This window comes from Homo sapiens, chromosome 2 (genome assembly GCF_000001405.40).
Source record: "Homo sapiens chromosome 2, GRCh38.p14 Primary Assembly".
Lineage (NCBI taxonomy): Eukaryota > Metazoa > Chordata > Mammalia > Primates > Hominidae > Homo > Homo sapiens.
The window spans coordinates 113,162,615-113,302,290 of record NC_000002.12 but is presented as its reverse complement, the minus strand read 5'-3'; the positions used below and the strand labels follow the sequence as shown (position 1 = coordinate 113,302,290).

Below are 139,676 nucleotides of genomic sequence, written 5' to 3'. Positions count from 1 at the left end.
ACATAAATTCTTCACTCCTGGTCTGGCTTGCTGTGTGTAAACTGCTATGACAATACAAGATGCAGAGGCAGGCACCCAATAAAAGCTGTTGAAAATGTGACTGACACCAATTTTCAGCTATCCAGGAAGGCACAGATCCTTATAAGGTCCAAGCAGAGTCCTCAAGAATAGTTGAGAATTCTTGGGTTCCACATGAACACAGGAGATACCCACACAAAGGCTTGGATTTCCCAATACATGACTACCCCTGAACACTCCTTCTTTCCCTCGTCTCTCTGCTGAGACCTCTAGACCCCAAGGATCCACCCATGACAACCTCTCCAACGATACCCTGATATGCTTTTCTTCCAGGCAGCATTTCCACAGAGCTGTGGGTGAAAGTCACAGGATGAAAATGTGCAATGGGACTGTATCCCCCACCAACACACTGCAGGAAGGGTGCACACAGAGTTCCCTCTCTGCCTATCCCAGGAATGGCCATCTAAGAATGATGCGATCTTTTCTAATAAGAAAGTAAATAAAGGTAGGTGCCATATAAGAAGACCTTGGAGGACTGTGGGGATGTTCCTTAATGTCTCAGAACATCTGCCTCCATCAATGAAATGAAGGATTCAAAGCAGCTCATCCCTGATTTGACCTCAATGCCGAACGCTAAACATCAGCCTTAGGATGCTGTCTGGCTGGGCGGGGAATGAAGGATCTGGGAGCTGAGTTGCAGGAAGCTGCAGCAGCTCCCCATTTACAGATCCTCTAGGGCCAGTTTTTCAGGCTTCCTGAATAAGAGAAGCAGCCAGGCAAATTCCACCATTCAGCTACATTTACAGGAAGCTGGCTATTTGGGAGGCTCTCTACCAGAGGCTTTGGGGAAAAAAAATGCAGAATTAATGTAAAGATCATATATTTACCTATGAGAGAAAAGATATCCAAGGATGCCCCTAGGCCTCATTTGATCTAAAACTAGGCCTGGAGCTACCTAATTGTCAAGTCAGTTCAGGCTTCTGTAACAAAAATACTGTAGACTGGGTGGCTTAAACAACAAACATCTATTTCACATGCTGCTGAAGGGAACCAGCATGGTCAGGAGCATGGTGAGGGCCCTCTTCCTGGCTTGGAGGTGGCCATCTTCTTGCTGTGTCATCACATGGCAGAGAGAGAGAGAAAGAAAGAATGAGAATGAGAGGAAGCAAGCAGTTTCATATTTTATCTTATAAGGGCACTAATCCCATCATGAGGGCTCCATCTTCACGACCCAATAGCCTCCCAAAGGCCCCATCTCCAAATACCACCCCACTGGTAGTTAGGGTTTCAACCTACAAATTTGGGGGTACACAAATATGCAGTCCACAAAACTAATACCCCTAAGTTGTCTGCGTATATATGCTTGTTCTGGTGCTGCTTTGAAGGTCTCAGACGATAGAATCAAGTGTAGATCAAACTTCTCTAGGCCTCAATAGGGTGAATCTAAAGATTGGGTCACAATAATGGCAATAAGCCACAATTCACTGGATTAATCTCACCTACTCCTTCAGGGGTCTATCCATATTCAAAGTACCACAAGTACTTGTAGAAGTCTCTGAGCAGTATCACAAAGACTGACATAGATACACGCAAAATAGAAAATGGATAGATGGTAGTATGGGGTTTGGGGTGGTGTGTGTGTGTGTGTGTGTGTGTGTGTAAGTAAAGAGGATGTCTTGTGCTTGGGATACATGGGGATATGTTTCTTTCGAGGCTCTTCGGTGGCAATGCTTGCCCTGAGCTCAGGAGACAGGCCAGAGAGATATATCTGTTCCCTACTTAAAAGAGAGCACTGATGCATGAAGGTCGGGAGGAGGCCAGAGAATAGTGTGTTGAAAGAAGAGAATGTGACCAAGGCCCCAGTATTAAAAATGAATCTTGAATTGGAGATGGGGAATGAAGAAAAAGTCAGAGAAGAGGACACACGTGGAGCAATCTGAAAGACAGGCAGAGCCACAGGTGTGCACAGTAACTGGGATGTGAGGGTAGTAGAGAGCTTCAGGAAGGAGGGAAAAGGCAATCATGACAAACACTGCAGGACAGTCACAAAGATGGTGAATGAGTAAAAGCCATTGAGCTTGGCATTGATGACCTTCATGGGAACCATACAAGGAGAAACCTGTGGAATGAAACCTAACTACACAAAGCCAAGGAATTAGTTAGCAGTAAGGACATTAAGGCAGTCTTATGGGTTAAATCATACACACAAAAATTGTCAAAATTCTCATCCCAGTACCTAGAAATAGAACCTTATTTGAAAATAAAGTCTTTGCAGGTGTAATCAAGTTAAGATGAGGTCATTAGGATTGGTCCTTAAGCCAGTATGACTTGTGTCCTTGTAAGAGAGAGAAAGATGCCAAGTGAAGACACAGACATACAGAGAGAAGACAGAAGATGGACGTGGAGGCTGAAGTGATGCAGCCACAAGTCAAGGAACTCCTGGGTTACCAAAAGCTGGGATAGACAAAGAAGTATCCTCCCCTAGAGCCTTCAGAGGGAGCAAGGCCCTGCCACATCTTGATTTTGTAAGCCAGATCTCCAAGATTGCAAGAGAATGAATTTCTGTTGTCTGAAGCAACCCAATTTGTGGGACTTTGTTATGGCATCCCTAGAAAACTAACACAGGCAGTAAGTGCACTTTTATAAGAAATGTGTTCATGAAGAGATGGAGTTAAATGCTTTTAATAAAGAGAATGTTTGGTTTTCCTTGGACATACTTGAGAATGTTTACAGACTAAGAGGAAAGAATCTAGAGAGAGAGAGAGAGAGAGAGAGAAGTTGAAGATTCAAAACAATGGAAGGATGGTTAATAAAATATGGAGGAGGAAGAAAAAGATTAAAAGGAGAACTCAAGTGGCATAATCGGCCAAAAAGGTGAGGGACACTTTGTCATCCCGGGCCAGGTGTCTTGGCCTAGATCCTATAGAAAGCAGAGCCTGAGGCAAGGATTGAAGTGCTGACATTTTATGTGGGGGAAGGGTGCAAGCTCAGGACAGTGAAAGTGAGGAATAAATGGAAGCAAGGCATGTGCAGATGGAAGGCCCTGTGATGAAACGCATTGCTATCCTAGTGGCAACTTCACACCAACTGCGAAGATGCTGTATTAGTCAGCGTTCTCCAGAGAAACAGAATTAACACAACACAGAGATAGAGATAGATACATAGATATAGAGATAGATCTCTCACATATAGACCTATATATCTATACATGGAGAGACAGAGAGAGAAGAACAGGGGAGGGGGCACAGAGAGAGACACATTGAGAGACAGATTTATTATAAGAAGTTGGTTCATGTGATTATGGAGCTGAGAAGTCCCAAGATCTGCCATCTGCAAGCTGGAGAACCGGGAAAGCCAGCAATATAGTTCTACAGTCCAAGTCCAAAGGCCTGACAACTGGGAATTCCAATGCTGTAAGTACCAGTTCAAAGGAAGAAGACTGATGTCCCAGATCAAGCAGTTAGACAGAGGGCAAATTCACTTTTCCTCTGCCTTTTTGCTCTATTCAGGCCCTCAATTGATTGGAACTTCTACATTAGGGAGGGCAATCTACTTTATTCAGTCTGCTGATTCAAATGCATATCTCATCCAGAAACACACCCACAGAAACACCCGAGAAATAATGTTTAGCCAGACACCTGGGCACCCCATGGTCTAGTCAAGTTGATACATAAAATTAACCATCACAGACATACAGCAGGTCACTCATGAGACACGCTTGCTTGACATGCTGGGCTTCTCTGTAGGATTTGCAGGGAGAAATCATACCTTAAAGTATTCACAGGAAGGAGGAGGAGGATTTATCTGACCATCTTCCTCCAGTCTCCCATTTCCCACCAGTCAAGATTTACCCAACAGTGAGCAAATCCCCCTGGGCTTCTGGATTGCATCATCCAATCCCCATTCACCACAAAACCAAATCCCATGGTGTGATCAAGCCTGGAAAAGGAGGGAAAACTCAGAATTGTCTGGGCACCTAACGAGAGAAAATAGAGGCAGTTGAAGAAATCCAAGAAAGCACACAAAGTTTGTGTCCAAAATTAAGGGGGAAAAAAAAAGAAAAACAAGTAAATGAAAATATAGAGACATTTTTAAAATACAGAGAAGTTGAGGAAACTGACTTTGAGTGGTAGGTGATGTTCAAAGAGAGCTCAAGTAAACTGTGGGAAAGGAAGGAATGGGGAACATGGCTGTGACCCCAAAACCTTAAGGACCTGCAATACGTTTTTAAAAAGTAAAAGAAGCCTTGTTATAACTGCAATACTATAGAATCCTAGAAATTCAGAGCAGACATTAGAAATCACTTTCCTTAACCTTTTCACTTTAAAGATGAGGCAACTAAGGCCAGGAGAGAATTAATGGTAACTAACTTTCATAAATGTACAATGTTTGCTATGAATGAACCTGTGTGTGTGTGTGTCTGTGTGTGTGTGTGTGTGTGTCTGTGTGTGTGTGTGTGTGTGTGTGTGTGTCCCCAGGATGTCATCTACACATTTCTCCACCTGGTGGCTCCTGCCTGAATTACAGGCAGAGTCCAGCCAGCGGAAAGAAGCAGCAGAGGACACTGTCTTGGAATCCCAGAAGAAAATCTTAAGAGCTGAGACCTGAGACCTCCTTCACAAACCCAGGCCAGCTTCTCGTGGACTAGCCTTAGTCCTCAGAGACTCAGAATGTTTGCTGGCCCTCTCTCCAGTTCTGTGATCCCTCCTCTGTAGCTCCCTTTCCATAAAAGAAAATACCAACCAGGGGGAAAGCAACCAACAAAAGGTATAATGTTTGACCAGTGGTCCTGGACACTAATTCTTTGAAGACTTCCAAGATGGTAAATGGAAAGAACAACCCACATGCATGCACATACATATACATATACAAAATGCAAAGACTAAGACCCAATTAGCCTCTCACTCTGTTTCTTTTACTGGAAGGGAAGTGTCACCAGCCTCAACTACTACTCCCCATCCCCTGCAACTGCCATTCTTTCTGACTTATCTCTAGAAAAGGCCATGTGACCTCTCCCTCAGGTTGATCCATTGTCCCAGCCAGAATGTCCAGCCAAAGCAGAATAAAGCATCTACTGGACCTAAAGGAGTGCCCCTGATATCTCCCAACTGGGTTCTGAAAGGATCCTCTGAGGGGATTTTATCATAGACACATTTAAAATGCCAAGAATGAATCGATGTGTCACCAAATTTCAGTGTCAGTGCTAGAGGCATATTTACAGCTCAAATGAAGTCCATTAAAAAGAAGAAGAAGAAGAAGAAGAAGAAGAAGAAGAAGAAGAAGAAGAAGAAGAAGAAGAAGAAGAAGAAGAAGAAGAAGAAGAAATTCCACTTTCTTCTCTAGCTGTGAAAATATTCTCTGAGGAGTCTCCTGTCTGAACACGTATATGACCAAGAGTGGAATTTATCAGAGCAGATGTGAGAAAAAGAGTTTAGTGTTAGTTCTCTACTGCCATGTAACAAATTACCCCAAACTTAGAAGTTTAGAACAACAAACATTTATTATCCAGACATCTATTCCTGAGGGTCAGCAATCCAAGAGCTGCATAGCTGGGCGATTCTGGCTCAGGGTTTTTCATGAGGTTATAGTCAAGCTGTCAACCAGTCCTACAGTCATATGAAATCTTGACTCAGGCTGGAGGATCCACATCCACAATGTCGCCTAATTTCTGACTGGAGGCCTTGGGTTCCTAATGGCTGATGGCAGGAAGCTTCAGTTTCTCTCCACATAGGCTTCTCCGTGGGGATACCTGAGTGTTCTCATGACATGGCAGTGGACATGTGATCCAAGAAAGAGCAGGGCAGAAGACTTGTCTTTCAAAATCTAGCCTCAGGATTGATATACCATCAATCTGCTGTACTCTAGTGGTCGTATAGACTAACTCTGATAACGTGAGAAAGAAATACACAAGGGCCTAAATAGTGGGAGGCAGGGAATACTTGGCCTTTGGGATTCTCTAGTGGCCACCTTTAAGGCTGGCTAAAACATATTAGGTGGTAAATGCAACGGAACTCATGACTCCAATATATAAAATAAAAATAGAATTACTAATAAATACTGAAGATTGGTGGTCCTCAGATTTGAGCAGGCATCAGGATCACGTGTGTATTTAGCAATACACAGATTGCTAGAATCCACCCCTAGAGTTTCTGATTCAGTAGGTATTGGGTGGGGTTGAAGAACTGGAATTTCAAGTAAGTTTCCAGATAATGTTGATGCTGCTAGTCTGGGGGCCACACTTGGTGTAGATAAGTTTGTCAAAATTTAGAATTTGAACATACCTTAAAGGTCTTCCGATTCAATGGTTTCCAAGTCCAGATGACCATCAGAATCACCTGTGGGAGATTCTTCCCCACCCCAACTCAAGAGTCTATGATTTTTTAAACTCCTCTAGGCAATTGCGTGATCAATAAGGTTTGGAAATCCCCAATCCCAAAGTCTCCTCTGCTTAGCATCCCCAGCATCAACCCTCCTCTTAAAGAAGACTCTTAGCAAATTGTGGTGTATGTATATACCATGGAATACTACTCAGCCATAAAAAGGAATGAAATAATGGCATTCGCAGCAACCTGGATAGAACTGGAGATCATTATTCTAAGTGAAGTATCTCAGGAATAAAAAACCAAACATCATATGTTCTCACTCATAAGTGGAAACTAAGCTATGAGGATGCTAAGGCATAAGAATGATACATGGACCTTGGGACTCGGGGGAAAGGGTGGGAGGAGGGGTGAGGGATAAGACTACACAATGGGTACAGTGTACACTCCTTGGGTGATGGGTGCACCAGAATCTCAGAAATCACCACTAAAGAACTTATTCATGTAACCAAACACCACCTGTTCCCCAAAAACCTATTGATTTTTTTTTTAAAGAAGACTTGTAGCATAGCAATAGGCCATTAACTTCCCCTAAGGTAATGCCCATTACAGTGTGGGCCGATCAACTACTTCAAACGTGCTGCTCAGACTTAAGCAAAACTGACTTGTCCACGATGTTCACACATTGCTCACCAAGCATATGGATTCTCTCTCCTCATAACCACTGTCTAGTTTTCTAAAAAGGACTTTTATTTCACCCTCAGTCTTCTATTTTTTAGGCAAAATATCCTTCATTCCTATAATTCATCCTCAGTGGGCATGGTTTACACTGTTCTCATGGTTCCTAGTCCTTTCTGTTTCTCTTTCTCAGTCTCCTTCTTTGTAGGTAATGCTTAGAATGGAGCTATTAACCCAAGTGTGGTGCAACTCAAAGAAGTATAGAGGAAATATAGCACTTTTATCTTGGATGTGCTTTTCCTATTGGTCCCACCTAAGAATATAACAACCTTTCAGTCAGTCCCAGCACACTGGATAGGTAAATTATGACAAACAGATATTTAGAAAACTCCCAAGCCATCCGAGAAAGCACCCTCAATGAGTATCTTCGAGATGTCTAAGCAGCCCAAAAGATCTTGACTTCCTATTCTCTGAGAACTGCAATCTTTATTCACAAAAATGAACCCCCAATAGCCTCAGTGAGAGCGGACTGGACCAGGGTGTCAAGCAACACAGGCTGGGATGAGGATTCTCTTTGATGAAAGAAGAGTGGTCACTCTCTTCGTGAGGATCTAATGGATAATCTCAGGACCTGCCTTTTGCCTGATGGAAAAGAGAACTTCTCTGCAGAGATACAGAAGGAGAAGCCAGTGCTCCAATAGAAACAGAGCAGGGGGAGACAGAGAGAGAGAGTTGGGGAAGAGAGAGAGAGAGAGAAAGGAAGGAAGGAAAGAAGGAAGGAAGGAAGGAAGGAAGGAAGGAAGGAAGGAAGGAAGGAAGGAAGGAAGGAAGGAAGGAAAAGAGATGGCCAGCAGCCCAGTGAGTGACCTTCTGGGTCCTGGTTCTGGCCATTTCTGAAACTCAGCTGCATCATTGACCTTGGGTTCCATAACCCATCTCTGCATCTCTATAACCCATCTCCTATATTTTTTGCCTAATTGGGCCTAATTGGTTGCCATTTTTTCAACTAAAGAGTGTCAGTGAATAGAATACAATTTCCAGAAGACCTTTGGCACTGCTCGTGCTATTATGTCTGCACTGGGTGGAAACAAGCCTCCCTTGTGCAGGGTTGGTATTCCTTGGGCCTCTAGACCCATCAAGACCTTTCTTTTCACCTAAATCAGTTGAGGACCTGTCTGCACTCCACTAAGCCAGCACCTTTCCCACCCCTAGCACAACCCACTCCAGGGTAAGCCCAATTTTATATTCAACAACAAAATCAACAAAACCTTTTAAAAATGTTTTGGAAATGTCCATTTGGAGGTGAAGAAAGCACTATGAGAAAACTGGAGCTTCGGCTCACACTGACCTGTACACACCACCTCACTCCCTCTCACATGGCTCCAACCCTAAAGTGGAATTCGCCTACATGAAAGCTGCCTTCCAGTCTGCTCTCCTACTTCCATATCTTCTCTCTCAACTATTTCTTCTTGGAACACTCAATTACTACTTACTGCTTTTCAATATTTATTGAGAACCTACATGTACCAGGAGCTGTGTAGGTCAGTGGGGACTCAGAGAGGATAAGGCAGTCCCAGGTTCTGGCCTCAGAAAGCTTCTAAGAATGTTCTCCTTGCAGCCCTCAGAATCCCACCACTCACAGAGCTCACTGTTCAGATCCTTGTCCTCATTCCCTTCCCATTCCCAGCCTGCCTGCATCTCCATCAAATTGCACCTGCCCTAAAGATCTATTCCCTGAGGGTCATGCTCTCTGGTTTCTGAGTGATGGCAAGCTCATTGAAGGGTCCAGTGTCTGCTAATAACTCTGCTGAGCCTTTGGCTTAATATCATCACACTACTCCCAACAAAAATATTTGTGTTTTAACACATCTCTAAAGTCACAGTGCCTGAAATAGAGAAGAGACCTGACCTATTGGGTGTCATTTCAAGCAAGACGCTTGTCTTGTTCTTCCAAGTGACCTATTCACGAAGATTCCACTTTTCCTGGGCAAAGCCTGGGGATTCAATCTTGTCCAGATTCCAGTTCCCTTCCTGATGGTGTTCCCCAGTCCCAGAGACAGACTCTGGAATTGGAAGGCCTGGGTCCAAGTCCTGATTTCTGCACACAGTCATTAAATGACCTGACCTTGGGTATGGTGTTTAGCTCATCAGAGCTTCACTTTGCTCATCCGTAAAACAGATCAACAGTTACCTCATCAATTGCTCATGAAAATGATATGAGATAATGTTATTAAATTACTCTGGGATATGAATGCTGCCATTATTTCAAGCAGTCTCCCCGCCTTCCCCCAACTCAGCACAGCACCCGTGGCAAAGGAGATGTGAGACAAGAGAGCTCAGCCCACTCGGGGTGCATGGCTGAGAAAGTGCTAATGAAAGACTTCCATCTTCTAGGTCCTTCACCGGTGGGCAGGGAAGGGGAAGGAGTGACTAAAGACGTGCTGAAAACACACCTCTAATATAAATCCTGAGCTCATCATTCCTTCTCCCGTCCCTGGACCTAGGTCTACCCCAGACCTAGAAGTGTATTAACTGGCTGTCTTTTTGGGCTGACTCCAGACAGCAATGTGGTCCATTAGGTTCCCAGTTCCAGAGGCTCCACAGAGCAAAGTGAGAGGAAATGTTGCCTGCTTTCCTCAGGAGCATCACGGGAGGGGCTGTGGCATGACCTCTGGTGTCTACTCTCTGGAAGACTACAGAATGCTGGTGGCTAAGGGATTCCACACCCCTTCCACCTTTTCGTGCACACTGTTTCCTCCTCTGTCTTTTACATGGGCGTCTACGTCTACTTCTGAGCCCAATCTATGACCCATCCATTCATTCATTCACTATATATTGGCTGTCTACTCTGCATCAGACGCTCTGCATGGAAATGAAACACAGCAACCCCCATTACCACACCCCACCCCCATGATGCCTGTCTCCTAGTCCAAGGAAGAGAAATTTGTAGAAAAGGACCATCCGAACTAGCTTACAGAAGTGAGGGGGGTGGGACTCCTGAGTCAGTCTGGGGTAATGAGTAAAAACTTCAGCAGAACTGGAGAAGCCCTGTTCTGCATCTCCCTTTCCTTATCTGTAAGAATCAGGCCTCCTTCCTGCTCTTGTCCCTTGGTCCCTAAGACCCTGGGGCAGCTGGAAGGGGTGGATGTTGGCCTGGGGATGGAGAGGAACTGGAGTGGGACAGTGAGCAGGCCAGGAGCAGTTTACAGACAAAACCTCAGGTCGGTTGAGGAAGCCAGAACCATGAGACAGAGGCGACTGGAGTCAGAAACAAACACCGTGATCTGGAGTCTCCCAGGTCTGTGTCTGAGCCTCCATCAGAGCGCAAGTACTTGGAGGGAAAGGAGTCTGGTCTCACGCAGTCAGCTTCCTCTCCTGAATGGGAAAAGATGGACCTGGGAGACCAGCTGGCTGGGGTTTAAACCCCAGGCCCGCCTGCCACCATCTACATGGCCTTGGTGAATTTGCCTGATTACCTTAAGCATCAGAATGTTCATCTAAGAAAACAAACAAAAAACATTTGTAAGGATCTGCCGCTGACAGTTCGTGTCCCGCTTTTCTCTAACAAGCAGTGCCACTTCGGGTGAAACATTCCTGCAGTTTTTAACCACCTGCTACCTGATGTCATAGTCCTTTGTGTAGACACCAATACAGATTCCTCCTGAGGAGCTATGAGTTCCAGGCAGGAGTTGTGACTGTCCTTCCCTGGAATACCCATGGAACTCAGTCCAGTGTCTGGAGCACGTAGGTGATCAGAAAACAGCTGTCTTCCTCCTTCGTTCAGCCCATGGAGAGGCGGGCTGTGAACGCGCTTTGCCAGGGGAGGATGGGGAACCTGCTGCGCCTCTCCTCGCGCCGGAGGCCCAGCCCTGCGGGGCGGAGGGGCTGGAAACCTGACAGCTCCAGCCCCGTGACAGCCGCCGCCTGCGGAGTCCCAGAGGGCAGCGCCGGGAAGCAGAGCGCGCGCTGGGCCCTGGTGTCCCGGGACGCTGCACGACGACGCTCCGTTAACCTCCTGGCTCGTTCTGATACTGAGGCTGCATAAAAAGAAGGATCCCATGCAAATGAAGGCCAGTGTAGCGGAAGGCTAAATACTTTTAATTAAAGGAAGGCACCTGGAGACCCAGCCGCTGGGAGGAGAGAACTAGAGCAAGTCCGCTGTGCTCTGGGCGGGGAGGGGGAGAGACACCCTGGCCCTGGAGGGCTCGCCGTTCCTCCAGGGCCCTTCTCCTCTGCTACCCCACCCCTCCTCCCTACTCCTCCCACCTTCAGCAGGCAGAGGGGACAGGAGGTGGCCTGACCCAGAGGAGTTAAGGGTGTGGCTTGGGCGCCTGGAGGAGAGGGGACTTTCTGTCCTTTGGAACAACTCTGACATTGTGCCTCTGACCCAGAGCCCTGGGGACTCAACCCTCAGACCCCGATCTGAAGGTGCGGAAGGAGAAAGTGATTGTCCCCAGGCCACTAGGCAAGTGAGAAACACTCAGGCTTCCCAGGACTGCCAGCATCAGGGCCTTCTTGCTGCCCCGCTGCAAATTCTAGGCAGCAGCGAAGCCAAGGATAACACCTTGGGGAGCCTTTAGAGCACTCGCATTTCTTCTTCATCATCACCCGCATGACTAAAATTTGCAGAGCCCTTATAACAAGCCCTGTGCCATGCCTTCATCATCTCATTTAATCCTCACACAACTCCTGAAATGAAGGTGTTCTCATGATCCCCATTCCACAGGTGAGGTCACTGGGGGTCCAGAAGGGCTAAATCACCTGTAAGGTCCCACAGTAACTTGCATAGAGGAGTCTCCAAGACAGTCCAACTCAGAAGTTCAAGGTTGCAGACCTTTTTCCTTAGAGATAAGGCACCAAGAATGGTGAAAATGTTGGACACACCGCACTTTGGACAGCATCTGACACATAGTTGGTGCTTGCTCACAAAGTAGGTGTTCAGTCATTGCAGTGGCCTCCTCCTTTAGCCAGACCTCCCTTCCCATGGTCGGGGTGAGTGTGTGTTCCCCTGGAGGATGACTCTGGAGAGACAAAACATGGGACACAGAGACCACCTGCTGGGCCCCAAGAGCCAGGGTCAGGGTCAAGGGCATCTCAGATGCCTGGGTCCTGACTTCTAAACCAGTGTCTTTCCTGCAAGTGAAGATGGGAAAGGGTGAGTGCTGGCGCCATCTCTTCCTCTCTCTTTGAGGAAAGGTATGATGAGGATTGGGGATAAAGCAGAACTGATATCTCTGAACCTATAACTAATATCCAGAACCCACAATGGCCCTGGTTGGCTTTAAGCTTCTTGATTCGGATTCACCTTTTTTTAGTACTCACTACATGCCAGGCACTCAAATATCTTGCAACGTACCAAGCAAAGGTATATCCTTATTCACTTGCCTTTTAGAACCAAGGTTCCTATGGACACCAGGCACGGTGACTCACACCTGTAATCCCAGCGACTTGGGAGACCAAGGCAGGAGGATGGCTTGAGCCCAGGAGTTTGAGACCAACCTGGGCAACATGACGGGACTCATTTCTACTAAAATAAAATAAAATAAATTTGCTGGGTATGGTGGTGTGCACCAGTGATCCCAGATACTCAGGAGGCTAAGGCAGACAGATTGCATGAGCCCAGGAGGTTGAGGCTTCAGACTGCAGTGAGCTGTGATCACACCACTGCACTCCAGCCTGGGTGACAGACTGAGACCCTGTCTCAAAAAAAAGGTTGCTTTAGTCAATTTGGATTCTACGTCATCATGCCATCTCCTTTGGGGTTACTTATAAAGAAAAAAATAAACGGCCCAAGCAGGGACTTCCTTGCAGTAACTGAATGGTCCTGTGGAGTGAAACCTACCAGTGACCTTGGCCTGAGTGTCAACAGGGTACAAAGCCCTGTAGAACTCCTTGCTCCTAGAAGGACAATAACCAACACAATCTTGGACAGATCAAGAGTTCAGTAGCACCAAATCCTTGTCTAATGGTCTGCTGAGAACCAGTTCTGGGAAAGAAGATCTTCAAGAACGGATAGTGACTTGATGGGAATTTCTGGACCCAGTCATGACAGAAGAGAATCTTTTGGACTTCTGAAAAATCAGCAAGTGCTCAACAGTCTTCACCAAGCAAAGCAAATGTTGGAGGACAATAGTCAATGCCAATGTCATCAGGAGTCAAACAGTGATGATCTTGTCTACCACTCCTCATAGGGCCTGAAGCTATAAAGCGGTTATTTACTCCTTCTCCCATCTACTTCTCCCTGGATCTCAGCGCAGGCCAGAGTAAGACAGTCCCACAGAAGTGACCTCATCCTCCCGCAGGGCCATTAGAACAATACCTCCCCCTTCAGGGCACCTGTAAATCAGGGCCCCAAAAGGGTCTGGCAGTGCTGGAATGAGGTGTGGCTTGGCAAGGAGACCTGCATGTTTAGTACAATGGCCTGATTGTGTGGATTGTTCCAACCCAGCAGCGCTCAAGTGGTCACATGTTCCCTGGGCAGCAGGTGCTATAACCTTTGCCCAGAGATTTGGAGCCTTTGGTGGTGAGACTGAGTGCCGATGAGGAGGAGACTGGTCTGGCTGTCTCCCACTGCCTTTGGGATCTGGGGAAGTCACTCCCTGACCCTGCCCATGGTCTGTGCCCAATTCTCACCCATATTCTACTCAGAGGGTCCTCAGCTATCCAGAAAAAAGAGAGAGGCAGGCAGCATGCCCAGGTAAACAATAAAAGGCTACTGAGTTTCTGCTTCTGCCACTAGCTGCCAAGAACCAATGAGGGGCAGGCACAGCTAAGACTTCAGTCCAGTGTTTATCTTATTAACTGCTGTGTGCCCAGCACCCAGCACCACACCATCACAATGAGGTCATTGTGTTACCCTTGCCACTCAGTCATTCCATCGAACACTTGTGTAAGCACAAGCTTTTACTGAGCATTGTCTCTGTGCCAGACACTGTTCTAGGCACTGGGGATACAGCAGTAAACAAAACTACCAAGAATTCCTGCCCTCATGTAACTTACCATCTACTAGGGGGAGATAGATGACAAATAAATAAGCGAAGCAGACAATATGTCAAATGGTGAAGAGAAATAAAGCAGAGAGAAAGGAATAAAGCCGGTGGCGGCGTGGTGGGGGAGGCAGCGTTGGTTTGCAATAGGGGGACTGGAGAAGAGTTCCCTGAGAAGCTGATCTTGGAGCCAAGACTTGGAGGTGAGGGATCAAGCATCCCATCAGCCCATCTATGGCAATATTGGTCCTAGACCAGCATCCCCTCCTCAATTCTCTGATCTGACTGTCATCAAACAGAAACTTCCCCTGGGCCACTGGAAGATTTTGAGGTGGGAGGAGTTATATCTGCTTGCAGTGACTACTGGGCTTGGGGAAGCTGAAGCTCACCAAAGGACATGGGAGGATAGGATGGGGCTTACACTCATTCTGGTCTTCACAGGGCTGCAGCCCATCACCACCAGTCAAGGATAGAACTGAGAGTCAAAAGCTGACTATGACAATATTTCCCCACTCATCCCCATCACCACTTCCCTCTATCCTCAGGGCTGCCATCATCCCTTAGAATTATGGGAACACAGTGCCCCACCAACACACCACCCTGCCTGCAGCCTGGCCTCCTCCAATCCATTCGCCACACTGTAGCCAGAAAGAGCTTTCCAAAACATGTCTGTTCCTTCACTTTCCCCAGCTAAGATCCCTTTGCTTTTTAGTATAAAGTCCAAATTTCTCAACATCCTACAAAGATTTTTGTGATCTAACGCAACACACTTTCCCAGACCCATCTCTCAGCTCTCACTGCAGATACACACACACACACACACACACACACACACACACACACGCACATACAAACATGCACTCTATTACTGTATTTTTATCTCCCACTACACTGAACTCAGTTCCCTAAATGTACCTGGCCCTCTCTGACTTCTGGACCTTTTTCTGCCAGTACCAGAACATTCCACCTTTACCTTCACATTCTCACATTTGCCTGGTGGATTCCAACTCTTCTTTCTAGTCTCTGCTTAGAGGTCTCTTTTTCTGGACAGTCAAGACTCTGTGGGGTACCCTCACTGCTCCCCGCACCTCCCCCTCTACACTCCAGCCACATTACAGCATGAAGCACACCTCCCTACCAGGATCTGTTTATTTGTTCCATGAGGACATGGTTCTTGTTTCAGTCACCACTGTGTTCCCAGGTCCTAGTAGATAGTCCAGCACTTAGTAGATGCTCAGTAAATGCTTGTACAGCTAAATACATCAAAGGAGAGGAAGACAGGAAAATAGAAAGGGCTGTCCTGGTAAAGGAACTATGGCCCTATATTGATCATCATAATTGCCTCATCGCTTACTTTTCTCCATTTCTTAATAGTTAACAAATCATTTTCATGTCACCCTGCTAATGAGATGTGGCTGTTACATGTATAGTTTTACTAAGTGTGAGAAACCTGAGAATTTGAGGTCACACTGCTCAGAGCAGGGCGGTATCACGAGCCCAGGTCTCTCTGACTTTGAGTCCAGGGTGCTTTCCAGAACTCACAAATCCTTGGGCTCTAGAATGGAGAGACTAAGTTTCAAACATGGCAGTACAGCTATCTCTTGAATCCTGAACAAGAAACCATAAGACTGAACTCAGTCACCTAATTTGACCTGTCAAAGTGGCTTGAGGATCTCAGGGGGTCGACGTGTACCCTCTCTTTATTTCCTGGTTACCTGTGGGCAGTCAAGGCTCCTTTCAGGAGCAGGAGCATTACCTAGTCAGGACGCGCATCCTAAACTTCTGTACACCTTGGTCACTGCCTGGAAAATGGCAATGGCCCTGGACTGGGGAATCTCTCCAGGTACTCCCTTCTTACACTTCCCTACCTGCTTACCTTTAATCTTTAAAGGGATATTCAAAAGCTGCAAAAAGACAAGACAGACTAGGTTTAAGGGAAGCCAACTTGTCCATATTCATTCTAAAGGTGCCCAACCTGTACTCCCACAGTTCCATTTGTCACTTCTCATCTCTCCAGGAAAATATTTATGCATACAGTTCATTACAGAACAATCTTTTTTTGTGGAGTACACTATCTTGGCTCACTGCAACCTCCACCTCCTGGGTTCATGGGGAAACTGAGCCTGGAATGCCATGGCTCTGGAAGCCATGGGAATGGTGTCTTCTATTCTGGATTCTGCTCTCCAGAGCCACAGGTCTCTGGTAGCATGCAACACTCTCTCAGAACTCAGAGGGTTCTCAGACAGTAGAACTTGGCAGCCCATTGAGCTGCTGGAGTAGGCTCTTGTCTGTGACTGTAGTCTTGGACACCGTAAGAGCAGACTCCTGAGCCCCAGAGAGTGCACACTCAGATCCAGGATGGAAGGGAGGAATCAGCTCACTCACACCTGAGAGACCACCTCCTCAGGTTGCCCTCATTGCCCCTTCTCCCCAGCCGCCTTGCCCCGCTGCCATTTTTGGGACCTCTCTCTCTCTCGGTATCCCTGGTATAATGACTGTGACACCACACCAAGGTCCATGAGCAATGCTTCTCTGACATCTTTCTTGTGGCTAGTTCGACTTTCAGCCACTAACGTTTATTGAGCACTCACTGTGCTACAAACACTTTGTCTGCCTTAAATATCATAATATCTTACGAGAGAAGTACCATTATTAGTCTCAGTCTTCAGACATAGAAACTCTGGCTCAGAGAAGTTGAGTGATTGGCACAAGGTCACACAGCCAGTATGAGAATGTGCCAGGGTTCCGGCTTTGGCCACCAGATTCCCAGCCCAGCAGTGTGACCCCTATGGTCTCTCTGCATTATGGAAGAAAGTGTACCAGACCCCAAATAGGAAAAAAATCATTCTCTCAAGACTCTAGGCCATCTTCACTGGAGCAAGTGATTCTACTTAAAAAAATAAAATCTCAGAGCAGATGGGATCAAAATCTATAAAGTGCAGGGAATGTGGACAAAGTGAACAGAAATTACCACGGACACAGCACACTCCAGGAGGTTCAAAGGAGTGGTGTTTGGAACAAATAATAGGAAACGCTATGTGACATAAAATATGGTAGGCCTAAAAATAGAAAGAATTTTAAAACAAGTTTAGAAAATGTGTAAATGGATGACTCACTCATTCTTGCCACAAGTGTGTTCTGTGTCTGTGCTTTGCAAGCACAGTAGGAGTTCAGTCGGAGAGCGATGGGATTCACCATGATCCCAGCCTTTGATTTCCTTTACATCCTTTCAGTTACCTACCCACCCTGTGGGCCTAAAAATCACACGTCTCGTTACTGGGGTCAAGCTTCTTCTCAACAGTCCACTAGTGGCCCCTAACACTGACACTGTTTTTTAAGTTTATTTTCTAGTTTATTCTAATGCTTCCTTGGAGTTATTACAGTTGTCCATGCCTTGGAGCTACTCCATAGGGTAGTGAAGAGAATGCTGGTTCAGGTGTTAGATGGACCTGAGTTCAGATCCTGCTTCTGCTGCTCAGCAATTGGGTGACCCAGAGCACCCTCTGTGGCCCAGTTGCCTTAAAGCCCTGGCTTCACTGGGTGTTGTGAAAGATAAATGGGGCTGTGTATAAGGCACTCCACAGTTCCTGGCATTAAGTAATACTTAGTAAATAACAGTAGTAGTAACTGTTGTTATTAGAAGGAAATACCATGCTTAGCATTCTCTTGGGGTAATGGTATGTCCACCCTGGTGTGGGGGCCATGAGTAGCAAGGATAGCCACTGAAGCATAGAAAGGAAAACGGGGCTCCAGACCCCTAAGCCCTCAAGTCTGCTCCTTCAGATGCAGGGAAGGCAGGCACTGTGTGGTCCACAACATGACACAAGAGGACACAGCCCTGTAGTGAGCCTAGCCCCATGAAGGAGTGGGCGAAGCACCCAAGTTTACTGCACTCAGAATGTGCCAGAAGCCCTCCTGGGGTAAGCAAAAGGCCAGTTAGATCTCTTGAATCTTCTCTATGCCTCAACCTCGTTCCCTTGCCCCACTCAAACCTGCAGAGTCTCTGGTCCCTTCACCAGGCCCCTGGGCACTGCCAGGAGCTGGGGAGGATAGGCCCTATTCCGTGGTTTGTGCCCACAGCAGGAACTGCTGGCATTCCAAGGCCATAAAGAACAAAAGCCAACCCTGAATCTGATGAAAAGCCCTGGGCCTGGGTTTTTTCCTTGGCACTTCCCCAAGAACAGCTGTCAGGAAGGCAGCCACTCCAGGGCCCTGGCACTGGTCTGAGAGGATTCCTGCGTCCTGACTCCTGCTGCTCTGGGCTGGACCACAGGGGCCTAGCTGAGGGGAGGGCATTCCTGCCTGGTGAGCTGCTCTCCTCTCCCGTGGTAGGAAAGTTTTCCAGCCTTGGGGGTCTGACCTCACCCTGGCCACTCCCTGGGTTCCAGAAACTTCCTTCCTGAGGGGAAGGGGCAGGTGTGGAGAGTAGCAAAAACTAGGCTGAAGTGAGTAGAATTTATAATATTTAAGGCAAAGCCTGAGTCACTGGTGCTTTATTTGGCCACCTAGTTGGCTGTCTGCTAGCTGGGTGGCCTTGCTCTCTACTTACCTTCCCTAGAATCCAGTTTCCTCATCTGCAAGATGGGTTGCCAAAAGGGTCTAGCTCATTTTTTCTAACTTAAAAAAAAAAAAAAAAAAAACTATGATTACTAGAGAAAAAAATTGAGCTGTGTACGTCAATCCTTTTATCTCCCTCTGTCACCTTCCTTTTTGTGTCCCCAGGAAGTTTTTTTTCCACCCATTTGTAAGTACCAGGGTCTCCTTCCAGAAGCCCAGGCAACTGCTGCCAAAGGCTGTGGGGTGGGCAAAGAGCCCAAGGGACAAGTGCCCAGGACACATCCCTACCCAAACCAACTGGACAAATGCCACCAGTGGTTTCTTCCAAACTGCCCTCGGCAGCCCAACCAGTGGCTCTTTTCCTTTCACCTGCCAGGACCTATATTTCTATTTCTGAGTTTTCAAAGCCTAGGGAGGTGGAGAACCTGGAATAATTAATGATTGATTTTCAGGCACTGCCACCAGGAGGCCCCAGGGCAGGCTGTCGGCCATTTCCTGAGTGCAGGGACAGGGTTGAAATCCCACGTGGCTTCGGCAGGATTGGGCAAGTCTGTGAGGGGAGAGGGTGGAGCGAAAACTGCCAGTGCCCTGAACACTTCTGCCCTCTGCAAAATGATGAAGTCGCTGCTGGAAGTTCTGCTGGGGTGCTGGCCTTCTGCCATTGACTCTCCCCTCTCTCTGGGTCAACGAATGTTAATTGCTGCCCTCACAGACACCCCTGCCCCACTGCTACCCTTGCACCCACGCCTGCACCCACAGGCACGGGCTCACTGGCCCTTTCCTCTCCAAGGCTCCTTTGGGAAAGGATTAAAGGAACCGACTTCCACAGCAAAACTTTAGGGACATTTTAACTTTGCCCTCTTTGGATGTATTCCTCTGCCTTTGTTGTCTAATAATAATTAACTTTTGTACAGAGGTGTAGTTTTCAAAGGGCCTTCACATTCATAATTTTATTCGTCCTCACAACAAAGCTACGAGGTGGGTCTGACCCTCCCCAGCCCCCCGTCTATATCCACATCATGCAGAAGGGGAAACTGAGGTTCGGGCAGAAGAAATCATCCCATTCTACACAATTAGGGCTGGAACACTCACCTCTGATGCAAAGTAGAGAGCTGCTGTTTTCTTCCTGAAGGGATGTACTTTAGTCCCAACAATGGTTCGTTACGTAGGGGAAGTGGCATGGTGGCAAGTAAGCCAGGAGGATTGTTGGGAGCAGTGGTCTTCCCTCGAGGCTGGTCTCTGGGCATTGTGCCCAGAGAAACCAGGGTACATAGGAGTAAGAGGAAGAGCTCATGGACCTACTGGAGTTCAAGGGTCTCAGTCACCTGAGCCAGCAGGTAGAATGACCCAAGTGTGCAAACAATCACCCACCCAATAGTCAGTTGAAACACGGCAGCTTATAAAAGACCCCCAAACCATCCCACTCCCACACTCTAATCAGCTAGGATGACCAATTCATCCTGATTTGCCCGGGAAAGTCCCAGTTTTAACTCGCATCTAGAAAACACTGTTGGTTTTCGTCCAGGGCAAACCAGGGCACTTTATTACCCTACCACCAGCCCAGTGCATTACAGCTGAGTCCAGAAAAGAAAGAACATCTTTTGAAGGCTCAGCAGATCAGCATAGAATTAAACAAATTGTGGGATATTATGCAAATTCAAAAACCACTGTAGTTAGGCAATTACCTAGGATTGTTGGAATGTTAAACCTGAAAGAATGTTCATTTCCACAAAGAAACGCTCAGATCTGCGGCCAGATCTCTTGCATTTTCAAAGGCAAGGCAGAGTTAGTCTCTCGTCTCTACTTCTGTATTTTGATATTGGCAATGAATTACATTTTCTCAAAAAAACACTGAGTTTAAAAAAATTATAACTAGTTGCCAGTTGATAATATTGCCACAAAAGCCTTATGGGCCTCAAGCCTGAGAAGAAAAGTTGGCAAATGAGGTATTCATTTTAAAAAGTGAGTTCTAAGGCCTGGCCAGGCACAGTGGCTCATGCCTGTGATCCCAGCACTTTGGGAGGCTGAGGCAGGCGGATCACTTGAGGTCTGGAGTTCGAGACCAGCCTGGCCAATGTGGTGAAACCCCGTCTCTACCAAAATATAAAAAATTAGTCAGGCATGATGATGCATACCTGTAGCCCCAGCTAGTCGGGAGGCTGAGGCAGGAGAATCACTTGAACCCAGGAGGTGGAGGTTGTAGTGAGCCGAGATCATGCCACCGCACTCCAGCCTGGGTGACAGAGTGAGACTAAGTCTAGAAGAAAAAAAAAAGAGTTCTAAAAGTCCCATTGAAAGTCTATTAGTCACAGTGCAAATTTATTTTAAAATTTCAAATATCATCATAGGAAGGCATATGATTTTTATTCTTAACTAAAAGCATCATGGATTTTAAGTTTGAAAAAATACTGTGATAATAGGTGATTTTAAAAATATATGTATTTCAAACCTTTCGTTTTGCAGAGGAGGAGACTGATGCCAAAGAGACAGAGTTAAAGCACCAGTTAATGACATTTCCTTGGCCTTGGTCTCAGAGAATTAGGAAGTACCAAGGAACCCAGGCCTGATTTCTGATTCTAATTAGAAGCAGGGTCAGTCCAGGAGGCCTGTGTTTATCTCTGCAGCAGAAGTTCACTGCATTCTCACTTCTTGCTCGTCCTAGATCTTCTCTGCTGAGTCTTCTGGTCACCTGCTATGTCACCTGCAGTCTGGAGAAGAGGTACTGTCAAGGTGTGGGGTGTGTTTTTCCCTGAGGAGTAACCTTGAACAGTGCACATTGTTTTTACCTTGAAATGAAATTTTAAAGATAAATTTATACATGGGACAGGAATGTTCTGATAACTTGCTGGATTTGTCCTCTAAGAAATTTTGCCCAAAAAGGGGATAGGAAAGGGAGAGGGTTCATTGCTTGGGCAGAAAAGATGTGCACAGGCAAGAATGATTGCATGAGAGTCAATGGTTATTGGTACGTATCAGAACCTTAGATTGGGTAGAATCTCTAAGGTTGTCAGAGCTGTTTGAAATGAGGGCGTATTAGATTCACCCTGGAGCATTGCCTCCCTGGTGGGAGGGAATCCTGGGTGGACAAAGAGAGTTTCTGCTGTGGCTGCCACACTCCACACCTCCCCTGCAGCAGGACACAATCCAGGGCAGCAAACTGGCCCATGGGGTCCGGAGGACCTATGCCAAGATCCATTTCCATCCCAACACCCTTGGATTGTCTCTCTCTGGGAGGGACTGCCAGAGAAGTTAGGGATCTGGAGCTTTGAAAACCACAGAGATATTTAAAATTACAATTTTAGAGAAAGATTTAAAATGATGAAGCACCAACTATTTTTGTTTACAGCCCCTCTTTGCAAATGTGGAGGAAACATGTAGGGATACACATCTTCTTCTCTCTTTTTTCACAAGATGATTCATTTCTCCTAAATTGAGAAATGAGAAAGACTGGGTGGAAGGAGGTTGTGGATTGACATGAAAGAGAAAACTTTTTTAATTCAGAAAAATAGTTCATGTGTTTTCACACACGTGTACATATGTGCATACACACACACACACACACACACACACACACATCCAATCCCCCTGAATATCCCAGTTTCCCCTGCACCTTCCTTGCCCCCCTCCCACTGGCTTCTTAGCCTCCTGTCCCAGAACAACCCCACCAGGCCTGCAGAGCCATCACTGAAAAGGGCATGGCTGTCCTCTAGACTGTAATCCTGAGTCCAGAGGTCTGGCCAAAGATTGGAGGAGCATCCAGGCCTTGACCCCCAGGCCTGCCAGTGTTCCAGGACATTTGCTCACTCATACCCACTCACAATCTTACGTGTACCCCGGTTCCCCGACTGAGAGAACTATGAGGAAGGAGGGGGCAGCTTTTGCCATCACTAAGGTAAAGAGGTGCCAGGCAGCTCTGCTCGGTCCCAGGGCTCACCAACCCTGCCATCATTCCCACCAGTGGACCCCTTCTTAACCACACCCAGGCCCCCATATTGCTGAGGCTATTGATTCCTACAGACCAGGCCAGAGGTCAGCTCAGTCCTGTTCCTTTCTAAGGCCTTTCCACACAGAGATGAAGTCTAGGCCCTCAATGCCCTTCCCCTGAACTCTTCTTCCAAGTTCAAAATCCTCAAGGAGCAAGAAAGAGGGCAGGTGGCTGCGTGTGTGTTCCAGAGGAGAGAGGCGAGGAGTTGCTGTGGAATGGGTTATGTGACAATTTTGTTAGCCTGACAATGCAAGGGTGTGAACGCTATCTGTGTAGAACAGAGGGAATGGCTTCAGGTGCTGCTCAGGATTCTTCCCTGGAAGAGGTCATAGCTGTGGTGAGAAGGTAATAGCATCTTGCCTACAGCCCCGAAAGCAGGCTCTACCTAAAGAATCAGGCATAAAACAGAAGTTCCCTCCTTCCTTTTACAAAAGAAAAGGCTGCTTCCTGGTGAGCAAACCAGGGGAGACAGGGGGCAAGGAGGGCATCCTACAGAGACCATCCCTCTCACTTCTGGTGGTCAGTGACCCAGGAGGACCCAGAGAACCTCATCCTCAGGCTCCTAGGCCTCTGTTCCCCACTCCTCCAATATTTCCAGGCCTGCTGAGTTAGGGCTCAGCTGCCTCCCTCTTCCCTCCGCTGGAAACAGAAGCTCCCAGCGAATGTTTCTAACTCCTGAGTCCACTCAGCCATGTCCCCCTTGCAAAATCCTCCCCTTCCCGCACCCCCCTGCACCCAGCCAGCCAATCCGCGGCCTACGAGCCTCGCCAGACCCATCTCCCAGGGCCTCAGCGGGATAAAACCGGTCGGTGATGCCGGGTGGATGGGAACAAACTTCAGAAGGAGGAGAGACACCGGGCCCAGGGCACCCTCGCGGGCGGACCCAAGCAGTGAGGGCCTGCAGCCGGCCGGCCAGGTATGTCACCCAGGGGTTAGCTGGAAGCTGGCTAGCAGTGAGGACGGGGGATGGAAGAAAGGAGAGGGTCCCAGGATGCCTGGCAGCCTTTTCCCTCCCAAGTTAAACGGGATAAGACTGGGACAGCGGAGGGAGTGGGCACGGAGGTTGGAGTCTGGAGCTTCTTCAGCGCACTCCCAATCCTTGATCCTCCCGGGAAGCCTGTTAGCTAGGCTAGGCTGAGGTTGGCCCTACTTCGCCTAAAAATCCTCCTACTCCTGGCAGACGATGCAGGTGTAAAGGATGAGGCCTGGGGAGGGGGCCTGAGGATGCAGGCATCGAATCTCATCGCATCTCATGCCCTTCTCCTGGGTTTGTGCAGGGCAGCGGCAGGCGCGGCCCGGACCTACGGGAGGAAGCCCCGAGCCCTCGGCGGGCTGCGAGCGACTCCCCGGCGATGCCTCACAACTCCATCAGATCTGGTAAGAACGCGGTGTGGTCAGGATCCCCGAGCCCCCGCGCCGCTGAGCGTCCGTGCGTGCGCTCGGGTGGTTGGATCTCGAGAGCGTCAGCACGGGATTCGCGGGACCCACCCGCGTGGGGACCCAGCTGGGGCGCCTGGGGCCTGGCCCTCCGCTGGAGCCGCCTCGCTGTTCTCGGGCACTGGGGTTCCACCCGGCCAGCTGAGCCGCCCTTGCCCGGTTTCGAGGGACCACATGGATCGGTGAGGGGATCTCTGTGGAGTTAGAGGGGGTTTCCTTTGAGCTCCATTCCCAGCCTTGCATGGCGCATTAGTGTGGACATTCTTCGTGCTCTGTCCCTGGGCTGCACCGGTGCTGGACTTGCCGTTTCCCCGTCCCCGACCTCTAAGTCCTCTTCCTCGGGTGCGCGCAGTCCTTCCCAGTGACTCCCCTGGCTGGACTGTGAGCTCCCCGCATCTCTCAAGCCAACGGCAATGGAGCCGGTGGTCCCGGGCCCGGGAGCCGGCAGCGCACTCAGGTGCTCTCCGACTCCTCCTGGCCCAGCACCGGGCAGGCCGGGCGCCGCGCGCGGGGCGTCCGGCTGGTGAGGACTAAGCCGCTCGCGGAGTCAAAACCCCCTCCCCACCTGCGCCCGGAAGCAGGGCCTTCAAACACACTCGAGCTCCCAGGCCGCGATGCCTGTTTTCCCCCTTCCCGGCCAGGGCTGGGCAGGGTCTTTGCTGGGAAGGAGCTCCAGGGTCAGGGCTGGTGGGCGCAGCCGTCCCGGCGCGCAGCGAGTGCGGACAGCGGTGGAGGCGCAGCGCGGCCCGCAGTGATGGATGGAGCCCGGCCGGCCGCAGAGAAGGCGATTTATGGGGCCAGGGCGCATCGCTATCGATTTGGGCCGGCGAAGTGAGAGGAAATCAATATTTCAGAATGAATTCTCCGCGAATATGATGTCCCGCTCTGCAAACGGGACATTTGTTATAATAAGGAGGGTCGGATCGGGCGCGCAGCGAGGCTGAGATCTCTATTTAGCCAAGCGCACTGCGGGGGCCCGGGCTCTGCGGCGCAGTCTCCAGTCCCAGGGCCATGGCCCAACTAGGAGGGGAGCGGGAACCCCCTGGGGCGCCGGAAGATTTCTCACTCGGGTTCTCTCTAGAGCTGCAGACGAATGCTCCCTCCCGGCCCCCATTCCCCTCAGAGACCTGGGCCAGAATCGTCCGGCTGCCCCCAGAAGGCGCGGGGTCCCTTCAAGGTCCTCAGGGGAGAGACCTCGCAGCCATTCCCCGGCGCGGCGGGGTTGGGGAGCCCTGGGACCGAGCAGAGCTCCCTGGCACCTCTTTACGGTCCGCGTCCTGGAACCACGAGCGCTCCTAGGCCACTATCTAAGGTCAGGATCAGGTTTTAGTCCCTTAATCTTTAGCCAAACCGTGGTACGATACCAGACATCGCCAGGACCATCCCTGAGGCCTAATGTGCAGTGCCCGGTGCCCATGCCAAGCTGGTGCAATGGCACTTCTGCGCCAAGCTGGTGCAATGGCACTTCTGCTCGGCTCTGGAGGTCCATCTTTCCTCCTAACCTTCCCCTGACCCTTCCGGCGGTGGCAGGAGGAGTGAGTGCTCTCGGAAATCAAATTCACTGTGGCCGGGCTGGACCCTTACTCTCTGCCGCTGCCCAAGAAATGAGACGATGTCCCCGTCCCTCAGATGAGCTTTTTTTTTTTTTCGCGGCTACTTATTTTCATTCTAGAAGTACTCGTTAGAATAGATGGAAATAGAGTATGGAAAGAATAAATAAAGGCACAATTTATTTTTACTGTAGTTTTAATCAGGAACAGTCCCAGATGATGAGATGCGCGCTTTCCCACTAGCTTGGATGCAAATCGCGCTTGGGTTTTGGGAGGGAGCCCTCTGCCCCTGGACCTACCAGGTAATTTTTTTCCCCTTTCTTCTTTTCGGGAAGACAGAGGGGCTTCTTCTACCCTCTTTCCAAAACAAATAGACAAAGTGGCGAGGGAGGGAAGATGAGACTTTCTTCTCATAGTTTAATTTAAACGCTAATAAAACAAGAAAATGGCCTATAACCGCATAGACTGCTGAAGGCGCTCCCTGTTTCTTTTCTGAACCCTCCCTCGGCAAACCTGAGGGAGAGGCCGTCTGTCTTTCTGATCAGCTTACCTGACACTGTTGTCTATAACCGGAGCTAAACTCATAAGCGGACCCCTCTGGTTTTTACAAGCCCATTATCTCTCGGGTTTTAGCAGGTTCCCCCTTTTCCCCAGGCACCTCTGTTCCTGAGACCGGCCGTGCTTAGGGAGCTCCCCTTGAGTTTTCTGTGAGCAGAGCCCGGGACGCAGGCGGCCACACGGCTTTCCGCGGGAGCGAGGCCGAGCGCACCCTTCCCAATAACCGGGGACGCTCGAGAAAACCTCCCCGCGCGGCCTCCGCCGCCCAGCCTGCCACGGGGTCGCCTCGTCGTTGGCTGGTCTTGCCTTGCAGAGAGTCTTAACGTTGTCTTTCCTACAGCTTTATTCTGCAGGAATGTTGAACGCGAATCATTTTAACGTGCGCAGGTCAGCGATGGGCTGAACGTTCCTTAAAATCGCTATTTTTGTTGCATCAGGGACGAAATTCTCTAAAGCAAAAACATTTTTAAAAAAATTCAAAGATGCAGAAGAAACGATAAATGCCCCATATATATAAAAGTGAAAACAATACTGTACCAATGAGGAAGAGAGTTTTGTAAAAGCAAGCAGGCTGGCTGTCATTAAAAGTTATCTTAAATAACTTGTCGCAGCCCACTCCCACCAGTCCCGAAAATAGTTCATTCAAGTGGTAAAATAAGACAAGGCAGAGGACGATGTCTCTAACTTCCCTGATGTGAGATCTAAAGCCCCATTCCTAACTCTTGGTTTTAGAATTGAGGAAAGTGGAATAAATGCATTTGGAAAGGATCTGTTTTCTTCCCAGGTTTCCTGCCTGGGTTGAAAATAAGGTTTCAGGGGATGGAAGCAACTTTGAGGAACATAAAGAGGTATTGGGGTTCATCAATTCATCTTTGTTTCAAGATGGTTCCCCCCCACCCTCCACAATGCAAGTTAATTAGGAGATAATTTAGCTACCTTGTGAATTAGTTTTAAGATAAGTATCTTTTTAAGCTTTGTCACTTTAATTGCCCCACTGATTGATAAGAAGTAATTATTTCTAATTGACACTTTTTTGATGTCTATTGGAAGCATTTATTTGGAACTTTTTGGGGGTGGAAGGAAAGTTAATTAATTTTATCAGTCTACCCCCAAAAGGACTCTGCCTAATTTTGTTGAAGAAGACAAAGGAAGTGAAGGAAACCAAATAAAAAATCAATCTCATGGAATTTTAATTACTAAGGGACACTTTGGTTTAAATTAGAGGGCATCTACTAATATAATATGTCAAAACGTTCTATTTATGGCCTCAAATCTCTAATTTATTGAGATGCATTTTATAGGTATTCATTTTCCTATGGATACACTCAACGGCCCTTTATATGCTTCCTTCATTTTGGAGCAGGTTCCTCTGCTGTGTAAATAATTTTTGTGAAAAGTAAAATCTGTCAAACTTGGTATGCCCAGAAAAAATGAAATCATTTTTGTAAGAGCCAATTGTAAGAAAGATTTACTAATAGTCATCCTTGTTCTGTAATTATTGATGGAGTTGGGTATAAAGGTGAAACTTTACTTACAGTGACTTGCCTTTTCATACCTAAACCTTGGAGTAAACAGTTTAATCATTCACATCCTCCAGAACATTTTGCTGTGAGAGAGAAAGGAGTGAAAGAATAAGGAGAAAAAGAAAGACACTGAAAGGAGGCAATGGGGGTGGAAAGGAAAGAAAGGGAGAAGGTAGCTGGAGAGAATAAAATGAAAGCATTCATTTCAGAAATGAAGATAGCCAGGTGCATGGAACCTTTGCCATTCAATATAAGAAAATTGAAATCCTGCTTTCAAAATACATTTTTGTTAACACCAAATCTCTACCACAGTCTCTAAGCAACCCCTAACCACCAAGGGATACCCCCAGTTTTCTACCCCTTAAAAAAAAAGAGGAGAATTTTAGGAAGCTGGCTGATCCGGATCTTGGATATCTGGCTGTCAAAGTCTTTATCTGGGGTCCATGAAAAGGAAGTAAGAAAACGCACATTGTGCTCTGGGATTTATAAAGAGATTCGAGTGTTGTTTATGTTTATTTTATTATTAAAGCCCCTGTGATCTTCATCTCCATTTTGTATGCACAATCTTTTCACAGATCGACTTGTGACTTATTGATATAGGAAAGCATTCCCACATTAACCCAAAGTAGAGACACACACACACGCACACACACGCACGTCTGGAATGAGAGAAACACAATCACACAGGACGCGTTCCTGTCAGGTTAATTTCAGCCAGTGCCTTTTTCAACCATTTATTGTAAAATCTTGCCTGCTTTTATTGATGTTTCTCCCTGATTATGTGGAGCTGCAAGAATGAGGAAATATTTTAAATGAAAAATAAATTTAAGACGTACAAACATCAGATAATATCACATACCAACCTCACTATTAGTGAAATTGAAAGAGTATATAAATAATGCAAAAAAAAATCAGCAAGGGAGAGTTTAGTAATGGAAAATTCCCTGCAATTAAATGAAACAGTAATTTAGTGAAGATATGCCTCAATGAATTAGCATTTATTAATTGGTTCTCATAAAAACAATTTGTGTGTGTGACTTGGGGAGGGGGATGTTTAAAGTATATATTGTCCAGAGATAAAGTTCCTCAAATATTCATATCAAATTATGTCGTTATCACATTCTATTTTGTGAGAAATCCCAAGTCTCTCACTGGCAAGTTACACCTGTACACAGAGAGCTTGAATGCAAAGGAAAGGATTCCCATCTAGATCAAAGAGTAAAGCTGGTTCCCACTTCTCTTGGTACATTTCCAAATGTGAAACGAATGAGGGACACACTGGCAGAGTCTTCTATGCTTAGGAACATCCAAACCGGGCCGCAAGAAGACTCCCTGAGGACCCAGCTCTTCTGGGGCACAGCTAGCTAAGCCAGAGCTAAGCCAGGGCTGGTTTGTGGTTCTGGTCCCCCAGCCTGCTCCAGCATCCTCTCCGGCTCAGGCAGGAACTGCAGTTTGTAATCTCAGCGAGGAGCTTGCTAGGGTTGACTGGTGCATGGATGTGTTTACTTTCTCTCGCCACAGTTGGTCTGTCTTCAGTTCTAAGCATTTTAAAGCTGCTCTATTTATCAGTCCAAGAAGTGCTGAGTTCTCCGTTGAGCTGAGAAGCTTTGAGCTCTATGGTTCTGAGTACACGAGAAGCCAAAAGATAAAAGAAACTGTTTCATTTAAGAAAAAAAATGTTTTAAAAAGTGGGGGCAGGGGAATGAATGAGCCCACCTTCAAGACTGCAGATTAGTTTTGCTTTTGTTTTAGTTGAAAACTTGGTGCACTGCCCCCCTTCGGGTCCTCATTCTCTTCAGAGATAGAATTTAGTATTGAAAACACCCTCTAAGAGAGGAGAATATGCCCTCACGTTATCTTCTCTTAGAGGGTGTAGAGTTCTTTGCGGGAGGGATTCTTTCCAAATGCAGATTGGAACACCTTCTTCGCCCAGGTTCTTCTGGGGAGGGAGCTAACACATTCTGCCTAGGAAATGCAGGCAATGACTACTTTCAGCAGGAGTTCTAGACATTCCTTTCGTGGGGAAGGAGTACAGAGCATGACAATCCAGGAGTCTCTTGGCTCCTGAAAACTCCACTCTGCCACACCAATCCTAGTTCATCCAGTCAGTGGTCAGTGACCCTGGGATGGATGGAATCTCTGCAGTGAGGTGGAGTAGGAAGAAGCATCCACTCGTCTTTGTTTATCTACAGTAATGACACTTTTAAATGGATCTTGAGGATTCATAATTATTTCCTTAGGTCCAGAGTTAGGGCTGACAAGACTGTTTGGGTTGCTGAAAGCCCCTCTAGACCCCTTCGTTGGCCAGATAGAAATACAATGAGCAAATTTCTCTTATATAAGCCACTGGCCAGAAAAATATTCATAGGAAGGCTTCTGTCTTAAACCTGTAATTCATGTAACTGAGTCTGGGCTTTACCTTGCTTGGCTGGTGGGGGTCCTTCCCCAGGAATGAGTCTCGATAGAAACCAGCATCTGTTTACTGAGGCATGTCTAAGATCAAGGGGAAGAAAGTCCAAGAGTCCCCGAAGGATACTTGGGTTCTGTTTCTGTGTTTCTTCCCGTGGACCCTCCATAGTCCTGAATGCCATATAAGATGCCAGCAATCCCTGTGGCTCAGCCAAGCCAGCCTCACAGCTCCTCCTGCTCTGCCCATGTCACATTTACATCCAAAGAAAAAGAACGTCTGCACAAGAGCTGAGCATACCTGGCACTTAGTGAGCTCTCAATGAATGAAAGCTGTGATTCTTCTCTCTGAGGACTGCCACAGGTGTGGTGTGGTGCTGAGAGCAGATGTATTCATCATCTCATTTAATTCTCACAACTCTGCCAGGCAGGTATTGCTACGACATTTTTATAGAAGAGAGGGGAAGGAACTGGTGTTCAAAGAGGTTGATAAGACTCCAATTCCCCTTTCCACTGCTCCCTACCTCAACCACCCAAAGTCCAGCTCATCAGAACTCGGCTACTAGATGATCGACACCTGGAATCCTAGTGGAAACTCCCATCAGAACCCTTGATAAGAAGGCCCAAGTGCCCGTGCTGGCAGTGACAGGCAGAGCCTTCCGTCTATCAGCTTGCTTTCCTCATCAGTGTTCCCCACTCTCCAGTTTAATTAAAATACACCCCTTTCCAGTATGGTTCTCAGTCTTCCCATCTGTGAAATGGAGAAGTGGTTCCTGCCTGGATGCCTCTCCTAGAAGTAGCTATGAGAAGGAAGGAGATGATCAGCCACTTGGAAAGGCAGAGGGAGGGAGGCCTTACTTTCACACATCCCCCCAAGGCTGCCGTGTCTCCATCTGCACTGGAAAAAAAGCAGCTATCCTCAGGCACCACAAGTTGAAGGACCCTGGGGAACTTACTTCCCTAACTTGGCATCTCCCAAGCACACTCAGCCTCCCTGCCTAGGTTCATCTTGGATGTGATGCGAACAGCTTCAGAGTGGCTGGGGAGGCTTCCCCATGCTGTTAGGGGCCAGCACTGGGGGCCCCATCCACAGGCAGCATAGCTAGGAGTGGTGGCCACTGGAGGTGCCGGTTGTTATGTCCCAAAGCTTAGGTTCATCCCCTCTGCCACTTCCTCAGGATCCCTCTCACTCAGGGGCTTAAAAGCAAGGCATTTCTCTTTTGGAGCCTCTGCAGAGGTTCAGTTTTAGAACGTTAGCTTGAAAGAAAGGGATTTTATTTTAATGTTTTCACTTTTTCATGTAGAAAGTAGCTGCTTAGCTCCCGGGCTCTCAGATGAAAACCTCTCTTTGGTTTAAGCAGAGGGAGAGATTGAGAAAGAAAAAATAATTCATTCCTCCCTGCTTTTAACTTTTTTTCGTCATCTTCAGCCACAATACTCATTGGTTTTGTCTTTTTTATTTGTCTTCTTAAATGGCCTTGGGGTGACATGGGTAGTTAGTGCTAATTAGTCCACTAGGACATATTGTGACTGTCAGGGCAGCACAGCAGAAGGGTCCAGGAGCTGGTTGGGTGACGCACCTAAGAGAGAAATGGCTTAATCTGCTGTCATCGGTGTGTACTACAGTGTTCGCGCACACCCAGGCCCTCTGTGTGTTGCAGTTTTGATTCTTCGGCATCTCCAGGAGGACAGTAGAACTTATTATTCTTGGGATAAACTCAGGGGCCATGAGGTGTCAAGAGAATGAGAGGCTTTTGAAATCAGCGTGAAGCCAGGATGAAAGCCCCTGCCCTGCAGGCAGAAGAAGAAGGCAAAGCCCGGGCTTCCATCTTGGCCCAGACCTTGCTGTTTTTGTGTGAACTTAGTCAAGTCAGATGTCTCTCTGGGCTTGTACTTCCCCTTTATAAAATATGGGGATGCTGCAGGGCTTCTGGGGAGTCATGTGAGTAAAACCTGTCTCCTCACCTGGCACATAGCTGCCACTCAAGACAATTTTCTGTGCTCCATGTAGTAGTCACCAAGGAGTGGAGTCTCCAGAACACATTCCCAAAGTCCCATTGTCGTAGTATTTCCTGTGAAACAGCCACCAGTAACTTGCAACCCAGTACTTCGTTCCATTTAAAATTTAGGACAGACTTTTCAATAATTCATGTGGACAAAATAATAGATCTACCACCTAGGAGTACTGGGATTAAATGAAGGGACGCATAGAAAGTGCTGGCTATGACCTCTGCGGCTGTTATCTGCTGTTACCACAGCCTGAAATGGAAAAGGATGCCTTAGTTCACCTTACCAGAAAACCCAGTCATAGGGAAAACACTAAGCTTTTGATAGAATGGCTGTCTGTGGACTGTGTGTTGAAATCCAGAACATTCTAAGGGTTTAATAGAGTTGGTCTTTGAGCAAAAATGAGCTCAAGTGGGTTTGCAGTTATGCTGTGTGTGCGGCTAAGACAGGACTGCAGGAAGACTTGCCTGGGGTACTTGTTTTTAATTGACACGGAATCATATATTTATTTTTAAAAAATTAAATCCACGTATCCTCCACCTTCTGCTTTCTTCTCTCTCCCTCCCTCCCCACCTGCCTCTGTCTCACAATTTTCTACTTTGGGTAATAATAATCCAGCTTTGGCCTGATAGCAAACCCTGGTTGACATTTAAAAGTCTCTGTGATTAGCTGAGCACCAAATCTCTGACTTAAGCTTTGCTTTGCTCCTTTGCTTCAACACTGAGCAAGGTAGAAGGCACCTCTACAGGGCAGGGAGCTGGAGTCTTGCTCTTCCCTTTCAAGAAGGCAGACCCGCAGAACCAGGAGGAAGAATGATCAGACAAAACAACTCAGTGGTAGGAAAAGGACTGAACACTAACAACCCATTCGGCAGGAGCACCAAAGTTCATTTTTCTTGAACAGTCACCCCAGCACAACTATGTTGTGGCTGTTGACAGGTAAACCCCATCTGGCTTTCTCCAGTCTGCTCCTCATTGTTCCAGAGCCAGTGTGCTCCATGACGGTCTACACTGGGGCTCCATCTCAGGGCTGCTGGACAGTTTGTGGCAAAATGTGGCAGGGCTGTAGGTAGAAGTGCCATGGAGATACTTCTGCCAAATGAAAATGCTTACTGGACACTTCCAATGCCTAGGCTCCATGCCTTCACAGATATGCAAACTTTCCCCTCTGTAGGCCTTACATCTCTTTGGCAGTATGAAAAGACCTGGGTCCTTCGAGCCTTGGGGACCTTCCTGGGCCCCCCATATTCCCTGGGGACATGGCAGTACCCCATACCAGGAAGGTCCCCATGGCCCATGGCCCACCCCCACTGCTGGCCATGGGGCTGTCTAGACAGGTGCCCCACACTGTGACAGGCCTGCCTGGGCCTCAGGGCTCCCCCTTTTGCAGGTGGCACCTGCTTTCAAGGGTCCTGCTTACAGTGACATAGCTGCTGTCCTGAGACTCTCCTTTCCTCAGGGCCTGGCTGGGGGCCATGCCATGTCTGCAAAGCACTTGGTCACGTGCTGCCCACATTCCAGCTGTCCTCACCCATCCCAGCTCCAAAGCCACCTCCCCATGAAGCTGTCCATGATTCCTCTTCCTCTTCCCCACCTCCCCAAGGTCTCCTAGCACTCTGTTTGTACGGCATGCCTTGCAGTCCAATTTTTGGAGAAGGCTTGATCTCTGTGGCTCGCAGCTTCCAGACTTGAGTTACTTGAGTACCTGGGACAATGTATGCCTCGCACATCTCAGAAGCTTCATAGGCTTTCATTATGCTGGTCTACCTGGATCCAGAGTTGTTCAAGGCTAGAGGGGGCTCACAGATGAGATTCTGTTGCCACATCTTACCAGTGAGGAAACTGAGACCCAGAGAGGTATGCCCCGACCCTGGTCCCACAGCCCTTGTGGCAGAGCAGACACTCCATCTCATCACCAGGACTCTTTCCATGACCCTGTGGTGACTTCCAGGGCATGTTGAGTTAGAGTGAGGGCTGACCCAACCCAGGGAGCCTTTGCTGTGGCCTGTGCTGCATAAGCAGGACCCAAGGAAATGAAGGGGCCTCCTTCGCCTGCTGACAGGGACTGGGAAGCCCAGTGACAGCTGCTGAGACATACAGACACACACCCATGCACACTCACATGCATGCACACACATACACAGCATATGTACAACACTCACATCCAAACATACAGACAACCGGGGGGATTAGGGTGAAGCAGGAAGGCACTCAAGGTGCAAAATTCCAGGAGGCTCTCTCTCTCAGGCTCACGCAAGGGCAGGGTTGGCCCTGAGAGCAAGTGCCTCCTTAGATCTTATAGCCTGGACACCTGGCTGTCCTCATTCTAGTCCCCTGTATCCATATGACACACACAGTCATACCCAGTTACACACACAGACCACAGTACTCACAGACATATACATGCACACATGAATACAATATTCCCCATCTCACACACATAAACATACTAAAAGTAAGCCTTTAAAATGTAGAAGTATGTGCAGAAGACTGTCCTAGGTCTGTGGGTAATTTAAAAAGACCAGAGAAGGCCCTGCTTTCAGAGACCCTGAGAAATGCAGCTGGGAAGTTACAGGTGTGATTGATGAGTCCCGGCTGTACTCACAGTTGCTAGAAAGGAAGTCATAATCGATGCACTGGGGAAAGTAGGGTGTAAGCTATCCAGGAATCTGCTCTGTGCTATGCATCTATTTAGGCATGAGGTCACTGACATGTGACCTCCCTGTTCTTGCAACCTGTGGTTTAAGGTCTGAGTAGAGGAATACCAGTGTCCAACCATGAGCCCCTCCTGGCCACTAGCTCCTCACTGAAGTTACGGGTCATGGGTAGTCATGGAGCCCTGTAGAGACCTTTTGGTCCAGCATTCTTGTTTTCACATAAGATCCAGGGGCAGCCAGTCATTTGCCTGCATCAGCCCCTAGCACCACTAGGTCTCTGGGGTTCACAGTGGCTCTTCCCAGATGAGGACAGAGCTACCAAGTGGGCAGCAGCAGTAGCGGCAGGACTCATCCACTCAAGAACTGGCCTCAAGGTCCCCCAAGAATGAAGCACTGAAGGCAGGTGGCTGCCAGCTAGCATGGGCAGGCCTCTCTGCTCAGCTCAGGATATTCTCTCTAACATTCTGTCCTTGCTCAGAATTCCTGGGCCACTCTGCGCCTGAGACCCCTCAGCCCCAGGCAGTTCAGGCATGTTCTGTCTACTACACTCTAAAGGAGAAGTGTGAACACAAACCACAGCCGCATGCACAACACCGAGCTTGTTTCTCCACCCACATAGACTGTATTTGTCACTATTATACACAATATGGTGCCATCATGCATATTTTGTACATTTGATCAACCAATATTTATATAAAACTTTCATAAACACTTTCAAACAGTTTTACCCCACAGGGTGGGCAGAGGTGCTTGTCAATATAATAAAACTGAACAACAGTGGTAGAAAAAGGTACACTTGTACTTATCTTCAAGTTTAAGATGTAAATTTTTTCTGTTCAATGGCCACTACCTCATATTATTTTTAGGATCTGGGATCGGACTTAGCAACACATTATGACTTTCAAGAAGTTGAGCTCACTGTTTTGTGGCGTTCTTTGCAGAACACCATGAACTTCCGGGTGCCCCATGTGCTGACAAGTGTCAGAACAGCTGGTGTCCAGCTGACGTGAGGCTGGACTTGTGTGATAGGCACGTTGTGGCCATAGCTCCCCACTCTGTGAAATGATGAGATCGACATGCCTCCATCCATCAGTAGGATCCCCAGCATGGAGAATTTACACCGTCACCCTTCAAAGAAAGGAGCCAAGTCCTGGGCACCTCCTCTCACCTTGACTTTCCTACAAAACACCCTTCTTTCTTGGCACCAGTATAGCACATGTGTATTGGTCATTTAGGAGCCCAGGTGCCTTGTGGCAGAGTAAAGACACACACAGAAAGGCTGGTCTTTTCTTACTCAGCATCCCTGGAGCACACCCAGAACATGATGCCTTCCTTGAGATTTCCTTTAAAGACCCTGTCACCCCTGAGGTTTCCATCCCAGCTACCTACAGAAGTCGTGATTTCTTTTGTCTTTCTCTCAGCTTCACAGACTTCTTGGTCCACCATGGGGAGGGCTTCTATTCCCAGTCATCCACTGTCCTGTGGTGAACCTCTCTCCTCTCCTCCTGGCCCATTTCTCTCCCAAGTGTGTGCTCAGTCTGCACCATGTGGCCAGATCATCTTAGGTTTTGATCCAGCTCCTAAAGAAGCACTCACTGCCCCTTCACTCTCTCACTCTGACTTCCCAGCACTTGGGTTTTGCTGCCTCTGTGTCTGGAGTGCTCCATGCAAATTTCTCACCCCAACCACTGGCATGCTCAGTTACCTTTAGTTTTTATGATGTGTCCTCACCCATCCTCTGGCCACACAAGGCTCAAGATCTAACTCCAAATTATTTCAAAGAGCATTATTACTCAACTATTCAATTTAGTAAGTCAATGTCTACTAAGCCCCTCAGTGTGGCAGGCAGGGAGTTAGGCTTTGGGGTTATGGAACTCAGGAGACCATGCCTCTGCCTTCGTGCTGACATTCTAGAGATAGGAAAGCAAACTGAACTTTCACCATAATCACAGAGAGAAAGCAAAGGCTTCAGTCTAGATAGACACAAAATGCTGAGCAAGTAGGAGAGGGAGGCATGGTGAGCTCTGACCGGGTCAGGGTGGGATTCCTTAAGGTGGCTCAGAGGAGAAACCAGCCCCAGCAGAGATGCAGAGTCCCAGGAGGGTGTGCAGGTTCCAGGCACCAGCAGTCAGCCCTGAGGGAAGGAGACAGCAATGGGAACATGGTCAGGGTTCAGCCCAACTGCAGGGGTTGACAAGAGAAGCTAAGCTATGGTGTTAATTCCAATGTGCCATCAGAACGTCTGGGTAAAGTGCACTCGATGTATACGTTTTAGGGCATTTTATTCACTTGTGCATGAAACTTCCATCCTCCCCTGGCTTGGCCTCACGCTTCTGTTGTTGGCAGTTTTCATATCCTTCTTGGCTCTCTTGCCACAGCTGCATACCTACTGACGCTGTTGTCTTCAGGTTTTGCGGTGATTTTATTAAGTGGAAAAGCCATGGCAATAATCTGTGATAGCTAGGTTATTCACTTTTTCAAAATGTTCTGGTTTCTCTCCTCTCTTGGCTCTGTTTCAGACAAACTTAACCTGGTGATTTTCCAAAATAATCAGATTTCTCCTTGCACTTCCTTTTAATCCAATCATTAACAAGCCATTTTCAGGCAAACTGCTGATGTACAATCCGAGAAGACTTTCTCCTACCTCCGTGGCCTATTTCCCACTATTTCCGTATGCAAACCCATGTTCCAGCCAGCTAGTCATTGTTTCCAAAATACACCATGTACATTCTCACCTCTGTGTCTCTGCCCATTCAATGCAGCTACCTGGAACACCCTTCCCACTCCCACTCCCTTGACAAAGCCTCAGTCAAGCTCCACCTCCTTCCCAAGACCTTTTTAGACACCCTTTACCTTTAGTGACCATCCTGTCTGACTTCCCACTGCACCTGCTCCACTCCCTGGGTACTCAGTACTTGTTCCAACAAATGTCACTTAGCTTCTTACAGTGACAACCTGCCTCTGAGCTAGAAAAGAACAAGAACCCTTCCAGATCTCTCTCTATCCCCAGCACCTTACACAAAATCCTACATAAGGAGTGAGGACTCTACAAATGTCTGGGCTGCTGGTTTTCACCTAATTCTCCAATAACATTTTTTATTGCTTCCTTGGTTGATGCAACTTGCACATTTGAGTTTTGTACATGAAGTTTTTCCAACATGAAATACACCTGATCCTTTCCCATGATATTGCTATATTACTTTTCTATTTTCTTTATAATAATTGGCAATGAGGGAACTGAGAAAGCAAGAAATGCAGCCTTTGAGGGAACCTGATGCAGCCATTCAGGCCGGAGCTGCCCCACTGGGATACCTGCCTGGTCCTAGAGGCATCTTGTAGGCACAGAAGCCTATGCTTGAAGGCCAGATAGCCAGGTTGAGCAGCAATGGGCACTGGGAGTAAAAAACACTGGCAAGCCTGGGGAGTTTGAACCAACAAGGGACCTTCCTAGTGGATGCTGGGTGTCGACTTGGCAGGGTAATTGGTCAGATTTAGGGTGAGAGCATCTGTGAGGATAAAAGATTACAAGATTCCTGTAATTCCTGCAGACTGGGAATACAGCTCCAAACAATATCTAGCACATAGTAGACATATACTAAGTGCTTCACAAGTATTTGTAAAATGGATCTTTCTTTTCTTCTTTTTTCCTCTCCTTCTTCCTTACTTCCTTTTTTTTCTTCTTCTTTCTTGGCTTTAGATAACTGTTTCTCAAGTGTGGTCTATATCAAAACCTCCTGGGATTTTTGTTAGCAAATATGGAGCCCTGGAATCTGTATCCTTCACAAGCTCCCAGGGATTTTTTTATGATCAGCATTTAAGAAACACTGATCTACAGCCCACCCACAGTCTTTCCCATGTGGAGTCCCTCATGCCTGCCTGCTGGGGGCACAGCCCTTCTTTTTGCACTGTGCCTCCTCCTCCCAGAGATCTCCCATCTGGCTATGGGTAGAAGCAGATCAGATTTGAATGCAGTCTCAGGTCTGCCCCTAACTGGCTGTGCACATGCCATTTGAGCCTCCGAGATGGCATCTTTATCTATAAAATGGGGCAAAGTGCCAGCCCCACCTACCTCATGGGATTGTTGTGAAAACTAATCCTGGATGCAACCAAGTCCAACAACTGGTGTTTGTTGAACTAAATTTAAGAATCACTTACTTGACAGTATTTTGGAAGGGCCCTGTGGATGTCAGGTGAGTTTATAACCAACATTTAGACTGGATCCAGGGTCAGAAAGTTCTTGAAAGGAGGAGAAGCCTGGAGGTCCTGGTAATTGGAGGGAATCCAGCCTGGCATTTGGAATATTTGCTGTGCTGATACACTGATGTTCTTTCACTGAAAAAAAACAAAACAAAACAAAACAAAACATTGCCACATGATGCAAGGATCACAAATGGAGAACAAGATGATGAACAAGATGGTAGCAAGTATAGTAATGTCAAGAGAAACAGGTTTTCACCAAAAGAGGGTAAGCTATTAGAAAGGATTTTACCCTCTACTTGACTGACTGAACCTGCCTTACACTTAAGAGTCATTTGGAGGGAACTGGAGGGGCAGCCAGTTACCCTAGGAGAGCAGCCTCCAGGGGCTGCCCAAGCCTGCTGTGTGAAATTCAGGGCTAAAGCTCTAAAACTCTGTTGATCTGTGCATGCGTTTGCTAGCGCTGCAGTGACAAAGTACTACAAACTGGAGGGCTTACATAATAGAAATTTATTGTTTCACAGTTCTGGAAGCCAAAAGTGTCAAATCAAGGGGTCAGAAGAGTTGTTTCCTTCTGAGGCTGGAGGAGAATCTGTTCTGTGCCTCTCTCGTAGCTCCTGGTGGTTTGCTAGAAGTCTTTGGCATTCCTTGGCTTGTGACAGCATAACTCTGATATTCATATGGCTTTCTCACTTTATCTCTGTATCCAAATCTCCCCTTTTCACAAGGACTTGATCATATTGGATTAGGCCCACCCTAATGACCTCACCTTAACTAGATCATCTGCAAAGACCTTGTTTCCAAGGTGCTAGGGTGGTGGGTGGAGACAGGGGAGAGACTATTCAATTCATAACACCTAAGTATTGTGTCTCCTTAGTCCGTTTCAGTCCCCACCCAGCCCTGACTTGACTCTCAGCTGCTTTGGGTCTGAGCAACACCGCTGCAGAAGCTCTGATTTGGAGCTGACAGAAAAAGAAGGGGAAGGTGACATCCATCCTCCAGAACCTTTCCTATTGCTCCAACAGAGGAGGGGACTCCCCCTCCCAAGCCAGAATCCCCCAAAGAGAGCCTGAAGTCCAGGTTCAACACTTAGAAAAGGCGAGTCATGGTGGCTCACACCTGTAATCCCAGCACTTTGGGAGGCTGAGGCCAGAAGATTGCTTGAGCCCAGGAGTTCAAGACCAGCCTGAGCATCATAGCAAAATCACCTCTCTACAAAAAATAAAAAACACTTAAGAAAACAAAAAGGATAAGCAAACAAGCTGATACAAGAACCTAAAATCGGCCGGGCACAGTGGCTCATGCCTGTAATTCTAACACTTTGGGAGGCCGAGGCAGGTGGATCACCTGAGGTTGGGAGTTCGAGACTAGCTTGGCCAACATGACGAAACCCTGTCTGTACTAAAAATACAAAAATTAGCTGGGCATGGTGGTGGGCGGCTATAATCCCAGCTGCTTGGGAAGCTGAAGGCAGGAGAATTGCTTGAACCCGGGTGGGGCGGAGGTTGCAGGGTTTCAGTGAGCCGAGATCGCACCACTTCACTCCAGCCTGAGTGAAAGAGTGAAACTCTGTCTAAAAAAAAAAAAAAACCTAAAATCTTTCAGGGCATGACTTGCTTCAGGACATGTTCTGCGCAAACCTCACTTTCTTCCTCCACTCTACCAACATGGCCCCAGCCAAGAAGCCACTAAGCTCCCAAAGGGCTAAGACAGGGATTTAGGTCAGAACGCTGAGGTTCTTTCTTGGTTCTGCCATGAGGTGAATCTGTGACATTAGACAGCTCACCTCTCCTTCCTGGTCAAGGATCCTCTCAGAAGTGTGCCTTGCAACTCTGCCACTCCACAGACACTGTGCACATCCACCTTCATAGTCTGTAAGCCGTGGCAGCCCACTTTGTTACCATGCAAGTCATGTGGCAGCCCATAGGCCCCACTGTGTGCTACCTTCCCTCATCTTATGGCACGCCCAGTGTCACCCCTGGTGTTTTGTCACATAGGAAGGTTACTCAATGTTTCCCTCTAGAGCTCTCTCTGTACCAGCTTCTGGGGGTTTCTGGCCTCTGTTCCCCGGCTGAGGGCAGTCCCAGAGTTGTAGACATTAGGACTGGAAGGATCATCTGCTTCTGTCAAGCCAGATGAAAAAACTGAGGCACAGACTGGCATCGTCACAGAGTGGGCAGAACCTAGGCCTCCTAATTCTCAGCACCCCCTGTTTCCTCTCCAGAAACTGCAGCCTGCAGGCTGCATCTGCTGGCCTCTGTCCCTTCCCCTTTTCTTCTGCAGCAGTGAGGGCAGCTTTTAGAGTGGATAATCTCCTTCGCCATGGTGCCTGCTATCGACAGGTGTGGAAACAACAGATGCACGGTTTTGTCACAGATTTTGCTCCTGTGTGTCCCTCAGAAAGGCGGTTCCCCTTCATTTGTTCTTACCTGTTATGGTCCCCAGGATGGCCAGGCCCTCCTTCTGTCCCCCACCCTGAAGACTCTGCAACTCACACACACAGTCACACACATACACACACACACACACACACAAAACAGTCACTCTCTCTCTCTCTCTAAACGTGCCCTAATTCAGGCTAAAGCCCACCCTTTACAAATGCCTCCTCCATGAGCTAGTCAAGCCCATCAGGTTGTATCCTAGTTAAGATCTCAGAAGCAAAGAATCTCGGCCTTCAAAAGAAACTTAGAGGTCATTTAGTTCAACTGTCCGGGTGAGGGAGGCATCTTTATGTGACTTCATTATATTCAATATTCCCTAGTTCCTCTGGCTTCTCAGTCTCTGCAGTCACCCCAGCTACAGCTGTTATTTCCTTCCTATTCCCCCTTCTCCCCATCCTCCCTACCTACCCCTACTCTCATGGTTTCCTGCCCTCAGCAGGGGTTCTTCTCACCATCCCTCTATTTCCCTCCTTACCCATCTCTGAGTGATTTTTAAATCAGTGCCCACTAAACTCACATTTATAGTATTATAACTTTGAGCTGTAGAACCTACCAGTACTTTATGTCCTTTACTATCCATCCCCATCCCCAACACACACACATACTCACACATGAGCACACACCCCCACACCCACTCATTCATACACACATTCACACAGACACCCATATACACACCTCCACAGATATTCCACGGAGCTACTTGTGGACAGAATTGAAGGAGACTGTGCATGTAAATGTGTTGAAAATCTTTAAGGTTCTATAATATGTCAGGGACTATTAACTTGTAAGTTTCTCAAGGGCAAGGACTGTCTTCTACTCAGAAACCATCACCCCACATACACACAGCCTGGAATATTATTAGACACAGAGTAGGTGCTCACTGAATTGAAATCTAATGTACTGAAAATTGCTTTAATATAAACCCATTAAAAAAAAAGCATCAGTAGCCACAGGCCTCTGACCTCAGGGGGAGTTGAGGGTGTAGTGCAGTAACTTGTACAGTCGCTAAGCATCTAAACGCGTGTTCGGCAGGTGCTGCCATACCTGCCTTGCCTGTTTCCCTCCCCAAACGCAGAGACCCTGGACCTTCCTTCTGCAGCCCAGAGGGCCCTTCCACAGCCCTGGTGTGCGATGCCAGGAGTCTGCAAGTGTCTAGGAAGCTCAGTGGGAAGGATCTGGGAAGAATGACCTCTAGTAAACCTGCAGGGAGCACTGGGAAGCTCCATTTGCAGCCCCTGACTAGAAGTTCATGTTTCATCAATTAATGCTTTCGATAAGTGTTTGTTGACATCCACAGAGTAGATATAAACTCTAGGCTATCAACAGAGGAGATTTTTAAAAATACAGATTCAGGGATGCTATGCCAAAAGATTCTGACTGAACTGACCTGAGGCGGGAAGTTTCTGGACTCTCCAGGTGATTCCAGTGTGCAGCTGGGAGGAGGAAAGCACTGCTCTACCCACTGCAAAGCACGCCTGCATGGTCAGATGAAAGCTGCACCTCCCCTCAAGGAGCCAGGTGTCTGCGGGAAGAACTTGACAACGAGATTCAAAGAGAGGACAGGGGCTGGGGAGGTCGGTGGGAGGATGGAGAAGGTTCTGGAAGGTTGCTTCTGGGAGGCTTCTCTCCCTGGGCTTCTGAAGGCCAGAGTGCAGGGTGTGGATTAGCCATACCCAAAGCCACATTCACAGAGGGGGAAGCATCACTCCTGCAGGAAGGAAAGGAAGTGAGTCCCCTGCTTGGGAAATGGTGCCCAATCTCAGAGGGAGAAAGTGGCTCATCTGCTGTTACTTTATATACCTTATATTGCTGATATAATTTATAGGATCTAAGACAGCGTGAAGAGACCTCCAGAAATCTCTGAGACAGCACCAAAGGCAACCCTACCCAGGGAACCCTTGGACTTGGTGACCTTCAGGCTCAGAGCAGCCCATGTGTGTCTCACTTGCCTCAAGCTCTCTGGCCCCTGTGCTCCCAAGGTCTCCAGCTTGGCTCCAGGAAAAGGCAGGGCCTCATGTCAAGTAGTACTTTTCTTAAGGAGCTTAGAGGTCTATTGACATTTGAAGCAGCTCCATCCCTAAAAATCCACACACTGAAGCCCTTCTTGGGAGGGAGGTGACAGGGTTAATCTAAGGGCTGGGGGAGGCGGAGAAAGGCCTTGAAACCACACAGTGAAGCCAACCAGATTAATAGAGGAAGAGAGAGGGGGGTAGACCATTAGGAAGACAAAGAGAAAATCATGCTGGAGCAATAGAAAGGGAAATCTAATATCAACTAGGGAAAAATAAATGGAGATTAGGGCAAACAAATTAGCTTTAATGGGTTCAATGCTAATACAAGAATAACAGCGGAGCTGCGAATGCCTTTGAGGGGAAGATGGGATAAAGAACCTGAGCAGTCATGCAAGCAATAAAGATTATGCAGGGAAGGGGGATGGCCAAAAGAGCCAGCAGGGAGGGAGAGAGAAGGGAAGACTCCGGGCAGATGGGTAGGGGAGCGGTGGCATTGGAGGAGTCTGCCATCTTTGACAGGAAAGGACTGGGACAGAGAGCTGGTAAGAACTGGGGAGGCAGCAATCAGGAGGGAAATAAAAGAAAGCAAGGAAACTGGGAGACACTGAGGGCAGGGATGCAAACCCAGAGCCGGAAAGACTGGGAAGAAAGGAGGCAGCGATGGATGTAAACAAAGAGAATGGAGGACAACCAGCCAGTACACAAGAGTAAAGGGAAATAAAGGAATTAGGTGCCCTCTCTGACTGGAGAAAATTTAAAAAGGAAAAATTAGGCCCCAAGAAAATGAAAAGCTGGAGAGGACTTGGAAGTGTGTTTTGGAAAGCACCCATACTTGGTAGGTGACGAAAGGACATATTCGCTCTTAGGGCGGGGTCTGGCTATTCCTGGAATACAGTGCTGCTGCCAGGGGTGGCGCCGGAGGTGGGTGGGCAAAAGTAAGCAGTGCAGAGCATTCACTATGGCATCTGAGAGCTCTCAGCTTGAGTCTCAGTAATGCCACTTTGTAAAGGTGGAGCCTTGAACCTGTTACATGCCGAATCTGTTCCTCATCTTCTCATCAATAAAATGATAATGTACTTCATTTCTCAAAGGGTTATTATAAGAATTAATTGAAAAGATGCATTTAAAATACTCAGCTTGGCCCAAAAATAAGCACCTCCCATAATACTGGCTATGATTATTATTCTTAGGCATTGACTAATGGGGAAGAGGGGCTGGGTACTAAAGATAGCTCTTCCTCCCTCCTTCCCCCACTTCCTCTTCTTTTAGGTCCAGCATTGGTGAAATACGAGCCTAGTTTGATTCTCTCCCAGACAGAGTCTAATCCAAGGGAAACCTCTTTATCCATCCTCTATCTCCCTCCCCTGTCCCTCCCCAGCTCCCTCTCACTATTGGGGATGAAATAATAATGCTAAGCCTTCCACCACAGCCACCCTCTGGGCTGATCTAAGGCAGAAGCATCTAAGGAAGCCAAATATCACATTCGATTGGAAGACCCTCTTATATCTGCCTGAGCCTCAGAGTGTAGTAGACAAGGAGCTGGCGTTGGTCCTCATGGCCTCACATCTTAGGATCCTCCTGGGATGCATTAAAGAGCATAGACACCCCACCAGGGAAACAGAGCCCCAAAGACCAGCACACAGCAACAATAACAAGCTAGGAGTCAATCGGTAACAGCCTAGTCATGGGCACTAGAAGGGGAAAGAAGGAGCTGGGATTATTTCCTACCCCTCCAGGCATCCCAGAACCCTGCCCTTTTATCATTACTAAGGATTTTAGAAGAGAGAGAAGAGAAATCAATCCAGGCAAGAAGAGGGGCAGATAGGGGTGGGGGATCTTTGCCATTTGCTAATAAATAAGTTAATTAACTTGAAATCATTACAAAAAGAATCTTCCCATAAAACCATAACCTCCAAGAGGGCAGAGACCCATCTTTCTTCATCCCCCTATGTCCCCAGAACCTGGAACAGTGCCTGTTATGGAAATGGTGGGTCTCAGTGGTGAGGGTAATGGCTAACATTTGTGGACGGTCTACTGAAGCCCAGGTCCTGTGTCAGGTGCTGCACGTGCACCATGTTATTTAGATCACTTGGCACACTTAGAAGGAAAGACAGAAAGAAGTGACAGAAATTCATGCCAAAGTAATAAGTTAGTCAGAGGTGAAGCAGGGGTTTCTGACTCTCTTCTCCATATAGCTTTAAGGAATGGAAATAAATGAATACATGAACCTCACCCACTCATCAGGGCAAGAGGACAGATTTGAAAGCTACCTCTCAGTTTGGGTGTTATTCTATATATATATATACACACACACACACACACACACACATATATATATATATACACACACACATATATATTCCATATATGGAATATGTATATATATATAGAATAATAGAATATATGAGGGACTGATAAATGGGCCACCCGGCAAGTAGTAGAAGTTTAAAGGATAGTGGAAGGACTTTCTTCTTGTTGTTGTATGTGGCTCTTGTCAGCCAATACCTCAGCAGCAGTAGTTGAATCAGATTCCAGCTCTCAGCTCTCCCAGAGCCAGCCTCACATGCCCCCAGCAATAGCTGGGATGAGCCAGCCCTTCGGAGATCCAATCCCCAGCTCCACAGGCTCTTCCTCTAAACATGTAGCTCTGATAACTCCAGTTTCTTCCCTTTGATTCCTCCAGGCTGAGGAGCAGTGGTTGCTTCCTGTAGCTACTATCTCTGGGCTATTTCAGTGTTTCCTTTGTGCTCTTACAGCCCTCCAACACCAGACAACAATTCCCCATATTAAAGCCCCTTTGTTGAAATACCTAGGAAGGTTTCTGTCCTCTGACCAAGCCCTGGCTGATACCAGAAGAGATCTGAGGAAACCAGATTTTAAGACTGGATTGATCATGTCCTTGGCCTTGAACACAGTACTGAGCTCCTTGACAATGAGAACTGGAGAACTTTTTTTTTTTTTTTTTACTGATTGAGCCCTGGCAGGCATATGCATGCAGCACTGCCTACACAGTCCTGAGTCAGAAACTTCTCATGGGGTCTCTGAGTCTGGAATGTCTGAGTTCTCAGAAGGGGTAGCATTTGCTGCTAACCCTCTGCCTCCCTAGCTTGAGCTGTCTCTCGTGGTTTTTTCCCCTGATGGATGTTAACATCTTCCCAACAGAGCTATCAACCCAGTGAGGGAGGAGTCTGTGTAGATCACCTCCCATCATTCTCCATAGAGTCTCTATGGCCCAGGTTAGAAGAAAAAGACTTCTTGGCTCAGACTCCAAAGACTAGAGTCAGTGACAGTTTCCTTAGTGGTGTAAAATGGCAAGAGTAGCACTAATCTCACAGAAGACTCCTGCAGAACACACTGCCACATTCAACCATAAAGCTGCTCTCAACAGTGTGAGCCTGGCAAGCACTCACGCATTTAATGTTGACGTTGAAGATCTGATATGTGAGCCAACAGGAAGACCTCTGCATTCATACCCTGACTCCTTCAGAAGCAGGGCAAACCTCTTTTTTTTTTGGACTGTGGAATCTGGACCGTCTTCTTTAAATAACTCATTTCTGTGAGTATATGTGTCTGTGGAAAACAGAATTCTGTTTAAGGCAAAGAAGGTGTGGGCTTCACTAGACTTGTAGATCTGCCTCCCTCCTCCCCTCCCTCCTCCCCTCCCTCCTCCCTCCCTCCTCCCCTCCCTCCTCCCCTCCCTCCTCCCTCCCTCCTCCCCTCCCTCCTCCCCTCCCTCCTCCCCTCCCTCCTTCCCTCTCTCCTTCCCTCTATTCCTCTGTCCCTCCTTCCTTCTTTTTTTCTTCCTTCCTTCTTTCCTTCCTTCCTTCCTTCCTCCTTCCCTCTATTCCTCTCTCCCTCCTTCCTTCTTTTTTCCTTCCTTCCTTCTTTCTGTCCTTCCTTCCTTCCTCCTTCCCTTCCTTCCTTCCTTCTTCCCTTCTTTCCTTTGTTCTTTCCTTTCAATAACCAACAGGCACTTATATTCTGCTTACTGAGACTATGTCCTGGCTTATTTAAAAGAAAGGACCAAAGAGAGCAGGCAGGGAAAGCCAGGGAAGACTTTCTGTAGGAGGGAGCTTCCTGAACCGACTCCTAAGGCATGAATGGAAATCAATCTGGAGAAGGTGAGGACGGGCACTCCAGGCATGGAGGACACAGTCAAGGACCCAGGAGAGGATTCAGATGCAGCGAAAGAATGGCAAGCAATTCTGTGTTGTTAGGGCATCAGGTTCAAGGCTCAGACAGGTAAGAAATGAGGCTTGAACACTAAGTCAGGGTCAGGTAGTGGTAGGCATTGTCTACAAGATTTAGTAGCTTGGACTTTGCCATGAAGAAAATGATGCCATGCCTTGCAAGGATTCTTAAATATGGGAGTGATATGGCCAGACTAGGATTTAGATGTGTTGCTCCCGAGCTGGGTAGCAAAGGTTCACTTGAGCAAGGTTGGATGTGGAGACCAATGAGTCCAGGTGAGTAGTTAACTCCTACTCACCTTCCACTCAGGTTACATGTCATTTAGAGACATCTTCCTAATCAGCTTGAGCTCATTCTCTCTTGCACCCCCACCCCATTACACCCTGTTGTGTTCTTCTTAGCACTTATTCCAAGTAGTAATTACACATTTATTTCTGTATTTACTTTTTAAATATATACCCATCCCCAGCCTACCTATCCCTAGCCTGAAAGCTTCATGAAGGTAGAAATCAATTCTATGTAATCAGTTCTATTAAAATGTTTGCCACATGGTAGGCATATAAAATACATGTAGAATGGATAAATGAATGCAGGAATATTTGAATGCTGGGGACAGACAGGAAGGTATTGGTTAGGTAAATATTTAGGAGGTAAAACGTGGTCTTGTGAGTATTCCATATGCAGAGAATGGAAAAAGATAAAGGCTATTAGTTGATTCATGTGACATGTTTACTGAACACCTAATATAATTTAATAATGATCAAAACGAAAGAAGTCTTCCCCTCATGGAGCTTTCTATCTGGTGATAGAAGACAGTTATGATTCATACATATATAGTTATGCAAAAAATGTAAAATTAAAATTTGGACCTAAAGATGCAATTAAATTTATCTATGATACCTCCCCAGTCCCCCCAAAATTCCTCCCTTGACTATGAGACTTTTTCTTCCCCTCACTTTCAACCAGATTCCAAACAGCAGTTATATTTGATGCTACCTTTCTATGACAGCCATTCAAGAAAGGTAAAGCATGTTATTAGAACACCCAAACAGAAGCCTGAACCTACTCTGCAGGATAAAGCAAAGCCACCGAGGAAGTGACTCAGTGCTGAAATATAAAGGATGAGCAGGAGTTAACTAGATACGACAGGGAGACAAGAGCTCCAGGAGGAGGGAACAGCATGTGCAAGTGCCCCAAGGCTGGGGACACACTGTTACTTCCAAGGTTGTGCAGAAGACCGATGACAGTGCGGTGCAGAGAGTGTGGTGGCAGGTGGCAGGAGGTTGAGTGGAAGGGGCAGGCCCTGAGCTTGCATGACAGCTGGTATTGTTACCAACCAAGACAACACTAGAGGAGGAGCCCCCTTATCACCTAAGAGGAAATCTCCAATAGAAATTGAAAACAAAAGTTGGGGGAAGGACCTGACTGGGGTTACCTGGGATGCCCATGATGCCATCATGAGATGGGTAGTAGGTATGACAATAAGGGTGTGTAGGATCACCAAGGATGGCCTTGAAGGGGGAGAGAAACACTGAGAACTAAGAGAAGCCTGAAGGGAGAAAACATATGTCATGGAGCAAATAAGGGAACAGAACCCCATTAAAGCAAAGCAAAAAGCCTAGACTGAAGGTATAAGGAATCAGGAGATGGGATTGTCACTAAAATCTCTTCAAGAGGGAGAACATGGCACCCTCCAACCACTCACTGTCCATCCATGGCCACTCATCACCAAGCACATGCTAAGCAGGAGGCACAGAGCAGGCTGAGCACCGAATGTGAAGGGAGGAATGGGCTGCAAGTATAGCTGCTTTTTGAGAAATTTAGTTGAAAACAATAGGAAAGAAGAGTATCATGGTCAAGGGAAGAATTTTTTTTGTTTAATGTATTTTGAGGTCAGGGGGTGGAGAGGCAACATAGATTAATTTAATTCCATTTGTACGTTTAGGGGAAGGACCTGGTATAAAAGAAGAGGTAAGTAATGTTTTTAAATGGGAGGATAATTGACGGAGTAGGATTCCAGCACAGGTAGAAGGGCAAGAGATCAATGAGAAACACAAGCCGCAGCTTTGCCTAGCTGCTGTCTTTCGGCTACAGTTTCCCTTAGGAAGACAAGTGTAAGGCACAGAGGTAACCAAGGGTCATGCAGCAAGTTGGGGGTAACAGCAGATGCAGGATGCTGCTTTCCAGCATGCCAGCCTCTTTTACCCAGTCCAAGGGTCTCATGTGTCCAGGTAACCCATAACCTCATGTGTGCTGGCATGATCCAGTGTGCAGACTTTGGACACTGGGATTCCATGGCCCTGGGACACTTTCTTCAGGAGCAGTTGGAGGCACAGACCCTGGCCTTTACTCCAGAAAGGCACCAAGCCAAGAGGATTAGCTGGGAGGTGGCACATGGAGATCACAGACCTGCAAGTGAGCAGCTGGGGAAGGCAACAACACCAAGCTGAGAATGCCAGGGACTGATTCGCATGGACAAGGCCTTTCCTTTGTGGAAGGCGTATAGGCCTGGCATGATTTGAAAGGCACCCAAAGAGGCCACTGCACCTCTCACTATAGCCCTGCCAAGGCTCAGCTATCACCTTGACACTCTATGGGACTAAAGCAAAAAGCCCCAGATAGTTAAGTGGAAATTTTTGCAGAACACCACATTGAGCCATTGCCACTTTAGGACTGGGCAGAGCCGCAAAAGATAAAGCAAAAGGATAAAGAGGAAAGTACTGAAGCATGGGATTTGGGGGTCCCACCATGCAGAATCATGGGAATCCATGCAACAACCATAACCAATGTAAACCATTTTTCTATCACTTGTATATAAGAAAACACTAATTACAGTAGACAAAGACAGGGCCCCTGCCTTTGAGTAACTCATAAAGAAACTCAAATAGAGAAAGTTACTGTTCAATGCAGTCAGTGCTATGATAGGAATTTGTGCAAAGGACTATAGGAACATGGAGAAAGGATTTCCACATCTTAAGGGTTTGGATATTGGTGCATATAACAAGAATTTTGGTCAATAAGTGTCTCTGTTTTCTTTCTGCCATCCCAACTACTCAGAGCTCTATAAAGGATGAAGAAATTACCAACAAAGTCCTAAGACCTCCCTGAATGGTCACTTTTCAAAAGGATATGTTTCTGGACAGCAAGCTTCACCTAGACCTTTGCTGAGCTCCAATCCCTTTACTGTACGATAAGTCCTCTCTGACCCCAGGAAAGCTTGCATTTCCCGTCTGAGTACCTTTCACTCAGGAACCTGCTTGCATCCGGCCAGGCGGTCTTGTCTTCCTCCCCCATACCCACCCCACCTCCCCACTCACAATCCTCCAGACATACAAAGAGTCTTTGCTTATGAGGCTTCAAACCTCTTCCTGGGCCACACCTTCCCCCCTCACCCCACTTCCCGCCCAACCAGGAGGCTCCTACTCATTTTTGGCTTCCGGCCTCAAAGCCCACCCCACCTGCAGCTGCATGAAGAGGTGGTCAGCACAGTGGGCGCCAATCGTCCCCCCAACCCCAGTGCAGGAAGGAAGTCTGCACCCACCTCTGGGCATTTGGTGGTGACTCACCCAGAAGAGTCCACTCCCCCACACCGGACACAGGAAAGACAAAGGTCTTTCCATTGCAGAGACTCAGCTTAAAACTTCAAACCATAGGGGCCATCTCCATCTGCAGCCAGCAGGCTCTTTCCAAATTCTCTTTCCTGCCTGTCCTACAGCCACACTAAATGTCTTTCAATTTCTTGAAGGCACCAAGACTTTATGCATGGATTTCTTTCCCCCTGAAGAAAATTCTTCACCTAGTTACCTCCTAGATACTCTTCCTTGCAGCTTCCCTCTAACCACTTACGGGTCTCCCCAAGCACCTGGACTTATATCCTTCAAGAAAGATAACCATTAACATGGTGATTCCTAATGTGTCTTATCATATCCCCCAAAAGGTTCGAAGTTCCTTGAAGGCCAGGATTCTTGTCTTGTTCAAGGTTGTATTCCCAGTGCTTTGTACCTGAGTCATGATAGGCACTTGGTCAATGTCTTGAGTTGAAAAGAAATGAAAACCATAATATACAAACAATCATTATTATTGTCAGAAGAATGTTGGAGGAGTATGAAGAGTTATTCTCTTACGCTTAATTTACCAGCCATCACCTGGCCTAAACCAGTGGTTTTCAAAGTGTGACCCTGGCCTAGCAGCATTAGCACCATGTGGAAACTTCTTAGAAACATAAATTCTTAGTTCAATCCCAGACCTACTGATTCAGAAACTTAGGGCATTGTGCTCAGTACTCTGTATTTTAATAACCCTCACTGCCAAGTGATTCTGATGCACACTGAAGTTTGAGAAAACACTCCCTAGTCCTAGTCCTACTCCCAAGATTGGGTCATAACATTCAACCATGGGAATATTACAAATTAGAAAAACGTTACATTTATAGCAAGATTTGTTTATCTAAATAAACACTTCTCCATCCTGGTCCCCCTATCTTCTTTTTTTTTTTTTTTTTTGAGATGGAGTCTTGCTCTGTCACCCAGGCTGGAGTGCAGTGGTGTGATCTTGGCTCACTGCAAGCTCTGCCTTGCGGGTTCATGCCATTCTCCTGCCTCAGCCTCCTGAGTAGCTGGGACTACAGGCGTCTGCCACCATGCCCGGCTAATTTTTGGTATTTTTAGTAGAGACGGGGTTTCACCATGTTAGCCAGGATGGTCTGGATCTCCTGACCTCGTGATCCACCCACCTCGGCCTCCCAAAGTGCTGGGATTACAGGCGTGAGCCACCACACCCAGCCCCCCTATCTTCTTATAGGGGTTTAAGTCAGCAGCAGGCATAAGTTTTGTTAAGCTCCATTCGATAGATAAAAACACTAAGGTTGAAAAAAAAACCCACTTTCTCAAATGATAAGACTAAAACAGGCAGTGTCAAAGAAGGGATCAGGCCCAAGACTCTTTCCACAGTAACACAAAGTCATTCAGAAGACAGTCAAATAAAATAAGCACCAGAGAATTCACCGTTTAGGGGCCAGAAATGTGAATGCATCTTTCCCAGCACTACAATGCTTGCTGATAACGGTAAATAACCTCTCAGGTGGCTTCCTGAGGGTTTGGGTTTCTAAGGATGCGAGTCAGTCCTTCATAATAATTAAGAGCAATGTCCCACACAACTTACAGCGTCGTTTTCTTTTTTTAAAAAAAAGGCACAATACCCAATTCATGCCACCCCAGAATGGCATTTTTTTTAAACCTGCTTCACATTTGTAGAGGTGAAGAACCTCCACCTCTAAGAAACCTTGCTTTCAGATATAGAGGTCCCAGCCTAAACACCTAGGTTTGGGTGGATACGGCCCGGAAACTTCTGGAAAATGAGGACAAAGCTGGACTGCTGAAGGTCTTGTCTGTGTTTGGGTGGCTGTCTGGCGCCCCCTTGTGTTCAGTGCCTGGACCCAAAAGAGCCGGAAGGCAACAATGATGCAGTGAGGGCAAATGGCTACAGCAATTCACAAATGGCACTCTGGCCAGTGAGGACCAGAGGAATGGGCTTAGGACTGGGCAAAGGCCCCTCTGCCCACCATCTGGGCTCTCCTGAAGGCCCTCCAAGCACTCTTCCAGCCCTAGTGGAGAAGCAGTCACTAGGAAGACTTGCCTGGACAGGCATAGGTGGAAGCTGTGCCCAAGCTCACCCGTTGTGTCCACCAGGAAGATGGGTCATTGCATCCTTCTTGCTGGGTGTTTGGCCAGAGGGCTTTTCCTCCTGACTTACTGCCCAGGGCAGAGGCTTAGAGCACCCCCACCTCCCTTTTTTTTCTTTTTTTTGACGGAATTTCGCTCTTGTTGCCCAGGCTGGAGTGCAATGATGCGATCTGGGATCATCACAACCTCCACCTCCCAGGTTCAAGCAATTCTCCTGCCTCAGCCTCCCGAGTAGCTGGGATTACAGGCATGTGCCACCATGCCCAGCTAGTTTTTTTTTTTTGTACTTTTAGTAGAGATGGGGTTTCACCATGTTGGTCAGGCTGGTCTCGAACTCCTGACCTCAGGTGATCCGCCCGCCTCAGCCTCCCAAAGTGCTGGGATTACAGATGTCAGCCACTGCACCTGGCCCCCACCCCCTTTATTAAAGGGAAATTGAGTGTTCTGCTGAAGACAGCTTGGGCCCCTGAGGAGACATTGCAAGGCAGTTCTGAATGTGCTAAGTCAGTGGGTGATAATGGGCACTGTGTGCCCAGCAAAGGCACTTCCCACCCTCGGCCATAAACAGTCTTTAACTGGTTCACACAGAAGGCTGGGGTTGGCTCTTCCTTCTCACCTGCCTGCTCCCTGACTCCCACACTGCAGGGCTCTACCTTCCCAGTCATATCACCAAATCCTGCCCTTGGTGTGAAAAAGACCATGGCATGTTCAGCACAAAACAGCAGAGCCAATGACAAGCATCCAGGCATAGCTCTAGCCCCAGAACAGGGCTCCCCTCAAGGAGCAGCCCTGATCTGAGCCTTAAATTCTGGATGGATCTCAGCTCCTCCTCATATAAGCTGAGTTAGACAAGTCATATAAATCAGAGCACTAAAACTCTCTGAGCCCCAGTCTCCTCATGAGAAAAATGGAAATCTCGGCCCTGAAATTAGCCCAGTATGGCTCTAGGTACTATAGAGTTGAATATGTTGGAAAATCTAACAGACAAGTATCCTCTTGCCTCTGAGTCTTTGCACATTCTGTTCCCACTGCCTGGAACAGTTTTCTCCCCTCTCTCCCTCACTTGGCTAGTACCTGTTTATCTTCAGTCTCAGCTTAGACCTCCTCAGGAACCCTTCTGTGTTTCCTTGAGCCAAGTCAAGTTCCCCTCCAGTGGTTCCCATAACTCTCTGCATGTCACCAGTCCCAAAAGTGGTCACAAAATATGTTAACTGGCTGTTTGCTGGTCTAGGACCTCACTGTAATAAACCCCATGAGGGAAGAATAGGGATCATGTCTGCCTTATTCACCTTGGCATCATCAGGGACCTGTGCAGTGCGTGGCACATAGTTAGCACTCAATACAAATGGATTTGACTGGATAGATGGGCTCAGAATGAAACACAGGCTGGGGCCAGAGAGCAGAGGCCAAGTCAGGAAAGCAGCTAAGGGAACGTGTACACACATCCATGACGTGGATAGATTCCCACAGTGGCCTGTAGCCCCTGTGTCAGTCCTGGAACCCAGTGCTATCTATGCCTGTGAGGACCCTGCACCAGGTCCCTGCTGCTCTGGCCTATTAGAGAAAGAAGGAACCTTGGGGGTCATTCAGGCCAGAAGTCCACAGACAGAGCTCAGGCCTTCTCTGCCCAAGCTCTACCAGAGAGTTTCTGCTTTTATTCTTTTGTATTTTTTTTTCTCAATGAGGTAGTGTTTTAAAATCTGGTTCCATGAGGAGAAGGAGAAAGGTGAAAATCACCTGTGCCGTCATTTTACAAAAGGAAAAGAGACTCTCAGAAGAGAAGGGGTTTTCCCCAAGGTCAAACGGCTCAGTATTGGTATGGGAAGACCCCACATCCTCAATTCCTTACACACTTTTCAGAGGGAGGGAAGAAAATAGGGGATTGTGATTTGGAGTGAAGGGCTGAGTCTGCCTGAAGAGTCCCCAAGCCCAAGGTGCTCCTGTGACACCATCCCATCGTGGGGGATGAGCATCACATACCATTTGTGCCAGCATCTTGGGAGTGAGAACTGGGGAAGGGGTGCAGAGGGGCCCACAGGGCCTGGCCGTGGGATTTCATGGTCACAGTCAAACACACACACACACACCAGCACCTGTACTCATAGCTAATCCCCACCCAAACTCCTACCTGACCCTGACAGCTGTCCCTGGGAATATTGTCTCCTTAGGCCATGGAGGGCTGAACCAGCTGGGAGGGGCCTTTGTGAATGGCAGACCTCTGCCGGAAGTGGTCCGCCAGCGCATCGTAGACCTGGCCCACCAGGGTGTAAGGCCCTGCGACATCTCTCGCCAGCTCCGCGTCAGCCATGGCTGCGTCAGCAAGATCCTTGGCAGGTAAGCACGAAATTCACCGCAGGCCGCCTTCCCCGCAGGGCTTGACTTCTCCAGCTGATCTCAGGGCAGCTAGAGAATTCCCCTCCCAGGGAACGGGGATTTGCTCCCAATGTCCAGCTTTGGTCCTGAGACCTGAACAGTTATGGTGGTCCTTCTGGGCCTCTACCCAGCCACTATTTTTCTACTGTTTTCTTGCCCTTCCTTCTTTCTTTGTCCATTTATCCTTCTTTTAGTTTCTCCCTCTCCCTTCTTCTCTTTTGCTCCATGTCTCATTAGCTATAGGCTTCTCTCCTGCTAAGGCAAGAGAATCTTCCCCCAAGGTCCTCCTCCTACCGAGACCTAGGGAAATTAGGCCACTAGGGAGGGGACACACAGATGAGCTCCCAAGGTCTAACCCCTAAAAGAGTGATATCTGAGTTTGTGCTTCTCAAACCATAATTCCCCAAGACCCCAGATCAGTGCTTCATAGCCCTGGTAGCACATTACAGTCACCAGGGGAAGCCTGATTTTTAAATAGCAATACTGTTTATGCCCCAGGGCAGACCAATTAAATCCGAACTTTAGGGAAATAGGCGCAAGTTTTGGCATATAACTCCCCAGCCCATCCGCCCCCAGCAAGTGACTCTAATTCTCTGCAGCCAGGGTTGAGAACCACTGACCCAAAGATTCAGAAGAGACCAGGAGCAGCAAAGGCCTGCTTCTGAGCTGATGCAGTCACAGATTCCAGTCTGCAAAGCCACTTCCATTAAAAATGCCTCTGTGCCACAGCTTCCAGTCAGCTCTGTGTACGTGTGCCTGTCCCCCTGCTCTGACCCTTAGGTGGATTTAGGAGGAGCCCTGGTTGGACAAGGTAAAGGGACCTGGACTGTTCTTTGAACCGTGAAAAGCCCTGGCTCCCCTCCTGAAGTAGTTAGGGAAAGGCATGATCCTTTGCTGGGCTAGGGAGAGGGGATTCCTGTGATGGGTTGTGGTGTCCCAGAAGAGATGAGTCCTGGATGGAAGTAACAGATGAATGGAGTTTTAAAGAGCTAGATTCTTTTTCATGCAGATGAGAGCAGAGAGTTTCTACAACAAGAAGAGGAGGATATGCTGACACAGGCGGTTGATCTGCCAAAGCAACTAGTTGGAGGATAGAGGGAGGGGAAGGGTGGAGGCCCCAGAAGAGGAGGCTCAGCTTAACAAGTTGGACCTGGCTGGGGATCCAAGCAAGGTCAGGATTCCAGAGTCCATGAGGAGAAGCTTCAACTTGAACCTGCTAAAACCTGATAGAAAACCAGTGACCAGGGGGGTGAGGGATATGCCTCAGGCTTGGACAGGGCAGGGAGCAAAGGTGAACCAGCAAGACAGAGCAGAGGGTCCAGTGACCTCGGCTAGCTTTCTAGGTGGCCAAAGAAAATAGTCAGTCATTGGCTGGGCATGGTGGCTGATGCCTGTAATCCCAGCACTTTGGGAGGCCAAGGTGGGCGGATCACTTGAGGTCAGGGGCTCAAGACCAGCCAGGCCAACTGAGTGAAACCTGTCTCTACTAAAAATGCAAAAATTAGCCGGGTGTGGTGGCAGACGCTTGTAATCCCAGCTACTCGGGAGGCTGAGGCAGGAGAATCACCTGAACCTGGGAGGCAGAGTTTGAAGTGAGCCAAGCTTGTCCCATTGCATTCTAGCCTGGGTGACAGATTGAGACCCTGTCTCAAAAAACAAAAAAAAAAAACAAAAAAAACCTCAGTCGTGCTTTAGCCAAAAGAAGCTGGATAGAGCAAACTGCTGTGCCCCTGTCATTCACACATCAGGCACACCAAGATTTCCTTTCTTAGAAGGGAAATCTTTTGTGCCCCATACAATGGCTGTTGCAGATGCTAGGACACAAGAGACTGGCCAGAGGGAAGGAAGAGAGAGAAGCCAAGGTGAGGCCTTTAGCAGAGGGTGCTGGTTTGGCAGTAGCATGAACCTACCCAAGTGAGGGAAACAGATAGTTCCATGCACATCAAGCGTTTGAGACCAGCCTTGGAGGCACATTTCACTCTCATACCCCTACCCAGAAGCCTCAGAGAGGAGGGAGGCTCTGGCTAAATCCCTGTCTAAAGACCCCACCTGCTTATTGGGTAATTCTTTGGGATTCTCTATTGGAGTAGGTACTACGAGACTGGCAGCATCCGGCCTGGAGTGATAGGGGGCTCCAAGCCCAAGGTGGCCACCCCCAAGGTGGTGGAGAAGATTGGGGACTACAAACGCCAGAACCCTACCATGTTTGCCTGGGAGATCCGAGACCGGCTCCTGGCTGAGGGCGTCTGTGACAATGACACTGTGCCCAGTGTCAGCTCCATTAATAGGTAAGAGAGAAAGCAGCCTCTGGTGTCAGGCTGGGGCCCCTGGGCTTTGGGGAAATCAGGAAAGAGACAAGAAAGGCCTGGCTTGGGTGGAGCAGAGGCCGGGAAGGGGCCTGATGCTGAACAATCAGGCAGGGAGCACACCTGGCTCCAGGCAGATATCATACCTCCCTGCCTCCTCCCTTGCCCCATGCTATGGGGCACCCTCCCCCTGGCCCCCAGCCATAGTGTGCTATCTACAGTTTCCTTCCTCAAACACCACATCTGCTTTCATTCAATAAAAGAATCTTCATGAATTGATCCTTTTCTAAGCCATCAGACCCCTAACCCAGCCCACATTCAAGCATTCATTCGTTTAGTCCCTCAATGATTCACTCACTGCCTCAATCAATCATTTACTTACTCACTCGCTTGTTCATTAATTCATTCACACATAATTCACTCATTCATTTTGTGCTAGGCCCTGGGACACACAAAGCCCATCTTTGCGGAGCTTACAGTCTAATGAGAACACAGATATTAATCAACTACCTACAAAAAATATTGTAAAAATGCAGCTGTAAGTCCTGCTAAGAAAAGGAACATGAAGATATGCAAGGTAGCACAGGATTATTTGGTTTATGAAGTTCATGAAAGTCTTCCCTTGAGTAAAAAACAATAAGAGAACTAGGTGAAAAGAGCTCAGACAGTTATGCAAAGGCCCTGTGGCTAATAGGATCAAAAGAAAACCAGTAGATAGGCCAGGTGCAGTGGCTCATGCCTGTAATCCCAGCACTTTGGGAGGCCAAGGCAGGTGGATCACCTGAGATCAGGCGTTCGAGACCAACCTGGCCAACATGGTGAAACCCCATCTCTTCTAAAAATGCAAAAATTAACTGGGTGTGGTGGCGAGTGCCTGTAATCCTAGCTACTTGGGAGACTGAAGCAGGAAAACCACTTGAACATGGGAGGCAGAGGTTGCAGTGAGCTGAGATCACGCCACTGGACTCCAGCCTGGGCGACAAGAGCAAGACTCTATCTCAAAAAAAAAAAGAAAGAAAGAAAAGAAAACCAGTAGATAAAGAGCAGGGGAGCACAAGGTAGGCTGAAGTTGAAGATGTCAGCAGAGGTGACCTTTCAGAGGCTGGGGGCTGTGTTATATCTTCTTGCCTTTGGTCATAAAGCAATGGGAAACCCTTGGCAGATTTTAAGCCAACTTGCATTTCAGAAAGTCCACTCTGGCTGCAGTAGGGAGAATCACTTAGAAAGGGCCAAGAGGGGATGGGCGTGGGCCACTGAGTGACCCTGGAACACTGGTGATGACATGCACTAAGGTGCTGATGGAGAGACGCAGAGAGGGGTCAACGTTGGCAAGGTTCACAAGGTCAAAACACAGAACTTGATGATGGGTTTGATAGGAAAGAGAGGGAAGCAGAGGTTAAGCCCCATCTCTGTTTTGGCCTTGAGTGACTGATGGTACCAATCATGAAATGCGGACAACTGAGGAGGACTAGGCATGCGGAGTAGGGTCACAGACTTGACTGTGGACAGTTGAGTTTCAAGTGCCTTGGAGATACCCAAAAGGGGTGTCAAAAAGGCGACTGGGTCTGGGGCAGCCATGAGTTCTCTTTCCTCCTCTTCTCTCTCATGGCCTTTCTTCTCTTCATCACAGAATCATCCGGACCAAAGTGCAGCAACCATTCAACCTCCCTATGGACAGCTGCGTGGCCACCAAGTCCCTGAGTCCCGGACACACGCTGAGTGAGTGCTGAGAGACCTGGATACACACACATGCTCGTGTACACCTCCCCTTCAGCATACCCACATATACACAGAGGCACACACAGACACACCCACACAGACATAGCTGTGCACAGTACCATTCACAAACCCATGTGTAGACTGAGTTGTGCCACTGCGACGAAGTCTGGCCTGTTCCCAGGGCAGATTCACTGAACTATGGAGAGGTGCAAACACTTGAGACAGCTCTAACTCCAAGAATCCCTCCCACCAGGAGGCCCCCTGGAGGAAGGACCTGAGCCCCTCCAGGGCTCAGTCCATGGTTCGGCTTGCTGCCTCCTGCACAGTGTCAGCAGGGACTGTGAGGGGTGTCACTCTCACTCCCTGACCCTCTCCCTCTTCCCACCACCGCAGTCCCCCCAGAGTCACCCCAGGGCTGTAAGGGGTGTCCCACCCCTTGCTCCTCTCCCTCTCCCCCAGCCCCTGCAGTCCCCAGCTCAACTGTAACTACCCCAGAGTCACCCAGGGCTGTGAGGGGTGTCACTCCCACCCCTGACCCTCTCCCTCTCCCCCACTGCAGTCCCCAGCTCAGCTGTAACTCCCCCGGAGTCACCCCAGTCGGATTCCCTGGGCTCCACCTACTCCATCAATGGGCTCCTGGGCATCGCTCAGCCTGGCAGCGACAAGAGGAAAATGGATGACAGTGAGTGCTGGGACAGGAGGGCAGCGGGCGGTGCACGAGAGCAGTTTGCTCAGGCTTTGATGGGGACAGAAACCCTTCCACTTATGATATGGGACTTTGTAGGGGCTCTGCATGTGACTGTCACATGTCCTGTCCCTCAGTTGGCCAAGGCTCCTGGGCCCACGTGGCTGGCCCTTTTTCTCCCTCCACAGTGAGTCAGCTTGGAGTCAGTCCTCTACTTTGGCCTAGAGCATGAATAGATAGGTCCCCTAAAAGCTTTCTTCCTTCCCGGGGGGTACCAGGTGATCAGGATAGCTGCCGACTAAGCATTGACTCACAGAGCAGCAGCAGCGGACCCCGAAAGCACCTTCGCACGGATGCCTTCAGCCAGCACCACCTCGAGCCGCTCGAGTGCCCATTTGAGCGGCAGCACTACCCAGAGGCCTATGCCTCCCCCAGCCACACCAAAGGCGAGCAGGTGAGAAGCTGGGCCCTGGGAGGTGAACAGGGTGGGCAAGGGCCAGAGAAGGTCTATTCTCCAAATGAGCCTGTGCTCCATCAAAGCAGCTGGAAGTTGCATCAATGGGCTCAGGGCACCTGCCTTATGCAACTCCAAGCCTGACACATGCTTTATTTTACCAGATGCCCTGGCATCTTCCTCCCTTTCTAACCCTCCTGGCTTCCTTCACCCAAAACCTTTGAGCCTGGGCCTTTCAGGGATGGCAGCACAACCTGATGATGCTATCCCTTGCCATCAGCGTCTTTCCCAGATTGCAACATCACGTTCCACAACTCTGAAGCAGTAGCACAAAGCCTTCACATAATGACCTCAGCCACTATTTCCTAGCCCCACCTTTGGCCACTCATCCTGCACACCCCATGCTCTTGCATTACTCATGGCCCCGAGCTCACCACCCTCGCTCACACCTCTCTGCCCTTGCACACTGTGTGCCCTCCACACAGAATGCCTTTCCTCCCACTTCTCTGCATGGAAAAATACCACTAGCCTTCATGACTCAGCCAAACATCACCCTCTCCGTCAGTCCTCCCCTGCCCCTCCGACATGAATCATCTCTCCTGCCTCTTGCCCTTCTGCATGTCCCACATGCTGCTCTCAGTAGCTTCTCACAGTGTCACTTAATAATCTAGCAGACAGACAGGTACAAAGACACGCGGACTCCTTAAGGACAGGGAAGCCTCATGAAACGTTAAACATCGTTTTTATTCCCAGCACCTACCATTGTGCCCCCCTTATAATAGACAGTAATGGTATAGTGAATGAATGAACAAATGAATGAGTTGAGAAATCCAGAATAATACATCACAAGCTACAGCGAATTTTTCTTGCTAGTGCTCAGGACAGGTGAAATGAATCATAACAGGTTGGTGTCCGTGAAAAGCTGACAGAGATGTGAGAGGTCCCACCCTGAGGCCAACAAAGACTCTGCAGCTCTGGCAGAACCACTAAGCTCTCAGCTCCTAGTCATCACATCTTTTTCCCTTAACCCTGCCAAGTCAACCAGATGAGGAGTGTCTTCAGGGTGGGTCTGTTGCCCCTCTTTGCCCATGCCGTCATTTGCTGTAGGAGTGAGGCAAGTCCATATGCCTTTAAGAACCGAGTAGGACAATGGAGATGATGCCAATAATCAGCCCAACCACTTCCAGTGACCGTCTGGGCTGCTGGTCCCGTGCCAGCACTCGCAGCTGGGCAGGCAATCTGCATCAGCAATTTTATCAGCGTTGACTGTGGCAACCACGAGCGTGCAGAGAAAGCTGACCATCAGCAGCATGGGGAGAGGGCCTGGGGTGCTCACGCACCAGTCAGCACACAGCTCCAGGAAGGAAAGGGGTTGCAGTGGGGGGCCTGCAGGAAGCTCACTCTGTGAGAGTAAGCCTGCAAAACTCAGTGTGCAGGCACCAGCCACTCAGTGAAAGTAAAGAAACCCTGCTGATGAGACTCTGGACACCCGCTGAGTCCCAGAGCCATTTCCTGGCTCCATCCCTAAGCCCCCCAAAGGACCCTGCTTGACTACAGAGCACCCCCATGCCATGCTGGCATATGAACATGGGGAATCCTGGAATGAGAAAGTCTTTGAGCTTTCAGGGACCTCCATGACCACCTTGTCCAGTTTCTCCATTTGTGTGGAGATAATCCAAGCAAGACAAGGAGGGCTTGGGCAATCAGAAGGTTTTGGAGCTCAGGCCTGCCAACCCTCATTTCATTCAGACTGGTCCACTGTCACCTGTTTCAGATATGGTGCTTCTACGTAAACACTTATTTGAAGACTGAAAAAAAAAGCATTTGAAAACCATTAAACTTCTCCAACCACTCATCTTTCAGATGAGGAGACTGAGGTCCAGCAGTGTCCATAAATTATTCATTACCTCCTCAGTCAATCATTATTCACCCAGTCATTCACCTGGAGGGTGGTGAAGGCAGGGAGAACCAGCCAGTGCAAGGGCCCCTCATGTCCTGCCTGGCCTTTGCTTTTCCTACCTCTGGTAACTGACTGTGCTGCCAAAGTAACACTCCGTGCTCTCTCACCTGGGCATAGGAATGCCCTCTGGCTTGGGGAGCCAAGAAAGAAGCACAAGTATTCATACCTGACCTTAGGACAGGTTGTAACACAGCTATCTTTTCTGCAAAATCAACAAGTGGGGGACCAGGCATGGTGGCTCACACCTGTAGTCCCAGCACTTTGGGAGGCCAAGGTGGATGGGTCACCTGAGGTCAGGAGTTTGAGACCAGCCTGGCCAACAAGGCAAAATCCCATCTCTACTAAAAATATAAAAATTAGCCAGGCCTGGTGGCGTGCACCTGTAATCCTAGCTACTCGGGAGGCTGAGACAGGAGAATCGCTTGAAGCTGGGGGGCGGAGGTTGCAGTGACCCGAGATTGTGCCACTGCACTCCAGCCTGGGTGACAGAGCGAGGCTCCATCTGAAAAAAAAAAAAAAAGGGCAGGGGGAAGTGTTCATCAGAAACATCATGTGGCCTTATTCCTGGTTGCTATTTCATGACCAGACATAGCTAGAAGTCATACAGCTCTTGTTTCCCTATTTTACAAATGCATCAAAAAAAATCAACAGAATATGAATATCAGTTTATTGACAGAAATCAAGAATTTGGTGGCTTCTGACTCTTCACGATTCTGAAATAATATCTGTGATAACTCTCATTGGGCATCTGCTGTCACCAAGTATTCGGTGCTAAGCACATTATGTATAAGTATACAAAATTTCATGTAATGCTTACGTCAGCCTCATAAAGTAGAGTCTATGATTCCCATACAGGTGAGAAAATTAAGGTTCAGAGCAGTCAAGTAGACTAAAGCTACTTGGCAGGTCATTGCAGAACCAGGGCTCAGAGTCGCTGAAGTTCTGAAGCATTGTGCTGCTCTGCCCCGATTCAAGTTCAATTCCAGCTAAAAAGCCCAATAATCACTGGGAAGTTTCAGTCATTGAATACAAAATCACCAAAAGATTTGACTATATAGGTTTTCTTTTTCCTTTTTTTCTAAGTTACTTGGATTTTGAAATAGCTATAGGATTCTGAGTAGATATTTTGCTGTCAAAACAACACATCCATAAAGCATTTTAAACTTCTCTTATACGCTCTAGAAATTAGGTATTTTGTTCAATTTCAATAAGACACACCCTGGCCAGGTGCAACGGCTCATGCCTGTAATCCCAACACTTTGGGAGGTCAAGCCAGGCAGATCATGAGGTCAGGAGTTTAAGACTAGCCTGGCCAACATGGTGAAACTCCTGTCTCTACTAAAGATACAAAAAATTAGCCTGGCATGGTAGCACGCACCTGTAATCCCTGCTACTCGGGAGGCTGAGGCAGGGGAATCACTTGAACCCAGGAAGCAGAGGTTGCAGTAAGCGAAGATCGCACCATTGCACTCCAGCTTGGGCAACAAGAGCAAAACTCCGTCTACAAAAAAAAAAAAAAAAAAAGGCCCTAAGCAACTCCACCCTGCCTCTAAGTGGGCCCCCTTGGAAGGCATGGAACCAGAGCACCATTTAGTCAATAATTGCTGCTATGTGCTAATGGTGCCCTGGTGGCCTCCAGAATTGACTGCAGCTTCCAAAAGTGCCCAGCATGCAACCGGAAAGTGCTGTGGATCTTTGCAGAACCCAGCTCGATGGAAATCACTGAAAACAATTGCCTTTAGTGGCACTGTTATGTAACTACTGAGCATTCCCTGAATTCAGCTTTGCACATCTCACGTAGCAGGTATGTGACGAGTGTGAAGGTATGTGGGGAATGGGTGTGTTCTTTTTTCTGCGCTATCTGCTTCCCCAGTGGAAGGAGGCCATGGTGAGGATGAGGTACACTTACCTTTAGTTAAACAAGTTCTTTTCGGAAGGAGTACCTAAGGTCATAGCTGTGCTCCTGGGAAGGGGAGGCCAGGAGGCATCTAAAATGAGGTCTTACTGATGAAGACCCCCAGGTACTTGACAAAGAGTGTTTCCAACAAAAACAACTCTCAATACCATTTTCAAGCCGAACTTGCACACTTCTATTTGTTTGGATGTGGAGAGAGAAAAGAAGAAATCCACGTGGTGGGTAAAGCACCTGGGTCCACAGCCGAAAAATCCCGGGTTTAGTCTGTTTCACTATACAAAATTGGGCCATTTACCTGAGTTCCAGGCTCCACATATAAAACACAGACATAATATTACTCACCCATGTCACTGGGCTGCTGGGGGACTCTACTAGGACAACAGAGGCAAAGCTCTGATATAAGCTCTTTGCAAATGTAAGAAGTGGTCCTTATGTCACCCAGTTTAGGGCAGTGGTTGAGAGCAGACACATTCTGATCCCTCGAATCTGAATCCTATCTTTGGCCCATCTGGAAGTGGGACAAGTTTCTTAAACCTTTGTGCCTGGGTTTCCTATCTGGGGAAGAATAAATTAACAGATGCAAGGACCCTGAACAGTCCGGTTGGAGACTGCTCCAGTCCTTGGCACCGTCCTGCATTCTGTGGGTCCCAACAGTGTGGTGAAACCAGGAAGCCGACCAGCCATCCAACCAGGGTGTGGTCCTCTGGCTGAGACTCTCTATCCCACGTCTGGGCACCCATGCTACCAGCTGGCCTTGAATTCCAGGGATGCGGGAGGACAATGAGCATGAACGAAACGTGCCGAGTGGAGTTGAGAACGTAAAGGAAGAAGGGGGCGATGAGGACCTCTCCTGGGGAGATGAGGGCTGCCAAGTCCTAAGACACAGGCTCAGGGTCTGCAGGAAGGTCGGCTTGTTGGATCGTCTCTGTGCGCTGACTTCTCTTTGCTCCCCAGGGCCTCTACCCGCTGCCCTTGCTCAACAGCACCCTGGACGACGGGAAGGCCACCCTGACCCCTTCCAACACGCCACTGGGGCGCAACCTCTCGACTCACCAGACCTACCCCGTGGTGGCAGGTACAACGCCCGGAGCCTCCCTGGCAGGTGGAGGGCGGGGGACTGAAGAGCTTGGCTGGCTGTCAGGCGGAAGGTGTGGGGCCCTGGCCTGGAGAGGAGAGGCGGGCTGTGCCGGCCGGGCCGCCAGGTGGGCCCAGGGGTCGCGCCTCCGGTCCTAGGCCGGGCCTCAAGGTGGGCCGAGGGGTCGCGCCTCCAGTCCTAGGCCGGGCCTCAAGGTGGGCCCAGGGGTCGCGCCTCCGGTCCTAGGCCGGGCCTCAAGGTGGGCCGAGGGGTCGCGCCTCCAGTCCTAGGCCGGGCCTCAAGGTGGGCCGAGGGGTCGCGCCTCCGGTCCTAGGCCGGGCCTCAAGCTGGGCCGAGGGGTCGCGCCTCCGGCCCTAGGCGGCTCCCGTAAGGTGGGCCGAGGGGTCGCGCCTCCAGTCCTAGGCCGGGCCTCAAGGTGGGCCCAGGGGTCGCGCCTCCGGTCCTAGGCCGGGCCTCAAGGTGGGCCGAGGGGTCGCGCCTCCGGTCCTAGGCGGCTCCCGCAAGGTGGGCCGAGGGGTCGCGCCTCCGGTCCTAGGCCGGGCCTCAAGCTGGGCCGAGGGGTCGCGCCTCCGGTCCTAGGCGGCTCCCGCAAGGTGGGCCGAGGGGTCGCGCCTCCAGTCCTAGGCCGGGCCTCAAGGTGGGCCCAGGGGTCGCGCCTCCGGTCCTAGGCCGGGCCTCAAGGTGGGCCGAGGGGTCGCGCCTCCGGTCCTAGGCCGCTCCCGGGTCTCCGCGCTCCCTCCTGTGGGAGAGGCGGGCGCACACACGCCTTCCGGGTCTCTCCATTTTCGCTGCAGAAGCGCAGCAGGGAGGTCTAGCTTCTCTCTCCCCGCCTTGCCACGCCTCGTGGGCCCCGGCTCTCCCCAGCCCAGACTCTGAGGGCAGCTGAGCCTGCCCCGCGCCCCGCCCGCACCCTCCACATCCCACGGCTTGGCTTGTGCGTGTTCCCTCCCCGCCATCTCACACCCCTCTCTCCTTGTTGTCTCCCTCCCTCCGGCAGATCCTCACTCACCCTTCGCCATAAAGCAGGAAACCCCCGAGGTGTCCAGTTCTAGCTCCACCCCTTCCTCTTTATCTAGCTCCGCCTTTTTGGATCTGCAGCAAGTCGGCTCCGGGGTCCCGCCCTTCAATGCCTTTCCCCATGCTGCCTCCGTGTACGGGCAGTTCACGGGCCAGGCCCTCCTCTCAGGTACGACAGGGAGGTCCCGGGGCCATGCAGCTATGGCGGCGGGTGGGACGGGGGTCCTCAGGGCAGACCGCCAGCCCCCTCTCTGGCCTCAGTCTCATCCACCCCCACCCTGTTCCCTAATTCCTCCGGCAACTTTTGGAGGCGCCAACATGAAGTTCTCTGTGACGGGGAAGACATGCTCGGAAGGGGCGGATGCTGTAGGGGTGCCGGGGATGCACCACCCCAAGACCCCATGGAAAAGCAGGAACCCTAAGGCCGGGAGCCGGGTGCTGTAACGTAGCAACTTGGCCTTGGTAAATGCATAAATAGATAGAAGGAAAAATGAACATTTTGGAGGGAAAAAGGAATTGGCTTTTGGAGCCCATTTCTGGATCAAATTTCTAAAAAGGCCAAGGGTCAGTCCCAGTTGTGTTTCCATGATGCAGCTATCTTCATTCCTAGCTTAACAGCATCACCGGGAGGACAGTCAGACATCTGTTAAACATGATAAATTCAGTGATTCAACAACTTGAGAGGAGTGGGGGACCTCCCATCAGGAACCTCAACTGCCTCAAAATATTTAAAGCTGGAAGCACCGACCGGGCGAGGTGGCTCACCCCTGTAATTCCAGCAGTTTGGGAGGCCGAGGCAGGTGGATCACAAGGTCAAGAGTTCAAGACCAGCCTGGCCAAGATGATGAAACCCCATCTCTACTAAAATTCAAAAAATTAGGGGGTGTGGTGGCAGACACCTGTAATCCCAGCTACTGGGGAGGCCGAGGCAGGAGAATCGCTTGAACCCAGGAGGCATAGGTTGCAGTGAGCTGAGGTGGCGCCATGGCACTCCAGCCTGGGTGACAGAGCAAGACTCCATCTCAAAAAAGAAAAAAACAAATAAATAAAAATAAGTAAATCTGGAAGCACCTGAGGGAGCCTCTAGATCAAACCTCTTATGCTGATGAGGAACCTGGCCCAGGGAGGAGAAGGTCCCTGCCAAGGTCTCTGGGCAGGAGCACCATCTGTAGCTGGTTGAGGCCTGGGCCTGCACTGCATGAGTCAGACCTCAAGGGGAGCTGGCTCCTCCTGGCAGAAGGACCTTCGCTCATCCAGCCAGGGCCTGAGGAATGGCTGAGAGTCAAGCGCTTGGCTTGGGTTGGAGAGGGCCTGAGATGCAGTGAAAGTGGGAAGCAGAGACCCATATGGTCTTCAGATACCTCAAGGGCTTCCACAGGGATAGGACTATTTTAGATGTGGGCCCAGTGGGGGCCCAGGACCAGGGAAGGAAGCCAGCTAGCTCTCAGTTCAGCATTGGAGGAATCTCTTTAATAGCGGCACTGTCTCCAAGGAGTGTGGGTATTTAGTGACAGAAGTAAATGCCTCTTCACCTCCCACACCCTCCTACCCCGACGACCTTGAAATGCTGGAGCAGAGACCAGTGCGTGGGTGGGGTGTGTGAGACCTGTCACAGAGGCAGCCCAGAGTCAGACAGTCCATCTGGACCAGTGGTTTCAAATTTGGGCCTCTCAATGCTCTCTTGAAATGAAGCCTTTTACAGAAGACATGTATGCTCACCAGACCCCTGAAGAACTGCTCTTTTAGAAGGGGTCCCTGCCCCTAGAAAGCCCTTGGACTTCGAAACCACTGCACCAGAGGATTAAGACCTCTACAAGCCCAGAGTAACCACAGGGTCATGTGATAAAAGTCCCTGGACCCTTTTTTTTTTGTTTTTTTGTTTTTTGAGATGGAATCTCACTCTGTTGCCCAGGTTGGAGTGCAGTGGCGCGATCTCAGCTCACTGCAACCTCCACCTCCTGGGTTCAAGTGATTCTCCTGCCTCAGCCTCCCGAGTAGCTAGAACTACAAATGGGCGCCACTACACCCGGCTAATTTTTGTATTTTCAGTAGAGATGGGGTTTCACCATGTTAGCCAGAATGGTCTCAATCTCCTGACCTTGGTCCGCCCACCTTGGCCTCCCAAAGTGCTGGGGTTACAGGTGTGAGCCACTGCACCCAGCCCATGGACCCTTTTTTATAACTGGCTCTACATTTTCTTTCTGGCTGGCACCCGGGTTTTTTTTTTTTTTTCCTCCGTACATCCCAGCACCTAATGTGAGAAGTTTCCTTAGAAGAGAGGGACATCCAGTGTGTGGGCAGAGAGATGGTGTTTAAGGGTCTAAAGCGAGGAGTTGACTTGGAGTTCAAGAATTCAAGAGGGTGAAGGCAGCAGAGATGGGTCATTTGTTTTGACCAAAGTGATGAAAAGAGCAAAACCTGTGAGCTGAGTAAAATTATGTCAGCCAGAGAAAATGGGATGCGGGGTAGGGAGGGGAATGAGAGGATAGTGGAGAGGAAGGGAGGGGAAGGGAAGGGAGGGGAGGGGAGGGGAGGGGAGGGGGTGAGGAGAAGAGGTTCATGTCAGTTACAGGGAGTTACGCAAGCCTGCATGTCTTCTGAGAATGGCAGGCTAGAGCTGGCGGCGGTCATGGGGCAGGCAAGGGGTGAGGGTGTGGTGGTGCCCATGATGATGGGGAGCAGGTGCTGTGGAAGCCGCGGAGAAGCTTGGCAAGACCAGCTGAAGGAGAGGGAAGGATGTAGGGCAGCTGGAAGTGGATAGATGTATCAGAGTGCAGACATAGGCTGTAGTGTAAAGTGCAACTGGAACAGCCCAGGGCAAACTCCCTACTCCCAAAGCCCCTACACTTTGTCCCCTCCCTGTCATCCTGTTAGCATCCCCTGTCAACATGCAGTCAATCAGAGGTGACGCCTCCAACTACTGTCAGCTGTTAATTTAGTGGACATGCCCACTCTCCAGGCCAACTGCAGGACTGAGAGGTCACCCAACCCATGGGACAAAACAGCTGGCAGCAGACACCAGGTAGTCATGTAGGAAGCAGGCAGCCAAATATGCAGCACCGGCATATCTTTCAGGCTGGTGGCCCCCAATCCAGGCCCAGATGATGCTGAAGTGCAGGTGTGAGCACTTTGAAGGTTGCTGGCTGGTCACAGGGCCCCCTAGCCCAAGGGTTGACAATTCAGCACAGAGGCAGAGGCTCTGAAAAGAGTGAGGAGTGCTAGCCTTGGAGGATCTGGGGTCCAGGCAAATGGCCAAGAGTAGGAAGCAAGTCAGAAAGCAGCTCAGGCACAAGGGAGGGGATGGCTGGTGTCCATGCTGAGCTCAGGGTGTTGGCCTGGAGCTCCTTACAGACTGTCCACCTGAGGCCTCTGGTCAAGACTGGATCTCAATACCTAACACGTGGCTGAGCCATGGTGAGAGAGCTGGGAGGACATGACGGGGGGCGGTGGGGAAGGTTAGGAAGGGAATGGTTCCAGGAGCGCAGGAGGCTGCAGACCTTCCCAAGAAGAGGTGAATTTGAAAGAAAGAGAAGGAACCTGGGCCCAATGGCTCACACCTGTAATCCCAGCACTTTGGGAGGCCAAGGTGGGTGGATCACCTGAGGTCGGGAGTTCGAGACCAGCCTGACCAACATGGAGAAACCCCATCTCTACTAAAAATACAAAATTAGCCAGGCGTGGTGGCACATGCCTGTAATCCCAGCTACTCGGGAGGCTGAGGCAGGAGAATTGCTTAAACCCAGGAGGCGGAGGTTGCGGTGAGCCGAGATCGTGCCATTGCACTCCAGCCTGGGCAACAAGAGCGAAACTCCATCTCAAAAAAGAAAAAAATAATAAAGAAAGAGAAGGAAGTTGAGGCCACATTATTCCTAAGTAATGCTGCAGACCAGGAGAGAGGAGAGAGGACACAGTGAGTTTTCATTCCATAATCAGCTCAGCTTTAACCCGCGTGAATCTTCCACATGCCTCTGAGTGACTCCCAAGGACCCTCGCTGCCGCCTCCTGCAACTCCTTCACTACTTCATAGCGTTTTTCTCTGGGTCACTTATTTCCGCCTGGTGGCTCTGATAGTGTGATTTCCAAGGTGACTATCCTTCTGAGTCTCAGCTCATCCCCAGTCAGCCAAGAAAGAAGAAACAGCAAGGTTTGGGGAATAGCAAGAGTGCCCCTAACATTGCTGCCAGTTCCCTTTGGAAGCCCCAGTCTGGAGTCCCAACACACTGGCCAAGACAGCAATGTCGAGGCCGTCCTGGTCCCAGCTGCTCTGGGACTGCCTCCAGCTCAGCTCAAAGGAAAGCCATGAGTTAGGTTTTATCATCAAAGAGTCCATTCCCCTCCTCCATCCTTTTGTACAAAATTATATTTAGTTCTGCCAAAGAGATTTCTGAGTTGCCATAAATTCTCCTTGCTATCAGAACGAGATAAGGAATTGAAAAGGGGTTACATGGAGGGCAGACTTCAAAGGGGGAAAATAAAATAGTCTGAAATCACCTCTACCCTCTGAATTCCTCCAGGCAATAGCTTTATGATTCTGGCCTCTACCAATATTTAGAATATTTACCAATATTTCAAGGTGTAGGGGGAGCTAGAGTTTTCTTAGAGAACTCCACGGCCAGTCAACATGGGCCTATGCTTTCTGTCAACTTCCTAAAATAGGACCACGTTGGAAAGAAATTTGGGTGTAGAGGAGATGGAATTCATAGCGAGGATCGTTTTATGATGAAGAGTCTTAAAAACAGAGAAGTAGGTAAGAGGGCATGGTTAGGCCGTGATGGAGTTTCCACCCCACAGCTTCTGTGGTTTTGTTTCTAAGAAGGCTTGCAAGCTTCTTGGCTTTTTGGAAGAAACTATGCATTTAAGCAATTGGAGCAAAGAGTTTTGTAGGGCTGTTGGGAGAGTTTATTGTGCCATAGTCTGGGTGAGAGCCATGCTGAAGAAAGTCTTACCAGTCTTTCCAGGAAGACCAGCTTTCATGGCAGGAAGCCTCAGGCGTCTGTTCTGATGTCCGATTCAGAAGCCTCTACCCCATTGGGAAGACATTAGGTGACTGAGGGGAGATGAAGATTAAAAATCGTAGAGTACAGGGGAGTGAGACTGATGAATTCCATTTATAAGATCAATGTAGGGGCTAGTTCTCATGCGGTGGAGCCCCGTGGGGGCACCTCTGGACCATATTAAGCTGTGTTGTAAGGGGAGTATATGCCCTGGAACTCTGCCTGCTACTCTGCCAGGCTCGAGAGGCAGCAGGTTCAGGTAATAGAACGAGAAGGAACAGGATGAAGGCAGGGGGAAGGGGAGTGCGGGGCCACAGGCTGCCAGGCCAGAAGCAGCCCTGCAGGGCACAAGGCCAGCACCAGCAAACAGGTGACCTGAGAGTCAAGACCACCTCCCACTGCTCCCCACCCCGATCATGGCAGACACAGGCTGCCTCAGAATCCTTCTCAACACTGGGTGCCAGGAGGTCCCTACCAGCCAATCAGGTAGTCAGGTGAATCCAGTTTACAAGCTGAAATCTAAACTAGTTCCTTATGTGACAGGCAGGAAGACGTGGTTCAGAGAATTAAGTGGCTGTCTTTCATCCAGGGTCCAGCCTGGATCTGGAGTTCCCTTTCTCTCTCTCTCATGGAGGAAGAGGTAGGGAGGGAAGAGAAAAGAAGGAAGCAGGCCTGAATCCGCCACCACCTTCTTCCATCACTCCCTCCCTCACCACCTGTCCCTGCTCTGTGCTCCTCCTGCTCTCACAGACTTCCTGTCACTCCTTCCCTCTTGCCTAGCCGGTGCTTCATCTGAGGGCCAAGGGGGCTGAGTTTGAGGGTCGATTGTGTTGTATTCTTCTTCAAAGAAAGCTCAGATTTTATCTCAGTATAGCTTCTGCATATTTCTCCCTCTGCGTCTAAATATCTTAAAATTCTCTTTTCCCCTCCTGTGTTTCCAGCCCTTCATTTGTTCCCTTGATGACCTTGTGTCAGGTAAACTGAACACACCTGTAGAATTCTAGTGGGTTTCACCCCATTTGGTCCAGTGCCAAGCACAGCTGGACACTGCAGGAAAAGTCAAACAAATTAGAAGGTGGTGTTCAGGTTTACCAAAACATTCACACGGTTTTAAACAATGAACACTGATGGCTCTTTATTCTGTAGGAGTTCACTGGCATATAACCATTTCTAGAATGTGTCCATTGTGCTAATCAATGTCCACCTGTAGCATGAAACCCTGGCTCTGAATTATGCAGATAACCTCATAGAAATTGTAATAAGGTGCCTACAGCTATGTTTTTTTTTCCATTTTGCATATGAAGAAACTGACCCTTGGGGCACATACTAGGCTTATCTAAGGGCACTCAGAAAACTAGCCACAGAAGCAGTATAAGGACTCCAGGCCCTCTGATTCCCAGGCCCTGCCCTCTAGAGGAAGGGAAGAAGTTGTGTGTGCCTGGTTTTTGTTCATTGACCCCTTGGGCTTGGCTCCAAATGCCTATCCCAGCCTATGTCCCTTCTTGATTTAGTGCCCGGCCTTGCTAATTTAGCATCCTGGCTTTCTGCTATATACCCAAGTGCTTAGAAAAGTGTCTAGAATATAGTATTTACTCAGTAAGTATTTAGTGAATGAACACTGTCTTTGGGGAATCTCCAGAAAGAGAGATAAGGAGGAGGTAGTCACTGCAGTATTGGCAACTTACAGGCTTTCATGGGGCCTTCCTTCCCTTCTGTCATGACCAGGCACCCCTTGAAGGGGCTGAGGTATGAAGGACCTGGGGGGGACTGATGGGTGGATAGTTGGACAAGCAGTGCCATAGAGGAGATGAATTTGGTAAGTTGGTTAACAGGGCTCACAGGTGGCCCACACAGGTCCTGGGAGGAAAAAGCAGCCCCCAAAATGGAAGAGGCAGAAGGCATTTGGGTAAAAGAGTCATAGTCCAACACAATGGTTCTTAGCCAGCAGCGATTTTGCCCTTACTACCTCCTGCTGAGGACATATGGCAATGTCTGGAGGCATTTTTGTTGTCACACTGGGTGAAAACTGCTGCTGGTATCTACTGGATGGAGGCCAGAAATGCTGCTAAACATCCTACAATGCACAGGACAGCCTCCTGCAGCAAAGAATTGTGCAGCCTAACATGCCAATGTTGCTGAGACTGAGAAACTCTGTAAATATCACCAAGAACTAGGAAGAGCAAATAACTCATTATTCCAACTGGAGCATTTTGAGAATGAAATGGGCATTATTAACAAATATGCTGGGATACTGGTCATCACCTGGGTACACCTTGGCAAACCAGGGTGTATTGTCACCTTGCCAAGAATCTTGGGGTGAAGGAGAATCTGATTGGGGCCTGCAGGACACAGGAGCAATAGAAGAGGGGCAGGGGCAAGGGATCATGTTTATGTTCATTGTTATATGCAGTAGATGGGGAGATGCTCGCCAGGTCAGGTGGGGCCTCCAAAATGGGAAAGTGATTTCTCGATGTAGAGGAGAAGCAGAGCCGGGAAATGAGGTCTTTACAGAGCTGATTTGGTATCACCAAGGTGGGGGTATGACCCACAAGCTATAGATAAACAGAGAGATTGGTGTCTGTTTTGCTAAAAATGGTTCTTTTCAAAATAGAATGGACAGATATGTGGCTTGTGGTCATGTAAAAGCTAAATATCTCCGCCACATCTCCTTCTAGGTTGGGGTTAGCCAATCGGTTTCCTGTACCTGGCAACTCTGATAGATTGCATCCACTTGGAAGGCCCCCTCTACTCAGGGGGAAATGGTATAGTGGTTGATTAGCAATGTCTGTCACAGGCCCCCCAAAAAATAGTGATGAGTTAGTGGCCCACATACATGCCATCCCTTCATAGGGTCTTATTCTTGGTACTCCTCAGAGCCGGGAATGAAAGGGATGAGCTCTGAGTTAAGTGGTCTCAAATGTATTTATGGAGGCCAGCTATACCCACTGCTCTGCTGGCTGCTGTTGGGGGTAACAGAAAACAGAAGACATAACCTCAGCCTCCAATACCAGGACATTCTTGTGGATTAATAAGATAACAATCACGTAAACAAAACCACTGGAGAACAGGGAACAGTGTGAGACTGCAGTAACAAGTGCTCCCTGCATGGTGGAGCCTCTGTCCTGCAGAAGACCAGACAGAGGTGAAAAGAACTTGGGCTCAGATGAGGAGTGGGGGCAGGAGGAAGTGGGTTTGGAGAATGGCTGTAGAGAGGGTGGGAATGGCATGGAGGAAGACAGCCTCAGGAGAGTGAGATGATACATATGGGAGCCCCCATGGTCCAACTGACGACTCTTTGCTGTATTTTTCCAGGGCGAGAGATGGTGGGGCCCACGCTGCCCGGATACCCACCCCACATCCCCACCAGCGGACAGGGCAGCTATGCCTCCTCTGCCATCGCAGGCATGGTGGCAGGTAAGGAGAGGGCCGGCAGGAAGGGGAGCACTGCAAAGAGGAAGTATTGGAGCAAGGTGGGACACAAGGAGCAAGAGGCATACTGTGCCCTATTCATAGACTTCCCAAAGGGCATTGAAGGATGGACCAAAGAGGGCATCTCCTTGTAAATGCCTGGAGACGATGTCCCAGTGCAGTCCTGACTCCCTATTTAACTTGCCCCAGCTCGGCCTCCTTCTTCCCAGGCCTGCTACATTACCCTCCATGATGAAAAGGGAGGGGCTGAGACAGGTCTGTGTTCAAATCCAAGCTCCACCACTTCTTCCAGTGAATCAGTGAGCATAAATGGAGAGCACTCTAAGGGCCCCAAAACACTGTGAGTGGAAGATGAACCCTACCCTCAAGCAGTGCTGGTCTCCCAGTGATTTAACTCTGATGAATCCCAGTTTACCCGTTCTGTAAAATCTGAATCTGAAGGGTATTGATGATGATGATGATGATGATGACGATGACGATGATGATGATGAAATATATGCTTCACATCTCTCTCTCAAGCCTGCATGGATAGGACCCGGGTTCTAGGTACTCTAAGAGTACTATAGAGGATGAAATGAGCCTGGAGTAGCTCTCCATCCTCATTTGGACTGTTCTGGAACCTGCCTGCCAGTCATTTGGGTTTCTTTGTCTGCCAGTCATCATCCAATGATGATTCAAGATGACAAGGTCTGGACAAATGAAGATAATGGGAGTTTCCTTGGGCAAGTCTCAATTTTTTAGGAGCCATGTAGGGAAGACTTTGGGATGGATGAGACATAATTGAGCCATTGTCACTGGTCAAAAAGGCCTGGGACCTGGAGTTTCTGGAAAGAGCTCTGAACACAAGGCATCTGTGACCCCCATGCCAGCCCTAGGCCAGCCTCTCTGGCTGTGACCCCAGAGACTTGGCGTATTTACCTAGGCCTGCTTCCCTTCCTTGCCGGCAGGAGTTAATCTTTGCCAGCCACCCACTCTGGGCACCCTATGCAGAGGCAGGTGGGCTGGGATCTCCTGGGCAGAGGGAAGGGAGGGAGAGAAAGAGGGAGGGAGAAATGCTCTGTGCTCCCTGGGAACCTGCTGAGCTGGCACTTGTTGCTGCCTGGTTACCGTGGCGATGTGCTTAATGCAGCGTTGAAAATACAGAATACTGACTCCTCTGTCCCTCCTGGCCCCGGACTCCCTCCCTCCCTCCCTTCCTCTTCTGGAGCGTGAAATGAGATTGGTCAAGATAAAAAAGGAAAAGATTCGGTTATTTTTTTAAGAGTGTGGATAATGGGGCCTCTCAATCAAAATCCCAGTCTCCAGTCGGTTCCCCCCATTCCCCTTCCAACCCCTCCACCTTCCCCTGCCGCCTGCTTAGAGGAGGAGGAAGAAACATAAAGCACAAGGCTTTTCTCTTAATTATGAATCATTCCCTGAGGGCAGGCCCAGGGCAAGGGGTTCCTGGGGCCCAGAGTCTGACCTGTGAGGTAGCTAGAAGGCTTGAGCCTCTCATCAAAGTCCCCCAGGTTGTTTCCAGAAAGAATCCTGAGTGGGTTCTGTGAAAAAGAAAAAAAATAGCACAACTAGGACACTGACTGCAAGTGAAATCCACAAAGGAGGGACCTTGCCCTACACAGTTGGGCTCCCAGTGAGTTCCATGAAAATCAGTTTTAGAAAATGCAATACTATTTAAATGAATCACTTGGTTCCTAGGAATGGCACTGTGCAAATGAATTCTTAAGGAAATTTTTTTGTGGAAAAATTCTATGTCCGTCTCTTACCACTGCTTGCAATCTCCCAGTTGGTTGAATGGGGACTCCTGCAATTAAAGTGAATAAACTTTCATCGAACACCTACTGCATTCATGTTAGGTACATGATAAATGCTTAAAGCAAGGCATGCCAAAGACATTCATCAATCAATTGTGAAAGGAAGGAAGTGATCACTTATTATGTACTTTTGCATGTCTAGCCATTCAAATATGTATAACTTTATTTCTAATTTTACCCTGACCATAAGACTAAGAGGCTAATACTATCCCAGTTTTATGGATAAGGAAACTGAAGCAAAAGCAAAGTGGTGTGCTCAGGGTCATAATCATACTAAGTGGCTGAGTTATGCAAACACGGATTTTTCAATTTCAAGTCTAAAGCTCTTTCCTCTACACCATACTGCCTCCTACCATACCAGAAATAAAGACACAAGCTGCAAGAGAGGAGCACAGGAAAAGGGCTAGGACAGATTTCCCTTGTCTATTCACCTTCTGTTTCTATTTTATTTTATTTTATTTTATTTTATTTTATTTTATTTTATTTTATATTTTATTTTATTTTATTTTTTTATTTTATTTTATTTTATTTTATTTTTTGTTTTGACTCCATTAACAGTCAATGATTCTCAACCAGTTCTAGAGCAGAACCAGCAGCTCCAGACACATGGATCCATCCAGTCATCTATCTTTCCACTCATTCATCTTCCCATACATTTTTCCACGCATCCATGCATTTTCCCATCTATCCTTCTATCTTTCATCATCCATCCCGTCATCCTCCACCTTTCCACCGATCCTTCCATCTTTCCATCCATCTTTCCTTTTTTTTTTTTTTTTTTGGAGACGGAGTCTTGCTCTGTTGCCCAGGCTGGAGTGTAGTGGTGTGATCTTAGCTCACTGCAACCTCTGCCTCCCGGGTTCAAGTGATTCTCCTGCCTCAGCCTCCCCACTAGCTGTCACTACAGGGACCCACCACCACACCTGGCTAATTTTTATATTTTTGGTAGAGACGGAGTTTCACCATGTTGGCCAGGCTGGTCTCGAACTCCTGGCCTCAGGCAATCTGCCCGCCTTGGCCTCCCAAAGTGTTGGGATTACAGGTGTGAGTCACTGTGCCTGGTCCCTCCATCCATCTTTTAATTCATCTGTCTTTTCAGTTATCTATCATCCATCTTTCCATCCATCCATCTTTCCATCAATCCTTTTATTTTTCCATCCATATTCATTCGTCCATTCATCTTTTCATAGAACTATCCTTTAATCTGTCTTTCCATCTATCCTTTCATCATCCATTCTTCCACCCATCCCTCCTCTCCTATATCCATCTTTTCATCCCCTTTTCAATCTATTCCTCCATTAATCTATACATCTTTCTATATATACATCCTTTTATCTGTCCATCTTTCCATCCATCTTTTCACCCATCCATCCTTTCATCATCAATCCTTCCATCATTCACACTTTCATTCATCCTTCCATCCTTCCATCCATTTACCACTTTTTCACTTAACAAATACTGGTTGAAGGTCTACTGTATAGGATGCTGGGGATACAGCAGTGAATAAGTCAGATTCCTTTATTCCTGGAGCTTATAACCTAATGGTGAAGACAAATGGACAATAAATAAGTCAATGAATGAACATAATAATTTATTGTCTGTGAAGACAATAAAATGGGATGATGTAATAAAGAGCCACAGGGAGAGGAGATAACTACTTTAGATTGGGCTGTCAGGGGAGGCCTCTCTGAGAAGGTGTTCAAAGTGACCATTCAAGTGATAAACTGGGGCAGACCATCCCTGGACCAAAGAACAGCAAGGGCAAAGGACCTAAGGCAGGAACTAGTTTAGCATGGTAGCACAAAATTGTAGTGGCTGGGTCGAGTTTTAAAAGGCTACTCTGATTTCTAGGAAAATGAATTGTACATAGTCAAGAGAGAAAGCACAAAGACCAGTTAGGGGACAGTTGCAGTAGTTCTTGCAAGAGATGACAGTGGCTTGAGTTAGGGAATTAGCAGTGAAGGAGGGAAAAAGAGACCCTGAAAATATATTTTGGTTGCAAAGCCAGCAAACCTTGCTGGTAGATTGGCTGTTGGGATGAGAAAATAGAGGAAACAAGAATCATTTGTAGGTTTGGGGCATGGATGATGGTGGCAAGTATATATATGGCAGACCAGGAGGGGAAGTGATGTAGTAGATGGCAAGTGGAAATCAAGAGTTTTTTGGGCCGTGTTATGATTGAGATGCCTACTAAATGTCCAGTTTTAATAAGTCAGCAGGTACATCATGTGTGTCTGAAGCCAGGAAAGAATCCTGACTAGAGTATAAATTTCAGCCATTGCACAAAGCTGTCATTTAATGACAAGACTACTAGAAACCAAGCCTGGGGTTCTTCAACAATTTAGAGCTCTAACAGAGAAGGAACAGCAAGGAGAATGAGTAGGAAAGACAACTGAGTTACAAAGCAAACAGAAGACTGGGCATCACAAACCCAAAGGCATGAGACAGGGATGAGCTAAAAGGTCAAGGGAATTGAGGATATAGAAGTGACCATTGGTATGATGGAGTTAGAGACTGTGGGGACTTGAGGGGATCAGAGTTGGCCTGATAGGAAGGGATAAGAAGGTGAAGGCAGAGACCATGGGGCAGAGAAAGGCACTGGTAGCTAGAGAGGAATGTGGGGATAGGAAGAGGATTTTTTAAAGACAGAAGATAGCAGAATATGTTTGCAGGGTGAAGGGAGAGACTGATGAAACAGAAAACGGGATCATTGGAGCGGCCAAATCCTTGGAAAGGTGAGTAGGGTGGGATGCAGAGCAAAGAGGCAGGGTTGGCCTTTCATCGGGGCAGAGACGTTTCATCTGCTGTGACTGCAAGCAGGTAGGCACATCTGATGACGGGAAGATGCCACACCCAGGTGTGTACCACCTACCGAGCTCCATCCCCTGCCCCAGGTTCCATGTGACTGAGGTACTCGGTAAATGGTAGTTAAATACATAAATAAGTGGGTGAGTGAGTGAATGCATGAATGAGTGACAAAATGAGAGGGTAAACACATCATGTTTTCCACCTCTCTCCCTTGTCCTCTAGAGCTCACTGTGTTTGCCATTGGGTAGGGTGTGGTAAAAGGTGAGAGGGCCCTTGCTGTGTGGCCAGTAGAGAATCGGCTGAAACCCGGGAGACCTGAGTTAAACAGGAGGCAGTTGGCACTGGGAGATGCAAGAGAGAGTGCCATTGTGGAAGGACGGGGCCAGGGTTCTAGTTCTGGCTTTCACTGAATATGTGACCTTGGCCAAATGTCTTTACTTCCCTATGTCACAGCTGTGTTATCTGTTAAACAGATGTTTAGAGTAGATTATTTCTTAGTTTTTCATCTGTTAAATAGATGTTTCGATTAGATTATTTCTTAGGTTTTTTTTTCTTTGCTTTTTTACTTCTTTACCCCCTTCCTTTTTTTACCCATGTTTTTTGCTTGATTTACGTTAGACTTAGTCTCTGCCCCTAAGGAACTTTCTTACTGTGTTCTCAGTCCGTCATTGACTTCCTAGACAAGGAGAGGATCCAGTAGCCTTTCTCTGCTTTAGGCTGCTCCTCTTCATCTCTCTTCTTCCTGTATAAATGCCTACTTGTCTGGCAATAAAGCAGCTCCCACTAACCCCAACCCAGGCCTTAAGACTGGTTGGATGACTGATTTAAGCCTCCATTGAGCTTTATTTTCGCACCTGTTTAATGGGAAAATAATAAAAGCTTAGATTTATTGAGCACTCCCTGTATATTTGAAGCATGGTGCTAAGCATTTAATACATATTTTGTCATTTAATTCTCATTAAACCAAATGAGATAGGGATAATTATTTGGCCCATTTTACAGATAAGGAAACCAAGGTTCACCTGTAAGTCACTCACTCAGAGAGGCTAAGTGACTTGTCCAAGTTTACATAACCAGGAAATGGGAAGTAAGGATTTGACTCTAGACAGGTCAGCTCCAGAGTCAGGGAGTTTCGAGCAACCCCTCCAAAGAGTCTGGGGAAGGAGACTCAGAACCACATAGCTCCCAATCGTAGGTGAGTTTCTGAAAGGCTGGGTGGACATTCATTGAGTCTCAGGGTTGGCAGGAATCTAGCTTTGTAAATGGAATTATCGCATAAGTGAATAAAGGGATTATCTGCAATTTGGAGTCAAGAGCCCTAAGGTCGAGTTCTACTCTGACATTTAACAACAGTGTGATTTGAGGCAAACTGCTTAATCATGCTGCACTCCAGTTTCCTTTTCTATAAATTGGTAGTATCCATGAGTACCTCATGGGGTAGTCTTGAGAATAAAAGATCATAATGTATGGGAAAGTGCTTTACAAACTTTAAGCTCTTTACCAAGCACCGGTAGTAGCTGTGGTGATCAGTTTGACTTTGTTTTTGTTATGTAAGGGAATTCTTAAGTAATTTCTTCGGTAAATAATTCCTTTGGAAAACTCAAGAATCCATTAACAGAAGGAGGTGATCTGATTTACTTTGTGTAAATTTATACGTTGAGTTTGCTTAAAGCGGCAGACTCAGGATGGAACAACAAACTACTCCAAGTCCCAGGACACAGCTTCCTGAGGGTGTGTGCCCTCTGGGGCTCTCCCTCCTCTCCCATCCTTAACCCTCACACCTCCCCTCAGCCCCCCATGCACACAAACACACACACTCATACCTAGCGAGGCTAAAAGGTTCATATATATGGATGTCCTCTTTGGCCCCTAACCCCATACCCCTGCTGTGGGGCCCTCCCAGAAGAGCCCTTCTCCAGAAGGTCCAGGCAGCAGAAGGAGCAGTTAGTCCCTGGGCCCTACACTCACAGCACAGTTTCCCAGCTCCACCAAACCCTCCAGCTCTGGGAGCTTCCGCAGATCCCAGAGGCTCAGTTTCTTCATCTGGAAAATGGGGGTAGTTATAACATCTACCTTCTGGGCCTCCTGGGAGGGCTGTAGTATGTCAAGCCAGTGCCTCCAGTACCTACGGAAAAGGACACTGCCCCAAATTTTCCAGATCGATGGGTTCCAAAAGGGATGACAGAGGGACCTTCTGAGCTCCATTGTCCCTGCCGTGGCTCCAACTGTCTCCCCAACCATTCCTGAGCTTGCCCATTGCCAGCCCTGCAGACCTTCCCACACCCCAGCCCTGCATTGATGCCCTTCACCTCACAGGCCTCTCCCCTGTGTGCCTCCAACAGGAAGTGAATACTCTGGCAATGCCTATGGCCACACCCCCTACTCCTCCTACAGCGAGGCCTGGCGCTTCCCCAACTCCAGCTTGCTGAGTAAGTCCCTGGGGCTGCCCAGGCCTCTGCTGGGCAGGATGGATGGAGTGGTGGGGGGCAAGGGTGGGTCAAAGGTTACCTGAAAGCTGGGAGTCCTCAGATTATACAGAGGGCCTGGGAGATGGTGCTGTTTGTGATGGAAGAAGGCAGCAGGAGGGCAGTGTACCTGGTTGTTTGGGGAAAGAGGGCAGAAGTCCAGAGGCTTCCAGGCATTCGTTTCCCTCCTGCTTCTCAAGCCCATGTCTTTTAAATCTTTGTTTTGTGTAAGATTCAGGGCTCAGGCCTTGAAGGGGAGGACAAGGGAGGACTTGAGAAAAGCCTAAGAGAGGACCTCCTGCCTCCACGGCTTACAGTCCCACAGTGCAGACACTGACGCAGGGCACCCGCCAGAATGTAACTGCCCTCCTTCCTGGGAGCCAGTTTCAAGAATGCCATCCTGTTGCCCCCATTAACCATCTAAGTGGCTCAGAAATACTCATGATTCAGCACCAAACCCTTAAACAGAAATCTTTTGTTCCACCACATTCCCCATATTTAGCCTGAGATGAAGACAGTATTCAGGGTCGAGGTCCAGAGAGTGAGCTTCAGCGAGCTTCCAGGCTTCTCTTCACCCCTCTCTTGTCCTGGGGTCCTGAACTGGGAAGAGAAGCTTTTCAGCAAAGCAAAACCCCACCAATGGGGGGACTTGAGGGATCCCACTAGAGCCTCCCTGAGTGGTGGCCTTGGGTGTATCAGAGCAAACCGGAGCCAGACAGAAGCAGTGATCCAAGGATGGCCAACCCCACAGGCACCATTGCAGGCTAGGAACCATCCATTCCCCAAGACCCCCTCTCCTCCCATTACCTCTTTGTATTCCAGAAATAACTTGAAAGGTGGCAGACCTGGGCCCTGTTTGCCAGATGAGTTCAACTCCAACCCAGCTTTCCATTCAATTTAGCCAGAAAAGACGAGGGCAATGAGACATGCCAGGGTTCAGGCACCTTCCCACTGAGCCTCCCCAGGCTGCCCATCCTGCAGGTGTGCAGAGCCTCACCTTAAGGGCCGTCAAGCCCAGATCCCCTTTGACCCCTCAGCAGTCTAATCTCCCTGGGTCTTAAGAAAGAAGACTCTCTGTCCTGGCACTGTTTGGGCAAGGCTAGGGAGGATCCCAATGACCTCTCAGTGCACTTGATTCTTTGGGGTTCCACATGCAATTGTTTTCTATTGCCCTCTCCCTATTGCAACGAGGGTGTTGAAGGTCAAAGCAGCCATAGGGGGAAGGGGCAAGAAGCCACTGTTCTCATTCTGGCCAGAAACTCAAAGGTGAGGCCAGAGAAGGAGGAAATAGGGCTGGAGAGGAGTTAATCTTCGATGATCAGATAGGCCAGAGAAATGAATGATTAACTTGTGTTGTCTTAAAGGTCAGCAGATGCAGGGAAGGCTATGGTGCAATTTTCCTTTCTGACCAGCAGTGTTGTTGTTATTTTTTTTTAATGTGTCCAGGTTCCCCATATTATTACAGTTCCACATCAAGGCCGAGTGCACCGCCCACCACTGCCACGGCCTTTGACCATCTGTAGTTGCCATGGGGACAGTGGGAGCGACTGAGCAACAGGAGGACTCAGCCTGGGACAGGCCCCAGAGAGTCACACAAAGGAATCTTTATTTATTACATGAAAAATAACCACAAGTCCAGCATTGCGGCACACTCCCTGTGTGGTTAATTTAATGAACCATGAAAGACAGGATGACCTTGGACAAGGCCAAACTGTCCTCCAAGACTCCTTAATGAGGGGCAGGAGTCCCAGGGAAAGAGAACCATGCCATGCTGAAAAAGACAAAATTGAAGAAGAAATGTAGCCCCCAGCCGGTACCCACCAAAGGAGAGAAGAAGCAATAGCCGAGGAACTTGGGGGGATGGCGAATGGTTCCTGCCCGGGCCCAAGGGGTGCACAGGGCACCTCCATGGCTCCATTATTAACACAACTCTAGCAATTATGGACCATAAGCACTTCCCTCCAGCCCACAAGTCACAGCCTGGTGCCGAGGCTCTCCTCACCAGCCACCCAGGGAGTCACCTCCCTCAGCCTCCCGCCTGCCCCACACGGAGGCTCTGGCTGTCCTCTTTCTCCACTCCATTTGCTTGGCTCTTTCTACACCTCCCTCTTGGGCATGGGCTGAGGGCTGGAGCGAGTCCCTCAGAAATTCCACCAGGCTGTCAGCTGACCTCTTTTGCCTGCTGCTGTGAAGGTATAGCACCACCCCAGGTCCTCCTGCAGTGCGGCATCCCCTTGGCAGCTGCCGTCAGCCAGGCCAGCCCCAGGGAGCTTAAAACAGACATTCCACAGGGCCTGGGCCCCTGGGAGGTGAGGTGTGGTGTGCGGCTTCACCCAGGGCAGAACAAGGCAGAATCGCAGGAAACCCGCTTCCCCTTCCTGACAGCTCCTGCCAAGCCAAATGTGCTTCCTGCAGCTCACGCCCACCAGCTACTGAAGGGACCCAAGGCACCCCCTGAAGCCAGCGATAGAGGGTCCCTCTCTGCTCCCCAGCAGCTCCTGCCCCCAAGGCCTGACTGTATATACTGTAAATGAAACTTTGTTTGGGTCAAGCTTCCTTCTTTCTAACCCCCAGACTTTGGCCTCTGAGTGAAATGTCTCTCTTTGCCCTGTGGGGCTTCTCTCCTTGATGCTTCTTTCTTTTTTTAAAGACAACCTGCCATTACCACATGACTCAATAAACCATTGCTCTTCATCTCAGGCTTTGGGGTTGGCTGGGGAAGGAGGCATCCCGGGGCTGGGCTTTCTCCCAAGAACATCAGAGCTGAGTAGCCGACAAACTCACTTTGGGGCCGTGGGCTGGAAGGGACCATCTGATGCCCCAGAGCTCTGGCTTGGCCTTCTCCCTCTGCCTTTAATTCACGTTGAACGCTGGGTACCTCACTCATCCCAAGTTCTTCAACACTGAGCAAATGCAAGGATAGCACAGTACTGAGCCAACCATAGACTCCCCACAAGGAGTTGCTGTTGTTATTAACAGGAAGCCAGAGAATCAGCAGGGTGGGTTAGTGAGGGATCCGGGAATAGCTGTGACTGGAGCCTGCATAAACAGCTCTGAAGGGAGAGAGAAGACTGGGCTCTCTTGTGTGCCAGGCACAGTATGGAAGGCTTCATATAAGTTAAGCTGAAATTAGCCCTGTTTTACATACAGCTTCATTTTACATATGAGGAAACTGAGGCTTTGAAAAAAATGAGATGTCTTGTCCAAGATGAAAAGTAGTAGATTCAACCAAGTCCTCTTACTCTAAGCCCAACGCTTTTACCCAAAACCCCAGAGTCCTCATCAGGGATGCCAAATGGTTCTAGACCCAGTGGAGGTTCTGGAGCTGCCACTGGGGATTTAATTTCTTTTGATTTGCTAAAGATTTGACCTGACTGAATGGAGAGGTAGAGTGTAGTGTGGCCAGGACAAGGTGAGGGAGGCTGTAGAGACTTAGCACTTTAGGCCAACCACCTCCAGGAAATCTGGGAAATGCAATGTGACAGCTCGGGCTCTGCACTCCAGGGGGCTGTCTGGTGTCCACATGGACCTTCTCCATGTGGGACACAGCTGGAACAAGGGGGCAGGGGCCTGCAGCTGGGATGCCCAGGTGAATATGGGCAGCTGGACAAACAACACTGGGATTGAGTCAGATAGAAGGGGCCCAAGGACTCCAGGGCTGGGAGGACAGAGGCTGGGAGAGAGGGCTCTTACCTCCTTAGGCCTCCCAAAGAGCGGTTAGGGATGCTGCCATGGATGGCATGGCAGGGGGAACCCTCCTGGAAGAAAATCCATCTCTTCTGAAGGGATCTGAGATGCGGCTGGTTTTTCAATGGCAGAACTTCCCTCTGCAGCGCGACTCCGAATCCATGACATCTGAGAGTCTTCCTGACCACAAACCTCTGGGATCCCGAGGGCTCCCTACCCAAGAATCACTTTGAGCACAGCATCCCAAGGAGCCCATAGAGCGATCCCTTGCATTCACAGCCACAGCCCCTCTGGGGACACTCTGTACCCCCGGCAGACCCTTTCCAACTCACAACCAATAAAGGGGCTTGGGCTGTGCTTTGACTAAGGTGACCATGGTTTAAAACTCGCCTTTCTTTCCCGGAGGTGAGCTGGGCTTGCCAGGAGCCTCTGCTCAGAGCGGGTGTTTGTTGACTGTGGGATGTGTTCCCCATGTAACAGGCCTTGGCTAGTACCCATCCAATATTCTGCCCATGGTCAAACCATGGGTCCCCTTTTCGGGCTCAGAAAATAAGGCCATTTATGTATCGGGCGAAAGAAAGACAATTCGACGTGCCCCGGCATTTGGGGTGGTGTTGGGAGGAGTCAGGCTGGCACATGGGGGGACGCAATGAAGAAAGGTGGGATGGCAAGGACAGGGAGGACACGCAGGGGGCTTTGAGGGTTGGCCGAGGGGCCACTTTCACCTGGGGTAGGGAGGGCGGCTTCTGTGAGTGGTCGCAGGTGAAGGGGGGTCGCTTTATGGTGCAGGGGAGCCAGGGGTTCTCTGGGGGTGGTATGTGTGTTTGTAGGAGAATTGGGGATGAGGATGGGCCCAAAACATTGCTGAGGCATTGAGAGCACTGAGGGCCTATCCCTTCCCCCTGGAATAATCCCTTTCACTGCTCATGTAGAGAGACCACCTGAGCTTCCCAGGCAGTTTACTCTTAACTTCTCCCTGGTCCATTACCCTCACTCCTCTTCATCCTCAGGTTCTAGCACAGGCCAGGCCAGCCCAGGGTGCTAGGAGCTTGCAGGAAATTCATGTGGACCAACCAACTCTGGCAGGTCAGTGGGTTTCTTGCTGGGAAAGGGGGCAGCTGGAACCCTGCCTGGGGCCCACCAGATGAACAGAATTGCTGTGACCCCGTAACCTCTACCACAAAGTTCCAGGACTAGAGACAGCGGAACTGGGAGTCCTCACCTACAAAGCCAGCCCCCAGGCTAGTTCCAACCCCTCCCCTTGTCACATCATCTCTTACTTCTCCAATATCCTTGCCATGAGTTGTGAGACTAAGAAACATGTATCTTCTGCCCTCTGTGTGCCAAACACACACTCAAAAACACACACTCAACCCTGGTGACAACTTCAGGCAAGAGGAGTTAGTGAAACCTACTGGAAGTGGAAGCAGGAGCCTCCAAATAGAAACAGAAAGACAGACAGGTTGAGGCTGTTGCTAAGATCTCCCCTCTCCCACCTGCCCTCACCATCCTCCCACTTCCACCACCCAAAATACACACACCTTTCCCATCCATACCAACATGAGGCTTCCTGGCCAGGCACTGTGGCTCACGCCTGTAATCCTAGCACTTTGGGAGGCTGAGGCGGGTGGATCATGAGGTCAGGAGTTTGAGACCAGCCTGGCCAACATGGTGAAACCCCGTCTCTACTAAAAACACAAAAATTAGCCAGGCATGTTGGCGCATGCCTGTAATCCCAGCTACTCAAGAGGCTGAGGCAGGAGAATCACTTGAACCCTGGAGACGGAGGTTGCAGTGAGCTGAGATCGCACCACTGCACTCTAGCCTGGGTGACAGAGCAAAACTCTATCTCAAAAAAAAACAAAAACAAAACAAAAACCCATGAGCCTTCTTTAAGATAATTCACACTTCCTTGTCCTCTGGGGGTGGGCACCAGAGGAAGGGGACTGCAGACCTCAACGCCATTACTACTGGGCCTGGGCGTCAGCATCAGTCCTGTCAATCAGGACTGAGGGAGGCCGCGGGGAGGGAGGGATTGAGCTCCCTCCTAGGCAGCTCCTGCACCCACAGCTTAACAGCATCTCTGTCCTGCCTCAGCCTCAGAAGTGGTAATAACCCTCTCCACAGGCTTAGTTTCTTTTTCCATACAAAGCCCATTCACATCCATTTACATCTCTGATTCTGAATATTGGCCCCCTTTTATTTTGCACTTGGGGAATCTGAGACCAAGAGATAACTTGACTTTTTCAAGGTCATTCAGCGAGTCAGCAGAGGAGCAGGGACCACAGCCTTACCCCTAATCCAAGGCCTAGTCTGCATCCTATTGTCAGGCCTCAGATATCTGGATATGGCCAGGCTTCTGAGAGATGTCAGACACTCTTTGCTTTGCAGGGAGGGGCGGCAGAAGTCACTTGGCCAGTTGGGGCACAGTGACTTCTGCTGCCCCTCCCTGCAAAGCGTGACTGGACGCAAGGCCCAGAGCTCAACTGAAGAAGCACTGGGACCAGGCAGATTTGTGCCAGGCTGATCTCAGACTTCCCTCCATCCTTGGCCCTAAATCTCCCTTCAGGGTGCCCTTTGGCAGCCCCTCTCTAACCTTTAAGGTCATAAAGCCTTCCATGTTCCATAAAGGAGCTGGTGGCTCCTCTGCCCCAGGCTGCTGTGCTACCTTCTGACGCCAAGTGACCGAGCCGCCATGGCTATGGTTCTCATGGAAGAAACTCCCTCTCTCTCACCTCTATCTCCTTCCTTTGTTCACTTCTTCTAGTTTTCTAGTTTTTTTCCTTTTCTACTGAGTCTACAGCAATTATTCCTTTCCCGACTGTTTGAGAGACATTCGTGTCTCCAGGGCTATGAATGAGGGAAAGAGACAGGGAATGTTTGGGGAGAGCTCGGAGTCCCTGACCTCCTCAGGAAATGCCAGGAAGCATCCTTCCTCCCTCTCTCCAGTGCCCTCTCACTATCACCTTCTCCCCATCACCCTCTCCCCTTCTCCCTCTCCCCATCACCCTCCCCTCTTCTCCCTCTCCCCATTACCCTCCCCTCTTCTCCCTCTCCCCATCTCCCTCTCCCCTTTGTCCTCTCCCCATCGCCCTCGCCCCATGGCCCTCTCCTTGGCTTCTTGCTCTTCTCATTACTGTCTACAGCTCCTGCGGCTCTTTGGGGACCACTGGGACACAGACGCTGGAGGTCATTACCTCCTGGGTGGCAGACGCCTGTCCCCACGAGTCCCCACTCTCATAGGCACACACCACTGTCACCAACCCCATCCCTACATCTCCATGCCCTTCACATAGAAGGAGGGTGCCTGGTTCTCCTTCCTGCAAGAAGCTGGAGCAGGCAGACAGGGCGGACAGGTCTCTCCTTCCCCTGACCTCGCTCTTTCTCCTACCCTTGAGAAGCAGCAGGGGCTAAGGCCCACGGTGGAGGGGCTCAGGCCTCCTGGAAGGTGGCAAGAGGGGCTTTGGATGGGGAGGGAAGGGGAGGTGGGGGACCCAGCTCCTTGGCATCTGTGCCCGGTGGCAGCCAGCCAGGCTGTGGAGGGAAGCGCTGCCTGCGGCTCTCCCGGGGAAATGTGATTTCCCCCTGAGTGAAGCGGACTGTGCAGTGTGGAAATTGGCTCTTTTCTGAGCGAGCTGCTGCTGTTGCTGCAGAGTCGGGGCGGGCCGGCTGGCCCCTGGAGTGAGCCGGGAGCAGCCATGTGCTGAGAACTCATTAGGGATAAATCAAACTAGTAACAGCATGAAGCCAACACCCCCCCACCGCGCCTCCCTCCCCTACCCCCTCCGAGACCCCCCCACTTCCCCTCCTCCTCCATGGTCTTCTTCCCGTCAGACTCTCTCCTGCCTTCTCCACAGCCAAGGCACCCTCCCTGAAGCCAAGGCACCTCCCCCAGACAAGGCACCCTCCCCTCCAGTTTCAGGAGCCCGAGCTCCTGCTCCTGAACACGACCTCGTGGGCGCAGGCTTATCCGCCTACTGCCCAGACGCCCGGAGCCGCCCCAGTGAGAGACAAGTTCATTTATAAATACCGTCTTTTTTGTTTGTTTTATGTTTGTTTGCTTTTTTTTGCTGGAGATGGGGGCCTGGTAGCAAGCTTCACTGACAGCCACAGACAGCCCTTGCTAGGAGCACAGATTGGGACCTCACAGTCCAGGCCCTCTCATCCTCCCCCCAAAGTCACATCATTCCCCTGTCCTCACCTCCTAGAGGAACCCAGTGGGGAGGCCCCCAGCTGTGGGTAGCATTAATACCCCCACATATATCCATCCCCCTGGGGAAATGAGAGCACCCAGAAGACTTAACTGCAGCGGGAAAGAAATTATCCTTAAAACAGATGAGCTTGGTCAGAATGGAAACTCATTTCCCCACCGGAGGAAAACAAGGAAGAGAAACAGACAAGGAGGAAGAAAGAAGGCAGGAACAAGGCCTGGAGCTCTTGTCGTCATGAAGGTGATGAAAGTGTTTACTTGCAAAGTATAGCCATTTCTTCCCTAGAAACACCCTCTTTGCTGAGGCAGCGGGAAAGGGTCGGCCTGGTCTGTTATTCCAGGGGCTGAACTGGTTGGTGTTATTAAACTTTTGTTAGTTATCATATCATAATAACACGGCCCCTGGTTATTGCCTTTGTTTTCCCCCTGGGAGAGATTGGCTGAGGGATATTGCTAAAAGGGCCCAGACCTGGAGTGTAGGGTTGTGACCGGATTTCTGTCCCTTCCCTTCTGGCGACCCCAGGAGACTGCTCACTTACCTCAACTGTAAAATGCATGGCTTGAGCCAGAAAAATGTCCAGCTCAACGCTGTGACGCAGTAGTGACCCAGGTCAGTGACAAGCATTGAGGGCCTCATCTGACTGGTTTAGGTATGAAGCCCTCTTTCTCCAAAGTTTCCCCGGGAATTTTCCATCAGGCAAACACCATATTTCCATATTTGGAATCTGCTCTGTGTTTGGGGTGGGAGTGGCTCGGCTTCTGGTGCCCCACCCTGCCTGATGGGAGCTTGGGTCCTGACTCAGCTTGCCGAGCTAAAGCCAGGCTTCCAAAAAATTCCAGGATGGGGCAGAAACCAGAGGACAGCCAGCTAGCCACAGTTAGTATAGGCTGGGGCATGAGGATTCTGCTATAGCCCTTACATTAGTTGATTCACTCATTCATTCATTTATTCAGAAGTCTTTTATGAACTACCTGCTATGAACGTTTCCCTTTGGTAGGCACCAGGAGAAAACAAGATGAACCCAAAAGGACTCCTCCCAGCTCCCAAGGGGAAAAAAAACAAAAACAAACAAACGAACAAAAAACAGCTTAAGAAACGAGACTTGTACAGAACTATAGAGCAAAGTGGGAAAGTGAACATCAGAAGACAGTTGCACATAAAATACAAAATACTGTTGGTTTTCAGATAATACTTGCAAAATCCCTCATGGTCATCCCAGGCCTCTATCTGGGATCACTGTCTTCTCCAAGAAGCAGCCACTAGGAACAGCAACTGCAAACTCTAACCCTCAAGCCTGAAGTCCGACCTGTCTTCCTGGAAAAAGGCTGCTCCCCTGGCCTCCTATGCTTCTGTGTCTGGGAGGAGTAAGGCGGTGCTGGGCAAGGAAGAAATGAAACATCATCAGCATCCTTTCCCAAATACCCTCTCACCCCATTCCAACCGCCGTCTTCCAGACTTGCCCCAAACCTATCTAACCGGACCACAAGCCTAGAACCAGAAGGCCTGGGTCTCTCTCTGAGCTGCTGCTTTGTTCTTACACCTGGGTGGGGAAGGGGGCAGTGGGTACCCAAGGCCTGAAAACAGACTACAGGCTGCCCCTCCCTGCACATCTGGCTGGTCCCCTCCTTCCCATCTTGATAGCCCCCTGCACCCAGGGTGGACCAGCCCAGCTCCTCAACCACAGGTTGGAGGACTAGAAAAGGGAGAGAAGGGTCCAGGGTGGGGAGAGTGGGAAATGGCAAGCAGAGGAAAGGAGAGGGCCAGGGACATCACCTGGCTGTGAGTTCTAGGACTGCTGGGGGAGGTGACAGTGATACAGGCTTTAGGAACAGGCCTCACCTCCATGATCCCTATGATGCATACACATTTTCTCAGAGGTCTACTTGGAGGATGGAGGGAGGGGACTTTAGAGGCTGAAACACAATGATGGGGGGATGCAGTACCCAAATGTCCCAAGGAAGGGAGGGAAAGTAGAAGATAGGGAGTCAGAGAAGCGGGGAGCAGGTGCCTCCTCCCAGCAGCCAGCCCCAGGGAGGGAATGGGGGTGGACCCAGACCCGGGCCAAGGCTCAGGGCCCATCTGAGCATGTCGCCTGCTAAGGAGGAGTGGAGGCGGGGGAGGGGAGGGCGGGGAGGTGAATAAATAATAGGAAATAAAACTTCATGAAGCAGAAAATAAAAGGCAGATTATACAGATGTGGCAATTTGAAGGATCATTGCCTCTGTCCTCTTTTTAACTGCTGCATCTGGAGTTTCGAAGCGGCTTATCCTCTCCCTCCCTCTCCCAGGTCCCCGCCTGGCTGGAGGCCCCCACAGGGCCAAGGCACGTGTGGGGACAGCACCTCAAACGCCTCAAATGCCAGTGGCATTTCCTAGCACCACACGCGGCTGCCCAGCCTGGGACGGGCTTGCAGGGCGGTGGGGACAGTGGGTGAAAGGGTGGGCTGGGTGATTGGGGTGAACCTCTGAGCAGGTGTGGGTGTGGCTGGGTTTGTGAGCGAGTATGAGCTTGGTATGAGGACCAGGTAGACTGTGGGGAGTGAATCTGTATGGTTAGGAGTGGGGTAAGGATTCGTCAGGCATGAGGAAGGGGACACTGGTCTGGATGACTATCGGTGGGAGAATGAGGCCTAAGTCTCTGCAGCTTCTTTCTGCTCTTCGTCAAAATTCATGTGTTAAGCCTCAATTTGACACTGTGCCAGGTGCTATATAAACAGACATGGTCCCTGCCCTTAAGGAATTTCCAGCCTAAGACACACACACACACTGACATTTTGTTTATTTTATTTTAAATATTAATATATTCCTCACCTTGTTCTGGGGAGGATTTGAGACTGCTCATATGATATGCATGCCATAAATTAGTAAAATGCAATAAAAAATAAAGCATCAGACCACAGAAACTATGCCATGGGTGGTATAGCAGGCCGTAGGCGGCTGTAAAGTTGATCCGGAATTGGCCTTCAGTCTCTTAGTGGTCAACTGAAAGGGTGTTGTGGTCACATACATGGCTCTCATTCACAAGAGGGCAATGTACCAGCTCTTAGAAGAAGCAAAACTTTTTCTAGTACTTGACTCTAAGGAAAATTACCCACCTCGGCCCAGATGAAAGAGACTAGCGTGGATAATGTCCTCAAAACATGGCAGCAAATTCAGGCTCAGTTTCTCTGGGCTGTGTCCTGCAGGAAGATCCAAGGTGGTCACCCTCAGCCTCTGCTCAGTGAGAGCACTGAAATCCACACTCCCTTGAGCAAAGAAACGATCTGTATGTTTCAATTCTTTCTTCAGCACTGGGATTTCTTTCAAGTGGGTTTTCATATACAGATTAGCCCATGACCATGACTAGAGGCTCAGAGGAAATACTAGTAACTGAAGTCACAATTCCTAGCTGGGTCCAACTCAGGGTCAGAGCAGCGAATGTGGACATGTAGAGGGAGGAGGCCAGGAGTGGTGGGCAAGACTGTCAGCAAGCCTGCACAGGGAAAGCATCTCTTCTGTGTCTGGGTACCTCCTCCTGAACCTGTGTCACACCACAGAGGAGGACAAAGAAATAAGAAAACCAGAGGCTTCTACCCTGATTGTGAGGCAAAGGTCCATCCATCCGGGTCACATCTCTGTATGTATCCTGGTGTGTGATCTTTCAAAGCAAACGGATGACCTCAAGCCATCGCAGAATCACTCACAGAAACAGAGGAGTCAGGAGAGGACTAGTTTGCAGGAGATGACACCGAGTGTGGTCTTACAGGTAATATAGTAACACCTGTACCGTATGGTCATTTGTAATTTCAGGAAGATATATTGAGGAGCCATGTATTGTGGACAGTTAGAATTCCAGGTCTGAAATTCAGAACAGAGATGAGAGTTGAAGGCTTAGATTTAGAGACTTCTTCCAGAAACTATCTTGAAAGCCCAGCAGTCAGCCAGGTAAGATCTTTGAGGCTACATAGTTTAGGGGTGGGAAGAGCAAGAGGGAGTAGCAGGAAAGACAGAAAAAGAATATGCACCAGTACTTTGGGAGGCAGAGGCCGGCGGATCACGAGGTCAGGAGTTTGAGACCAGCCTGACCAACATGGTGAAACCCCATCTCTACTGAAAATACAAAGATTAGCTGGGTGTGGTGGTGCATGCCTGTAATCCCAGCTACTCAGGAGGCTGAGGAAGGAGAATTGCTTGAACCCGGGAGGCAGAGGTTGCAGTGAATTGAGATCGTGCCACTGCACTCCTGCCTGAAAAAGAATATGCAAGAAAGTAGAAAAAGAACCAGGACATAGTTTTGAGATGTGCATTCTTTCGACTCTAGATATCAGGCCCTGGGGAAGCAGTGGAAATCAACAATCCCAGTTCCTGCCCACAGGGAGTTTATGTTGCTCTGGAAGCAGAGAGGCAAAAAGAAATGAAGAGGGCCGGGGCGTGGTGGCTTACGCCTGTAATCCCAGCACTTTGGGAGGCTGAGGCAGGCGGATCACAAGATCAGGAGATTGAGACCATCCTGGCTAACACGGTGAAACCCCGTCTCTACTAAAAATACAAAAAAATTAGCCGGGCATGGTAGCGGGCGCCTGTAGTCCCAGCTACTCGGGAGGCTGAGGCAGGAGAATGGCGTGAACTCGGGAGGCAGAGCTTGCAGTGAGCCGAGATCATGCCACCGCACTCCAGCCTGGGCGACCGAGCAAGACTCCATCTCAAAAAAAAAAAAAAAAAAAAGAAGAGGAGAGAGGAGAGGAGAGTTACAGAGTTTCATGTAATAGAAACTGAAGGAGGAAGACTTAGGGAAGGCCTCTTGGAGGAAAGGGCATCTGCATATTAGTCGGTTTTCTCCCCATCATCCATTCCTCCTATCCTGTCCTTCCAGTACTCACAATTTCTCCACAGCTGGTCCCTATGTTTTGGTGGTGCTGACTTCACTCTCATCCTCTCCAGAAGTGGACTCTGATCTCCTTAAACCCCTGGCTCTAGTGACTGGCTCAGATATGGGCACACGGCCCAAGGCAGGCTGCTACAGGAGACTATTCCTGGATTTGAGTTTGAAACTTCCAGGAAGCAGAGAGTCACTTTCTGCTATATTTGCACCAAGAAAATGGATCTTGAGAGTTCCTGGGGCCATCTTGGAAGCATGAGGGTTGTTCCTGCTCATAGGCCTGGGAGATGGAGCCCCCAAAAGAACAAGAGAGAAAAGGGGCCTTGAATCAGAGTGAAGCCCGAGATGAAGCCTCACCTGACCTGGATACAGATTATTCAGCTATTGGAGCCAATCAAAGTCCTTTTCTGCTAAAGCTCATTTGAGCTCAGATTTGTTATTTGCAGGCCAAGGCAGAGCCAAGTGCAAAGCTACCCAGCATCCAAGCAGGATGGCATGCATGAGGGCAGAGCCTAAGCCAGAGCCCAAAGGAGGAGGGGAGCAGACGTGGGGTAAGTCTGGTGAGGCTATGAATTAATAGCTAACCTCACAGGTGTCCCTTCTGTGCCAGGCATTGTTCTGAGATGTTTACGTGCATAATTTCACTTAATCTTCATGAGGACCTTGTGACATAAGTAGTGTTATTATCCCCATTTTATAGAGAAGCAAACAGAACATAAGAGGCTAACTGGCCACGGTCAGATGGCTAGAAAAGCTGGACTCAATTCCCGGCAGTCCCACTCAAGGGCCTGGCCACTGGGGCAAGATCAGGCTGAGCCTGGGTGCAGGGTCTGGTAGATGATCACATAGCTATCAAGGCCAAAGGTCGCTGAGAGGTGATGGCGGAAGAAGGCTGAGAAGGCATCAGAGTTGATGACTGCAGCCATCAATTGCCCTAGGAGGTGCCATTTCAGGCAAAGGTGGGGTGGACGCCGATTTGTAAGGTGTGAATTAGAGCCAGGTATGAATGGGAACCTGGTAAGGGCTGGGAACAGTTGGCAAAGCCCACACATACCGTGAATTCATCACAGAAAGCAGGGAAGCCAGGGTCAGCTATGGAAAGCAAGAGAGTCTAACACCAGCTTTGATTTTTGCTCATGATGGTGTTTGCAAGGCATGATAATGAAGGGGGTAGAGAATAGGCTCAAAGAGCCCCAGTGGGCCCATGAAGGAGAGAGGTCTGTGGCAGGCAGGAGAAGAGGAGCCAGTGTGCCGGCTGAGGGGAACAGTTGGTCACAGGCTTGTGGAGAGCACCTCTTCCTCTGGAGAAGGGAAAATGAAGGGAACAGGTAAAGGTGCAAGCCACAGTTAGCTGGTGAGGGGGCATGGGCATCAGAAAAGCTGAGGGGCAGAGGTGTTGGCAGAGGGGCCAGTGGGGAGGACAGTAGCCATTCAAGAAACCTTGAGGATCTGTGAGCATGCCTGCTCAGCTCAGCAGGAGGAAAAAGGACCTGCTACGGCCAGGTTTTCACAAGGTTCTGGGATATTGCCTTTTTTTCTTTTTGTATTTATTTTGAAATAATTTCAGATTTACATATAAGTTACACAAATAGTACAGTGCATTTGCAGGCCATATTCTGACCCTACCCATTGGCCTTACTTTTTCAAGGCATTTCATCTTTTTTTTCTTTTTCGACAGAGTCTCGCTCTGTTACCCAGGCTGGAGTGCAATGGCGCAACCTCAGCTCACTGCAACCTCCGCCTCCTGGGTTCAAGCCATTCTCCTGCTTCAGCCTCCTGAGTAGCTGGGATTATAGGCATGTGCCACCATGCCCGGCTATTTTTTGTATTTTTAGTAAAGACTGGGTTTCACCACGTTGGCCAGGCTGGTCTCGAACTCCTGATCTCAGGTGATGCGCCCGCTTCAGCCTCCCAAAGTGCTGGGATTACAGGCATGAGCCACCGCGCCCAGCTCATCTTCTTAAAACAAAATCCCTAGGCTGTCCTCCAAGCCCTGAGCTTGGCACTCTTCTCTTTAAAAATTGCACTGCACTGGCCAGGCACGTTGGCTCACGCCTGTGATCCCAATGCTTTGGGAGGCCGAGGCAGCTGGATCACTTGAGGTCAGGAGTTTGAGACCAGCCTGACCAACATGGTGAAACCCTGTCTCTACTAAAAAATACAAAATTAGCTGGGCATGGTGGTGCATGCCTGTAATCCCAGCTACTTGGGAGGCTGGGAAAGGAGAATCTCTTGAACCCAGGAGGCGGAGGTTGCAGTGAGCTGAGATCGCACCATTGCACTCCAGCCTGGGCAACAGAGCGAGACTCTGTCTCAAAAAAAAAAAAAAGTTGCACTGCACATTCACAAAAAGCCACTCTCCTTGGCTGCATTGGAGACCCTGTATGATCTGGCCTCAGGCCACCCTGACGGCCCTGTTTCCCTCTGCCCCCCTCACCCCGACCCTCCAGTCCTGCTCCTTCCAACCCCGACACATTCCATATGTCTCCGTCTCCTGAAGACTCAGACCCTCCTAAGGAAAAAGGTGCGGGTCTTGGTGATCTTTTTATCTACCCTGGTGCCTGGCAAGCAACAAACAAATATCATCAGCAGAAAGCCAGGCTCAGCTGAGATCATGAGAGCCCAGGAAGCAGTTATATCAGGAGTAACAACCTGGGTCACAGCAGGCCCAGGACCCTGGAAGCTGAGCTCCCCTATATGGGAAAGGAAGAACTAAAGCCAAACTTCAAGTGCCCTTCCAGAGCCTGAGCTCATCACTGAGAACCTCTGTCTGTCCCTTCTCCTGCAAAGAGAAGGACACAGGTGGGAGAGGAGCATGGGGTGGGAACAAGGTCAGACATAGGCCTGTGGTGGTTTGATCTGTTCCATACCTAGGATGGGGACTGGAGCCTGCTCAGCTTTCACCTTCCAGCGTTACCTGGAGCAACCCTGTGGGGAGCTGTAGGCTGTCCCCATAGACTTCTGAGATGTCTTTCTTTCTCTCCATCTGCAGGAAGATGTCAGAGCCCCAGTCTTTTCCCTAGGAGAGGCTTCCCTAGATGGTGGGAGTCCTGGCCCAGGCCACTGTGGGTTTTACGAAGTTGAAGGTCCTGGTTCGGTGATGGCACAGGGGCACACATAATAACTTCCTGCCTTTCAGGGAGCACAGCTCAGCTCCACAGCAGGACACCTGAGCAGCCAGAAGCTAGAAAGATGCAAGCCTGCCTCCAAGTGGTCACATGTCATAACTGCAGCCCACAACCCAGACCCTCCAGGCAGAGGTGCCTGGGCAGCATTGACTATGGCAGGCCAGGCAGCCACCATCATCTGGCTCTGAAGATTCCACGTGCTCAGGTGAAAGAGAGGTGCCGGTTCTACATGAGCAAAGGAGCATCAAAGTGTCACACACACATGCATTCAGACTTTCACCTTTTATCATGGTTTTAGAAATAAGGATGCATAGGCCAGGTGTGGTGGTTCACGCCTGTAATCCCAGCACTTTGGGGGGCCGAGGCAGGCAGACTACCTGAGGTCAGGAGTTCGAGACCAGCCTAGCCAACATGACGAAACCCCATCTCTACTAAAAATACAAAAAATAGCCGGGCGTGGTGGCACACGCCTGTAATCCTAGCTACTTGGGAGGCTGAGGCAGGAGAATCGCTTGATTCAGTGGAGGTTGCAGTCAGCCAAGATCACACCATTGCACTCCAGCCTGGGTTACAAGAGCGAAACTCCGTCTCCAAAAAAAAAAAAAAAAAAAAAAAAAAAAAAGGATGCATGTTCAGTGAGGTCAAATAACCTACTCCACTTAGTTTGTAAGCATCAGTCTTGGGCCAAAAGTCATGTCCACTTGATGCTGGGATTCCACTTCAATCAAATGAGGCAATTGGACTCTACTGCAGCTAACTGCTACTTACACATCAGAATTACCCAAGGAGCTTTAAACATATTTATCTATCCCTCTGACCCAGGCTGACTGAATCAGCATCCCTGGGTGTGGGCTGGGAATGTGTCTTTTCAGCACACTTCCCCAGCAAGATAAAAGTGCCTCTGTAAACTGAGAGCAGGAAACCAGTGGGCAAGATTGTCAACTCATGGAGTCAGGGACATGTTTAATTCATTTGTGAATCCCCTGGTACTGGCACATAGAAAGCGTCCCATATTATCTGCAAAATGAATGAATGAATAAATGAGCAAGTAGGTGAATGAATGATTCTGAGGTCTCCTCCAGCTTTGATGGCCTATGACCGTGTGACTCCTGCATATGCATGAACACACAGACACAGACACTACACACATGCACAGACACACATACACACTTGGAGCAAAGAGGGATGAAGCCTGCCACACTGCAGGTGGTCCTAGCTGCCTGACCTCCCTTCCTCACACACTGACACACCTCCCTCTTTGTTGACCTGTTATTTATTGTGCACCCATTGGGTGCATGGCCTAGCCCTAGGCCCTGGCCGGAGACCCAAACATGGCCTCCAAGGGCCAACCTTACTTTGTGGAGGTGCAAGCCCCAGAGCTGGTTACAAGCATGGGAAGGGAGGAGGGTGGCCTAGCAGGAAGGCTGGGGAGGCAGTGTGTCAGCCGGCAGGCAGCAGCGGGTAGCAGAGGCCCCCTCTTGGCGGGCAGCCTACTTGCACACTTGGCTGAACAGAGACAATGGTGGCTGGTCCCTCCGGCCCAGCCTCCTTCCTACAGGCAGAGCCCCAAGTCCATGAGTCTCCGGAACCTCCCTCAGAGAACAAGCCCAGCTGGGAGGCAGCCAGAGGGCAGGATGAGGGGATTTCCCAGGGGAGAGCAGCAGAGACCCTCTGAGCTGCCAGAGATGGGGAAGGGGTCCAGGCACCCCACAGGAAGGAAGGTTTAAGGCATGTGTAGAAAGGAGCACAGAAAAGTCTCCCGAGCCTGGCCTAGGCCTCGCCTGGTCGCCAGCCTCCGTCCCATCCCTCACAACTCTCCTGAGCTGTGGCTCCTGCCAGGCAGACCCCTAAGGGAAACTGTCGCCACCTTTTACCTCTCTATCCTCTCCAGTGGTCTGAACATAGAGAACCTCCTTCTCTGCTCTGTTGGAACAAAGGCTCCTTGTTCCTAGGGTTCCAGGGTTCCCTGCAAAGCTCTGGAGGCCCCACCCCGCCCAGCCCTCACTCATGCCATCAGCTCTGCTCTGTTGATGAGCAGTTGGGTATGTGAGACTGTTTCATCTACTTCGGGGGAAAGGAGACACAAGGAGACAAAGGCACAGGGCCCCACAGCCGTGCAGAGCCCTTGAAGCCCCCCGAGGTCCCTGCCCAGAAGGCTGTCCCCTCAGTGGGCAGGACCTTAGCGACCCTGCTCCCTGGGTCACAGGAGGCTGGTTAGGAATTTCTCAAGAGTCCCTGATTCACTCTCCTGGGGCCTCCCCAGGAAGGTCACCTAATTCCCAGAGCAAGACCATCCTTGGGGCTGTGGCTCCCCTGGCTGGGCTGCCCAGGGGCCTCTGCTGCCCCAAGCTCTCCCCCAGAAGCCAAGGGCACACCACATAAGCACTGGTTCTCAAACAAGTGCTGAGTTCTCAGCAAGTCTAGGAAATGAGGCCACTCTGGATTCTGGGGCCTGGAGGGTGACATGGGCTGAGCTCTGGGAGGAAAGTCAAGTCCTCACCTCCCTCTTCCCTTGGGCGTGGCCAGGGACTGGGGCTGCGGAGGGACTGCCATGGGGGTGGTGGGGAGCACAGCAATATTAGGAAAGCTTCAGGGAGCACAAGAATGAGGGCCACAGGGAAACAAGGTTTGTCCTTCAGCAGGGAAAGGAGGTGCCTCATCCGTCATGGTGGACTCATTGAAATAAGTCTCCTCCAGGGAGGTTCATCTCAGGTCTACCCTGGAGCAGGGAACAGTGTCTCTGAGGTGGTGCTGGCTTCACAGCTGATTGCGGTTCCGCTTAGGGATGATCTTCCGGTAGGTTCTGCGCTCTGAGATGTTGCGCTTCACCTTGGCCGTGGTGGGAGCCTCATCCTGGTGCAGGGACGGGCTCGAGTGGGACTTCTTCAGGCTGAGCTTGGGCTCCCGAGTGCCTCCAGCTTCCCTCCCCAGCTGCTCCTCCCACAGGTCCAGAGCATCAGAGGGGCAGTGCAGGCGGGCCACCAGCAGCTGCACGTAGGTCTCGTAGCGGGTTTTCTGCAACACACAGGCCCCACCACCTTAGCACCATCCTGGCTCCAGGTTGGGAGGAGGCTAGAATCGTGAGGGACAGCTCACAGGTACATGAAGCTATGGCGATACAGACCTCGACAGAAAGAGGGCTGGACCAACCGTGAGTGTCAGTATAATGCTTGGATAAGCAGACTGCAGAGCACACCTCTGGATAGTATTATAATGACACATATCAGCCCAGCCCTGTTCTAATAATAACCAACCCCTTGGAGTGCTGTAACTAACATCTCTATGCCATGTTCCATCTTTGAGGCACTAAAAGATGTGTCACCCACTATGCCTGAGATCTTTGCAGCCCTACACACAAACAGCTCACATCTGTACAGCCCTAATTGGGTCTAAATAGCATTTTAACAATTGGCATCTGTGGAGCATGATGCTAACTACCCTCATCTACTTAACACTGTACTCCTGAGGCCCCTGCAGCTAGCATCCTTGGGATATGGTTTCCAGTTTACAAAGTGCTTCCTCACCCTCCATCCCATTGGATCCTCATGCCAGCCCTGGGAGGGGACAAATCATTGCGGAAGGGAGGGCTGGTGACTTGTTAAAGGTCCCAGCTGGTCAGTGGGAGGAAGAGGTTGGGTCCTCACAGCCACACCCTGAGGCCTCTGAGAAGTGGGGAGTTCACAGCCATGGATACAACCAACAAGCCAAGGGATAGCCTGGGACCTTGAAAGACAGGCAGAGGGCTGCATGCGGGCACAGCGGGGACAGGCAGGAGGCGATGTTGACTCCCACTTCCTGGTCTCTGCCTCTGGGTGGCCTCTGATTCCCTCTATTTTCACATTGCATTCACCTACCCTTCCTGCCCAGTGGGCCCTCACCCTAAGCAGGCACCCAGGATCCCTGAAGCAGGCACCCAGTGTTAGGATCCCAGATGAACTGACGTCACACCAAAGCAGAATTGGGGAGTGTGGGTGGATGGGTGAGGGTTGGGGGAGACTAAGGGATAAAACATTTCAACATGGGCTGTAGAGTCAACAAAGTCATTACTGGCCGGGGCAGTGGATCACACCTGTAATCCCAGCACTTTGGAAGGCTGAGGCAGGCAGACCACTTGAGGCCAGGAGTTCAAGTCCAGCTTTGCCAACATGGTGAACCCCTGTCTCTACTAAAAATACAAAACTTATCCAGGTGTGGTGGCTCACACCTGTAATCCCAGCTACTCGGGAGGCTGAGGCAGGAGAATCGCTTGAACCTGGGAGGCGGAGGTTGCAGGGAGCTGAGATCGAGCCACTGCACTCCAGCCTGGGCGACAGAGCGAGACTTTGTCTCAAAAACAAAAACAAAAACAAAAAAACACGGTCATTTCTTAGTTAAGACCATAAACGGGGCATTTAGAGCAGCATGTAAATTTACCAGATTTGGAAGAGTAGTTTAATTTCTCTGTGCCTCAGTTTCCTCATCTGTAAAATGAGGATAACAGGACCTACCCAGAGCTGTTAATTGAATGAGACAATCCATGCAAGGAAGACAAGCTCCATCCATACTACCTATTAATATTTGGTAGGTATTAGAAGGAACAGTTGAGCTGAAATACAGTTTTCCCTTCAACTTGGGAAAAGCCAAATATACTCTTAGGAGAAAAGAAAACTGTAAAATAACATCTGCTATGGGTGTTTCCAGACAAGCAGCTGCTATGTGCCCCCAGGACGAGAGGCGACAGGCCTAAGTGCGTGGGGACACACACTCTTTGTGCACGCCCGTGCACGCGGGTGTCCATGTGGGAGCCCCCGCCCCTTTGCAGACGGCGCACGCGGGCCCCGCCCGCACGCAAGCGCCTCTCCCCGCCCCGGCGCGGTCAGGGCAGTGACGGCTGCAGGGACCGAGGCGGCCACGAGAGGGCGGAGAGGGCGCTGCGCAGCGGCGGGGAGGTGGGCTCGGCCGCTCACCTCGTACTCCAGGTACTCCTTCCGCAGGCGGTGCTCCTCCAGCTCGCGGCCACGGCCCCGCCGCTCCGGCAGGTTCCTCTGTAGATCCAGCAGGTCGTCCGCGGCAGCGTCCAGGCAGTTCTCGTGGGATCGATGCTGCTCCTCCTGCGAGCAGCGGGCGGTGAGGGGCGCTGTCCCGGGCGTCCCCTCCGCCGCTTTCCGGGCCCGGGCGCGCCGCCCCCCTGGCCGCCTCGGTTCCCAGGCCAAGTGCGCAGCCCGCCTCCAGCCTCCCCGAGTTAGTCCTGGGGCTCCAGGTGCACATTCCCAGTTCCGCCGGACCCCACCCCTTCCCGGAGGCCGTACCAGGGAGCTCTGGGCGGGGCCCACGGGCAGGATGGGCCGCACGAATCTGCGCTGGGAGCCCACAGCGGCGGGGAAGGGCGGCGCGGAGTGCGTGGCCGCAGCCAAGTTGATGCGCGCGATCCAGGAGCTCATCTCCTTGGCAGTGCTGGGGCAAAGGAGGTCGTTGGTCCCCGGGGACACAGAGTCCGTCCTGTCACCCTCCTCCCGCCCCCTCCTGTGGCTGCTTGCACAGCTGGCCAGCTGCTCAGAACTCAGCCTCCCATAGTTACAGCCCTGCCACTAGCCGGGCACCCGACCTCTGACCGTGGCATTTCTTATCAATAAAGAGGAAAATTTGGAGGCCCGGTGCGGTGGCAACGCCTTGGCAGGCGGATCACCTGAGGTCAGGAGTTCGAGACCAGCCTGGTCAACAGGGTGAAACCCCGTCTCTACTAAAAATACACAAATTAGCCAGGCGCGGTGGCGCCCGCCTTTAATCCCAGCTACTCGGGAGGCTCAGGCATGAGAATCGCTTGAACCCGGGAGGCGGCGGTTGCAGTGAGCCGAGGTGAGAGTCACTGCACTCCAGCCAGGACGACAGAGCGAGACTCTGTCTCAAAAATAAACAATAAAAAATAAAGAGGACAATCTGAGAAGGTGACAGATTTCATAACAAATGCCAGATATGGTCAATCATTAGCAACTTCCCGGAATCCTGTGTTCTGAACTGGGAGGCTTTATCCCACTGACAAGGAAAAGGCATACTGTGCTGGCAAAGTTGGCCAAGGATGGGGAGGAAGTAGGCGATGCCTGGGCTTCATCCCTGGTCCCCAGCTCCTCTTCCTGCTGCCGCTTTCTAAGAATTTCTGATCATACGGCCATTCCCACCAGGACCCCCTGGGGCCCACAAGCCTCAGGTGTCAGCAGGGTCAGGGGAGAGAGAACTAGGGCAGGGCAAGGCCTTGCCACAGTCTCCCACCCCAGGGACTTACGGTGCCTGGAAGAGGTAGAGGCGCCAGTCAGCCGTGCGCAGCTGGAAGACGTGCGGCTTCTTGGTGTAATGCGTGGCGGGGGTGGCCAGCGAGTGGTGCACCCCCACGGGCTCATCCACCATCTGCCCCACCAAGCTCTCCCCCTCCAGACAGTGGTCTTCTCCCTGCTACCAGTCACAGGGGCTCAGAGAAGAGGTTATCATCAGCTGCCCACCCTCCAGACTGTTCTGGGCCTCTCTCAGTCTCCCATTCTGACAGGGGTGTTGGCTCCTTTCCTACCTTCAGGAAGTAGAGAACCATCCCTCGCAGTAAGGTGTGGAACATCTTCCAGCCACGCTTGCCCCATGGCGCTGTTCCAGGAACAGAACACAAATGTTGTAGGTGGGGGCACCAGCATCCAGACACACTCAGACACACGCAAGTGTGCATATGCCCCCTGTCCCTCACACCACCTCCAGTCTCTCACCAGGATGCACACAAATGCAGAACATGCCAACACAAGAAAACACATACAATCGTAAACAAACATATAGAGTCTCTCCACACACAGGCAATGCCCGCTGGAAACAAAACCATAGAACCACTCACATCCAAATATAGATATTCATACATATCATCTTCTCTCCAACTCCAAACACACACCCACTACCCCAAGTAGTGGCAAACACCCAGGCACAAACACAGCTCCTCCCAGACAGCTTTCTAGTCCCTGCAGGATGATCTTGACCTTGCATACCCATCTAGAGGGGCTCAAGGGCGCAGAGCCCAGCTTTGGGGTGCCCTTCCCTGTGTACCCCACTCTGAGCACCACCTGCCCTCTTTTCCCCCTACCTCTCCACCCTGGTCTTGTGTGGTAAGATCCATTCTAAGCTCCTTGGACAAAAGGCAGCCCTAGGGCCCCGGCGGCTTCACAGCCAATGCTAGTTCCCATCCTGGTCGCCCCAGCCTATTCAATCTGTGCTTGCACATTAGTCTGCTGAGATCACCACTCTGGACATGTTGGTGCCATAATCAAAAGCCTTCAGCTGCCTGTGGAATAAGGCCCAAATGCAGGCCCTGGCAATTTTGCCTCAAGTGTACCTCCCTTTCACACACCCCATGTTCTGAGCAAACTCGGCTTGCTGTTTTCTCTGTGGGGGATGCCCTCTGCCCAGCTTCCAAATTCCAGACCCTCTTCTCCTCCAAAGTTCAGCGCAGATACCATCACTTACCAGAAGCCTTACCTCTCCCTGTAGCCACATCCCGCTTCCAAAACAAAACCAAAAACCTTTTTCTCCTCACTTGATTCAGCCCCTAGACACTCAGCTCTTGCTACATTTTTTTCGCAGACATTGACACACTTGTCTAATCTCTACCTTACTACAGGGACTCTGGGGCCCAGGAATAACTAGGCCTGTTTTGTCTGGGTTCTCCTACCTACCCTCTAGTGCCTCACACAGCATCCAGCACATGGTCACTGTTCAGTACGCACTGAGGAAGGAACATGGGCTGGCTGCCTGTCCTCAACGCGGGCTGTCTCTCTGCACACCTGTGCATGCATCGGCACAGGTCCCTGAGCAGGGCTGCTCCCAGCACGCCACCCTGTTTGTGGGCAGCAGACACTCACTCTTCTTGCCGTCTGCATCTTGATGCATTTTCCGAGCCAGGATGCCCTGCTTGTAGGTGGGCACTGTGGGATCCTGAGCCAGCTGAAGGAAGGGCTTGCTCATCTTGCCAGCTGGCAGGGACGGCTGGGCCTTCTCAGGTCTGGCTGTGTCTTCTTCATCCCTGAACATCAGAGAATCGGGCTGGAAGTGCTGACTATGCAAAGAGAACTGGGAGGTATCCATTGCCTCCCAGAGCCTTAGCAACCTCTCTTTTCCTGGGAAGCCACACCCCAGGACCCCCCACAAGGAGTCCTCCTTCACAGTGAACCCATCAATTCCTGAAAATTCTGCCATACCCCACGCCCCACTACCTCTGGCCCTCCGGTATTACTTGGGCTCCTCTATGCTCTCTCCCCAGAGCCCTGCCTCTGGCTTTGCCTCACTCCAAGGGGAGCACTATCTGAGTTTCTCTAACTCTCGGGTGGGTGACAGAGGGAGGACAGTCCAAAGACAGGGGAGAGGGGTGAGAGGGAGAGGGGAAAGGGAGTCTCACTCACACGGCCCACTCGAGCTTCTCGCTGCGGATAGACCAGTAGAGGGCCTGGAACAGAAGCACACAGGTGGGCAGGGGAGCCTCAGGGCTGTGGAGCCTAAAGTCTCTTTGTCTGGCAGAGGTAGGATAGGGGCATGTGTACAGCCTGCCTCCTCCACCCACAACATAGGTGCCCTTCCTCCTTGAGTAAGCAAGCATCCATCCATCCATCCATCCATCCATCCATCCATCCATCCATCCGTGCAACAAAGTATTTCTGGAGTATTTCCCAGCAACAAGCACTATGCTGGGTGCTAGAGACATAAAGATGACCTGCCAGGCACAGTGGCTCACACCTCTAATCCCTGCACTTTGGGAGGCCGAGGCGGGTGGATCACTTGAAGTCAGGAGTTCGAGACCAGCCTGGCCAACATGATGAAACCCTGTCTCTACTAAAAATACAAAAAATTATCTGGGCGTGGTGGTGCACACCTGTAATCCCAGCTACTCAGGAGGCTGAGGCAAGAGAATTGCTTGAACCCGGGAGGCGGAGGTTGCAGTGAGCCAAGATCACACCACTGCACTCCCGCGACAGTGCAGGATGAGACTCCATCTCAAAAAAAAAAAAAAGATGATGACCAGGGCAGACAAGTCCCTGTCCTGCCCATGCTTACTGAGGCCTTAACTAGTTCTCATGGAGGAGAAATGAATTACCTACATGGCATTCTACTGGGAGGGATCTGATGGAGAAGAAACTGGCTGACCAATCCCCACAATAAATGTGCAGTAAATGAATGAATGATGCACTAAAAGTTTGACATATTAACGTAGATGTTATCTCGCTTGCTTCTATAGCTCTTGCGGTGCCTAGCAAAAAGTCTGGCACATAGTAGGTGTTCAGTAAATGTTCATGAAGTACAGCCATGTACCATATAACAGCATCATGATGGTTCAGTCAAGGATGAACTGCATACATGATAGTGGTCCTGTAAGGTTGTGATGGAGCTGTCCTATACAGATGTATCATTTTTAATCTTTTCTATCATGTGTTTATTGTACCTTTTCTATGTTTAGATATACAAATACAGCACTGTGTTAGAATTGCTTGCAGTATTAAGTACAGCAGCATGCCATACAGGTTTGTAGCCCAGGAGCAATAGACTATCCCATATAGCCCTGGTGTGCAGTGAGCTGTACATCTAGGTTTGTGTAGGTTCACTCTATAATGTTCACACAATAGTGAAAATGCCCAACGATGCATTTCTCAGAACACACCTTCATCGTTAAGTGATGCGTGACTGTGATGAAACAGCAAATGATTTTAATTGCTTATGACACACATGCTATGTGCCAAGCACCGTGCTGAGCACTTGGAAGATTTCATTTCATCTTGATAATGGCATGGTAAGTGGTTAATACTCTCAGGAAGAACTTGAGTTGGCCAAGAGGGGGCAAATTGCCCAAGACTAGAATTCAAACCCAGGAACACCAGGCTCCCAAGTCTGAGCTCCAGACTTTCACCATGTGTAGCTTTGCCCTTCTCAGACTTTGAAGGGGTAAGAATGACTTGAAAACTTAAGAAAATATTTTAGGGGTCCCAGTCTCAGAGAGTCTGATTCAATAAGTCCAGCACAGGGAGCCTGCAGATTTGCATGGATAACAAATTCCAAGATGCTTCTGATGCTGCCCGCCAGGGAATACACTTTTACTAGCCCTTCAATAAACAAGTCCTGTTCTCTCAAGGATATTTTGGCAAAGCCAGTCCCAAGCTCAGCATCTCCCTTGGAACAAAGAACCAAGGCTCCAGGTCCTACATGAGGCTCATAAGAAGACCCCGTGGCACATACCTTCAGCAGCTCCTTGGGGAAGTTCCCGCCATCCCTCAGCCCATTCAGGTTGGTTATGAATTCCTGGCAGCTCATGCTCTTCCCAATGTTCTGTAGCCACGGAGAAGTGGGATGACTCGAGCACACACCCCATCCCAATAGAATAACCTCCCAGCCAGCAACCATGGAACCCTTTCCAGCTCCCCAGGCCCACATCCCTCAGGGGTGTTCCCTGCCCGGTCTCAGGCCTCTGGTCTTCTCCTCCCCGCACCCCTTGTTACAGCCTCAGTTCCCACAGGGACTCTCTCCACCGTCTTACCTGTCCATGCAGGTCCGTGTTAAGCAGCATGATTGCACATGTCAAGGTGTGTACAGAATCTACCCCAGAGATAGGTAAGTGGAGAGAAAGCTCATTGGAACCAGGGCTCCTGTTTCCTCTGCCCACACTGCGTGGGGTAACCGAATAACCCCTGGAATGCTTCCATTCTCCACAGCCCCCAACACACTCCCACCAGTTCACTGTCACCTACTGAACTCCCAAGCAGACATGGGCACCCCAAAGTTTCCCTGCTTTGCTGTCAGGGCCAGCCCCTCCCTACCTACTGAGGGGAAGATCCCCGGATTGCAATGGTGGAAGCGTCTGGAGAACTGGTAGAGGATTCGCTCCCGTTCCTGAGTCTCCCCACTGAGCACCAAGGCCTGGAGGAAGCTCCTGCAAAGGAGGGCCAGGGTCAAGGAGAGAGCCCGGGAGCTTAGGGCCAATCAGATCCCAGCCTCAGGCTGGTGCCACTGCCCCATGCCATCCTCCACAGCCTCCCCAGAGAGGGCCCAAAGACATTACCGGAGGGCTCGGTCCAGACTCTGGCCTCCAAACTGGAAGAAGGACAGGTACTCCTCAGCCACAGCCCTGCTAAAGTCATTGCTGCAGAGGGAAAAGGGGCATGGAGTCTGCACCAGGGGCCTGGGCTGGGGCTGCAGATGCACTGGGGCCCCCAGGGCCTGCACACATTATGCGGTGGGGGTGAGCAAGGGAAGGGTGCAGGCACGCTGGGCCTTGGGTCCTGACAGAGCAAGGGGGCAGCCAGGGTCTGGTATGCCCTGCTACCCTATTCAGTGTACACTGGGAGACACTGGGAGAGACCTGTGGAGTCTGGTTGGCAAGGCAGTGGGGACCAAGGACCAAGGGTGTGGAGAGCATGAGGACCATGACTGAGAGTAAGCAGCAGATACAGTGAGGGTATGGGGGAAAAGTTAGGAGGGGAGATGGGAAGGGAACAGGGCAGGGACGGGAAGGGGAGGGTGGCCAGTGGAGGGAGCCCTTCAGCAGCTCCTCCCTGGCTGCCTCAGCCTCCAGCCTTCCCCAGGCTCAAAGCCCCTTACTTCTTCTGCAGGTAGGCAGCCACTTCAGACTTCCGGAAGCCCTCCAGGCGATAGAGGCGTGAGGCCAAGTTCCAGGCTACCTTGTTGTTCCTGACGCCATTAGCTAGCTTGTCTCCAGCTGGTGGTCTCTGGCCTTCCTCTGGGGACTGTGCTTGGGGCATAGGGCTCCCAGGAAGCCAAGAAGAGTTCATCGGTGTCCTCAGATTCTCACTTGAGATAGACATGCAGGAGCTCTGGGTCAAGTGTTCTTGCAGGTCAGTTGTGGCAAGAGTTCCCCGAGCTCAGCGCCTTGAATGGTGGGGCCCGGAGGAGCTGGACCCAGGCCCTTACTCAGGGAAGAGACAGAGTCACAGCCAGACTGACTTAGCCTGGCCTGGGACCAGGAGAACCCCGAGAGGAAGGTATTCATGCAAGGTCTCCAGGTCTGGGGTCCTGCGCTTTCTCAGGTAAAGCACAGCCATGTTCCGAGTTTATCTCACCTCAGGTGGCAGGTGCATCCCTGTGAGGCCCCTAGCGTTGTTTTCTCCAATGCAAGGCACGTGGGATTGTCTCCCTCACCTGTCCTGTGGTCCTCCTGTACCTCCTTGTCCCTTCCCCACCTCCCAGCTCTGGCTCTAGCCTCCACTCCTAGATCTGGAGCCAAGAAACCTGTAAGGATGAGCTGAGAACAGGAAGCTAGGTGGGCTCTAGTAATGGCAGCAGCTGGGGTAGTTCAGGAGGTGGTCCTCAGCCTCTCCCTTCCCCCACCTAGCAGCCTGGATGACAAGGAGACTGAGTGGTGACCTATGACCTAGTGTGAACAGGCCTGGGTGACCCCCAGCCGACTCAGAACCTCCCAGTCCAGCACTAAGACTCTCAGATGTCACTCAATCCAATCTAAACCTGACTCTTCTGCTTCCCCGACAACATTACAATCAAGTGTGGGGTATTCCAGTTATTTAAACATTCATTATTCAAGTGATACAATTAGGAAGTTGAACTGGTAAGCAGAAGACATCATAATATGAAAACATTCCAGGGGCCTGGGCGCAGTACTCAGCCTGTAATCCTACTGCTTTGGGAGGCCAAGGCAAGTGGATCACTTGAGGCCAGGAGTTCGAAGCCAGCCTGGCCATCATGGCGAAACGCTGTCTCTACTAAAAATACAAAAATTAGGCAGGGTGGCACATGCCTGTAGTCCCAGCTACTCAGGAGGCTAAGGCAGGAGAATCACTTGAACCCAGGAGGCGGAAATTCCAGTGAGCTGATATTGTGACACTGCACACCAGCCTGGGCAACAGAGCAAGATGCCGTCTAAAAGAAAAAAAAGAAAACAATCCCTGATAAACAGATATATAACATTAGAATTCACTTAAACACCCTCACTATCTAACACAGCTGGGTCAGGGTTAATGGGAGGGTTAACCCCATGCCCATCACAAGGTCTTTGGGTGATGGTGACAGAATGTCAATCAGTGCCAGAAACCAAAGAACCATCTTCCTTATGCATCTGGAAACTAGGCTGCCCCGTGGAGAGGTTCAGAGGCTTGGTAGCCAGAGAAGTTCCAGCCTCTGAAAAGGGAAGTTTCTTCATGCCAAAAATTAAAGTTCACCCAACCCAAAATAGAAGTAACTAAATCTAACTAAAATGAGAACATACTTTCATAGTAAATAATGAAAAGGTTTACTTGGAGCTTTATCTTGGTAAATGTACAAATAAGTTTATTTAAATCTTATAGTAAACACAATGCCTAAAATTTAATTTTCCCAGCACAAGTTTTCTGGCTGGATAAGACATCTTGCATTCATCCTTGATTTTCACAGTAAGATCATAAAGGCCATTAAAAACAGTAACAGGCTGGGTGCAGTGGCTCATGCCTATAATCCCAGCACTTTGGGAGGCCGAGGTGGGAGGATTGCTTGAGCTCAAGAGTTGGAGACCAGCCTTGTGGTCTGCCTGGGCAACATGGTGAGACCACATCTCCATAAAAAATAAAAATAAGTAAAAATTAGCTGGGTGTAGTGATACACGCCTGTGGTCCCAGTTACTTGGGAGGCTGAAGTGGGAAGATCACTTGAGCCTGGGAGGCTGAGGCTTCAGTGATTCATGATTGTACCTCACACTCCAGGCTGGGCAACAGTGTGAGATCCTGTCTCAAAAAAATAATAATAATAACAGCTGTTTTGAAATAGAATTCACATACCGCCCAATTCACTCATTTAAAGTGTACAATTTACAGCCAACTGATCTTCAACAAAGCAAACAAAAACATAAAGTGGGGAAAGGACACACTTTTCAAAAAATGGTGTTGGGATAATTGGCTAGCCACAAGGAGGACACACTTTTTCAACAAATGGTGTTGGGATAATTGGCTAACCACAAGAAGGAGAATGACACTGGATCCTCATCTCTCACCTTACACAAAAAACAACTCGAGATGTATTAAGGACTTAAATCTAAGACCAGGAACTATAAAAATTCTAGAAGATAACATTGGAAAAACCCTTCTAGACATTGGCTTAGGTAAGGATTTCATGACCAAGAACCAAAAGCAAATGCAATAAAAACAAAGATAAATTGCCAGGACTTAATTAAACTGAAGAGCTTTTGCATGACAAAAGGAACAGTCAGCAGAGTAAATAGAAAACCCACAGAGTGGGAAAAAATCTCCACAATCTATACATCTGACAAAGGACTAATATCCAGAATCTACAATGAACTCAAACAAATCAACAAGAAAAAAACAAATAATCCCATCAAGAAGTGGGCTAAGGACATGAATAGACAATTCTCAAAAGAAGATATACAAATGGCCAACAAATATATGAAAAAATGCTCAACATCACTAATGATGAGGGAAATGCAAATCAAAACCACACTGCAATAACACCTGACTCCTGCAAGAATGTCCATAATCAAAAAATCAAAAAATAGACGTTGGCATGGATGAGGTCAATAGGGAACGCTTCTACACTGCTGGTGGGAATATAAACTCATACAATCACTATGGAAAACAGTGTGGAGATTCCTTAAAGAACTAAAAGTAGAACTGCCATTTGATCCAGCAATCCCACTACTGGGTATCTACCCAGAGGAAAATAAGTCATTATAAGAAAAATATACTTGCATACACATGCTTATGCTTATAGCAGCACAATTTGCAATCACAAAAGCATGGAACCAACCCACATGCCGATCAATCAATGAGTGCATAAAGAAACTGTGGTGTGTATGTGTGTGTGTATATATATATATATACTATTATATATTCAATTATATATAATTGAATCACATATATGATTGAATATGCATATATATTATTGAATATATATATATATGATTCAATACTACTTAGCCATAAAAAGGAATGAATTAATGGCACTCACAGCAACCTGGATGAGATTGGAAACTATTATTCTAAGTGAAGTAACTCAGGAATGGAAACGCAAACATCCTATGTTCTCACTCATAAGTGGGAACTAAGCTATGAGGATGCAAAGGCATAAGAATGACACAGTGGACTTTGGAGACTCAGGGGTAAAGGGTGAAAGGCGGTTAAAGGATAAAAGACTACAAATAGGGTGCAGTGTATACTGCTCTGGTGATGGGTGCACCAAAACCTCACAAATCACCATTCAAGAACTTATTCATGCAACCAAACACTGCTTGTTCCCCAATAACCTATGGAAATAAAAATTATAAAAAAGAAAGAAAAGAAAATTCAAGTTAAAAAGATAAAATAGGCAGGGCGTGGTGGCTCACGCCTATAATCCCAGCACTTTAGGAGGCCAAGGCGGGCAGATCACGAGGTCAGGAGATCAAGACCACGGGGAAACCCCGTCTCTACTAAAAATACAAAAAATTAGCCGGGCGCAGTGGCGGGCGCCTGTAGTCCCAGCTACTAGGGAGGCTGAGGCAGGAGAATGGCCTGAACTTGGGAGGCAGAGTTTGCAGTGAGCCGAGATCACGCCAGTGCATTCCAGCCTGGGCCACAGAGTGAGACTCCATCTCAAAAAAATAAATAAATAAAATAAAATAAAATAATAAAGTGAGGTCAGGCACAGCGGCTCAGGCCTATAATCCCAGCACTTTGACAGACTGAGGCGAGTGGATTCGAGAGTTCAAGACAAGTCTGATCAAGAGTTCGAGACCAGCCTGGACAACATGGTGAAGCCCCCTCTCTACTAAAAGTACAAAAATTAGCCAGGCATGGTGGCACACGCCTGTAATCCCAGCTACTCGGAAGGCTAAGGCAGGAAAGTCACTTGAACCCGGGAGGCAGAGGTTGCAGTGAGCCAAGATCGCAACATTGCACTTCAGCCTGGGCAGCAAGAGCAAAACTCTGTCCCAAAACAAAACAAAAAAATAAAGGGTACAATTTTATGATAATTTATATTTGCATACTTTTTTTTTTCAAAGTGCTCCCTCATCTAAGTATTATTTTAGTAACAACACTAATTGACTAGGTCATTTTTAAAAGCATATTTTAGGGCTTCGTCAGTTGATTTTTCGAGTAATTCTCTTTAGATGTGACAATTTATTCTTTATTTTTATTTTCTCCTCTTCCATTGTTCACTGGACAATCTCTTTTGGTTCCCGATTTGTCAGTGGTTTTCCACGTGACTTGTGAGGTCTTTCAACATCACTTTCACAGACCTTATGAAATCATGTTTTTTGACAGGATTTGTACTTACACTTTTCTGTTAGCTTCTGTTGTGCTTCTCCTGCATTATGTAGTGTTCATGAGCCTCAAGAGGCAGTGAGAAGTCACCAGCAAAGACCCTGACCCGTCTGTGTTAGGTGGAGAGGGTGCTTAAGTGAAACCTAATGTTATTCGTCTGTTTATCAGGGAACGTTTTCATATTATGATGACTCCTGCTTACTGGTTCAACTTCCTGTGTCACTTGGATAATGAATGCTTAAATAACTAGAATACCTGATTGTGACGTTGTGGGGGAAGCAGAAGAGTCAGGTTTAGATTGGATTGAGTGACATCTGAGAGTCTTAGTGCTGGACTGGGAGGTTCTGAGTCGGCTGGGGGTCACCCGGACCTGTTCACACTGGGTCATAGGTCACCACTCAGTCTCCTTGTCATCCAGGCTGCTAGGTGGGGGAAGGGAGAGGCTGAGGACCACCTCCTGAACTACCCCAGCTGCTGCCATTACTAGAGCCCACCTAGCTTCCTGTTCTCAGCCCCCTTACAGCCTTCTAGGCTCCAGATCTAGGAGTGGAGGCTAGAGCCAGAGCTGGGAGGTGGGGAAGGGACAAGGAGGTATAGGAGGACCACAGGACAGGTGAGGGAGACAATCCCACGTGCCTTGCATTGGAGAAAACAACGCTAGGGGCCTCACAGGGATGCACCTGCCACCTGAGGTGAGATAAACTCGGAACATGGCTGTGCTTTACCTGAGGAAGCGCAGGGCCCCAGACCTGGAGACCTTGCATGAATACCTTCCTCTCGGGGTTCTCCTGGTCCCAGGCCAGGCTAAGTCAGTCTGGCTGTGACTCTGTCTCTTCCCTGAGTAAGGGCCTGGGTCCAGCTCCTCCGGGCCCCACCATTCAAGGCGCTGAGCTCGGGGAACCCTTGCCACAGCTAACCTGCATGGACTGCACCATTAGGTCCATGACATGAACCACTGCTGGTTCCTGCTAGTCCCATTAACATGACTCACATTCAGCCAATTAGAAAACAAAATGCCTTTTTCAGTGTGGAGATCCCAGGGGCATATAGTCTTGAGGCAGCATTCTGGGACAAGTGGACATCTAGGTTGGTTTCTCAGTTGGCCTATTCCTACTTCTGGTCACAGTTCTGGGGTTACACAATCCTATGTTGGGCCCCAAGATCCATTCCCTTGGTCCCCATCAAACCTCCACTTGATGAGATCCGAGCCAGTGCCCCAGGCCCAGGTTCTTTGGTGAATGCCTCCCAGATACCTCCTCAAATTCAAAGCAGTCCATAATCCCCACATTACAAGCTCTGACCTTGCACTTCCCTGGCCTGCCAGCATGGCTCCCGTTTTTCTGGGCAGGCACACGCCCTTGCTCAGGTTCCCTGGACACCTCCTCCCCTTCCTCCTCTCCTGGTCTCCAGCTGTGGATGCTTCTTCTGAAGCCCTGCACCAGCACACTCAGATCTCGCCTCCACGTGTATAACTATCTGCTGTTTTGTTTCTGATGCTTCTGAATCTTACGGTCTTTCTCAAAACTCTTCCTGGTACCCACTCATATAATCCTTGCTTAATAAATATGGGTATGTTTAATTCCAATGTGCATTTCTCACCCTCCATCCAGACTAGAATATTCTTAAATGCATCCATAATTAGGAGCATGAGAGCCAGTTAGTCTGAGACTTACTGTTCTGCAGAAGTCAGGTGAATGTCAGGCTGGACGTCTCCAGTCTCTGCAGGCCTGGCTGTTCCTTCACTCTTTACTTCCTCGCCTGGTTTTGGGGCCTCCCCTGCCTCCTTTTTCTTCAAGGAACTTGGCTGTTCCCCATCCGTCTCCAAGAGTGAAGACTGTGAAGCATCTAGTGTCCACTTGGGCAAAATGCCTGAGCTGTGGTGTTGAAGCTGCGGGCTGCCCTCCTGGGACGATGCAGGGCTGGGCCTGGGACCAGGGCCTCTGCTCTCAGATTCTGGGCTGCTAGGCTCTGGAGAAGAAGCTGGGCTCCTCCAGGGGCAGGGGGCCAAGGTGCAGGGAAGAGATTCCTGGGGGTGTCCACCCTCCCTCTCATCTGAGGAAGAACATGAAGTGAGGCGGGCACAGGGCAGGAGGCAGGAGAACGGCCTGGGCACCACCTCCAGAGGCTCCCTCCCTGGGGCTCCTCCCCTGGAGCCTGGCAGCATGCCCTGTCCTCCCTCGGGCAGTGACCTCTCCCACTTGCAGAGGCAGCAGACAGCGGGCTCCCAGGACTCAAGCCTCCAGGCAACTAAGGGCTCAGGACCTTTGCTAAACCATTAAGACCCAGCGGTAAGAAATGCTGGTCCTTTTGTACGTTTCCTTCATTTAATTTTAAAGAGGCAGGATTTAACCCCAAGTCTGTCTGGCTTAAACACAATATAATGGGACCCATTAATGGCAACCATGGATCCAAGAATGATCTTTGTCCCCACTCCAAATTCCAAATCCTCCCAGGACCCAATTTCCCAAACCCCCTTATTAGGGCTCACCTCTGTCCTGGGAGTTAAGAGTCACCTGGGGCCAAAAAGGACCTCCTCTCTGCCAGCCCTCAGGGCTGAGAGAGGCCTGTTGAGAGAGGCAAAGGCATTCCCATGAGCCCTGGATACACAGAGAGGTGGATGGGGGAGAGGCCAGGCAGGGAGAAGGGGAAAGGAGGGGAGGGGAAGGATGCCATGAGTAGGCAGAAGCCCCTCCATCCTCCTCCCACCCAGGCTGGAGCCTCAGTTCAGAAGGGGAGTCCTGATGTGAGAAGCCCCACATCCTAGGATTGTTGGTGCTAGGCCCTGGAAATGAATGGGCTCATATTCCTCCTCCAAAGATGGAGAAAGTAAGGCCCAGAAAGGGGAAGTGACTTGCCCAAGGTTGCACAGGATGTGCAGCAGGGCCAAGATCAGATCCGACACATCCTGATTCCCAGGTCAATGCTTCGTCCACACACGGTGCTGCAGATGGAGCAGGACCAAGCCTATCTCCCTGAGAAGTCGAGAGAGAGACAGAGGAGAGAAGGAGAGGAGAGGTGACTAGAGGAAAATTGCTCCCAGGGCCTTTCTCAAATCCCATGAAGCCTCCTCCCTTCACAGTCTGCCCTGATGGCCCTGCCTCAGGTGGTGCCAGCCCAAGGAGGGGCTGTGTTTTAGGGAGGGTGATAGCCCCAGGCACTGGGCTGGGTGGGCTCTGCCTTCCCAGACAGGAGCCAACCTGCAACTTATAGCGTTCCCAGGCTTCCCTCTGAGAAGTTAGTGCTTAGAACAAGAAAGTCCATGGCGGGCGCAGTGGCTCACTTAATCCCAGCACTCTGGGACGCCCAGGTGTTTGGAACACCTGAGGTCAGGAGTTCAAGACCAGCCTGGCCAACATGGTGAAACCTATCTCTACTAAAAATACAAAAATTAGCTGGGTGGGGTGGCACACACCTGTAATCCCAGCTACCTGGGAGCCTGAGGCAGGTGAATCGCTTGAACCTGGGAGGTGGAGGGTCAGCCAAGATGGCACCACTGCACTCCAGCCTGGGCAACATAGCAAGACTCCGTCTCAAAAAAAAAAAAAAAAAAAGAAAGTCCTGAGAAAATGGACCTCCACAGGCACAGCCCTAACTGCCCCACACTGGGGGCCCTGGCCCATGGTGGAGAGGACTCCCATCAGTACCCAGGAGCTTCTCTGATCTTGGGCTCCAAGAGCTGCTCTGGTAATAGAGCTGCTCTGGGTAATAGCTCTTCATTGTTCTCAGGGAATTGAGATATTAGAAAATTACAGCCACACTCTACCATATTGAGTCTCCTTATCTCTTAAGGAGAGGCCTCCCTGGGAAAACTGTGCTCCCTATTGTCTCACAGAGCATGTCCCCATCCTTAGTTGATATTAAGAATCTCTGCCATTGTCATATGGGCCTGATCTATTGACACTGGACAGGGGAATAATGACAGATGGTGAGCTAAAAGTAACAACATGCTGAAATCTGTCAAGAAGAGAGAGGACTGGACTTTTGAAATAGGCATCTCTCTGTTAGGGGCAAAGGTCACCCTTGCAGGCTGAGCGCTGCCCTGTTACAGTTGGGAATGTCTTGGAGATGGGAGGGGAAGAATCTGAGAATGGCCTGGAACATGCTGCAATTGGAGGAGCTGTTTGTTCTCCAAACGTATCTAGGCATGGCCCCTTGGAGCTGGTGAGATGGAGACATTTATGGACTTAATTATCAGCTGACATCAGCTGACATCATGGCATTGATAAAATGTCCTATCATTCTGAAGACAACACTGGTCCTGATTTTCTGCTCTATTACCCTGCTATATACTGATGCAGGTTATCCCCAAAGCTCTTAGCGTCAGAAAAGAATGTTCTGGGCCTGGTGACCCCCGAGGAAGACCCTCCCTTCTGTGTTCCCAGCACAGCCCCGGTTGGTTCCCAAGACTGGGCTTACCTCACTCTCCCCGTGACCAGGAGGTGCTGCAGGAGCCCCCTCAGCGGCAGCCACTGAGGCCCAGCAGATGGAGTGTGGTTTATAGATGGGCACAGGGAATGGAGGGGTACAATGCCCACTGATAGCAGCGCCGTCCCCCAAATCTGGCTCACTTTCCAGCTCCCACAGCACTGTGTCTTCTGGGAGGGGAGGCTCCAGAGTCGCTGGGCTCTCAGGTCCAGTCCTCACACCTGCATGGGAGTCTGAAGCCCCCCAGGAAAAGCACTCTCCAGAAGCACTGTTCTCTGAGCAAGGACTCGCCAGGAAGAGGGGGTTGCTGAAGAACATGCTCTCCTCCTCAGCTCCCCACTGTGGGGAAGAGTCTGGGGTTCCCTCTCTCAGCCATGCCTGGCCCTCTCCCTCAGGCTCACTGCTGTCTTCCCCTGAGTCTTCATTCTCAGGTGGGCTGGAGTGCAGGCCCGTGTCCCCGGGGAGGTCCACAGGGGGCGTGGGGAGACAGCATTTCAGCCCAGCCTTGAGCCCTTCCGTCTTCTCCAGCTCCTCCTCCAGGTCTAGGACACACATCTGGGCCTGCAGGATGCCTGCCCAGAACACTACCTGTGTGGACGTGCTCCGGTTCTGCTTTGGGCTCCCCGGTAGATGGCTGTTCACTGGTGACCCTGGTGATGCTGTGTTCTGCCTGTGCTCCCTCTGGGCAGAGGGGCTCCCCAGGTGTGTGAGCTCCACACCGGAGCCCCAGGGAGGAGCATCTTGTCTGGTAGATTCAGGAGGGTCAGTGGCCCGGGTTTGCTCCTGGCAAGGCTCCAGCCCGTCCTGATGGACCCAGCTCCCCAGGTGTGTGAGCTCCACACCGGAGCCCCAGGGAGGAACATTTTGTCTGGTAGGTTCAGGAGGGTCAGTGGCCCAGGTTTGCTCCTCGAAAGGCTCCGGTGGATCCTCATGGCTGCACGTTTCCCTTGGGCACTCTCCTGGGTGGGGCTCCAGGCTGTCTCCCAAGTACAGGTTGAGAATTTCCATGGGCTGGGGGTGGTCAGGGAGTCTGTAGTCACCCATCATCCACTGAGCAAAAGCTGCCCAGGAGTGCCCCGGAGCATCTGCTTTCACGGTCTCACTGTGTGGACTAGGGGGAGCACTGGCCGCTGGAGAAACTGGGAATCCATATCTACCCTGGAAATGCCCAAAGCAAGTGCAGGTTAGGGAAGGGCTGTCAGCCTCTGGAGGCACGTGTGTAGTGTGTTAGATGTGTTTGGAGTGTCTTCCCCATCTATGCCTGCTGCTCCTTAGCACTGCCCTCCACAGCCCTGCTGGGAGTAAGGAGTGTACCACATATTCCATCTGATCCCACAATCTCTAAACTTGCACCAGGGCAGCACCTGCCCCAAAGACACCCATCTGTTGGCTGAAGGTAGCCCATGTGGCTTAGCTGAAAAGAACAAACTGGCCAAATCAGATCCTTCTCTTGGGCATTTGGATTGGAGAGTGTGGAGACCGAGGTGGTTGGCAGCAGGAACTGAAGGCGGAAATGCCTCTAGGTATCAAGGAAGCAGCTGCAAGCCACAAAGGACATGTAAACCAAAGCATGTGGGAGCCAAACAGACACAGACGAGGTGAGGAGAATGCAACAGACTCATGGAAGAAGCAGGCACCCACGACATGAAGGCCACAGCCTGCCTTACTTCCACTTTCCAAGGCTCCTATCCTTGGGGCCTTACCCTGTTCACCAGGCTGGCTCACAGCCTGCTTCTTTGTCCTTGTAAGCTGTTGGCAGCTTGGAATTTGGCCCAGGTGGAAGCAGCAAGGGGCTCTCTGCTTAACTCAGCCCAAGCCCTCATGAAGGGAGGATGCTTCAGCCCTGCTGCCTACCACCCAGCAGACTGCCTGCTGCATGGGGAGGAGATCTCTGCCTTCTAGGGAGGAAGAGGCTGGGATGTGGCAGCCATGTCTGCCTGGAACTGCCTCACATCTGCCCAGAGCTGCTGTGTGCACAGCCTGCACTAACACTCTGGGTGGGCCCTTATCAGATGAGCCCAGGAACCTCGCAGGGTGTTTTCTAGAAGCATGCATTTCCATCCCCTGCATGCAGCCCACCGCTTACACGGCTCTCAGAGCAGCCCTGCTTCCTCAGAATAGCTGGCTTGTTTTGATCCAAAGCACACTGTGAAGCTTGTAACTTGTTTGTCTCATGGTGCTGGCTCTCCACAAAGTGGAAGTGCAGGGTCAAGTACACAGGTCCTTATGGCATGTCGTAAGCACTCCCCTGGCAGCTGTCTTTTTTTTTTTTTTTTGAGACAGAGTCTCGCTCTGTCACCCGGGTTGGAGTGTAGCGGCACAGTCTTGGCTCACTGCAACCTCTGCCTCCTGGGTTCAAGCGATTCTCCTGCCTCAGCCTCCCGAGTAGCTAGAATTATAGGCGTCTACCACCATGCTCTGCTAATTTTTTTTTTTTTTTGTATTTCTAGTAGAGATGGGGTTTCACCATGTTAGCCAGGCTAGTCTCGAACTCCTGACCTCAAGTGATCTGCCCACCTTGGCCTCCCAAAGTGGTGGGATTATAGGTGTGAGCCGCTGCACCCAGCAGCTGTCTTTTCTTATTTTCCCTTTGCCTCATTTTCTTCACTCACAGATTTCTATCTTGAAGGCTTACGTGCGTGCTTGTGAGCTATATTAGAATATTTTGGGGAGCAAGACTATTAACAAACACACACATGCTCCCAGTTTATAACCACGTGTGACTTCCAGATACCCAAGAACAACAGCCCCTTCCACATGCAGTTAACCATGCCTGTCCCCACCCACCACTCCCCCAACCTCGCACCTGAAAGATGAGCAGTCCCCTGCGTGTCGCTGTTTAACAGATGAGGAAGCCTTAGCCTGAGTCTGGCTTAATGACTCACAGCTGGTGACAGGGGCCGGACTCCGACCCCAGACCATCCACCTTCCGGTCTGCAGCTCTCTCTGCCCTTTCCCTGCTCCAGTATGAAGAGAGTGAGCCCAGGTGGCCTCGTCCAGGGCTCCAGACCTCACACTGAGATCCTCCCACAGGCAGGCTGTAGGACAGGAGCTTGACTGGCATGCAGGGCCCTAACCAGCACACATAACAAACCCATGGGGGTCAGCTCCTCCCTGCCCAGCACTAGAGAACATAAGCTGAATCAATAGCCACATGGACTGCAGCTCAAACCCTCGTCCTGCCACATACAACTGAGTGGATAAGCCTGGAAAGTTCCTTAGCATCTGGGAGCCCCACTGCAGTGGGGAGCTAGGGTTAACGGAGGTGATTCGCGCGGCCTTCAGCCCAGGCTTGGCCCACTGTTAGACACTCAGTAAATGGTAACCCTCAGCGCTCTCTCACGAAGGTCAGGGGGTCCAGCTGTTATTCAAGGTCACCTAGAAAACATTGCTTTGCCCCACGCCTTTTTTCTGGAGGGCACCTGAGAGAAGGAAGGAGGGCCAGTATGCATTTCAGTTTCTTATTCACCTTGAAAGTATCCTTTTTCTAAAAGTGCCTCCAAAAGAAATCTCTTTCTGGGTTTTTACCCCTCCCTCTGACCCAACCCTTGCATTCCTGTTTTAGAATAACAAGAATCTAGACTTGCTGGATGACACCCTCAGGATTCTGATGTTCCAGCCCACCCGGAATGGTCCCTGACCGGCCTTCAGGGCCCTTCCACCTGTTAGTTAAGGCAGCCTCCCCAACAGGCTGACTTTCCGAGAGGAGAGGCCCTTTCTTATGTTTAATCTTGTACTTGATGCTCTGAATCAAATGGACCAGATTTGGTCTCATCAGAGATGTTTGAACCAGAGTGGCTCCATCTTGAATAGGGGCTGGGTAAAATAAGGCTGAGACCTACTGGGCTGCATTCCCGGGAAGCTAGGCATTCTAAGTCACAGGATGAGATAAGAGGTCGGCTCAAGATACGGGTATCCTTAATCCAGCAGCCCAAGCGCTGCTCTGCCTATGGAGTAACCATTCTTTTATTCTTTTACTTTGCTAATAAACTTGCCCTCATTTTATGGATTCACCTTGAATTCTTTCTTGCACGAGATCCAAGAACCCTCTCTTGGGGTCTGGATTGGAATCCCTTTCCATTAACAGTCTTGCCTTTCATTCTTCTCCTATGGATCCAGCCTTCACTCATCATTCTAGGTTCTGCCTCTCCACCTCCCACCACTACCTCCAGGTAACAGGCAGAGGATTTGTATGGTTTACTCCTTAAGTCCATACCACTCTCTGCTCCCCATGCAGCTGCCCATTGTCACCCTCAGTGCTCTCTGGGCAAGAGGCCTGAGACGGTTCTACTTCTAAGGCAGAAGGGATGAGGAGCCTCAGGATCTATTGTCTATACTAGGGAAAACACCCTGGACCCCAAATCTCCCTCCCCAAACCTGCCTGGTGGAGAGCAACCGAGTGTGAGCAAGGAGGTGACTCACCCCACCACATCCCACTGCGCCTCCTCAAGACACCAGCCCATGGGGTATAATAAATGACTAGGAAGACATGTTTATTTAGAGATAGAGGGGAAAGCTGGGGAGAAGCACCTGGTTTACAGGTACCAGAACATAGGACATCCCTAGCTCTACTCAACTGCCTCCCTTCCCAGACCCCAAAGCCACCCTCCACGTCTCTGTAAAGTCCTGGTCTTTGGGCCCAAATAGTTCTCCTGCCATGCAAAATCCCTGATCCCTTCTCCTGTTCTCATTCACCCAACTCCACACATTGTACCTGAATGAGTGCCAGCCTCATGGCCCTATGAGCCCCAGAGCATTTTGCCAGGATAACGCCAACCCACCTTCTCTCACCATCAGTCAACTCACTTGGCAAGAAACGTTCCCGTGCCAATATGGGAATGGGAGTGGGAATGCGGGGCTGGGCCTGCTAGAAAGGACATCCTGAATTTTTCATAAGATGAGAGGAAACCCCACTTGTCTCTCTTTGCACATATGTACTTGCAAATAGATATGTATATGTACATAAAGCAGCCCTCTAGGTACACGCTAATGCTGATACTAGATACAAGTGAGGATTGGACTTGCCTTCCCAGAAAAAAACCAGCGTTCCTTGCTGGGTTTTTTCAGAGGAAAAAAAATAAATACCAGAGGCTGCAGCAGCTTTCCGAGCAAAGAGAAGAGAGCAGATCTCTGGGGCCTGCAGCACCTGAGGAGCCTGGGAGGGGTGGGGGTGAGGAACTGGTCAGTGGAGGGGAGCCCAAGGCAATGGAGACAGGAAGGGTGGAGACAGATCAGGTATTCAGTGGGGACAAGGCATGTAGTTTGACTGGCTGCGACATTTTTTTTTAGACGGTATCTTGCTCTGTCACCCAGGCTAGAGTGCAGTGGCATGATCTTAGCTCACTGCAACTTCTGACTCCCAGGTTCAAGCGATTCTCCTGTCTCAGCCTCCCAAGTAGCTGGGACTACAGGCACCCGCCATCATGCCTTGCTAAGTTTTGTATTTTTAGTAGAGATGGGGTTTCACCATATTGATCAGGCTGGTCTCAAACTCCTGACCTCAGGTGATCCACCTACCTTGGCCTCCCAAAGCGCTGGGATTATAGGCATGAGCCACAGCACCTGGCCGGCTATGACTTTTTAAACCAATTAAACTCAATGTGACTATACTCCACCCCTCGCTTTTACTTTCTGAGCGTTTATCCCGGTGTGTAGTTGCCAGTGTGTTTACCCGCGTGGTTCTAGTTTGCCTAGAAGGTAAGCACCAAGATGGCAGGTTCTTTATGTTTCCTGTTCGCCACTGTGTCTCAGTATGAAAATATTGAATGGCATAGTCACATTATGTAACTGATTTGTCAACCACTCCGACCCACAAGGTCTGGGGGCATACTTTAGTTCAACTGGATTTGAAATTTAAAGATCAGCATTGACTTGAGGGGTTTAGTTCAAGTGGATTAGAAACTTAAAGGTTAGCGTTGACGTAAGAGGTTCAGGCCCCCCTGTGACTTGAGCTGGTGTGCGAACCCAGGTTACAGCTCTCTTAAGCATCATTCTCTCCTCCTGCCCCACTGATCAATTCTCTTGGACATTCCTGAATTCACTTGAGTCACTCAAACTCCTGTACAGCGCCTCCTTGACTGAGAGTCGGCGTTGTAGAACATTTGTGAAAATAAGAGAGGGGATGGCTAGATGAATGGACAGACAAATGGAGAGACACACTGATGGGATGGATCCTCAGAACTCTCCCTCCACAACAACCAGGCCAGAAGACGGGGAAGACCGAGGCTTGGAGAAGAGAATTAGCATCATTATAATATGAAGGCTTCCCCACGGGGGCCAGTCTGCCCATGACCAATCACCTCATCCTCCCCTCTCCAGGAAGTCCAGTGCTCCAAGGGCAGTGCTCCCCCAGAGGTAGGTTCCTACCAGGTCAGCAGCCAAAATGTCCCTGTGGGTCTTGGCTCCCAGGCAGCAACCCGAACAGAAAGGAGGACCCATTCAATTGTCTTGTTTGTGCTCTCCATTTGTGCAGGGGGCACTGTGTAACTGTGTGTTTAAAAGATGTCTTCCTTCTGTTTTTTAATTGCTCTTGCCTGAATGGAAAGGTAGGATGACCTAAAAGGTGAAGTCACCTCCTAAGGCCAAAAAGGCAGTCCTACCGGTCACCCAGGTGAGGGCGGTCTGATCTCAGAAGGGTGGAGGATGGAACTAGCCTTTGATCCCTGAGGTAGGATGGCACCCTCTAGGCAGAGGCAGGCCAGAAACTGGGCAGCAGAGCCCAGGTCTTACGCATCTAAAATTTTCTTGGTTTACTTGTGTTTTTCCACCCCTGGTGTTTAGCAAAATCTCTCTTGAAATCTCCTGTCTGTTATCCCAACCAGAACGAAAGCAGAAGGAAAGGAATTCGCAGCAAAGGAATCGCCACCTGTCACATCAGTTGAGTTCTGTTACCTCTACATTAAAGTGGCCCTTCAGTTTTTCTGAGCTCTGAGGTGGCTCTGAAAGTTTAAGGAGGGTTCAGAGGGGAGGGAGCCGAGGTGGGGAAGAGAGAGCACTGCTCCACTCTGCTGCCAACCAGCCACTCTTCTTGAGCACAGCTGACTACATTTCAGAGAATCTTCACCACGGTGGGGAGGGGGTGTATGTTTCTCATGGAGAATACTGCAAGGGCTAAGCCTTATGTCCCTCTTGTGGGAGGTGAAACACACAGAAAGCAATGGCTGAGGGACTAGAAGGCAGAGTCCCTCCCACCTGCCCCACCCCCGGCTTCAAGGCAATTTCTTTTTGACCCAAGGGGGCAGGAAGGAACCCAGCTGACACCTGGCACCCGGACGGTGCTTTCTAACAGTGAGTTTGTTTTTCACCCTCAGCCTGGCATTGCAGCCTTGTACCCTGGCTGAAGAACGGGGAGACCGGGCACAGAGGCTGGGGTATGAGCCTGCCCTGAGTAGGAAGGTGATGGCCTTGGGTGCCCTGCACTGACCACCCTCCTTTGCCCACTTCAGGGTCATAGTGAAGAATGCAGAGCAGAATCCCATCCTAACTCTACAGCTGACAAGCCATGTGGCTCTGGGTGAAAAACTCCACCTGGTTCCTTTTCTGTAAAATAAGGAACCAAGACCCAATAAAGCTATACTTCACAGGTTTGTTGTAAAGTTGGAATGGGTCTGAGTGCTGGGCCTGGCCCTTGGTGGGTGCTCAGGAAATACCGTGTCCTGCTCAGTTTAATTTTGTTGTTTTGCTGTCCATTTAGAGAAGCCAAAATTAACAAAAACAAACAAATAGCCCTCCTGGTCAGGCTCAGCTCTCAGCCTCCTCAAGGAGTCAGCCCTGAACCTTCATCCGGAGGGTGCCTGTCTCTGTTTCCCTTTTTGAGCTTCCAGACTCAGCAAGCAAACGCTCCCTCCTTTTACCCTGGAAATGTTTTCCCTCCTATGGAAAAGGTATGAAGGCTTCTGGCCGGTCCAAGGACTTAGGAGGTGACCTGTCCTGTCCCTCTGCAGCCCGAGAAGCTGCCGAATTACAGATGTTGCTGCAGGCAGGAACCATGAGTGGAACTCCCTGGCCTGGAGCTGCAGGACAGAGGCCTCTGTCTGAACCTGGGGTCTGAAGCACCGTGAGAGAAATGACTCGAGAAGGCCCCACATCCTGCCCACACAGAAAGAGCCATCATGCAAATTTGCACGCACACACACACACACAGAGAGAGAGAGAGAGAGAGAAGACAGTGCTACTGAAGGCCTGTGGTGAGGCCAGCAGAGGCTCAGGAAGGGAGCAGAGGATGGCGGTCTGAGGTAGGCAGAGAGTATCCAGGGGAGAGATCACGGGGGTAGGGACAGAATGACAAAGGGGACCCAGTACAGCTGCTGCCTGGGGAGGACAAAGACCCCTAGGGGGCTGGGGCCAGGCTGGGCCTCTCCTCCCTGGGTCCTCTCACCCCACATCCCTCACCCCTTCTGTGGGTCTCTCCCCCTTCCCCAACAAAGAGCTCAGCAGCCTGTGTTCTGATCCCCATGCTAGGCGGTTCCTTGTCTGTAGGAGGAGGGGGCCACGGGATGCTCTAGAGTCCTAGGCAGCTGGGAGACAGGCCTGCTTGGGGACCACTTTTTAAAGCTGGTCCAAGGTCCAATGAACGGAGGAGTATTTATCATCAGCTAATGACAGGCCACCCTTCCCTGCATTCTAGCAGAGGAGTGACTTCAACTGTGGAATTTTAGGCCCTGGAATAAGGGGGGAATGGCAGTGTCAGGGGACTTTCCCTCCATGCAGCTACCTTCACTATAACAATAATGACTACAGTGGGCCTTAGTTTCCTACACAGGCACACTTTGAGAGTTCAGTGGTTCCTGTTGCCCATCAGGACAACAGGCCTAAGCCAGAGCTAAACCAGTAAGGAGGGTCCCCTTACCTCTCCTCGAGCTTCTCCAGGATGGTCCTGGAAGGCAAGATGAAGCTGGGAGCCCCCTGATGGCCAAGTTGACTCTGAGCTCCTGCAGCAACCACACCCAGAGCCACCCCCACCCCAAACCCAGGCCTTCCAGACTCCCTCTCTCCAGAGTCTAGGGTCGAGAATCACTTGGGACCTTTGGCCACAAAAGCCCCCACTGGGTACTCAGCCAGAGCAGTCACTGGGGACGCAGTGACACTCACAAGAGGATTAGCAAGGAGCTTCCTTCACCCTTCACTATTGCAGACCTCCAGAGGCTCTGCGGGGAGCCAGGGAAGGGAAACAACAGAGGTCCGTGGGGCCAGGGCAGGGAATCAGAGAAGGGTCAGATGAGGAGGGGTAGGCTGAGGGAGGAGGGGGACGGGACACAGAGCAGGAAGGGGGAAGGAGGGGCCTAGCCTAGCCCAGGCTCATGGCAGGTGCACACGGCACTGCCAGAGCCCTCGCCTCTCCCCTGCCCACCTGCCCCAGCCCCTGCCACAAGGACCCACATGTGACTCTCCACATTCCCTGCTCCCACAGGTTCCACCAGCCCCAACCTAGGCAGACCCACTTAGCTCACCTCCAAAGGACCCAAGAATGGATGGCTTGGCCTGGGCTCCCCAAGAGCACTTCCTGGCTCACAGTCGGCTTGCCCAGTGAATGTGGCTGTGACGGCTGGAGCTTCCGACTTCCGCTCCTCCTCACCACAACACACACCCCTCCTGCTCCCCGCCGCCTCCCCAGGGTTCCCTAGCTGCTCAACACCTCACACTTCCTGCCCACAAGATAAGAGCCTCTCTTCCTAGGCCCAGCGCCTGCAGCCCCTTTCCCCATGCCCCTGCTCCTTGGAGGCCCCCACCCTGCACACCAGCCTAGAAAGAACCTGCCATGGTGGAACTGGCCTCTCCCTGCCATGCAGGGGCCTGGGATTGAAAGGGGAAGGGGCCGAGGCCTGGTTGGTAAGCAGGCCCCACCTCCTTCCTCCCTGCGCTTCTGCCCCAGGTTCTCAGTCTTGCTCTGGCTCTTGGTCCCCTGCAGGGCACCCAGTGAGAGACAGGAGGGCCCTAAGTTGGGCAATTTCTGGTTTTAAAACAAATGACATTTCAATTTTTGTGTGACTATGTCTCATGTCACTGGTAATAATGCAAATGATACAATTGCCTTTTAGTTACAAAGTTTCTCCCAATAGTACCTCAATCCCTCCTCACACCTACTTTATGAAGCATTAATAACCCCATCATACAGATCCGGATCTGGAGGCAAGCTCAGAGATGCTAAGCCACTGCCCAGGGTTGCACAGCTGGAAAATTACAAAGCTGGGGTTAGAATACAGAGCCTGTGACTATATGAACCAAGGGACCTCCATTCCCCGTGGCTGAATTCCCAACACACGTCCTCAGGACACCGGCCGCAGTGTCCACAAGTGTAAGTGAGGCTGGTGGGGAGCGCAAACACCATGCCATTCTCCTCCCTCCACACAATCTACTTCCTCAACATCAATGACCGTCAACTTCTCTGCTGAGGCTCCACCACTCCCACCCTCCCTGAACTCTCGTCTTCATGATTCCAGCTGACCCAGAGACTCCCTCACTTGCATGTCCACACAGCAGTGGGGACCAGCCACCCTGACCCAGAGTTGAGAGGGTCGGGCTCTAGCTCACCTACAGCCGCACCCCTCCCTGCAGGGTACAGAGTCCACAGGAACATACCAACATGGAGCCCGTGCACCCTGCTTCTCCACCACACTCTGCGTGCCCCAGATCCCGAGACTCTCCACTTCTGGGGCCCAAATGGCCTCCTCCCCATGTGGGCACACAGCACCGCTGCCCTATGCAGCCTGAGACTGGGTGAAGCGCTGGCAAGAGTCCTGATAGCAGAGACGGGAGCAGGTAGAGAGAGCTCAAACCTTTGGGCAGGTCACCCACCCACATGCACGTGTGATACAGAGCAGGGTGGGGAAGAGAAAGGGAGGTGGAGCTGTGGCGTGGGCCAAAGGCTGGGGTGGGCTGTGCTGTGGCAGCAACATTCAGAGGCGGCTAAGAATCCTCCTTCAAACCTGGAGCTCCAGGCCATGATGAAAGTGGGAGGTAGGAGAATTAGGAGAATAGACACTTTTTTTTTTTTTGAGACCAAGTTTCGCTCTTGTTGCCCAGGCTGGAGTACAGTGATGCCATCTAGGCTCACCACAACCTCCACCTCCCAGGTTCAAGTGATTCTCCTGCCTCAGACTCCCAAGTAGCTGGGATTACAGGCATGCGCCACCACGCCCGACTAATTTTGTATTTTTAGTAGAGACGGGGTTTCTCCATGTTGGCGAGGCTGGTCTCGAACTCCCAACCTCAGGTGATCCGCCCGCCTCGGCCTCCCATAGTGCTAGATTACAGGCGTGAGCCACCGCACCCGGCAGGACACATTTTATATGACAGTTTGTGAGCTTTAGTCTTAACTTTCATGTATTTGGACATATCAGATGGGGTCCTCCACTCTCCACTTCCCAGGGCTGGCAAATGTTGGGGACATGCTTATCTCACCAGCACTTCAAACTCAATGTTTATAAGGCAAACCTGGTTCCTTCTCTTCTCCAAGCTCTTCTTCCTCATATATTTCAGGTTTTACAACTCTCTCTCTCCATCAAGCTGGGTAAGTCAGAAACCTGAAGTCACCAAGACCTAAATGCAAACCCTCCACTCTGGGCCCCAGCCGCTAGGGGTGTCTCCGGAACATGGCCAAGGCTCAAAGTCAGCACCTGCTCTGTGCAGGCTCTATGCTACAAGCCGCTGACCTATCAGGAATAAAACACATGACCCCTGTGGAAGCTGAAGCAACTCCATCTTGGAAGCTAACCTGCCACATTGACTTAACTGAGTGACCCCAGTTCCAAGGCAGGGCCTCTACAATTTCCAGTTTATCTATTGTTTCCTGTGTAAGAGCAGATACTTACTGTAAGTCCGTAAGTGCTACTCGTAGGTCAAACAACCTTGATGATATCACACTTCAATTGTCTTATAAATCCCATCTGAACCACTCCTACCCTATGGTATATGAGCCCTGGGTTTGGGTGCTAATGCGGGGATCCACCATCTCATCTCATTGCCGCCTGAGACACCTACATGGCTTCTGTTGGAAAGTCCCCTAGCTTTCTCAGCCTCTTTCTTCAACTTCTCAACTTCCTCAGACTTTGGGGTAGGTTTGCATAGGCCTGTCTACTGCAGAACAACTCCTGTTCTCAGGGAGCTTCCAGTCTACTGACAGAGAAAGAAAATAAACAATCGGACTTATGAATCAAACTTTATCATAAATTGTGAAGAATGCCTGGGAAGAAGCAGAGAGAAATAAGAGAGCAGCAAGGGTGAGCACACTGCCGTGGGAATTCGGGAAGGTCTCTGAAGCTGCACCATGTCCTGGTGAGGAGGGTCCAGTATGGAAGGGCATTTTCGGCTTCTAATTCCTTCCCTGAGGTGGGAAATGTCTCCACATTTCCAGGGAATAGAAAGCAAGCCAGTGTGGTGCAGCGCAGTCCCAGGGTCCCAGGGGGTGTGGGAAAAGATGGGGCCAGGAGGGGCAGGGCCAGATCCCACAGGCACCCCAGTGGCAAGACAGGGTGCATTTTTTTTTTTGAGACAGTCTCACTCTGTCACCCAGGCTGGGGTGCAGTGGTATGATCTCAGCTCACTGCAACCTCTGCCTCCCAGGTTCAAGCAATTCTCTTGCCTCTGCCTCCCAAGGAGCTGGGATTACAGGTATCTGCCACCACATCTGGCTAATTTTTGTATTTTTAGTAGAGACAGGATTTCATCACGTTGGCCAGGCTGGTCTCAAACTCCTGACCTCAAGTGATCCACTTGCCTCGGCCTCCCAAAGTGCTGGGATTACAAGCATGAGCCACCATATCCAGCCCAGGGTGCATTTTTGTTTGTTTGTTTTTTGAGATGGAGCCTCACTCTGTCGTCCAGGCTGGAATGCAGTGGTGCGATCTCGGCTCACTGCAACCTCCACCTCCTGAGTTCAAGCGATTCTCCTGCCTCAGCCTTCAGAGTAGCTGGGACTACAGGGGCCCGCCACCATGTCTGGCTAATTTTTTGTATTTTTAGTAGAGACGGGGTTTCACCGTGTTAGCCAGGATAGTCTCGATCTCCTGACCCCATGGTCCGCCCACCTTGGTCTCCCAAAGTGCTGGGATTACAGGCATGTGCCACAGCGCCTGGCCTTGTTTGTTTGTGTGTTTTTAAGATGGAGTCTTGCTCTGTCTCCCAGGCTGAAGTGCAATGGCGAGATCTTGGTTCACTGCAACCTCCACCTCCTGAGTTCAAGCGATTCTACTGCCTCAGCCTCCCGAGTAGCTGGGATTACTAATGTGTGCCACCACACCCAGCTCGTTTTTGTATTTTTAGTACAGATGGGGTTTCACCATGTTGGCCAGGCTGGGTCTTGAACTCCTGCCCTCAGGTGATCCGCCCACCTTGGCCTCCCAAAGTGCTGAGATTACAGGCGTGAGCCACCATGCCTGACCCCCAGGGTGCATTTTTAAAGCAGAGAAATGACAGGTCAAAGAGTATTTGTGTATTTACTTTTAAGATCATCCATCTGCTATATGGAGAATAGATGGACCTGTCTGCTGTATGGAGAAGAGATGGTAGAGGCTACGTAAGTTCAAGGAGACCAGTCAGGAGGCTCTGTGAGAGTCCAGGCAATGGGGGAGAGTGGCTTGGCTGGGGCAGTCACGGCAAAGAAGAGAGGCATAGGGCTGGGAATGCATATGGGGGATGATTATAGAACCTGCTCTTTCATTATATTCGAGGGGACAAGATGGGAGGGGAAGTCATGGGCAACTTCCAGATTTCTGACTTAAGCAACCAGATGGGCAGTAATAATGGCATTTCCTGAAATAGGAAAGAACTGGGAGATGAGGCTCAGGGGAGAAAATCCAGAGTTTAACTTTTATTTATTTATTTATTATTTATTTATTTATTTATTTATTTATTTTGAGATGGAGTTTCGCTCTTGTTGCCCAGGTTGAAGTGCAATGGTGCTATCTTGGCTCACAGCAACCTCCGCCTCCTAGGTTCAAGCGATTCTCCTGCCTCAGCCTCCCAAGTAGCTGGGTTTACAGGCATGCACCACCACGCATTTTGTATTTTTAGTAGAGACGGGGTTTCTCCATGTTGGTCAGGCTGGTCTTGAACTCTCGACCTCAGGTGACCTGCCCACCTTGGGCTCCCAAAGTGTTGGGATTACAGGCTGAGCCACCATGCCCGGCCCAGAGTTTAATTTTTAAATATTGGATTTGAACTACCTGTGAGATATTTCAAGTAGGCAACTGAAAAACGCACCTGGAGCCCATCTGAGCTTGGAGAGAGAAGGTGGTGCCTACCTGGGATGGGAGGGGACAGGTCTGCAAAGGAGACTGAAAAGGGACTGTCACAAAGGTGAGAGAAGCAAGGGGAGAGCCATGTTGTCACAGAAGACAAGAGGAGGTTACTTCAGACGGAGGAAGTGGTTGGCTTGGTTGATTGCTGCTGAAAAGTGGAGGAGATTAGAAGCGAAAGTGATCTATATTGAACATGGCCAGAGGTTATGGACAAGTGGGGTTGGCAGCAGATGCGGAGGCAGAAGCCAGGAGACCAAGAGGTGAAGTGTCACCTCCTCAAGTTCGGGCTCTGCCCCGTCCCGTCCAGACTTCCTGGTAATCCATGGTTTCCTGAGGCTGAAAGGGAGGCACCAGTGATCTTCCCCCTTCCCCAAGTCCAGGCCTGCCGCTTGGCTTAGTTATGGGTTCCCATCCTCCCCTTGACCATGAACTTCTCCAGGGCAAGGACTGGCCCATGTGCTTTACAGCGGAGTGCCTGGCTCACAATTGCTCCACAGCCATTTGATGAATGAATAAAGGTTGCTCAGCCTCTCTTCAAGACTGTACTAAAGGGAATGGGACCTGCCTCTCCCCGTTGCTTCCACGCAGTGGGTCTTGCATATGTACGGGGTGTGTGTGTGTGTGTGTGTGTGTGTGTGTGTGTGTGTGTGTGTGTGTTGGGAGTTCCCTCCCCAGCCTTTCCTCCTCCCCACGGCACAGAGGACACACAACACAGCAGACACACAGCACAGCCAGGCAGCTCTCCTGCCTCCCTCAAGGTAAGATGCTTCCTGTTTGCCTGCAGAAGAAGCTGCTCAGCACAGGTGGCTTCTCCACACAGAGCACAGACCAGGGAGTGGAGCCCACCTTCCAGGAGAGGGGCCCTGGGGATTTCAGCATACAGCCCCTCCTGGGAGGCGAGGGGAGAGAGGAGAGAGGCCACCAATGAAAGAAATGGCACCTGACATAAACCCCATGACACTTTCCTGAGGACCCCAATGTGTTGACACTTACCGGGTCCTCTCCATGCATCATCTCTAGTTCCTGGGGGTCTGAGGTCAGGGTTAGGGGCTTTATCATCTCCAGGCTACAGACCAGATGAGGAGACGGAGGGTCCACAGTCACTCAGGCTTGCACAGGCAGGAAATGGTAAGACTGGGATTGGAATTAGGCCTGTGGAACCTTCCCAATGCACTTTCTGCTGTACCCCGTTACCACTGCATGCTGCAGAAATGAAAACCCAGGTGGGGAGCAGGGCTTCTTTCCAAACGAGCAGAGCTAGACACGGTAAGCCTGACTCACGTCTCCCAACTGGAAGTTCAGGAAAACCCTTGTGCTAATGGAGCTGAAATATTGTCCTGGGGCAGGGTGAGAAAGGAGGACTGAAGCATCTAAATGGGCTTCAAATTAGTCTCCATAAAGTCTCCATACTTTAGAGAAGGCTGAGAGTGAGGCGGCCACATGCTCCTTTCTCCAGAAAAGGCCCTCTTCCCTCCCAGCTGTCTGACCTCCACAAGCCTCGGCCCTGGAGAAGGGCAGACAGAACACCTGCCTCTCCAACCATTCCTCTGCCTGGTTGGATGTTTACAGTCCCCCTGGCCAGCTCAGCTGTGGGCTCCCAGGATCAGAGCACGTAGGTAGGGCTGGGCCAGGGCTTCCAATGACTGGGCACGTGGCAGGGGCCAAAGGTGCCTCTCCTTGCCGCCTGTGACCTTAGAGTGGGAGGGAGAAGTCTCCTAGAGGCAGGGAAAAGAGGAAAGGGAGAACAGCCCAGCCCAGTGCTGACATCACCAACCTCTGAGCACATGTGTGCGCTGGTGCTGCCCTGGGTGTTCTGGAGAAGGGCAGGAAGTGATTATAAAAGTGAATGACAAGCCTCCATCTCTGCACTTGTTTGCCCAATCCCGTACCAACGCAGTGACCTTGGGAGGCTGTCCTTGCCCGCCCGTGGCCAGTCAAATGAAGCACACCCAGTGTCTGTGGACAGACGGCCAGGGACAGGGCCACCCAGGTCACAGCTCCCTGGCTCTCCTCTGCCCCAGCACAAAAGCTCGGCTCAGACTCTCTCTCTCAAGGTCCTTCTCTTGGGCTCCTTCCCAGCTCTTTTTTAGATAAGCCCACTTGCTGTAGGTCTGTCCTTTTCACATGAGCAGTGAGTTGGGCACTGTAGTTATTCATCCTCTCTCCCCCAGCCCCCTTGGCACCAGAAGGCACCCACAAAACATCTGCTGAAACACATGTGCATGCAGTTACTTATAATGGCAAAAATGCTCATAACCTCAATATCCACAATAGAGAATGAGATAAATGGATAGATTACTGGGTAACCATATACCCATATGGTGAACCTAGGCAACCTTTAGCCATTTTGTTTTTAAAGAGTATCTAATGAAATGGAAAGATGCTCATAGAATTTTGTTAAATAAGAAAACTATTTATAATTTCACTATGGTCCCAAGTTTTTTTTTTTTGTTTGTTTTGTTTTGTTTGTTTGGTTTTTTTTGAAATGGAGTGTTGCTCTGTCGCCCAGCCTGGAGTGCAGTGGCGCGATCTCGGCTCACTGCAACTTCTGCCTCCCAGATTCAAGCAATTCTCCTGCCTCAGCCTCCCAAGTAGCTGGGACTACAGGCACAAGCCACCACGCTCGGCTAATTTTTTCATTTTTAGTAGAGATGGGGTTTCACCATATTGGTCAGGCTGGTCTCGAACTCCTGACCTCAGGCGATCCACCTACCTCGTCCTCCCAAAGTGCTAGGATTACAGGCGTGAGCCACTGCGCCCGGCCTATGGTCCCAGTTTTTAAAAAACTTGTTTGTGTTTGTGTATTTAGGCAATAAAACATCAAAGCATTGATTGACAGTAGCTATCTGTGCCTGGCAACAGTATACATGATTTCAATTTCTTCATGCTTGTTTCATATGTATTCAACTTTTTAAAATAAATATACTTTATGTTTGTCATCAGCAAAAATAATAAAGTTACTGTTTCTGCCCCCTCCCTTTCCCCTACTGAGTTAGGTACATGGCCTTGAACTTTAACTATCTAACAAGCCAGCTACTACTTTTGTTGGCTCCCATGTACATGTGAGTAAAACCTTTTTCTTCTGTTAATCTGGCTTTTGTCAGTTTAATTTGCAGGTCCCAGTCCCTAAACCTAAGAAGGAAGAGGAAAAGGGTTATTTCCTCCCCTACCTAGGGTTAGGATAAAGCATATCCTAACAAGATTAACCCAAGATTACCTTCTCCATGAACCCCAAGATTACCTTCTCCATGAACCCACAAATCTGAGGCTGTGTTTGCCTACATGGATATGTGGTACACATACTAAACATTAATAGTTAAGCATTTACTTCAATATGCACTAGAATAAGATAGAGTGTAGCAAACCTGTGATTTAGGAACACAGTAAAGTAGAAAATATCTACTTTATGTTGTTAAGTATATGTATTCACAGAAAAATATTAAATATTATTTGATAATATAATAAATATAAATAAATATCAAAACTCTTATCTCAAAAATTATAGTAGGGATATGTAAAGAGCAGACACTTTGTGCAGCTGGATCTGACCTTTGCAGCATTTTCTCCTTTGGAGAAAGAGCTGAAAGTCTTCCTTATAATGCTCATTAGCCCTGATTGGCCACCAATCACTGAATACGAATTCAAGCGGGTATGATTTGCAGAAAAGCAAAGCTCTGTCATTAAACAGAGAACAGGTATGCTCTCACAAAGTGAAGGAGGAAGACAAACTCAGAGCAGGACATTTCCTGGGCCTTGTAAAGGGTCACGTGTTCCCCTGGGGAGGCTCATGCTTAACCCTGCCCATAGCAACAAAGCCGTGAGCTTCGCAGTGCCCTCTGCAGCAGCAGGAGCTGACCCACACTCTATCCATTGTCATCTTCAGAAGACAAAAGGGACGGCTGGTTTGGCAGCTCCTAGCAGGAAGAGCGCTGGGGCCTCGGAGCTCATACCCCAGGAGGAGAGCCCGCACACCTAAGCTTCCTGGGGCCATTTCCCTCCTCTCTGACTCAATACATCTATGCATCTTCCAAGGCCGCACTGAGAGCTCCAGAAAGGCAGAGTCCACTCGTTGGGCCTTATTGTATATACCCACCTCCCATCCCTCCCCTGCCCAGGCTCCACAGCAGCACAGAGTCCATGCCAAGAGGATAATTTCCAGAGGTTGTCAAGCCAGGAAAGGCCAGAGTTCAAAAGGGCACCACATATTATTGTCAGCTCCTCCCTGTAAACCTGCCCCATGCTCTGTTCCTGATGGGCATCTCTCGCCCTCACATTCTTCTGTGAGGACCTCACCCAGTCCCACATGTTAACCTCCCACCTACTCACTAAAGGCTCACAATTCCCTCTCTAGCCCAGCGTCTTAATTACCAGCAGGAATCTTCTAGCTGGATGTACAGCAGAGCATCAGACTTCGCAGCCTGCTCACATGCCTGTAAGCATCCTTCCCATCCCATGCCCGTGCCTGCCCCTCCCAGGACCTGTCTAGACTGGCATCACATCCACCAGCTTCCCAAGTTAGCAACCTTGGCACCAGCCCAGGTCCCTCTCCCCTCATGGCTTTGGTACCCAGTCCTGCTGGATCCTCCTCCCCTGCAGGCCCCTGGGCTCCACCAGCTCACAGAGCGCGTCCTCGCTTTTCTGGAGGACTGCAGCAATTGCCTGCCTAATTCTCCACTGAGAGATCACTCCTGTCCTAGAAAATCTTCACCTGGCACCCTCGTCCCCCATTCTCTAACAATGCCCCTAACTGCCTCTCTCTTCCATTGCTTTAGGGAATGTCCAACGCTGTTATCTGAGACCTCTCCAGCCTCTCCTATGACCACACACAACCACACCCTGACCTATGGCCTCAGCAGGCAACGGGTCCTTCCCTAAATGTTCTTGGCATGTTCATACGTCCTCTTGGACAGCTCCATTTCCTTCCCCAGTCCTCTTCATCCTTCGAGGCTCACCCCATAATGCCAATTCTCCATACAACCTTTCTAGACCAATCCAGTAGGAATTGACTATTACAATAACTCCCTAACTCCAGCTACAGAGTACAATGCAGCAATTAGAAGCAACAAACCAAGAGTACACACTGCAGTCAAATAGATCTTTTAAAAAATAGTGCTGGTGGCTGGGTGCGGTGGCTTATGCCTATAATCCCAGCACTTTGGGAGGCCAAGGAGGGTGGATCACGAGGTCAGGCGTTCAACACCAGCTTGGCCAAGATGGTGAAACCCCATCTCTACTAAAAATACAAAAATCAGCCAGGCACAGTGGCAGGCACCTGTAATCACAGCTACTCGAGTAGCTGAGGCAGGAGAATTGCTTGAACCTTGGGGGGGCGGAGGTTGCAGTGAGTCGAGATCACACCACTGCACTCCAGCCTGGGAGACAGAGTGAGACTCACTCTCAAAAAAAAAAAAAAAAAAAACATAGTGCTGGTTAGCCAGGGATGGTGGCTCACAACTGTGATCCCAGCACTTTGGGGGCCCGAGGCGGGTGGATCACTGGAGGTCAGGAGTTTGAGACCACCCTAGCCAACATGGTGAAACCCCGTCTCTACTAAAAGTACAAAAATTAGCTGAGCGTGCTCACTTGAACCCAGGAGGCGGGGGATGCAGTGAGCCAAGATCGTTGACAGAGCGAGACTCTGTCTCAAAAAAAAAAAAAAAATAGTGCTGGTTTTAAAAAGCAAGAAAAATTTAAGGATTTATAGCACGAAGCAATTGTGACCCCATAAAGACAGGGTCTCATTCTGTTGCTGAAGCTCTAGTACAGTGATGCTATAATAACTCACTGCAGCCTCAAACTCCTGGGCTCAAGTGATCTTCCAGCCTCAGCCTCCCAAGTAGCTAGGAAAATAGGAGTGCACCACCACACCTGGCTAATTTTTTTTATTATTACCTTTTTTTTTTTTTTTTTTTTTTTGGAGACAAGAGTCTTGCTCTGTTGCCCAGGCTGGTCTTGAAACCCTGGCCTCAGGCAATCTTCCCACCTTAGCATCCCAAAAGGCTGGGATTACAGGCATAAGCCACTGTGCCCAGCTCCATAGTGCAATTTATGTAGGGTTAAAAATACATGCATATATAAATCAACATCATATATCTTTCTTAAATACATCCAAATCTAAGGATAAACCTATCATAAATATGTCAGAGTAGCTGTTGCTCATGAGGGTAGGGTTAGAGGGTAAGTGTGAGGGGAAATCACTGGGACTAGGAATGAGAGATGAAGAGGAAATGATAACTCAGTAACAACAACAAAAACCCAATTGAAAACATAGGCCAAGTATATGAACAGTCCACAGAAATACAAATAGCTTGTAAGTCCTGTAACACAACTCACTAGAAAGAAATACCTATTTAAACTATAGCATGATGGCATTTTTCTCATCTGTCAAATTGGGAAGAATAAAAAGTTGATGATACATCAAGTTGGTGGAGCCGAGGGGAAAGCAGCACTCTCCTAAGTACAAAGACATGCATGCCTTCGGAAAGCAGACTGGCAGTAACTTTTAAACCACATTTATGAATTCCTCCTGCTGAAACAGTCACAGAACTGAGATTATATAGGTACAGGTATGCTTAATGTGTTATTGTCTATCACAGCAAACAAATAGAGATGGGGGAAATAGCTTATAAACCCACAGTGCACTGGCTAGATA

The 139,676-nt window shown here is 49.7% G+C and overlaps 2 protein-coding genes and 2 long non-coding RNA genes across 8 annotated transcripts, besides 14 other annotated features; 2 read left to right on the top strand and 2 right to left on the bottom strand.

The window, feature by feature from the left end:
• Nucleotides 22,768–23,897: a promoter, noted in NCBI's record as "-602 to +528 relative to transcription start site". NCBI's record gives the evidence for it as "EXISTENCE:reporter gene assay evidence [ECO:0000049][PMID:21450989]".
• On the top strand, nt 23,370–86,294 carry PAX8 (paired box 8). Of its 4 annotated transcripts, none has more exons than NM_013952.4 (12): nt 23,370–23,460; nt 23,822–23,921; nt 55,372–55,537; nt 57,667–57,864; nt 59,513–59,601; nt 60,161–60,283; nt 60,565–60,740; nt 65,570–65,690; nt 66,788–66,897; nt 75,035–75,136; nt 82,113–82,199; nt 83,682–86,294. In NM_013952.4, exons 2-11 carry the CDS (start codon nt 23,897–23,899, stop codon nt 82,197–82,199), a joined length of 1,197 nt encoding a protein of 398 aa, NP_039246.1. In that variant the 5' UTR covers nt 23,370–23,460; nt 23,822–23,896; the 3' UTR covers nt 83,682–86,294. The 4 variants fall into 4 exon arrangements, with proteins under 4 accessions (NP_039246.1, NP_003457.1, NP_039247.1 ...); NM_003466.4 differs by having other exon boundaries at nt 66,709–66,897; NM_013953.4 differs by lacking the exons at nt 65,570–65,690; nt 66,788–66,897.
• Nucleotides 35,268–66,764, bottom strand: PAX8-AS1 (PAX8 antisense RNA 1). 2 transcript variants are annotated; one of them, NR_015377.2, is given in 6 exon segments: nt 35,268–36,815; nt 38,837–39,013; nt 42,707–43,027; nt 46,742–46,901; nt 51,385–51,524; nt 65,669–66,022. It is a non-coding gene; the product is annotated as a PAX8 antisense RNA 1 (long non-coding RNA).
• Nucleotides 60,172–61,371: an enhancer, noted in NCBI's record as "P300/CBP strongly-dependent group 1 enhancer chr2:113998497-113999696 (GRCh37/hg19 assembly coordinates)". NCBI's record gives its function as "activates an origin of replication core promoter dependent on BRD2, BRD4, P300/CBP, MED14 and CDK7 cofactors, with strong dependence on P300/CBP, by STARR-seq in HCT116 cells {active_cell/tissue: HCT116}" and the evidence as "EXISTENCE:reporter gene assay evidence [ECO:0000049][PMID:35650434]".
• Nucleotides 66,606–66,685: a silencer, noted in NCBI's record as "silent region_11881". NCBI's record gives its function as "represses an Ori minimal core promoter by ATAC-STARR-seq in GM12878 lymphoblastoid cells {active_cell/tissue: GM12878}" and the evidence as "EXISTENCE:reporter gene assay evidence [ECO:0000049][PMID:35858748]".
• Nucleotides 66,936–67,125: an enhancer, noted in NCBI's record as "active region_16418". NCBI's record gives its function as "activates an Ori minimal core promoter by ATAC-STARR-seq in GM12878 lymphoblastoid cells {active_cell/tissue: GM12878}" and the evidence as "EXISTENCE:reporter gene assay evidence [ECO:0000049][PMID:35858748]".
• Nucleotides 89,805–90,099: a silencer, noted in NCBI's record as "tiled region #2961; HepG2 Repressive DNase matched - State 8:EnhW". NCBI's record gives its function as "represses a minimal TATA promoter and a strong SV40 promoter by Sharpr-MPRA in HepG2 cells {active_cell/tissue: HepG2}" and the evidence as "EXISTENCE:reporter gene assay evidence [ECO:0000049][PMID:27701403]".
• PSD4 (pleckstrin and Sec7 domain containing 4) lies at nt 92,900–128,320 on the bottom strand. The gene is made up of 17 exons (NM_012455.3): nt 128,237–128,320; nt 118,779–119,945; nt 117,218–117,334; nt 116,851–116,926; nt 116,036–116,414; nt 109,702–109,911; nt 109,163–109,243; nt 108,921–109,033; nt 108,641–108,699; nt 108,343–108,432; nt 106,521–106,564; nt 105,984–106,144; nt 104,657–104,727; nt 104,378–104,544; nt 103,407–103,551; nt 103,065–103,208; nt 92,900–101,133 (listed from the first exon to the last, which is right to left on the bottom strand). Exons 2-17 carry the CDS (start codon nt 119,832–119,834, stop codon nt 100,876–100,878), a joined length of 3,171 nt encoding a protein of 1,056 aa, NP_036587.2. The 5' UTR covers nt 119,835–119,945; nt 128,237–128,320; the 3' UTR covers nt 92,900–100,875.
• Nucleotides 97,967–98,016: an enhancer, noted in NCBI's record as "active region_16417". NCBI's record gives its function as "activates an Ori minimal core promoter by ATAC-STARR-seq in GM12878 lymphoblastoid cells {active_cell/tissue: GM12878}" and the evidence as "EXISTENCE:reporter gene assay evidence [ECO:0000049][PMID:35858748]".
• Nucleotides 98,357–98,406: an enhancer, noted in NCBI's record as "active region_16416". NCBI's record gives its function as "activates an Ori minimal core promoter by ATAC-STARR-seq in GM12878 lymphoblastoid cells {active_cell/tissue: GM12878}" and the evidence as "EXISTENCE:reporter gene assay evidence [ECO:0000049][PMID:35858748]".
• Nucleotides 102,813–103,102: a silencer, noted in NCBI's record as "silent region_11880". NCBI's record gives its function as "represses an Ori minimal core promoter by ATAC-STARR-seq in GM12878 lymphoblastoid cells {active_cell/tissue: GM12878}" and the evidence as "EXISTENCE:reporter gene assay evidence [ECO:0000049][PMID:35858748]".
• Nucleotides 126,523–130,943, top strand: LOC124907872 (uncharacterized). The gene is made up of 2 exons (XR_007087197.1): nt 126,523–127,021; nt 130,266–130,943. It is a non-coding gene; the product is annotated as an uncharacterized LOC124907872 (long non-coding RNA).
• Nucleotides 127,748–127,837: an enhancer, noted in NCBI's record as "active region_16415". NCBI's record gives its function as "activates an Ori minimal core promoter by ATAC-STARR-seq in GM12878 lymphoblastoid cells {active_cell/tissue: GM12878}" and the evidence as "EXISTENCE:reporter gene assay evidence [ECO:0000049][PMID:35858748]".
• Nucleotides 128,458–128,627: an enhancer, noted in NCBI's record as "active region_16414". NCBI's record gives its function as "activates an Ori minimal core promoter by ATAC-STARR-seq in GM12878 lymphoblastoid cells {active_cell/tissue: GM12878}" and the evidence as "EXISTENCE:reporter gene assay evidence [ECO:0000049][PMID:35858748]".
• Nucleotides 128,678–128,747: an enhancer, noted in NCBI's record as "active region_16413". NCBI's record gives its function as "activates an Ori minimal core promoter by ATAC-STARR-seq in GM12878 lymphoblastoid cells {active_cell/tissue: GM12878}" and the evidence as "EXISTENCE:reporter gene assay evidence [ECO:0000049][PMID:35858748]".
• Nucleotides 128,977–129,477: an enhancer, noted in NCBI's record as "H3K4me1 hESC enhancer chr2:113930391-113930891 (GRCh37/hg19 assembly coordinates)". NCBI's record gives its function as "activates a minimal SCP1, AML or CMV promoter by ChIP-STARR-seq in naive and primed H9 embryonic stem cells {active_cell/tissue: H9 hESC(naive and primed)}" and the evidence as "EXISTENCE:reporter gene assay evidence [ECO:0000049][PMID:30033119]".
• Nucleotides 129,478–129,978: an enhancer, noted in NCBI's record as "H3K4me1 hESC enhancer chr2:113929890-113930390 (GRCh37/hg19 assembly coordinates)". NCBI's record gives its function as "activates a minimal SCP1, AML or CMV promoter by ChIP-STARR-seq in primed H9 embryonic stem cells {active_cell/tissue: H9 hESC(primed)}" and the evidence as "EXISTENCE:reporter gene assay evidence [ECO:0000049][PMID:30033119]".
• Nucleotides 139,125–139,419: a silencer, noted in NCBI's record as "tiled region #7144; HepG2 Repressive non-DNase unmatched - State 23:Low". NCBI's record gives its function as "represses a minimal TATA promoter and a strong SV40 promoter by Sharpr-MPRA in HepG2 cells {active_cell/tissue: HepG2}" and the evidence as "EXISTENCE:reporter gene assay evidence [ECO:0000049][PMID:27701403]".

Excerpts from the sequence above, each read along its gene's own strand:
- PAX8 (NM_003466.4), top strand. The coding sequence starts at position 23,897 with ATGCCTCACAACTCCATCAGATCTG. Across the intron at positions 60,284-60,564 it reads CAAGAGGAAAATGGATGACA|GTGATCAGGATAGCTGCCGA; the intron begins GTGAGTGCTGGG and ends GGGGGGTACCAG. Across the intron at positions 66,898-75,034 it reads GGGCCAGGCCCTCCTCTCAG|GGCGAGAGATGGTGGGGCCC; the intron begins GTACGACAGGGA and ends GTATTTTTCCAG.
- PSD4 (NM_012455.3), bottom strand. The coding sequence starts at position 119,834 with ATGATGGGTGACTACAGACTCCCTGACCACCCCCAGCCCATGGAAATT. Across the intron at positions 116,415-116,850 it reads TCTTAACTCCCAGGACAGAG|ATGAGAGGGAGGGTGGACAC; the intron begins GTGAGCCCTAAT and ends GTTCTTCCTCAG. Across the intron at positions 106,565-108,342 it reads TCCCCAAGGAGCTGCTGAAG|GCCCTCTACTGGTCTATCCG; the intron begins GTATGTGCCACG and ends CTTCTGTTCCAG.